The sequence below is a fragment of the Mytilus californianus genome, unplaced genomic scaffold, assembly GCF_021869535.1.
Source record: "Mytilus californianus isolate M0D057914Y unplaced genomic scaffold, xbMytCali1.0.p SCAF_1, whole genome shotgun sequence".
NCBI classification, from domain to species: domain Eukaryota; kingdom Metazoa; phylum Mollusca; class Bivalvia; order Mytilida; family Mytilidae; genus Mytilus; species Mytilus californianus.
The window spans coordinates 109,380,559-109,524,737 of NW_026262581.1; the positions used below are offsets into that span (position 1 = coordinate 109,380,559).

General features: G+C 32.0%; 2 protein-coding genes and 3 long non-coding RNA genes across 6 annotated transcripts; 4 read left to right on the forward strand and 1 right to left on the reverse strand.

Moving 5' to 3' along the window:
* The first annotated feature begins 19,207 nt into the window (after nt 1-19,207).
* On the forward strand, nt 19,208-22,121 carry LOC127730234 (uncharacterized). Of its 2 annotated transcripts, none has more exons than XR_007995003.1 (4): nt 19,208-19,418; nt 20,236-20,339; nt 21,027-21,229; nt 21,698-22,121. It is a non-coding gene; the product is annotated as an uncharacterized LOC127730234 (long non-coding RNA). The 2 variants fall into 2 exon arrangements; XR_007995002.1 differs by having other exon boundaries at nt 19,208-19,396.
* A 21,491-nt stretch (nt 22,122-43,612) lies between these two features.
* Nucleotides 43,613-55,773, forward strand: LOC127730242 (uncharacterized). The gene is made up of 7 exons (XR_007995005.1): nt 43,613-44,033; nt 45,382-45,483; nt 46,774-46,870; nt 48,775-48,809; nt 53,786-53,858; nt 54,383-54,500; nt 55,635-55,773. It is a non-coding gene; the product is annotated as an uncharacterized LOC127730242 (long non-coding RNA).
* Nucleotides 55,774-69,976: 14,203 nt separating this feature from the next.
* On the reverse strand, nt 69,977-73,760 carry LOC127730253 (uncharacterized). The gene is made up of 4 exons (XR_007995006.1): nt 73,571-73,760; nt 71,977-72,150; nt 70,480-70,548; nt 69,977-70,010 (listed from the first exon to the last, which is right to left on the reverse strand). It is a non-coding gene; the product is annotated as an uncharacterized LOC127730253 (long non-coding RNA).
* A 2,577-nt stretch (nt 73,761-76,337) lies between these two features.
* Nucleotides 76,338-78,073, forward strand: LOC127738657 (uncharacterized). The gene is made up of 2 exons (XM_052249985.1): nt 76,338-77,337; nt 77,537-78,073. The coding sequence occupies exons 1-2, from the start codon at nt 76,609-76,611 to the stop codon at nt 78,071-78,073; spliced, it is 1,266 nt and encodes a 421-aa protein (XP_052105945.1). The 5' UTR covers nt 76,338-76,608.
* On the forward strand, nt 78,015-81,027 carry LOC127730247 (uncharacterized). Its single transcript, XM_052238551.1, has 2 exons — nt 78,015-78,081; nt 79,779-81,027. The coding sequence occupies exon 2, from the start codon at nt 79,863-79,865 to the stop codon at nt 80,964-80,966; it is 1,104 nt and encodes a 367-aa protein (XP_052094511.1). The 5' UTR covers nt 78,015-78,081; nt 79,779-79,862; the 3' UTR covers nt 80,967-81,027.
* The last annotated feature ends 63,152 nt before the right edge of the window (nt 81,028-144,179 follow it).

The window sequence follows — 144,179 nt, forward strand, 5'->3', positions numbered from 1 at the left end:
ATGTCCCCTTGTAAAAACAACGTATTAAGTAGGCGTAACAAACAAACGGTTACCTGATCTGATCCAGTCAATTGGAGAATTGAGCGCGCCAACGAATGGTCTCGTCTACACTGTTATGAATTTTATTCTAAATACGAAGATGTGGTATGAGTGCCAATGAGACAACTCTCCATCCAAGTCACAACGCATAAAAAGTAAACAATTATAGGTCAAAGTACGGCCTTCAACACGTAGCCTTGGCTCACACCGAACAGCAAGCTATAAAGGGCCCCAAAATGACTAGTGTAAAACAATTCAAACAGGAAAACCAACGGTCTAATCTATATAAAAAAACGAGAAACGAGAAATATGAACCACACCAACAAACGACAACCACTGAACAACAGGCTCCTGACTTAGGATGGTGCATACAAATGCAGGTTTAAACGTTTTAACAGGCGCCAACCTTGTATGTTTTATCTTACAATAATATGGATACAAATAAAGCTTGTAATTGATTTTCCTTAGTTATTACCATTCAGTATTGCTTAAATTTGATGGAATCAAGTATAGTATTTATAATAAGCATTTGATTCCACATTGAATATGTGTCACGGAACACATACTGCATGAAACACGTCGTCTTTAAAATATCAGTTACATAAATGCTTCCAATCAAAAATACCAAAACACTCACTAAATTCTTTCGAAATTGCAAAATCGCTGCACTAATTTGAACCAAGCGTATGTCAAAGTGTTGCATGTATATATTTAAAATCTAACTCAAATTTTGACCTCATTTAGCTGTAACCTTTGCCAAAAATATATTTGACGACACCCGCTGAATTTCATTTGTTTTGTTTTATCTATATACATTGCAATCTGTTTACTGAACCATAGTATCAAATATAACAGCATTTAGAATTTAGAGTTTTTACCATGATACAGTTTTAATGTGATTTAGTAACTCTGATCTGGTTTGTATTGGTGATCAGAATTTTGTGATGGGTCACTTGTAGTTAATTTACATTTAACAGCGTTCATTAAAGATACTTTTATTTTAAAAACTATATATCCATGAAAATCTTAAAGTTCTTTTCAAATTATAATAGTTATAAATATAATATATATAAATAAAAAAAGGAGTTGTATTGAATCTAGCTATCTTATACCCAGATATAATGTTACTAGGCTTGAACATTTTGTAACTTGAATTGAAATATGCATGGCTATAGTATCCCTTTATCAAACCAAATTGTTGATCCAGGTTTAGAAATATGGTCATCTGTACTTTTCCATTTCGGTGTTAAGCTGGCTGCACTTTAGCTGTTCGGGATATCGGATGCATAAATACGTAGCAACATTACCTCAACTTTAAATTTGATGCCCCGTTTGCGGAGAGCGTTCATTTCGAAAATGCAAAATTACTGCACTAATTTAAACCAAGCATATGTCAAAGTGTTGCATGTATATATTTAAAATCTACAGCAGTTCCATACACAAACTTACAATCCCACTTTAACGTTTGAAGTCTAAATTCCCTGCCCTTCGTCCAGTTGTCGTATATTTTTGAAGACTATAAATAAATGAATAATTTGATTGCTACCTACTTGAGCATATATGAAATACTTGCCACTGGACATTAAGCCAAGCATAATCAATAAACCACATATCGTTACATGTATAAAGATCAATAAATGTTACGAAATTTCCGTCTGTCATATGTGCATTGTCCTTGACCTCATTTCATGGTTCAGCGCCTGTTTGAAAGATAATTACAGTTTTTTTGTTATGTAAAATACTCCTTTATTATTAGTAATATGATAACTACAGTTGGTATATGTGATCCTTGCATGGTCTACATGTCCGTCAGACAGGTTTCACCTGACCTCGACCTCATTTCATGGATCAATGATCAAGGTTAAGTTTTCATTGTCAATTCCGTATACTGTAAGCAATAGATGAACTATAGTTGATGTATGGAATATTTGTAAGGTTGGCAGGTTTCATCTGACCTTGACCTAATTTTCATGGTTAAGTTTTTGTGGTTTGGTCTCTTTCTCTTATACTATGAACAATAGGGCTATTATATTTGGTGTATGGAATTGGTCAATTTTAATTTTAATTTCATGGTTATGTCTGTTTCTCAGATACTATAAGCAATAGATTAACTATATTTGGTGTATGGAAAGATTGTATGGTACACTTGTTGTCTGGCATGGTTCATCTGACCTTGACCTCATTTACCTAGATCATTGATAATAATAAGTTTATGTGATACTTGTAATAAAACCTTCATATTACAGACTTTCAACATAAGTTCTACCATCATAAGTAAAACAGACAAGACATTTCAACTTGTGCACTCTAGTTATATATATATGAACCTAGAACTCCCTAACAAAGCCATTCCAAAAGACGTGCATCTTGTTAGATATCGCGTTGATATTTCATTACAAGTGAAGCTTGTACAAATTTTAACACATTCAGATTCAAGGCGCGCTAAACTTCCATGTAGTACAGTGGAGATCACTTCTAACCTCTCATCAAATCTGTCAGAATCTGTCAGGAGAACTGTTCTAGGACAGTATGTAGAACTGTCATCCTGACACCTTTTAGACAGTTCGAGATAGAACAGTTCTAACCTAGAACTGATTTGGTCAGTTCTACCTAGAACTGATTTAGACAGTTCTACCTAGAATTGATCCTGACAGTTCTACCCTAGAACAGTTTTAGACAGTTCTACCTAGAACTGACCAAATCTTTGGTCAGTTCTACGACTAGAACAGTTCTACGATTAGAACTGATTTTGTCAGTTCTATCCATAGAACAGTTTTAAGAACTCTTTGTCTTAAATATAAATAAGTCAAAAGAATATAATATATATTAAAAAATTGCAGTGACGTCATTTATAACTGTATAACTTATCTAGGTGTCTTATTCAGTAGAACAGGAAGTTTTTTAAGGCAAAAAAAGCACAAGCAAATAAAGCAATGTGTGCTATGTACGACGTTATCAAAAAAGGAAGATTGCACAATCTTTCTATTGAATGTCAAATTGAATTATTTGATAAGATTGTTAAACCTATTTTAATTTATGGGAGTGAAGTCTGGGGTTTTGGTAATAATTCGGTTATAGAAAGGGTTCATATGAAATTCTGCAAACTTTTGCTTAAGGTTAAAAATTCTACACCTAATTTTATGATATATGGAGAATTGGGCAGATATCCTTTGGAAATTGATATAAAACTCCGTATAATTAACTTCTGGACTAAATTATTGTCTGGAAAACAAGAAAAACTTCCTGCAATACTATACAAGTACTCATTTTATAAATATAAAAATGATACTACTTGGTTGAAACATGTTAAATCCATTCTTGATGAATCTGGTTTGTCATTTGTGTGGGATACCCAATATTTTGTAAGCGATACATGGCTATATAATATTGTTAAACAAAATCTTGTTGATCAATTTAAACAGAAATGGCACACTAACGTGCAAGAATCGCCAAAAGCTATAAACTATCGTATGTATAAAGAAAACTGTGAATTTGAATATTATTTAAAAAATTTAGATGATAGAAATATTATTACATTATGTAGATTGAGAACAGGAAATCATAGATTTCCTATTGAGACTGGTAGTTGGCAAAATGTTGCAAGAGAAAATAGAAAATGCTTACTTTGTAATTCTGGCGACATCGGAGATGAATTTCATTATATTTTTATGTGTTCTGTATTCAATGATGGTCGTAAACAGTTTTTGAGAAAAAGATATAGAAATCAACCAAATTCATTGAAATTTAATGAACTGATGAATAGTAAAAATCTTTCTGATCTTAACAACTTGTGCAAATTTATAAGACTGATAAATATGCATTTAGGCTCTCCTCGGTAATTCATGTACTTAATATCATTTAGTTTAATATGTATACCGTAATATATGATATGTGCCTCCCTCTTGCTTCCGTATAATTTTTGGTTTGTTGAGAAATAAAGATATATTAAAAGATTTTTACTAATTGTTTTACATATTTCAAAAATGTTAATCTTTGCTGAATATCAATCAATTTTGTTAATAGATTTCCCTGAACTTCTCTGGTCTAGCTGCATATGTGGCGTGGTCAATTACATCAAAGAGTTGATGGTCAATACATAATCAGTTTAATGATCTTTCATCTTGATTAATGTGACAGTTTATACGGTACATGAGTTGCACAGTAGAGTTGCAATAACATTTATAAGTTTATCAAAATACTCTAAGACCATAAAGCAATGTTAAGTCTAAATTAAGAACAGATGTTCATAGCACGATCTTGTGAGAAACTTTATATTGGTCAGTTGTATTATAGATGAGAATGAAGTAACATGTTGTTATAAAGAGTTGGTAACAAGTTGTATTGGAAATAATAATTGTGAACCTTTACATATATGATATATACATGTACTGTTATATGATTAAAAATGTGAACATTAAACTGACTTCGTTATATAGACAGTAGTGAGCTTACCGTGTGAAATATTGAAATAGCTGGTTCCCTTTGCTAACGGGCAACATGGATTACGACCCCGGATACGTAGATCCGAAATAATGACAATTCACACAATACAAAGAATAAAGCCCCATTACACATACATTAACGGATAATTGGCATGTCCCAAAGATATATACAGCCAGTATAAACTGAAGTCGGTGCTCTAGAAATTTATTCGCAAAGCAACATTTTAAACTAATTTTACACAAAGCTAATATAGTCAGCTTTACTCATCGTTTGCTATACTAGGGATGAAATGATAACATTATCTTTACATTTTTTCAATTGATTTTTATTGTTACTATTTACCAGAACGTTTTCATTTGAATACATAATTTATAGCGTCCTTGGTTAAACGGGACAAACATTTTTAAAAGTACAGCTCTTTATAAGAACCAGGCAGAGTGCCATATACATGTGATATATGAGGGTTTCAGATTTTATCTATAAATGGCCTAGTAGAAGCAGTAGCTGAATACTGCTCAAAAAATAAATTTGAGTGGGAAAATATGAGTGGTTGCCATAGTAACGGACACTCTATTTTTCGGTAGTTAAGCGTGGTAAAATCTTTCAAAAATCAGCTAAATCACTACAATTCAGAGCCTGATTATGAATAGAATCAAACTTTTTTCATAAATTTTCATATTTAACATTGATACAACTTGGTTTAAGCTTCATTTTAGTTAAGATTGCATGTCAACCAAATTTGTAAATTTTTTTAAAAAATTTACCAAAAGTTGCATATTTTCAACTTTTCTGAATTATAGATTTTTGTGAAATTATCAAATTTTCTCGTGTGTTTTCAGAAAAGTGCAAATGTGTCCAGCATAGTTAGCACTGTAGTTATTTAGTTTGAATACTACTTTAGCAAATTAAATAGAAAAATGCGTGGGACTCTCTTTAATTTTATCACCATAGCAACCGATTTTTTCCTTGGAAACGGAGTTATTATATGCAGAATATTGCAGTTTAAGAACTTTAATGTCCTTAATTGTTTCATAACCGATAAGAAAATACATAAAAGCAAACGCTGACTCTAAATTACCATCGTCAAGTGTTGCTGACTTCAATAGTTACCATGGAAACACATATAACGCATAGCAACATCCATTATGAAATGTATGAATGGAAATTTATGTAAAAAAATACATATATAGAGGGTGTTTATTTTCAAATTGGAATATGACTGCATGCTTTGCTTCACTCACAGTCTTGTCTGTTCTTTTCAGAAGGTTCAACAAATGTAATATATAATGTTACATTGGGGTTGGAAGTTTTTAGAAAAAAAATGGGGGGTTAGGTTTATTTTTTAAAAATTTTCATACATGTAGATCCTTGAAACGATAATTGCTGCAACGTATGGTTGGATTTTGTTCCGAGTTCATCATCCGATAATCAATTTATGAGTGGTTGCCATGGTAATGGGCACTCTATTTTTTGGTAGTTAAGCGTAGTAAAACCTTTGAAAAATCAGCTAAATCACTACCGTTCAGAGCCTGATTATGAATAGAATCAAACTTTTTTCATAAATTTTCATATATAACATTACTATAACTTGGTTTAAGCTTCACTTAAGTTAAGATTGCAGTTCAACCCAACTTTTAGATTTTTTGTTAGAATATACTAAAAAACACATATTTTCAATTTTTCTGAATCATGGAGTTTTGTGAAATTATCAAATTTTGTCGTGTTTTTTTTCCGAAAAGTGCAAATATGTAAAGCTTAGCTAGCATTGTAGTAACTAAGTTTTAATACTACTTGATCGAAATAAATAGAATATTGCGTGGGACCCTCTTGAATTTTATCACCGTGGCAACGTATTTTTCCCCTGGAAACGAGAGTTATTATTTGTTGAATTCTGCAGTATAGGGACTTCAATGTTCTCAATTGTTTCCAAACCTTTAAGAAAATACATAGAAGCATATATATACTTTTACTTTAAACTACAACCGTGAAGTAATGTTTACAACAGTTGCCATAGTAACAAATATCACCCATAACAACATCCAATCAAAAGATATATAATATAATTTTATGTAAAAATTACATATAATTATGTAAATAATGTCAAATTTTCTAATGGTAATATAACTGCATGCTATGCTTTGTTTCACTCACAGTCCTGTCTTCGCTCCTTGAGAAGGTTCAACAAATTGAATATATACCCTGTGGCATTTTGGGGGAGGGGGTGGAGGGTGGGTAGTTTTTGTTTGAATCTTTCATAGATCCTTATAAGGAAAATTGAGAGGTTTAGCTACCTATAAAACCAAGTTTAATCTACCATTTTCTACATAAGAAAATGCCAGTACCAAGTCAGAATTAATATATGACAGTTTTTATCCATTCGTTTGATGTGTTTGAGCTTTTGATTTTGCCATTTGCTTAGGAACTGATATTTTGTGTACAGTGTAAATCTTAAATAAGTGCTTCAAAGTCAAACCAGGTAATATTAACTATTTTAATCGGTATATATCATTTACTCTACACGGTCAGGATGACCCTGTAACCCGTACTCCTATAAAGATACAGAGTGATTGACAGAATGGGGCAGTAATTGACATGATAGGAGAAAAGGTGAAAAAATTTTCTTTTGCTGGGTTAGTTTACAAAATAATGTAGAATATAAAAAGTCGAACATATTATATGGTATGTATTAGAGTAAAAAAGGGGCTCCAGAAAGGTTCTATGATCACATGGTCACTTTTAGAAATTTCTTCAGTTAACCAGGCCATTTTAGGCAAACTTTACAGTTCTAAACTGATCTGGTTCTCGGTTTTAATCATTTTTAAAGTATCAAACAAAGCAAAGTAAAGCAAAACGGGCATAACTCGGGAACAGTTAAAGTGACACCACCAAAATTCAAAATTGGATCTCTGTTTTGTTGTAATAAGCATTGTGTATATGTTTCATAACATTTGGTTGAGGCAAACTAAAGTTAGAAAATGGAAACCAATTTTGGGACGGACTAATTTTACATGTTTACTATCTAAAAGGAGAGGAGGGGGATTTCAGAAGGATTAAATTTGTGCTTCAACTAAACCCCATCACCCCTGCAAAAAAGATCTAATGTTACCGGAATCATGAAATTATGAGATATATGTAGTACGGTGCATAGTAAGGAATGATTCATAATTAATACAATTATTTTGTACAATAATTTTGTTCTGATATAATTTTGCCGAAAATAGCATAATTATTTTACCGGGATTAGCACAATGCCAACTTAGCAGATGTACCTATTCGTCTATCTCGGAGATCCAGAATTTCAATTGCGGAAAAGTAGTACAACACAGGAGTTATTAATGATATGTTTATAGCTATATATTAAGAGGATTCCATTATATTGGACTTCTGACAGCAACGATCTCCAATTGACTATTCATTTGTTTAAGTCCCCACCGACTTAAAATGTGTTCAATTGGTCTGTCCGTCTATCCGTCCGTCCATCACACTTCAGTTTCAGTTTAGAAATGCTTTGACCAAATGATTCTATTTTTTGGTTTGTAAGCTTATTATTATGTTACAGGTCAAGTTTGTGATTTTTGCTGGTGGGATAACATCTCAGACTTGTGTGTGCCCTAAGAAATTAAGAATTTTCTTACAATCGGTAAGGGACAATATTTATCTTGCCTTACCATAAGTCAGGTTGGGCTATTGCAATCCCATGAAGTTCGTCATCTGTTAACTTTCATAAATTGATTATCAAATGATGAACTCTGAACAAAATCCGACCAAACGCAATTATCTTTTCAAGGATCTACATGTATGAAACATTTAAAAAATAAACCTACCCCCTCTTTTTTTCCCGACCCTCCAACCCCAATGTTACATCATATATTACATTTGTTGAACCTTCTGAAAATAAAACAAACAAGACTGTGAGTGAAGCAAAGCATGCAGTCATATTCCAATTCGAAAATAAACACCCTCTTTATATGTATTTTTTTTACATAATTTTCAATTTATACAGCTTTTGAATGGATGTTGCTATGGATAATATTTGTTTCCATGGTAACTATTGAAGTCGGCAACACTTGACGATGGTTATTTTAAGTAATGGTATGCTTTTATGTATTTTCTAAATCTCTTTTTCATAAGTATATAAGTTAGGAGGCCAATGAAATTTTGCACAGTTGTCACAAATGTTGTGCCTTTTATTTTGAACCATACATTAGGGCAAAAAACAAATTGTATCATTGTAGAGCAATTTATTATTATGGATGATCTTCTTTGCTTCTTATTAAAGAAAGTAACGCACAGTTATAAATGGTTAATGTATATATGTTACAACAATAAAATTTGACCATCATCCAGTTTGTTTGTCCATGACACTTTCTAAAAGTATGAATATAAAAATTCATTAAAGATGGCTTCTTATAACTTGAATAAGCAGAACTTTGTAAAAAAATGAATTATAAATTTTCTTTTAAGGTTAAGGTTAATTTGTATTTAGCCCATATTCATGGAAAATGATAGTATGAGGAGTGGGGCATCTGTGTGCTATGGACATATTTTCTTGCTGTATAAATAGTTACACCCTACCCCCAGCTGGGTCGATGGGCCTATCTGAATAATGATTTACAATTTAAAACACTTATTTAACACTTTCTGTGAAAAATTGTTTAATTTGAATAAACTTTTAAAGTACTTTTAAAAGTAGTAACTTTGGGATATAAGAATATTAAAAATTTACTTTTTTCTGAAAATGATGGAATTATTTTTGCATAACAACCCCCCCAAAAAAGGTTTTTGACACATAAACATTTGTATTTTGATATTTTTTTTTTGTTCCAATAATAAATACCAATTTCAAGTTAAGTCTATATAATAGGATATCTTGAGTTTCAACATACTGAAATTTTAAGTTTAGGTTTTTTTTTTTAAAAAGCCTAAAATGTAGTATTTTTGTTGCCATGGCAACCAAAAATGCTTATAGATCCCAAAAATTTGAATCATTTTTTTAAATTATTATGTTTTGATAAATAATGTACAGTACATGATTTGAAATATTAAACTTGGTAACTAAAGAAATTAAATCATTTATACATGGTAAACTTCACAATTTGTAAAAAGTAGAAATTTGAGGATTTTGTTCAAAGTTCAACCTAAATTTACTCGAAATGTACAACTGAGGTCACAATATTGTTTTTACAGTCTGATTGTATGTGTATCACATTGTCTTGAAAATGAATTGTTTTAATTTTGTTGGCAAAATACATGCCTGAAAAATAATGAATAAAGTTGGCTGATTTTTCTAAAAAACGCCTTGTTTTTTATGAAATTTTGCCTTGGCAGTTACCATGGCAGCCATTTATAATTTTGAAAAAAATGTAGAATTTTTTTTTTTTTTACATGTCTCCCACTTATGAGGAACATTTTCATGCATATTGAAAGGGGTCATAAATCACACTCTGCCTGGGTTTTACAAGGAGCTGTACTTAAAAGATAAAGTTTTCAGTGTTTGCAGGGGAGATTATTTTTTGACACTTAATTTCCCACTGTATAAATCTCAGATCCCTCTCCTGAATTTTTTCCATTTTATTTAAATTTGATTCGCTACAGTGGACAAAATTTAAAATTTGAAAGTATAAATGTGTTAAAATAGTTAATTTGTCTAGTATCGACAAATTACCATCAATTTTGTAATGCCTTTCTACAAAAAAAAAATAGGATATGAAAATAAAAATTTAAGTTAAAGTCAATTTTTTTTTAATTTTAGTTCATTTATATGTTTCAGAGTTTAGTGTGACGTCCAGTTTCACTGAACTAATACACATTTTTGTTTAGGGGCCAGCTGAAGCGGGATTTTCTCGCTGTGTCGAAGACCCATTGGTGGCCTTGGGCTGTTTTCTGCTCTTTGGTCGGGTTGTTGTCTCTTTGACACATTCTCCATTTCCATTCTCAATTTTATATTTATTTCCAGAAGTTTGACAACATCGTCACATGAGATTTTACAATCCTGGGTTTTGAAAAAAGGGATTTAAACTTTGTGTTATCTAACAAATAGCAATTGCCTGAAATTTATCAGGGTTTGCTTGCATTTTATTTATTTTAAATCAGTTTATGAGCTTACCACATTCCTGTTCAAGAGCTTAAGTTAGGTTATCATAATTTGAACATGAAAAGGAAAAGGTATTGTCATCGGCATCTGTAATACTAATGTGTTTGTGTGTCGCTTCTCCGTCAACTAGATCAAGTCAATCAATACGGCTATTTATCAAACTCGTTATTTATCTCCCAATGAGTATTCATGTTGTTGTAGTTTGTGTGAATAAATCGGAAAACGAAATGATTTCCGAATGTCCATTCTATCATTTCCATCGGTTTCAGATTTAATACCAACAAATTCCGCTTGACTCGCTGATGACTCAGTCCATAAGAATGTAGGACTATTACAAACTCGACCTATCACAGAATCTGCCTATAAAAAGTCCGAGTTATAAGACGAATTTAGATAATAATTATAACTATATTTTGTAGTTTATTTGAAGAGAATAAATGAAATTGAATCAATTTTTATAAAGTTTACAAAATTACATATGCAAAAATTCAAATTAAAAAAAAGATATTTTCAGGCATATATTGATATATATATATTGGTTTAAAAAAGTAGTTATACTTTGTGCGCTGATTAAGGGTGATTTGATATCTATTATCTATAATTCGTATAAAATGTCGGATGTTGGTTTACTTTTATTTCTATATATCTAGGTATACTTATTTGATATAAAAATAACAACTATGTGGTATAACAGCCAAGGAGTCAACTACCCACCAGAGACCAAATGTCAAAGAGGTAAGCAACTATAGGTCACCATACGGCCTTCAACAATAAGCAAAACCCATACGGCATAGCAAGCTATAAAAGGCCCCGTAATTACAAATGTTAAACAATTCAAACGATAGAAATAACGGCCTGATTTAAATACAAAACAAGAAACAAGAAACAAATATGATATATAGCGACAAACGACAACCACTGAATTATATGCTCCTGACTTGGGACAAGCACATATAGAATGTGGCGGGGTTAAACATATTTGCGGGCGTCCAACCCGATCTACGCCAGTTGAGATATTCAAAGCACATCTAAAACATGTGGTAAGATGGAAGAAATCTGTTTCAAATTTTTCGCCAAACCCAAAATTACATACATTCAGAAATGTATATGCTAGTAATATAATTTTGCTTCGACTAATGTCTATATAAACTCAGGCTAAATGGTTTGAAAGAAAGTTTGGTGTGAACATTGAAATATGATTACCTTTATCCTCACGAATTAATCCATTATTGGACGGACATATGTATTACTATATAACCCTGCTATTGCTGAAGGGGCAATACAATAAATAGGGAATTATCATTTATGGACAGACATACCCATTATAATATCTCCGCAATTTCTTTAGAAACTTAGGTGATAACACGTGGCAAAAATGAACCCCAATTAGGATAAGCAATTTCGATCTGCTCCACTCTGACACCCATTCAACTGCTCACGGTAAAAGTCCGATAGGAAGACATCAAGTGAGAAAACAAGGACAGTTTCAAACAGAAAGCTTTTGTAAGCAGAGAAAACTGTCAACATAATTAACTGCGCGACATTATCAGAGGAAAAGTTACGAAAAGTTACCCAAACAAAAAATAGTGAGGAACAAATCATGGTAACAAGTGATAACCAAATCATATGATTTCTTTATGATTTGAAAGTGATAAAATTTCACATGCAAATGAGCTAACAAATCACAAACAAATTGCTTCCAATTCATAAGCAAATCATAAACAAATTGTCAAGAAATTGTATTGAAATCATTAACAAATCAGAGGATATTGCTTTCCTACTTTAAGCAAATCACAAACACGAAATTATAAAGAAATTGTTAACAAATCTTTAACAAATCAGAATGAAATCATATTCCTACCTCAAGCAAATCGCACACTAATTGTTTTCAAATTATGAAGAAATTATAAACAAATCTTTATCAAATCTTTAACAAATCAGAAGTAAATCATATTCCTACCTCAAGCAAATCGCAAACAAATTGTTTTCAAATTATGAAGAAATTATAAACAAATCGTTATCAAATCTTCAACAAATCAGAAGTAAATCATATTCCTACATTAAGCAAATCACAAGCAAATCGTCAATTAATTGACAACATCATGCCTTTGGATTCACAGATTAAATCATTTACATCTGGATCAAAAATCTGTTCTGCCCCTGAGACCCCCAAACTTTGAAGTGCACTTGTCTTTATTTTACCTTAGCTACTCCTCTGATTGTTAAGGGATTTTTATTTCGGGTTGTCATGAGGGAGCAATTGTTCCCTCTGTGAAAAGTTTCTCTCACTTCTCCAGAATTTGAATCTAACGATATTTGACAACACGGGCAACCACGTTTACTAGAAGGATGTCGAATACTAGTAGGCGATGGGTCTTAGTCTGGGTCCAAATCTGCTACAGCTCTATACCTGACCAGTCAACATCATGAAAAATTTAAACATAAAACTTGCCAGTGCATATTGTCTGCTGACTCGGGAAGCTACTCTTTAATTGCTCGTCTCGTTCTGTTTACATGTCTTTTACACATTTTTTTTTTTAAAATTTATCCAGACAGTACACATAACGAGATATTGAAATGCACAGTTTCCGAATATAAAAGTTTAACACCTTTGACATGTTTGAATAGTTGACTTACAATTGAATTCCTGAAACAATAAGTTAATGACTAAGATACTTACCACTGTCATCATTGATAGTATATTTTACTCTTCATCTTGCAACCTTCTCTGTTTAGTTAATGTAGAACAGTATTTGAAATTTGAATTTGACCTCAATCGGAAGTCAGAGATAAAGACAAACCCAGAAAATCTGAATGCAATAACATTGTTTTCATTGTAGCAAATCATCAATGAATCACACCATGATAGCTAACAAAGTTAACAAATCATTTTCAAATCATTTCCTATGATATTCCAAGTAAACAAATCATAACGAAATCACACAATTTTAGCGAATAAAGTTAACAAATCTTTTTGAAATCATTTCATACGATATTCTAAGTAAACAAATCATAAAGAAATCACACAAAAACAGAAACAAATTGCTAACAAATCATACATTTGAAAGAAATCACAAAGAAATCAGTTTTGGGAATTTGGCGAATTCTGATTTGTTTATAATTTCTTTAATGAATCGCAAGCAAATGGTACTAACAAATTGCAGAATTACGATTTGAAAGACATTTGAATACGATTTGAAAGCAATTTGTTCATTTATTTTTCTGTTTGGGTATATACTCGACGCTGAGGTTTACATCTCTGAAATTACAATGCGGAATGTAGTACTTCCATAGCCATTCGCAGAGGAAAAATAAAAAAATAAAACATTTATGTTAAAAGAATAGCGCTATATGTTCATAACTTAAGAAAAACATTTTTATTTATGTATAACCACATATTAACCCTGCTTTCACTAAATAGACAGAAACAACCTGACATCCAAAATAATAGGGCCACCAGGAGCCTTACTTGTAAAAAATAAGTATCTTTGTATCTATAATATTAAATGCATTTGCGAATGTGCGAAGCGAGCAGGGATCTAATGGGAAATAATTTATTGCTTGCGCATTGATATACGTCATAGTACCTATATAGCTAGATGGTGAACATTTCAACGTATGTACCGGCTAGAGTGGTTGGATCGATTTCCTAGCATGATCTTTGATCAATTGAGTTCTATCCCGATTGTAAAAAGTCTGGATTCGCTTGTCTGGTAATACATGCATAACAGACGACGCTTATTTTGTGGACACATCCGATCTCGCTCAGTTTCGAGATAATAAGTTAACATAAATTTTTTTCTCATGGTATGTATCTTCAAAAAAATATTTTAATCCAAAGGGATAGTAAATTCATTTACGCCAAGCACTCGGCACTACTAATAACAGCTAAAACTGAACACTGTCCAACTCTTTTAACAGTCAAAATCATATGTCTGGGTGTAGAGATACCGCGAACGGCTAACATTTTTTTCAGCTCGAACGCCGATAATAATATTTAGTTGTTATGGAGTCTACATGTATCGTTATGTTTATTTTATGTTTATACATTGTAATAAGCACTAAGTCTTGATTACAATGTCCTTGGTTGTGTGAAAATCCTCAGGTTTTTAAAATCTGACTTTCATATAAAGTGACTTTGGATTTAGTATAATTTCACATTGGCCCTTGGCAGTTTATGTCCACTCTACACATACATGTATTTGTTCCTACAAAGAATAGAAAATCGTTCACCCGAAGCAATGGTCAATACTTTGGACATGTCATGTGGACACAGGTAATCGTACAGTTGAACGGCAAACGCCTGAATCTGACAGATAGAGGTCAATTTGTCGACAAAAAAAGTACCCGTATGTAAAATGTTTACGCCCACAAACAGCGCCACCTATAATTTTTTCTACGGCGTCTTTGAGAACGATGTTCCGTTCTGTAGTAAATTAAAACATTAAATTAACTAAAACATAGAAAAGTAAGTGTATAAAACTAATTAAAAGATATATTTGCACATGACTGGTTATGCATGATACGCTGGCAATGTGCGCAATGTCCTTTAATCCAAGATTCAAAATTAGTTTGTTTCCTATGTCAAAATGGCGGATTCCAATGTTTACATTTTTCCATCGATTTGAGAGCTGACACAAATTCGTATCCAATCATTAATTTGCATATTATGTACTGTGTAGGGTAGCTTATCCAATGGGATTTACTGTTATAAAGTGGCAATACGTTACCATCCATCGTTACAAAAGTGCCATGTGTTTTGTGTGTATAGCTCAGGAATGATGTGTATTCAATATTTACGGTAAATAATCAATGTTATGTTCATTATATTCCATGCATACACAAGTCATAACAGCAAATGCAATTTTTATAGAACCTATTAGGTAAACAGACATGTTTAACTGTCTGCTTTAGCAAAAATTCGTGTAAATAAACCCGATGGGTCGTTTTGAATATTCAAGCACAGCAGACAAACACGTGGTAGATTATTGATGTTTGTTTACCTAAATTGCACGCTGTTGTTACTTAATACTTAGAAATAACCACTATCGTGTTATTATTGTTTAACAGCAGATAAAATTAATTTTACAATTGCATTTAACTACTTTCAAGAGTTATATAATACACCTTGCCTAAGAAATAGGACTAGCTAGGTCCAGGGACCTCCTTTACTAGGTCCTTAAAAAAAGAGGCTGTAATAATGTACATGATGTAAATTACCATATTTACATTCCAGCATTTTTTTGCATTTGATATATTTCATGTACATGTACATGTATGTACATAGAGAACAATAGAGTAAATGAACATATATGGGTTAAATTCCCACCCTAGGTATAAATTTTAATACTCATTAGAGGTTGGAGCAAATAGGGCAGATTGCAATTGACCATAATGTAGTGTCTAAAAATGCTGATTGATGTGGCCAAGTCCTCAACATCCTTTTTTCTAAGTATACAGCAGCTCCTTTAAGGATTAGTAAGGGAACACTTTACATATAGTCCAGTGGCTAAGTCCTGTCTTTTTTGTCTCTATTATTTCCTTATTTATATTATTATATTTCTTATATTCTCTTGTACATGTAGTAAGCTAAAAAGCTATCATTACTCTTTTTCCTCATCTGCCTGATAACAATGAAATGTATTCATTGTTGATGTCTGTAAAGTGACTTATAATTTAACTGCTAACAGACATTTGGACTTTGGTGGATAGTTTCTATACTGTTATCTCATTGGCAATCATACCACATCTCTTTATTTTAGTACAGGTTAAGTATTTAAAGTAAGTGACTAACAAACATTAAATCATTTGAAAGAAAAATTCTGCAATGATTTCAGTTTACATATATCAACAATAAAATTTGGTTGTATAAATTGTGTCATTATGTTTATAATGACCACTGTAATTGTGAACTGCCATGACTGTCTTGTACAAAATATATTTGAATAAGTTCCCTAATGAATAGTATATAGATGTTTAAAAAAACAAATGTATGTACTAGTTCCAGATCTATCAATTCAAAAATAATTGATGTTTTTTTTAATTAATTGAATAATAACAACTTATTGCAATAATCATGATAATCATGATATTAAAATACAAACTAGCATTCTTATATGTGATACATATATAACTTAATGCAGCTTATTCTGAAATTGTAAGGTATGTCATAAAAAAGAGATTTTTTGTAAAAGTTACCAAAATTGTCTGTATTTCAACCACATTTAGGCCTAGGAACCTTAAATTTTTAAGTGTAGAGGTTGACAAGCTAAGTCATGACTGTAAATTCAGATATTATCATGAGGTTTTTATTAAAGTAAATAATGCAATTAAATTGATTATCTCAATAAAAAGAACTCTCATTCTGATTTGATACTATGAGATTTTTTCTGATATCAGAAAAATAAATATCTCATTGTTGTTTATTCTTCAAAAAATTTCTGAACATACTGTACATGTATTTAAGTCAGCTTTGTTTTTGTCTGAGACTACTATAACATGGGAAGTGACCAATCTCTATGTTAATTGTTATAGCAGTCTCAGGTTTTTGTTTTGTAGTTCAATTGACTATGCATTTTAGAGCAGTTAAATATGAATTTGGATTAAATTTGAAGTTGATTCAGTATATTTTATGACATAATAACACTCTTTTATTTAAACAAAGCATTTTCAGACTTTATTTACAGACCAGCTTAGCTAATCATTCATTATTCAATCAATAATTTAATTAAAGGACTCAACAGTTGTTTGTAGGACTTATGAATTCAAATATAAGGAAAAAAATCAAAACTTGAAGTAATACATGTAATAGGAATTATGAGAACTGCATGATATCAGATTGCAATACAGCTTTTTGTTCAGTTTTCTTTGTGTTGATTATAATGTTTTAAATCCCTTTCTGGCTTTTTGGATGTTCAGATTTTTTCTCTTGATTAAGAGCGAGCAACGGAACTTGTACATCTTATATAGTTTCTTATCTCTGGGGTGGATCAAGCCAATTTTCAAAGAGGAGGGGGGCATGTATTGTCTACATTTTCTTTTTTTCCATATTGTATTTTAATGTAATGCAAAGTTAAATTCTATTGTAACACAAGTTCTGCTGACAAATGGCTGATAAACCCCTCTTGTATGTAATTATTTGGCATGAAATGAAATATGTTTTTTCTGTATATGGAAATTAGGAATAATCCATCCTCTCTTTATAAAAGACCTGGATCTGCTTAAAAGTTCTTGCTTTTCTCAGAATTTTCCATTGTTACATCAGGAATAAAGGCTACCAATAATCATGCTTGACGATCATTGAGGTCACACATAAAGAACCCATCTCTTTGCAAATCATAGAAGAAAAACAAAGATACAATGTAGTTGGTAACATAAATGTATTTAAAAATATCAAGAGAAACATTCCCATACAGAATCTCTGTCAATAAGTTATTTTTCCACTCTTAACAGTGAAATCTTAAATATGTAAATTGATCGGCAAGCCTCGCATCTTGAAAAATAAAAAGTTTGTAGGAAAGAACTATTGTTTCACAATTGATGCTGTGTTAGAATTTATAATATCACTCTTTTTTCCCCATATGATCAGCATAAAAAGTGACAAGTTCTTCAGTCTAAATAACTTTGTTAAATCTCATTTCTGATGGAACATTTTCAGTGCACCAGATGAACAACTTTCTATGTTAGATACTTATTTAAATATAAAAATTCAAGTCTAATTTTAGAGTGAAATTTTAATATATTTAAACAAACTGTTCAAAACAACCAACATGTACAAACACTGAGTTTATTTTCATATCCTTTCTAAGAATATTGATACAAAGAAAGTAAAACAAAGACTTGTATCATTCCATCTACCAAAAGGGTGTTTGAGAATATACAAATAAGTCCAAGTTTCAGAGAAAAGTCAGTTATCTATAATTTTCTTCTTTGGAAGTTTTCAAAAACCTGTTTAAGGGTACTTGAAAAAATGCCATATTCAAACATTCCATGACTATTTTAATGTTATAAGAGTAGAGGAACATTAAATATTGAATGGTTATTCAAGAAAGTGTCGAAATATAACTACAATCATTAATTTTACTCGAATTTACTGTTGTGAACTTGCAGTTTCCTACGACGCGTGTACGGAGTTATCTCCCGTTGATCTCCGCTTCGCCACGAATAAGCTGACACAATTGCGTATCCGGGGAATTTATGATCTATAATGAATATATAAGATCCAGAAAATGGTTTTACTTCATATTTTATACCCCTCCATACGTTACCAAACCCATTTAAGAAATGATTTGGGATTTTCCGTAGACCTACGCAAATTTTCCAAAAAAAATTTCAACTTCCATCGTTGTTTTAGAATACTTTTATAACACCTTTCATAAATAAGTATACATAATAATGAAGCTTATTCACTCAAGATTTGGACCCTACAAGTTTTATTTATGTACGAGTTACAATTAGACGATACGAGGTAAAAAACCAAGAGGTGTACACGTTCACAAGAAAACGGTAAACTCTGACCTTTTATCACGTGACCAATGTCTTGAACTTAGACGCCATTAAATCGTTTGCCGTTCAACTGGTAAGGATCAACAATTAAGAATATACAAAATGCTAGTCTCGATTATCCAGACGCCCATATGCATATATGTAGAGTCTGGATCCAATCGGTTCGAATGATTGTGATGCGAAGGCGTGTCCAAATATGCAAACACGCGAGCTGGATTTTTTCGGAAACTTTCATGACTTGAGGTTCCCTTGCGGTAACACTAGACAAAAACAAACGGAGGAAGTAGAAAGCATCATGCCTGGTGCCGGTTGGAAGTAACATCAAGAGCTACAGACTGTTATATATATCTTATATCTATACAACACACACTCCGATTTCTGCACGGAAAATAACGTTATATGCGTTACTTGTGCACAAAGTTTTGCAACTAGCGGGGGGAGGGGGGGCTAGGATGAAATTGTTAAAAAAAGGCAGGACAGGAGTTATGACTGAGTAAAAAAATAGAAGGATGAGACAATTTGCAAAATAAGGCAGGATGACAAATTATTTATGTTAAAATAGTCAGAATACCATAAAAAAATCAGGACCTAATAGAGTGAAAATTAAAAAAGCAGGACAGAAATTACAACTAAAAACACATGCTGCAGGACAAACTGGTAGCTTCTATAACTCCAAAAAACACTATTATTATTTTTAAATGTATATATTAATATGATTATTATTATTATTACAGTTGCTTGAATTTTAGTGATAAAAATATGAAGAAAATTTTAAAAAATAGTGGTATAAATATTTTTTAAAAAATCATATTTTTATCACTAAAATTCAAGCAACTGTGTTATTATTTATGTACAAACATGTTTAAAATTATATAATTATGCATGTGTTAAATTTTTAAATCTAGGTCAATATACATGTATCTGAAGTAATGAGCATTTGTAAATATACTTTCAAATACTTCATTTATTAAAACTACCTTTAGAGAAATAAAAAAAACTGCATTATATAACTCAAGGACGTATATTGTTAGTTATACGTCCTTATATAACTCAAGTACATGCATTACTTTTTGTAGATATGTCTGTTTGTTGTTGACACTCCCTTTACTTTAAAGTTACAATTTTGTCATTTAAAGATTTAATATTTATTCCAGATCAATTTTGCACATCTTGAAGAGAAATTAAAACAAACAATGGAATGTAGCAAAGTGGACATTATACTTGATGAGTGCTGAATATGAAGATTTTTTGAACAGCGGTATAATTACTGCATGTTGCTTTTTTTTGATAAATTTAATGATATGGTGAATCTATACTTGATTAAATGACTTTGAAATAACCAATAGAATTTCAATAACAACATGTAGTTCATTTCATTTACATTTGATTTAATCATTTATAATCAAATGTAATGTAACCAAGCACAGAATTCTCGAAAAACTGGTGGTCCAAAGATTTGACCACCAAACTTTTTAAAGGACCGTCACAACTTTGGTTAATATTTTGCAACAGAAATTATAGTGAGGACCAGCAGGTTTTCTTGTAGGACCACAAGGGAAAAAAAGATTTCGAGAACTCTACAAGCATGCATTCCACAACTCACTGGTTAGTGATATTTTGGTATTCTAGATCATAGAGAGTTGCAAAATATTTATGATGAACTTATCGATTAAAGAAATATTACCGTAGTAATTATGTAATTTTTTTTTTTTTTTTTGTTCCAACCACAACCATGTTTGACAATGAGTGAATATAATTTCATTTGTTTATAATTACCATCAATATTATTGCTGTGGGCTATTATTCATTATTTTGCCACCATGCAAATTAGAACAGAGACCTTATTCATTGTATACTTATTAAAATTAACCATTTATAATGATAAATTGTGACTCAAAATTCTACATTTTATAACTTGATAATTCCATTACTTGTATTTTTCTAGCACTTCTTTTTAACATGATGGAGTTGCAAAAAGTTACCACAGTTCTATGGACATGATGGACAACTAAAGGAGAATAGTTTCATTTGTCAAAGGACAACTAAAGGAGAATAATTTCATTTGTCAAAGAACAACTGAAGGAGAATAATTTCATTTGTCAAAGGACAGGAGACTTTCCATGCCCTAAGATTTTAAAAGCTGAAATTGTAAGGCTTTAAGAAATTAATGTATATACATATGGTCCTGTCTTAAGTTTCCATAAAAACATTTAATATAATTTAAGTCTTTAACTTTTTTATTTAGACATATTTTATGAAGAATATAATGTTTTAACTTTGTTCAATGCATTTTGATACACCTCTCTTTAATTGGAAGAAGTAAAGCACTTAATTTATACACAATAACCTTTTTGATTTTAGCTTTCATATGAATCTTTTTGAAGATCATTAAATGGAGCTAACACTGTTTGAAGAGATGTGGGGTCCTATGAGACAGCAACTCAACTACAAAAATAACCAAAGGAACATATCAATATACAGTTTTAACAGTCTAAACCTAATGCTCCATATAGTCAAATTCCAAGCAATTAAAAGAGTAAAAGCATGCAGTAATTCTTCAAATACATAATGTGTGTCTCTAATTAATAAATCTGATCTTGTGTCATATCTTTTTAGGGAAAATAAGATGCAGAGAACCATTCATGAAGTATATATATGATACTGATATTTACAATTTTCTGCAGAGCTATAACTCCAGCCCTTTAGATTACATTACACTACTATTGCTTGCTAATTCTACCATCAATAGCAGGAGTAGAGAGGAGATTCAGCACTATGAATGATCTTTGCAATTTGCTGTGGATGATGACTAAATCAAATTTGGATGCATTGATGAAATTCATATAGCGATGACAGTTACTTCATTGAACAAGAAAAAGCTGTAAATATTTTCAATGGTGCAAAACAAACAAGTTATAATGAACTATAAAATGATTAAAACTGTGTTGAGTTTTCAATTTGTTTAAAAAGTGACAACATTTACCTAATGAAATATAATGAACACCAAAGATGCTATCATTTGGATTGATTGTAAAGTTTACATGTCTGACTGGCATGTTTTATCTGCCCTTGAACTCATGTTCATGGATGATAAGTCAGTGTAATGTTTCAAATGTTGGATCCTCTTCGAAGATACTATAAACAAAATGTCTATAAATGTCTATTTGGTTTATGGTATGATTGTAAGGTGTACTAGTCTGTCTAGCTTGGTTTATCTGACCTTGACCTCATTGTCATGGATCATTAGTAATATTTAACTTGTAATAAACTTTTATCTTTAAGGCTAATAATGTAAATCATTCAAGCAGGCAACACATTTCAGCTTGTTTTAGACATCAATAACTTGGTGAAACTTTCTTAATTTTTTTTTCAAATCTTTAACAGAATTTTTCTACAATCAAAAGAAAGTATTCAGTGCAAAATATTTTATTTAATGTTGCTGTATTTTTCTGATAGGGACTGATTTTTTTGCAATTTTTATATAAACATGATAAAGATTACATTCTTGGGTTTATGCATAAAAAAACAAGTCAAACAGTCCTAGAATGTAAAGAAACTTGGGCAGATTTGCTTAAAATTGATGTATGGAAGATATTGTTTGAAGCAAACTTTACATCTGCTTACCCTTCCGGAGCACTTGAGATCACCCCCAGTTTTTGGTGGGGTTCGTGTTGCTTAGTCTTTAGTTTTCTATGTTGTGTCATCTGTACTATTATTTGTCTGTTTGTCTTTTTATTTTTGGCCATGACGTTGTCAGTTTGTTTTCAATCTGAGTTTGACTGTCCCTCTGGTATCTTTTGTCCCTCTTTTACAAATATATCTTTCCATTGTTCAGTCTTTTCATTTTTGCAGTGAACATTTACATACAATACAGTCTGGACTTGCATTCTTTAAACATCAATAAGTTAGTAATATAAAGATAATAAGATGTGCTTATAATTGCCAATGAGACAACTTTCCACTAGAGAGCAAATGACATGGAAGTTAACAACTATATGTGACCATATGGCCTTTAACAATGAGCAAAACCTATATTGCATAATGAGTTATTAAAGGCCACAAAATGAGAAATGTAAAACAATTCCAGAGAGAAAACTAATAGCCTGATTTATGTAAAAAAAAACACAATTAACGAAATACAAATATGATATACAGCCACTGAATTACAGGCTCTTGACTTGGGACAGGCACATTCAGAATGTGGCGGGCTTAAACATGTTGGTCAGCGCCCAACCCTCCTTCTAACCTGAGACAGCGGTTTAACAGTACAATATATGAACAAACAATGAAAATCAGTTGATTAGGGCTGAACTCATATTGTATTTATACATCCCTACAACAAAAAAGAAACCAAGTACAGATATAATAGTACTGGCAGTTACTGACAGCTAGTTCAAAGCCAATAACAACTTGTAAAAAAATCTGTATCTAAGACGAGGATCAATAAGCACACATCCAACATCCAATGGATTAAGTGTAAAGACGTCATTAACAGTCTAATGTATGGCTGTGCAGCATCAAATAGAACAACCATCTATAGGTACACATTAGAGGGGCGGATCCAGCCATTTTAAATAGGTGGGTTCCATATGTACCCATTAAAATGCATTGATCGGTCCAAAAAAAGAGGTCTGGATCTGCAACTGTATTAAGAGTGTCACCATATACATATTAACATTCTGACCAGTCTCAGTGCCCCATACTTCCATTCATTGATCTTCATCTATAAAAATGGCTGATAAATGACACTGGTGTGGTTTTCTTAATTGTTACAGTAACAATTTTCACTAATTTAATCTTTAGACTTATCAATGATGATATGACTTGCAGAATTTTTATGTATCGTGTCGATCTTAACGAGTTCAGCAATTTCCAACTGATTTCTACATTTTATTCTTACTTTGTGATGCTTCAGCACTTTTAGATAAGCTCTTATATATGTGTGTCTTGCAATCCACAGCACGATTATGTACGCCACTAGCTAATGAAAGCTAGGAACATGTAATTCAGTAGTTGAAGGTTGCTGCCTGTAATTTTTTTCTCGTTTATTATTTTGTCATTCATTATGCCGTTGGGCTTTCCTTTTGAATTTCAAGTTATACATTTGGTTATGTCCGGCATGGTTTAGATGACTATACGGAAATGGTTTTGCTCCGATAGTTCATTGAGGCCGTATGGTGGACTACAATTGCTTTAACCCACGTCATTTCATAGGTAATTGGGGACAGGACAATTTTTTAGCCCCGCCCTTTTTCCAATACCCGTAAATTTTTTCCCTAAAAATATCAAAATTTTCCCGTTTTTCTGTGTCATGAATATACTACAAATAACTTGTATTTGCTATTTACTATCAATTTCAAGTTTACTATCCACAGCAGTCATACAGATTTATTTTGATAAAATTGAGAATAGAAATGGGGAATGTGTCAAAGAGACAACAACCCGACCAAAGAGCATAAAACAGCCAAAGACCACCAATGTGTCTTGTTTATGAATTCCCTACTCTGTCTCCGTGGTCATCATTGACAAATTTCAGTTACTTTTTCTCTATGTTTTTTTTTTTTTTTTTTGCAAAATAACTACACACATATAAAAACAAATGGACAGCGCTTTTTTCGTTTCAAAACCAGTGACACCGTCAACAAGAAGCAACAAAGGCATGTTTCTTGCGATGGGAAAGCCCCCTCGTTCTTTCCAAAGAAATAGACAGGGGTCTTTACCATCGCATGAAACTATTAGCCGTGTAAAACAGCGAGACAATCAGTTGAACGGCAAACGATTTAATGGCGTCTAAGTTCAAGACATTGGTCACGTGATAAAAGGTCAGAGTTTACCGTTTTCTTGTGAACGTGTACACCTCTTGGTTTTTTACCTCGTATCGTCTAATTGTAACTCGTACATAAATAAAACTTGTAGGGTCCAAATCTTGAGTGAATAAGCTTCATTATTATGTATACTTATTTATGAAAGGTGTTATAAAAGTATTCTAAAACAACGATGGAAGTTGAAATTTTTTTTTGGAAAATTTGCGTAGGTCTACGGAAAATCCCAAATCATTTCTTAAATGGGTTTGGTAACGTATGGAGGGGTATAAAATATGAAGTAAAACCATTTTCTGGATCTTATATATTCATTATAGATCATAAATTCCCCGGATACGCAATTGTGTCAGCTTATTCGTGGCGAAGCGGAGATCAACGGGAGATAACTCCGTACACGCGTCGTAGGAAACTGCAAGTTCACAACAGTAAATTCGAGTAAAATTAATGATTGTAGTTATATTTCGACACTTTCTTGAATAACCATTCAATATTTAATGTTCCTCTACTCTTATAACATTAAAATAGTCATGGAATGTTTGAATATGGCATTTTTTCAAGTACCCTTAAACAGGTTTTTGAAAACTTCCAAAGAAGAAAATTATAGATAACTGACTTTTCTCTGAAACTTGGACTTATTTGTATATTCTCAAACACCCTTTTGGTAGATGGAATGATACAAGTCTTTGTTTTACTTTCTTTGTATCAATATTCTTAGAAAGGATATGAAAATAAACTCAGTGTTTGTACATGTTGGTTGTTTTGAACAGTTTGTTTAAATATAGTAAAATTTCACTCTAAAATTAGACTTGAATTTTTATATTTAAATAAGTATCTAACATAGAAAGTTGTTCATCTGGTGCACTGAAAATGTTCCATCAGAAATGAGATTTAACAAAGTTATTTAGACTGAAGAACTTGTCACTTTTTATGCTGATCATATGGGGAAAAAAGAGTGATATTATAAATTCTAACACAGCATCAATTGTGAAACAATAGTTCTTTCCTACAAACTTTTTATTTTTCAAGATGCGAGGCTTGCCGATCAATTTACATATTTAAGATTTCACTGTTAAGAGTGGAAAAATAACTTATTGACAGAGATTCTGTATGGGAATGTTTCTCTTGATATTTTTAAATACATTTATGTTACCAACTACATTGTATCTTTGTTTTTCTTCTATGATTTGCAAAGAGATGGGTTCTTTATGTGTGACCTCAATGATCGTCAAGCATGATTATTGGTAGCCTTTATTCCTGATGTAACAATGGAAAATTCTGAGAAAAGCAAGAACTTTTAAGCAGATCCAGGTCTTTTATAAAGAGAGGATGGATTATTCCTAATTTCCATATACAGAAAAAACATATTTCATTTCATGCCAAATAATTACATACAAGAGGGGTTTATCAGCCATTTGTCAGCAGAACTTGTGTTACAATAGAATTTAACTTTGCATTACATTAAAATACAATATGGAAAAAAAGAAAATGTAGACAATACATGCCCCCCTCCTCTTTGAAAATTGGCTTGATCCACCCCAGAGATAAGAAACTATATAAGATGTACAAGTTCCGTTGCTCGCTCTTAATCAAGAGAAAAAATCTGAACATCCAAAAAGCCAGAAAGGGATTTAAAACATTATAATCAACACAAAGAAAACTGAACAAAAAGCTGTATTGCAATCTGATATCATGCAGTTCTCATAATTCCTATTACATGTATTACTTCAAGTTTTGATTTTTTTCCTTATATTTGAATTCATAAGTCCTACAAACAACTGTTGAGTCCTTTAATTAAATTATTGATTGAATAATGAATGATTAGCTAAGCTGGTCTGTAAATAAAGTCTGAAAATGCTTTGTTTAAATAAAAGAGTGTTATTATGTCATAAAATATACTGAATCAACTTCAAATTTAATCCAAATTCATATTTAACTGCTCTAAAATGCATAGTCAATTGAACTACAAAACAAAAACCTGAGACTGCTATAACAATTAACATAGAGATTGGTCACTTCCCATGTTATAGTAGTCTCAGACAAAAACAAAGCTGACTTAAATACATGTACAGTATGTTCAGAAATTTTTTGAAGAATAAACAACAATGAGATATTTATTTTTCTGATATCAGAAAAAATCTCATAGTATCAAATCAGAATGAGAGTTCTTTTTTTTGAGATAATCAATTTAATTGCATTATTTACTTTAATAAAAACCTCATGATAATATCTGAATTTACAGTCATGACTTAGCTTGTCAACCTCTACACTTAAAAATTTAAGGTTCCTAGGCCTAAATGTGGTTGAAATACAGACAATTTTGGTAACTTTTACAAAAAATCTCTTTTTTATGACATACCTTACAATTTCAGAATAAGCTGCATTAAGTTATATATGTATCACATATAAGAATGCTAGTTTGTATTTTAATATCATGATTATCATGATTATTGCAATAAGTTGTTATTATTCAATTAATTAAAAAAAACATCAATTATTTTTGAATTGATAGATCTGGAACTAGTACATACATTTGTTTTTTTAAACATCTATATACTATTCATTAGGGAACTTATTCAAATATATTTTGTACAAGACAGTCATGGCAGTTCACAATTACAGTGGTCATTATAAACATAATGACACAATTTATACAACCAAATTTTATTGTTGATATATGTAAACTGAAATCATTGCAGAATTTTTCTTTCAAATGATTTAATGTTTGTTAGTCACTTACTTTAAATACTTAACCTGTACTAAAATAAAGAGATGTGGTATGATTGCCAATGAGATAACAGTATAGAAACTATCCACCAAAGTCCAAATGTCTGTTAGCAGTTAAATTATAAGTCACTTTACAGACATCAACAATGAATACATTTCATTGTTATCAGGCAGATGAGGAAAAAGAGTAATGATAGCTTTTTAGCTTACTACATGTACAAGAGAATATAAGAAATATAATAATATAAATAAGGAAATAATAGAGACAAAAAAGACAGGACTTAGCCACTGGACTATATGTAAAGTGTTCCCTTACTAATCCTTAAAGGAGCTGCTGTATACTTAGAAAAAAGGATGTTGAGGACTTGGCCACATCAATCAGCATTTTTAGACACTACATTATGGTCAATTGCAATCTGCCCTATTTGCTCCAACCTCTAATGAGTATTAAAATTTATACCTAGGGTGGGAATTTAACCCATATATGTTCATTTACTCTATTGTTCTCTATGTACATACATGTACATGTACATGAAATATATCAAATGCAAAAAAATGCTGGAATGTAAATATGGTAATTTACATCATGTACATTATTACAGCCTCTTTTTTTAAGGACCTAGTAAAGGAGGTCCCTGGACCTAGCTAGTCCTATTTCTTAGGCAAGGTGTATTATATAACTCTTGAAAGTAGTTAAATGCAATTGTAAAATTAATTTTATCTGCTGTTAAACAATAATAACACGATAGTGGTTATTTCTAAGTATTAAGTAACAACAGCGTGCAATTTAGGTAAACAAACATCAATAATCTACCACGTGTTTGTCTGCTGTGCTTGAATATTCAAAACGACCCATCGGGTTTATTTACACGAATTTTTGCTAAAGCAGACAGTTAAACATGTCTGTTTACCTAATAGGTTCTATAAAAATTGCATTTGCTGTTATGACTTGTGTATGCATGGAATATAATGAACATAACATTGATTATTTACCGTAAATATTGAATACACATCATTCCTGAGCTATACACACAAAACACATGGCACTTTTGTAACGATGGATGGTAACGTATAGCCACTTTATAACAGTAAATCCCATTGGATAAGCTACCCTACACAGTACATAATATGAAAATTAATGATTGGATACGAATTTGTGTCAGCTCTCAAATCGATGGAAAAATGTAAACATTGGAATCCGCCATTTTGACATAGGAAACAAACTAATTTTGAATCTTGGATTTAAGGACATTGCGCACATTGCCAGCGTATCATGCATAACCAGTCATGTGCAAATATATCTTTTAATTAGTTTTATACACTTACTTTTCTATGTTTTAGTTAATTTAATGTTTTAATTTACTACAGAACGGAACATCGTTCTCAAAGACGCCGTAGAAAAAATTATAGGTGTCGCTGTTTGTGGGCGTAAACATTTTACATACGGGTACTTTTTTTGTCGACAAATTGACCTCTATCTGTCAGATTCAGGCGTTTGCCGTTCAACTGAATGTTAGTATTAAAGATTTACAATATTGAGGAGTTATATTAAATCTTTATAATATATATGTTAATGTGAAAAATATGCATTTTCAAATGCAACCCACCTCCCCGGTCGGATTATTTTCACTTGATTATATACAAAAAGCATCATGTTTAATTTGAGCAGTTATGTCCAATTTCTACCGTGTCAGGATAAGAGCAGAACTGAAAATTAAATAAAGGTATGATTAAATCTATGAGGTTTAACCAAGGATTTGTATAGTAACTTTACAAATCCTTGGTTCAGCGTTCAAATTATACAAATCTAGAAATTTGAAAGAAACAAAATAAATAAATCAAATGTAAAACATTTAATATATGTTTGATACCAATAGTGATCAATCTGTTAATATATATAGCTGCTTGGTATACAGCTTGCAGTCTTCTAGAATATGAATAAACTATTTTTCGAGCAACAAATCAATCAACTTCCCAAACTAAAAAAAAAGAAAAATAGAAAAGGGGGAAGTAAAAGCACTCAGTTCAGTTGTTGTCATGCTATTAAAACACAATATTCGCTATTGTATTGATCCTGATAAAAGATTCGTGTACCACCCCACCCCACGAAAACCCAATTTTGTTGATAAAATAAACAAAGCGTGTACGTAATTTTACATGAAGTGGCAATGGCGTATCTAGAAATTTTCACTGACTGCCTAAGAGGTGCCCGCTGCAGTCTGCTCTATCGATTCCCTAGTATAATCAGCCCATTTTTTCCCACAAAAAAAATCCGAGAGGGGTGTCAATAAGCTGAAATCAAAACTTGCTATTAATAAATAGTTCGATCATTCATCTTAATTTTTGATAAGGTGGAGAATGGATTCGAGATTTATAATGCTTTTTTTTTATACCAAAAAACAAAATATATTATTTTTTAACCAAGATTTATATAGAAATATTTTTTAAATCCTTGTTTAAGATTCTTTTATATCTAAAAACAGGAGTTTTACACATTCATTGAAAATATTTTGTTCATCTCCCTTTTAAAACAAATCAATACTAAATGCATCTAAATAAAAGATAAAACTCTCGTCTTTAAAATAAAACAGCACGATACATGTGCTCTTCGACCATGTTGTTGTTATTGAAGTATGGGAGGAGTTTATTATTCAACATGTAAATGCCATCCAATCGCGTATTAGGAAAAAAACCTACAGATCGTAGTCGAGGCTCATGAATATAACATATATCTCAACAATTGCTACCAGACGTTATTGTTCGCAGTAAGAACGATAACTCTGGTGCAACGAGACTAACAAAATGCCAAATTCGGGATGTTTGGTCATATTAACAGCGAAAATACACCAAGAAAGGTTTGTTGAATTAGTTTTTGCAATTATGGAATAGTATTTCGTTGTTTTGTCATCATGCAATAGAAGTTCCTTCATAATATAAGTTCCGAGTGGAAGAAATATTCTGTAATATTATTTTACTGGAACAAATATTGGCTCCATGGTTGCTTCAATACTTTAATATGGTACTGAATCAAGGGATATAGATATAGTGAAACCATTGAAACTTTTAAAAATAATTTTGTAAATAGTTACTAGGAATGGGTCATAAGACGAATAATCTCATAAAAAGAGGCGAATGTGGCAGACATGAACTTTATATATGTTAATAATGTGGGGGAACCTATTAAATATTGTATTTCGATGGTAGCAGACTACCGAAATTATGTTATTGTATTATGTTTAAAATGGATGAATATGGACGAATAAATTGGCGTACCAAAGTGCAAAGACTATTATTTTCGAATGGATTTGGTGTAGTATGTGAAATCAAGGTGTGGGAGATACAAAAGTGTTAATGATTTTATTTAAACTTGTAACTTACCAAACTTGGTGAGATTACCTTGGTAACAATGGAAGCCATAAAAGTCATATAAAACATAAAATTAATCCGTGATCTCGGATTCAGAAACCGAGATAACGGATTATTAATCCGAGATCACAGATTAATTTTATTATTTATGTTCCCTTTTATGGCTTCCGTAGGTATCTCATCAAATGTGCAATTGAAACAATATTTCTAATTAAATTGTAAAATATCTTGAATTCACCCAAATACTTTTAAAATTTATTGTTATTTTTATGGAAATATGCAATTTATGTATGCAACATTCATTCTGATGTATATCATGTTATTACAAAGTGAAGAATCAATATAGAAAACAAAAACACATACAAAAATGAATGTCTGGTTGTCATGTGGTGTCGCAATATGGAAGTCATTTACACCGAGAACGCGTAGGCACATTGAATAGAGGACACCGTTTACATAGTGTGAATAAGTCAACTTGGAAGATAATCGTCATATTACCTCATTAAGAAGATGTTATTCATTATGTCAATATTCTTTTGGAGAAAGATTAAAATAAGCAATGTTGCTTGTTTCTGGATCCCATTGTTTATACTGTATTATATTATATAGCATGATTTGACTTATCGAATAAAATATTGTTTAAACCAAGATCTAAATTGCCTTTAAACGGTGATTTTCACCTTTGTTGCACCTTTTTTTTTAGGTAACTATATTTGATAGAGATAATCTTTTGATAGTTAAAATGTTCAACAAAATACAATTAAGTAAGTCAACATGGACGAATGGTCAATTGACCCCTTATAGGAGTTATTACCCTTAAAGACTACAAATAACTATTTTTTGTGTTTATTGTGTGTGTAGAAACTATAATAGATAGAGTGAAATTGTAAAAAGCAAAATGAGTGTTTAGTTCAGAAAAATAAGATCTACAAATAAATCAACATAGCCGAAATTGTGTCAACTCACTCCTTTAAAGAGTAAATTTGCACCTCCATGACCATTTTTTACCCATTTAATTTTTTTTTTTTTGCAGAACCAAAGATGTATAGAGAGCAACACATATAGCAAAAACGTTCAGCAAAATAACATCTACAAGTAAGTCAACATGGAATAAAAAAAAAATCGTCAGTTAACCCGTGAGAGGATTTATTGCCTTAAAGTTTTTAACTAACTTTCATACATAGAGATAAACAGTAAAACAAAGCGAAAATGTTCAGCACCGTCAGATCTGCTGATTAGTAATCATTGTTAACTTAACCCTTATAAATGTAATTTTCCCTGAATGATGAATTTTATCAATTTTTTGCACTTTTGTAAAAACTTTTGGAGTTAAAATTTTAAATAGGAAAAGAGATAATCAAAATAAAATTTACAAGAAAGTCAACACGGCCAAATTGTCACACTTGTTATATGGTTTATTGCCATTAAATACAGAGGGTTTTTTTGTCTAAAAAAATTAATCGATAGGTATAAACTGTAAACAGTAAAATTGATCATCAATAAATACTTACAAATATGCCCCTAGATAAGATATAGACTACAAATAAGCAAGCATAACTGATGATTTTAAATAAGTAAAAAAATGTACAAATAACATATTTTATAAGGTGAGCGATCATCTTGTTTATGTTTGCTAATTAGGAATTTACTAGGGGCAGTTTTTTTCATTGTATGCTGAATTCATTCACGCTTATCTGGAATTGGGACTGTGATAAGTTTGATTTAGTCATGGTGTAAACATGTAAACAATTTAGAAATAGTATACATGTACTCACGCAATTGTATCATATATCTACATGAGTCAAAAGGCAGCATCTTTAGAGACTATTGATAGTGAAAAAAATCTATGGATCATAGATGATTACAGTTCTGAATAAAATACTAGTACTAATTTTATAAAAGAGATATTGAATAAAATAATTTAGTTATTTCTGTGCCGGACTGTTACAATCTCCCTCTGTCGTCTTTTGGTTTCCTATAGTTAACAAAATGATGAAAACACTTTAATTAAGACTAGAAGAGCCAAATAAATTATGAGTGACCCTCCAGCTATGTCACCCTTTATTACAAGGACACACGTAAAGATTCATCAAATCTCGATCTCGTAGTTTAATACTTTTAGTTGCACATAAAGTAAAAAAAAAAGAAAACAAACAATTTGATGCTTGCGTGGTTCAAAAAACATTTAATAAATGAAAAAAAAAAACCCTCTCAAATTTAAATGATCGCTCCCAAAACAATCCAAATATATGCCAATTTAACAATTTGTTTTTACCTTCTTGATAAAAAGTTCCTTTTCTATTGTTTAATTATACCCCGCTTCGGTATTACCCAGTCCGCCCTAACCGCCTCTGCGGTAGCGTTGAAGCGTGCTCGCATCGATTGGGGGAGGTCGTGTGTTATTTGCTGCTTCTCCGCAATTTTCGTCGCATTTTTTTAGGAAATCCGAATTACAGATTCCAGCTTAATTAAAGGTGATTATTCTATGATATAAGTAATTTTGATATTGAATTTTCGTCGACACTTTTTCGCGGAAGTAACTTGAAGATTGAAGATTTTATTTTACACTCTGACAGCATACACTGTAACAAGAGATATACACAACACACAAATATATATATCTTCAGTTCAAATCATTATCAATTGTAAAGAGCAACATGGGTTAAACGTTAATTAGACAGAAACTCAACATTAATTAAAAAAAGACAAATCTGTCGGTCATGATTGTAATAAGAAGCCTGGATCATATATAAAGATATATACAGTCGAACCTCGTGCTATTTCAGATACAAACGATAGCCCACCATAAAACAAGTTATAGTATGTTTAGACATTTAAGTAATAAAACTTAAAATGTTTTAATTTTATTTTTAAATAAAATATGGATTTTACAGGAGATACCTACAGACTGGAAACATTCTGTGGTCATCCCATATTTAAAACAAGGGAAAGATTCAAGTGATCTTTTGTCGTATAGGTATAGGCCTACAGCTTTAACATCCAATTTTAATAAAATTATGGAAAAGATGGTTTATAGCCGATTGAGTAGGTTCTTAGAAAAGAACAATATTTATATTCCAAACCAAAGTGGATTTCGAAAAAATAAAAATACATTACAACAATGTATTAGACTTGATAATGAAATACATAAAACTTTTGCTAAGAAGAATATTACTGTTGGTGTTTTTATAGATTTTCAGAAGGCTTTTGATATGCTATGGAAACACGGGCTACTAATTAAAAGAAAATGATTAATAATGGTATTAAAAGAAAGTTTATTAGCATATATTAATAACTATCCAACAGCAAGATCACTTCAAGTTAAGATAAATAATACTTTTTCAGAAACTCATTTTGTTGAAAATGGTACCCCTCAAGGGAGTTGTATTAGTCCCACTTTATTAAATACCATGGTTAATGATTTATCAACTTGTTTATGAATTTTCACAATTTGCAGATGACGGTGCTATATGGCAGTCCGGTTCATGTATTAAGTTTTTACAAAAAAGTTTTCAAAATTTTTGCATAACATATATGTCAATGTATGTACCGGCTCAATGAGATCTGCTTCTTTAAAAGCTCTACAAGTTGAAATGGGTGATCCACCATCTGAAATAAGAAGACAGAGTTTGATAGCTAAAGCTTTTCTAAATATAGCTAGTTTTGATAACTCGCATCCTGCTAAAGCTGCTGTAAACGATACTTTTATTTTTGATTATTAAAAAAAATGTTAAAAAAAAACAAACTTTTTCAATAACAGAGAGATTTCTACAGATTTAATTTATAGATATTCAGAATGTTCATGTCCTCCATGGCATGTCGAGAAATCATTAGTTAAAACACAACTTCAGGATAAAATAAGTATAAAGGATTTGCCATACTTGATTAAAAGTGAGGCTGATGTACTAATTAAAACAGAATATACAGAGCGTTTACAAATATTTACAGATGGTTCTAAAGACCTACAGGATAACACAAGCTGTGAATAAGTTGTTTCAGAATTAAAGATTAAAAAAGGTTTTAAATTACCAAATTATATTTCAATATTTATGTCAGAATTAATGGCAATTCATTTAAGTCTATTAAGGCTAGAAGGTTTCAGACATATCACAACGGTCATATTTGTAGATTCTTTTTTGGTTCTACAAGCCATCAGAATATCTGGTCATTTAATTGTGACCTCTCTTAAAAAAGTGGTCCAGACATTATATTTGAGTGGATACCGAGTCATGTCGGATTAATGGACAACGAAAGTGCAGATTTACAAGCTAATATGGCACTAAATTTTGATAACTGTTTAGATTGTACATGTATACCTCTATTTAAAGAGGATATTAAAACTGTCTGCAAAAATTTCTAAAAAAAATTCATGGCAAAAAGATTTAAAATCAACGATAAAGTTATTTTTTTCTGTTCCCAAATTATCAAGGGACAAAGAACGAATACTTTATAAACTGAGGACGGGATATATTGGACTTAATAGCCATCTTGATAAACTTTGAATACATATTTCTAATCTTTGCACAAACTGCAATCAGATTAAAGATGTATAACACTACATGTTAAAGCGGTGTAAATTGTTTAAATCAGAAAGGGAAATTCTTTTCGAAAAACTAATAAAACTAAACATTAACGATTTTACACTTAAAAATTTACTAAAAGGAAATAATTGTGTTCCAATTTTTGATTACATGCTAAGTACTAAGAGACTAACCTATGCCAAAAATACGTAACAATACTTTAAAATATTACCTGCTGCATTTACCACACAATTTCAAGCTTACTACGGCAAACCGCACCAGAACTTTCGCTTAAGATGTGGATGAAAATTCGCCACTTTACGTTACACAAACGCTATTAAATAAATTCAACGTACTTTAACCTCATGTTATCTTCAAATATTCCATTTCCCAAAGAATAAGCATTAAACTTTTACATACAAATATAGAATCAATTGTAATTCCACTTAGTTTTCGAATTAGTTGCTAAAACTATAGCGCTTCCTTTGCATATTCAATTATTAATTTATTCACAATAAGTCGTTCGCATTACATACAGACATGCAGATTAGCGGTGCCAACCAGTGGTCGCCCCGGACATGGTAGTCATGATATACAGGGTATGAAATCATGTCAAAGTTTAACCAGTTTGTCGTGTATGTAGCTTGTTAAACAGTGACGTCAGCGCAAAGTCACCCGATCCTGCAATATTAGCCACTATTAGTGGGAATCTATTAGTAAAATTAGTCTGCTAGCAACACTAACAACAGTATACTTTTATACTGTACAGTATAGATGTTACCTGCTGGTAGTTATAACAAAATATGTTCAATTCGGGGACATCAAAAATCATGACAAGTGTTGTTTTGATTCAAAGAAAATGGCGTGTAGAATGGCACCAACATGATTTTCAAAAGGAAAAATTTCCAAATCAGTCACACAATACACGAGAAGAGGTAAAAGAAGGGCTTTGCTGTCTGATCCTTTTCGTGTTAAAACTGATAAGCCGTGACTTAGAAATATCGTCACCACTCAGGTAGTAACGTCAACAAGTCGCAGACAGCATTGAAAGAAGAAACAAAACAGAAATATCCACATGACATTCAGATTGGTCATAGTAATCAGCTGGTATGATATTGAGGGTAATGAAATCATTTTTAGAAAATATTAAACGAGTCGACACAAGTTTTTCCGATGTACTCGGTTTTACCAGAGACGATATACACTCTGGTGGGTTACACTAAAGACCTGAAAGTGGACCTGAAAAGACCTGAATAGACCTGAAGATATACGACTCAAATTATTCAAATTGCAATAACTTCTTTATTTTTCAATGGAATTTCTTCAAGTTAGAATTTTATTAAATGTAAAGATCCACATTTCTTCAAAAATAAAATGTTTTAAATAAAAAACAAGTTTTTGATGCCAAAACATGGACCTGAACGGAGAAATGAAAAGACCTGAACGGACCTGAAAATCTATGGTCGGACTTATCCAAACTTCAATAACTTTTTAAATTTTCAATGGATTTCTTTCAACTTCAGATTTTGTGAAACGAAAAATTCAATATACTAATAATATTAAAAAAAAACATTTCCGTTCAGGTCTTTTCATTTCTCCGTTCAGGTCCATGTTTTGGCATCAAAAATTTGATTTTTATTTAAAACATTTTATTTTTGATGAAATGTGGATCTTTACGTTTCATAAAATTCTAACTTGAAGAAATTCTATTGAAAATAAAGAAGTTATTGCAATTTGAATAATTTGAGTCGTATATCCTCAGGTCTATTCAGGGCTTTTCAGGTCCTTCTTCTTCTTCTTCTGGTATACAGTTACAGCTTCATTTATATTGAAGATTACGAACTGTTGCATGCGCGGAGTATATGATTAAAATTATATAGAACAAAAATTTATCTTTAAATTTGTAGAATACTTGGTGATATTTACATGAAACAAAGATAACAAGTGATTAAAAATATGTACATTGGTATTTATAGAATTAATTTATGTTGTGGAGAACAGTTGGTGTCAACTGATCTCTATAGGTTTCAATTGTTTGACATGCTACTACAACTTGTGGTAACATGTTCCATTGGATGATTGTTTGCGGAAAAAATGACCATTTGTAACTGTCTTAAGAGGTGGATATTTGCCGAAATGTTTGGGTATGTAATTTTCTTGTTCTAGTATCTGATGGTATAAGGACTAGTGATGGAATTGCGATGAGTCCATGTATTACTTTATAGAACATGATTAGTCTGGTTTTGAGGCGACGCTCAGTTAGTGAGGGCCATTGTAGTTCGTTTAACATGGATGTAACACTACTGGTGTTGTGGTAGTTGTTACATACATAACGGGCCGCACGCCTCTGTACCATTTCTAGCTTATTTTTATATTCTGCTGTGTGCGGATCCCATAAACTACAGGCATAAACAAGTTTTGGTCTCACTATGGATTGTTATGCACGAGATTTGATATTGGTGTTTGATACTTTTAAGTTTCTCCTCAGAAAGCCAAGAGATTTATTTGCATTTGATATGATGTTGTCGTAGTGATTGTTCCATTTAAGTTAGACTGTAAGGTTACGCCGAGATATTTTGCTGATGTTACTGGTTCTAAAATATGGTTATGCAGAATGTAATCGTGTTTGAATGGTTTCTTTTTCTGTGTGATGGTTAAAATTGTGCATTTTCCTGGATGGAAGGCCATGAGCCAATCAGCCTCCCATTTAGCTGCTGCATTAAGATCTGTTTGTAGTTTTATGCAGTCTTGTTGACATGTAATTTCTCTGTATATAATGCTATCATCAGCGAAGAGTCGTAATTTGCTGTGTTCAAGATATTCTGGAAAATCATTAATGTAAATTAAAAAGAGTATAGGCCCAAGGACAGTTCCTTGGGGTACGCCTGATGTAACTGGTGCTGTATTTGATGTTATTCCATCTATAACCACTGTTTGTGTACGGTCTGATAAGAAAGCCTGAATCCATTTTAGAGTGTTATCTTGAATGCCATAGAATTTTAGTTTGTAGAGTAGACGTTTGTGGGGTACTTTATCGAAGGCTTTGGCAAAATCCATAATAATGAGGTCTGTTTGTATATTTTTGCTGTTGTTGTTATGAAGTTCTTGTATAAATTGAATGAGTTGTGATTCACATGATCTCGATTTTCGGAAACCATGTTGGAGATCGTAGAGTATGTTATTTGCCTCCAAATAGTTCATGATGTTACTTGTCACAATATGCTCCATCAATTTACAACAAATACAAGTGAGTGAAATTGGTCTATAGTTTTCAGCCTTGTATCGTTCGCCCTTTTTAAATGCTGGCGCAACAATTGCATGTTTCCAGTCTTTTGGTGTTTTTCCTGATTTCAGAGATTTGGTAAATATGGTGTTAAGGATAGGTGCAATTTGTACTTTTAGTTCTTTTAAAACCCGTCCACTGATATTATCTGGACCACTTGCTTTATGTGGATTTAGTTTATGTAACAATTTTTCGACACCTGGTGTTGTGATTTTTATTTCTGGCATTTTTGTGTATGGGCTTGGACCCTTATCAGGAATATTAGTTGGTGGTTCGTTAGTAAATACTGAAATTGTTGATTAAGAATGTCTGCTTTTTCAGTAGTGTCTGTTACAAGTATGCCTTCTTTTTTCAGAGGCGCAATTCCTGTATTATCATTTCTAGTGCTTTTGATGAACTGAAATAGCTTTTTTGGTTTTGTGTTTGTGGACTGATGTTGGTCCGGTTCATTGATTGGTAAATCACAAATAATTTGTTCTATGTAGTTCCAGTATGCCTTCCTTTGCTCTTTTTGGACTGTTTGTTTTAGTTTCTTGTATTTCGAAGGGTTTTCATTTCTGTTTTTATAACACTTATTTTTCTTGTTAATGAGTTTCCTTAGGTTGTTGTTTATCCAAGGTAGTCTATGCTTGTATGTGAGCATTTTGTGAGGTACATTTGACTCTATTGATTTGAGAAGATCGTTTTTGAAGGTGTTCCATAGTGTATCTGCATCACTCAAGTCATACAAGTTATTGATGGTGTTAAGTGTTGTAGTAAGGTCATTTTTAATGATGTTCCAGTTTGCCTCTTTGTATTTAAGTATTTTTCTTGGTGTTTCTCTTACTCTTTTAAGCCAGGTGTCCATTTCTACATAGACTATATCGTGATCTGCTGAGCCAATCGGTGGTAGTGTGTTAAGTTTATTGATGCTAGTTGGATTGTTTACTAGAATGAGATCTAATATTCTATCTTTACGTGTTGGCTTGTCTGTGGCTTGGTGCAAGTGGTGATTTGATATTATGTCTAGTAAAAGCTGATGTTGTTTAGCATCTGGTTTGCCTAAGATGAATGTTGGTATTGACCAGTCTATTTGTCCAAGATTAAAGTCCCCTCCTAACCATATATTTGTGGTTGTTGTATTATCTAGTCTATTCAAGGAGATGTTAAGTTGTTCCAAAGATGTACCTTTATCTGATGGGGGTCTATAGTAGCTACCAACACAGATCTTTTTTGTGCCAGAGATGTTTATTTCTGCCCATACTATCTCACAATCTGTTTTAAGTTCTACAATTTCAGAACTAATAAACTCTTTGGTGATAGCTATTAAAACACCACCATGGCTTTGGTTTTTGTTGTTTGTTGGTCTATCATTTCTGTATACATTGTACAGGTTGCTTGGAAAAAAGTCAGTTGATGGTATTGACTTGTCTAGCCATGTTTCTGTACCTATGATAATGTCTGGTTTACATGAATTGATTATTTCTAATAGATCAGGTTTTTTATTGCAAAGTGATTGGAAATTTATGTTGATTACTCTTATTGGTTTTCTTACTTTGGATTTTTGCTTTTTCTGTTGTGAACCCTTGTTGTTTTTATGTACCGGTAAATCTATAGGTGATGATGTTGCATTTGGTACACCTGGGCTGCTTAAGTCTGAACATTTACTGAGATCAGAATACTGATTTTCTGTATCGATTGAGTATGTGGAGTTAAATAATGATGTTGAAAAATTTGGCATACCACATTGTAAGCACTCCCACGAGATGTTGCTTGCATCCATAAATTTGTAAATATTTGAGTGTATACCTTGACAGTTAATATGGAACCAGGTATCACAGCTGTCGCAACATACCGCTTTATGTTTTCAGGTAACTGCTTTGTTACAAGTATCGCATGGCCATCTTGGCCCTGGGTTTGTTTCAGTATCGAAGGCATTTGCAAGTAGAATTATGAATAAATATTTATTTACTGGTCTGCATTTGTTTACTTTTAATTTCAGGCTCCCTAAGTTTGTTATTGAGCTGTGTGTTTTCTGATCATGTGTGTGTTCATGCTCCTCTTTTTCAAAGATGGTTTTGAAGTTTGCATGATGGCATATGAGCAATATTAAGGAGGTGATCAGTAAAATATGTTAAATTTTTAATATATACCTTTGTTCACTTTATCTTCGTCTCTTCGGCTACCAAAGAGCACAGGAAATTGAAATAAGTTTTATAACATTTGTTGGTAGAGACTAGAAAAGAAAGATTCACCAATTTTTGCGTTAATAAAGGAGCATAACTCACGAACGGTCAAAGTGAAGCCACTCAAATTCGAATAAATTGATCTGTGTTCTGTGAAAAAAATAATTGTGTGCAAATAAAGTAAGAAAATGGAAACCAATTTCTGTACAGACAGACATATGTATGGATGGACATCATGACAACAGTAAAAGTTAATGCCCCTTCGACTAGCAGTGGGGCATAACAAAAAAGTTATGATTATATTATTCATTCTGTCTTGGGATTCAGTAAATTTTCCAGATATTTTTTTTAACTTCAATCTACTTATATAGTTTGATTGGTGATTCATTCAGTGGTAAAATAATAAAAAAATCACACCAGATACATCATCTAATACAAGAATAGATTGTCACTAAATACTTGTGGCAAACTATTTTTTATTTAGACCAGATACATTATCCAATACGAAAATAGATTGTCACTAAATACTTAGCTCTGTAGAGAAGAGATATAACGTGACAGCAAGGTATTTGTCACTATACAAATCCTTGGTGACAGTACCCAAATTGCACATATCAACAAAAACAGCTTTGGAAAATTACAAGTTTTCTTTAAGAATAAACACTTAGTATTTTTATGATTTGACATTACACACGTCTTTTAACATAGCTGAATATACTTAAATATACACAAAACGTTCACAGTTAATATCAACAGATGAAGCTTTCACTGGAAAAAGTAAATCTACGGAATCGTCGTCATGCGATGTTCTCAATAAGTCATCATTTCTTATTAAATGAATAGCAAGCATGGACTAATGTCAAATTGTTCTAAATATTTGAAGAAATGGAACAAAACATCTAGCTGTTATTCAATTCTTAAGGATGTGAATTTAAGCATGGCCAGCTGGCCGATGCAATTTGGGTACTCCTCTTATAAATGGAATCCTGGATCGTTTGGAGGTCGGTTCATACTCATTTTTCTATGATTCAATATGGATTCAAAATTAAATTGGTGTAACTATAATAAACAAGTATACATCTACAAAATAAACACAGATTGGAAACTTTTGTCTGCATCGTAAAAAAACGTACGTGAAAATAAATGTCTTCTCTAATGAATAATACACTTTCAGGTCTTTAGTGTAACCCCACTCTGGTTTTACATACAGTGCTGTTTGCAACGCCGTATCCTTCAATTTCATTAAAAACATAAACTTGAACGGTGTATAAAATGCTTTCAAAAGTGAGAAAACAACATAAACGCAAACGCGTATAGAGATTTTATTTTAAAAACTGATTGATAAAAGTGTAAGCAAATTCAGTTCTAGAATTAACAAATAAAATTTGTTCGGTGTAGAAAAAAAACCTTTACCGGGATTGCGGCTTGCCAAACTGAAAACACCATCATACTGAAGTGCAGGTGTGCCTAGGCTATATTGGCAGAAAATATAAAGATACAGATACATGGACCTGCTAAGGCACAAATTCATTAGAGAAGACGTTTATTTTCACCTACGTTTTTTTACGATGCAGACAAAAGTTTCCAATCTGTGTTTATTTTGTAGATGTATACTTGTTTATTATAGTTACACCAATTTAATTTTGAATCCATATTGAATCATAGAAAAATGAGTATGAACCGACCTCCAAACGATCCAGGATTCCATTTATATGAGGAGTACCCAAATTGCATCGGCCAGCTGGCCATGCTTAAATTCACATCCTTAAGAATTGAATAACAGCTAGATGTTTTGTTCCATTTCTTCAAATATTTAGAACAATTTGACATTAGTCCATGCTTGCTATTCATTTAATAAGAAATGATGACTTTTTGAGAACATCGCATGACGACGATTCCGTAGATTTACCTTTTCCAGTGAAAGCTTCATCTGTTGATATTAACTGTGAACGTTTTGTGTATATTTAAGTATATTCAGCTATGTTAAAAGACGTGTGTAATGTCAAATCATAAAAATACTAAGTGTTTATTCTTAAAGAAAACTTGTAAGATTTCAACAGCTGTTTTTGTTGATATGTGCAATTTGGGTACTGTCACCAAGGATTTGTATAGTGACAAATACCTTGCTGTCACGTTATATCTCTTCTCTACAGAGCTAAGTATTTAGTGACAATCTATTTTCGTATTGGATAATGTATCTGGTCTAAATAAAAAATAGTTTGCCACAAGTATTTAGTGACAATCTATTCTTGTATTAGATGATGTATCTGGTGTGATTTTTTTATTATTTTACCACTGAATGAATCACCAATCAAACTATATAAGTAGATTGAAGTTAAAAAAAATATCTGGAAAATTTACTGAATCCCAAGACAGAATGAATAATATAATTATAACTTTTTTGTTATGCCCCACTGCTAGTCGAAGGGGCATTAACTTTTACTGTTGTCATGATGTCCATCCATACATATGTCTGTCTGTACAGAAATTGGTTTCCATTTTCTTACTTTATTTGCACACAATTATTTTTTTCACAGAACACAGATCAATTTATTCGAATTTGAGTGGCTTCACTTTGACCGTTCGTGAGTTATGCTCCTTTATTAACGCAAAGATTGGTGAATCTTTCTTTTCTAGTCTCTACCAACAAATGTTATAAAACTTATACACTACTTATTACCACAAAACACAGATCAAGTTTGAATTTTACTCCCGTCACTGTAACCGTTCTTGAGTTACATGTATTTATGCTCCTTTATTATAAAATGGAAAAAATTGCCAAATCTTTGGTGGATCCGACAAACTTTTGTATACAGATTTTATTTATTTAGATATGATTTACAAACTTCAGAAAAGGTTGAGAAGCATTTCAATTCTAGGGCATTCCAACCTGAAGCAAGTTGTACCAATGGAATTGATGGAAGCCCCCATTAGAACACTGTGCATAACTGTGGTTGCAACTTCACCATCTGATACAGCATCTAGTTCATCAAAGATGACCTAAGCTGAAGTGGTGAGACTTCCTCTGCATGCAACAGGTCATACCAAACTAAAACCACGTTTGATAATAAGGTATGAAAATAATGTCTAATATTGTAAGAATGAATGGAACATATGCCAGAGGAATGTCTGTCACTTTTTGTTTTTATACACCCTACAAACAAAGTTTTGGGAGATACATAAACAAAAATATTATGTTTCTCCTATTTCTTAAGAATTATATATATATAAACAGTCACATATATAAACGGTCGTGTCGTCTGATTTTTTAAACAGAATTTTCAGATTTACTTTACATTTAATAAACAAAGCATACATGTAGCTGTACCCGAACTTAGTTATACACTGCATGAGAAAGGGTCCCGGTATTTTGATCGCAGGATTTGAAAAAGTTATGCGATACTTATTTATAATAGTCTATATGTTGGAAAGTCGTGCACGCTTAAAATTCTTTCATGAGAGTGACACATTGTTCATTTTCTAAAATAAAACAGGATATACTGTAGATACAAGACAAAATGTATACTGTACTGAACAAATCAAGCGTAAGAAAATAAATCATGTAGACAAATGAAATATACTTGGAAATTGCCCTAACAAATATTGCCTCTACAGCTGCCCCAAAGAGCCCACTCTTAACGAAATTTGCAGAAAGGGTCTTTTACATATATATGTACTATAGTTTAGTTACTATCTCCCTTTACGTTTAATATGACGGTGCTGGCTATGAAATTTAATAATAATTAAACTACAAGCCATCCGCTGTACTGTGGATTCACTTATTTTCGTGGGTACCAATTTTCGTGGATTGCGGAAAACTTGCCTTTTCGTGGATATTTGATTTTGTGGTTTTGCAAAAGTCTTCATAAACCCTTATTGAAAATATGTAATTCGTTGAACATTGAATTTCGTGGTTTACATGTACCCACGAAATCCACGGAAATTGGTATCCAACGAATAATAATGAATCCACAGTATTTCAAAAGGCTATCTGTTTCTTCAGAAAATAACCATACTTTGTGTAGAGATAACATTTTTGTAACACGTGACTGAACAACATAAAGAATGAACAATACTGTTATACAATTCTATAAGGAATCATCATTCAAAAATGTTAAAGAGGTACACCAAAAAATTAAAAAAGTTCTCCCCGTTTTCAAGCAACTCGACTTTTAACTTAATTGCAATAAAGATTTATAATAAATATAAAAATAGTAGTGCTGGATGGGGGATTTCCTTGTGTGAGTTGACTCAAAGTGTTAGTTTATTCAGGTTACACACGTTTTATATTTGTAAATGCAGTTTTTATGTGAAGTGTACATATCACAAAAATAAAAGCTAATATTTTAAAAAATATCATATTTTTTGTTATCATGCTTATTGGTTAATAAAGTTATTTTTTTTTTAATTTTGATTACAGTGTATGGAAATGAAGAAATCAATTGGAGTCCCTACATTTAAAAGGAGGAGTGTGTCTTCAGTTGAGATTGGTAGAAAAAAAGAAAAAAACAGTTAGGACTCAGTTAGCATATTATTTTGAATAGTATGACTACAAATGGCCATTTATAATTTATATTATATATATATAGTCATTAATAATATTATACCATAAATGATGGCCCGGAGAACATAGCAAAACATCAGATAGTATTTTGTACATTTAATGTTTTTTTTTATTTGGCTGATAAATCCAACATTGACATGAATGAAATCAAAATTTTCTTTTCGTTTTATACCAGCTGCATGCATGATAAATGTTATATACATTTTCCAAAATAAAATGTTTATAAAATCTATGATGGAAAATAAATGCTGTATTTTTTATTCATAAATATCAAATGTTAAATAATTAATCCAAAAAAAATAAAACTTAAAATTCTTAATTCTTAATTTAGTCTCACAGATGAAGAAGATGCACTTATGAAACAGGGTTGGTCATTGTTGCATTACTCTTTATTTGTTTATCTTTTGTTTTGCTCCACTATGCATTATTTTATTTGTTAACAATTTTACAAATGGCCTCTCCAGAAAAAAATACAAAGCTGTTTGAGTTGGAACTACATATTTATTTTAAGATACCTACATAAGGATGATAATTATTTTGCCATTTAACCTTAAAATGTGTATTTCTGAACCCCTTTGTACTTTTTCCTGGTAAATCTCTTACAAGAATGCATGCTGTTATTGTTTTGAACGTCTAGAAATATGGCCCTATTACACATGATACATCTTCTTTCCAGAGGAATTAAATGATATTTAGATAAGATAGATATGCAAGTTACATGTAAAAAGTAAATTAACAAAAATACCGAACTCCGAGGAAAATTCAAAATGTAAAGTCCGTTATCAAATGGCAAAATCAAAAGCTCAAATACATGAAGCGAATCAGAAAACAACTGTTATATTCCTGACTTGGTACAGGCGTTTTTTATGAAGGAAATTTTTTAGTAAAACCGTATTTAAAGATTAATAAGATCGTTAGAAACAAGGCAATTGACCTAATCATCATGCACGAAAGTAACTGCATGGTATTATGCTTTGGTCACTATAATGCATGGAGAGATTATGAATTGTGTCTATTTGATACAGCACTGATACAAAAAAAAAACTAAAAAGAGTTAATGAATGGCCATTGATATAATTTTGAAGTGGACTAGCTCACTTTAATACACATGAGCTGAAAAAAATTAAAATCTACCAATAAAATTACTTAATGATTGTACAACTACTGAAATCCCTTTACTTTTAGTTTAAGACTGTTTAATTTTTTAGTTACTTTCATTTCATATTTAATATTGTGCATTTTTAATAGATACAGGGTAAAGACGAGTGATCTAGTGTTTGGGGTCACCGAGGATGTGGCTGTTGTCCTACCAAACAAAGCTTAACTGGAACATAGTTTTTATCAGGTATTGTTGTATATATGTAAGACTCCAGATCGATGCCCAGTCTCTAATCGACGTCCATTCCTCAAATCGACGTCCAAATCTGACGTCACAATAAAATAACATTCCAAATCGACGGCCAATTTTATGTCGCTCTTAAATCGACGTCTTTTTTGTTGTTCTCAAATCCACGTCCACGTTAAACGACGTCCGTTTTATTGACGTGTCGCAGTGAAATCTCATCCTTATCAAAGGTGGGATGAACCTATAACTCAAAAAAGTTGTTGAAAAATATAACCAAATTATAATACTTTTCAACAATTTGCCGTACGTTTTTATTCTTTCTATTGTTTGAGTCTGTATAGATGTACTGCCCTCTAGATGTCTTTTGATTATCTTTGTCTTTGGGTTGTTGTCTTATTGTTGTACAATGTATACCCACATTTATTTGTTTATATGAACAAGAAAAGAAAACGACAACGTACGTCGTTTTTGTGATTCATAACATCACATTGGACGTCAATTAGAGGGTTAAAATACTGGACACTGATTTTAGAACGTGACGTCAAATTTGGACGTCGATTTGAGGAACGGACGTCGATTAGAGACCGGACTTCAATCTGAGTCTTACATATATTTAATGACTTGTGCTATAGATATATATAAATATATATATTGAACTGCATAAATATCAGATATCTGCATTTCCATCCATTAATAGTGTTACTTCAAAACCAAAAGACAAAATCATATAAAGAATATATTTGGACTACATTACAATGTATCTTGAATGCATTTATTTAACTATGTAATATAAACTTCAAGTTTGATAATATTAAAATGTTCTTCAGCATCAATTATCATAGTTTGCTCATAAACTATTGTCTTAATGCTGAAAAATCTGATTTATAGTAATAGATTGTTTTAACTTAATATAGACTCACATAAAAAAGCAACTGCTTGAACCCATATCAATGCATCCTACGAAGAAAATGCCTATGGTGAAGAAAGAAGAAAATGTACACATTTTATTTATTTTAAACATTTCTGCCCAATTGATAATGCAAAGCATTACATATTAAAGTATGTTAATTTTTTAGTTCATTCTTTGTATATATTTCCACTTTCACTGAAGCCATCGTAGTAGGAAACTTTTTTGTGTTCAGAGATATGGGATATATGTAATAGTTGATCATTTAATTAAATTCATGGTGATTATTATTGCAAAGCACCTTTAATTGTCCTGTTTGTCCAGTGATGTGCTTAAAAGAAGACTTTTTGATAGATCATGTTATTTTGGCCATACTGAAAAAATAAAAAAAGGTTTGATTGATAATGTCATATATTACATGAAACTACTGCCTTCATTCAAACACTGGGCATCTTCCCAAAACAAAAATGAAAACATTTGATAGACTAGCGATTCAAAGAGCTCAAGGACTCAAGGACGTTGAACAGAAAAACAACTCATAACCAATAACTATCACGTAAGAAAATGCTTGTAAATATGTAAAAAGCGTGTATAAGCTTGTATTACACAATTGAATAGGTAACTATTGATACATGTACTTTTTATCATATAACCAATTGGAATGTTACACCATCATTTCCCAGTCAATCATATTCATGTAATTTTTTATTCACTCCTTGCAGTGTAATGCAAGAAATATCTCTTAATGTGAGAAATAGACAACATGCTATAAACATGAGAAAATAGATTTAATTTTCTAAGGCTTGACACATTTATAAAATAATCAACATAGAATGAAGAATGGAAACGGGTAATGTGTTAAAGAGACAACAACCCAACCAAAGAGTAGAAAACAGCCCAAGGCCACCAATGGGTCTTTAATTTGCACTATTATATGATTGTTATAAGCAAAATATAAATAAGAATTTATGTTCTTATGCCTTCATTTATTTTGTAGGCAGAATTCAGACAGACAGATATTCGTCATTTCAGGTTAGTTATATACATTCAGAATACATCACACCATTTGACAATATGGTAAATTACTTAAAGGATGTTTTCTACTCAGTTTCAAAATATCAAGCTTTTCCTAACACTGGTAAATATTGATAGGAGAGTAATAAACTCACTCACTCACTCGCTCACAACTAAAAGAGCTAAAATACTTAAAGGACTGTGTTTTTTGTGCTTGTTTTTGAGATATAAGCTATTGAAAATTTGGGGGGGGAAATTCTCTCTTGAATTTTGATATCTTTATAATTGACAAATCTTACTTCACAAACACTATTACAAAATGCTAGGATGCTAAAATTACAAGAATTTGATAAGATTTTTACAAATGGCTTCTCTCCGGCATAATAAAGATTTATGAAAAGAAAAATGAGTGTAAGTATCAAAAATAATTTTTGGTCTTCAAATGGACAGAACTAGAGGAATTCCAAAATCTGACAATAATTTAAAAACCTGACTAGCAAACATCTTTAATTAATATGGATTTAATTCTGCTGTATGGTATTATTTATATTTGAACTTATGGAAGATTTATATACACCAAAATACAGGTGTTCAAATTGGTGTTGGTCTGAGGTCCATGACCTTCCATTTACTGGTTTGGACCTTCCCACCGGTAGTTAGTTACACCCTATGTACTTTCATATATTTGCAGTTCAAATGAATTACAAAAACATATTGAGCAAAAATATGAAAATTTAGTATTAAAATGATCTTAATATATGCAACTATACTGAAAGGGAACTTATGTGGTTACTTACATTCTTTACCCTCGTGACGGGTCTTCGTACAAGATACCAGGAAACTGGAGAATATATTATTAGAACATAACTAGTAAACAGAATGAGTCTGTTTGGTTTTTTATGAATTGAATTATCAAAAAAAATTGGCTCTTCAAAAAATAATGGAGGACCTTTAAGTATCATTAGTCGAAGGTCAGGCTGGACCTTCCTTTGCCTAAAGTGAATTTGAACCCATGGATTAAAAGGACATACAGGTATCAACAAGCATTTGATTCTTTTTTTATGCCCGCCGTAGCAGAGGGGTCATTAAGTTTTACCCTTGTCCGTCGGTACGTCCCAAAGTTAATTGGCTTCTGTTCTCTAACTTTAGTTTGCCTCAACCAAATGGTTCACTTTTACCGTTCTTCAGTTATGTCCCTTTATAACTTTATATGATGTGCAAGCGGGGGCATCATCTGTGTCCCATGGACACATTCCCCATTTATTTTTAAATACATCATATATGTAGTGTGAGTGGTCAATTTCAATATAATTTACTTTTTTAATTGGATTTTCGAAGGAAATATCAGTTATTAAAATGGTGATGTATGGCGGGCGGCTGGGCGGATCTACGCACGGCTGCCAAACAGTGTCAGCACAATAACATGAAAACACTTTAACAAATTTTTTTCAAATTTAAATATGTTGTTTCCTGGGACTTAATGAAGGTCTAGTTCAATTTTCAAGATATTAGTTTATCTCCTTTGTGAGTTATCGCCATTTTTTAATATCCAAAAGTGGAATTTTTAAATATTTTACTCTTGTTATCTTTTTTATGACTAAGCATAATGTCTTATCTCACAATAAAAATTGGAGTGACAGATTTATTTGAAAATTATCTATTTCCTAAGTGGTAATGATTATAAGCTATATTATTAGACATTTTGAAGTTAATTACATTATTAATTATTAATTAGATCTGGGTTATATGATGATGAACTTATATCTTAGCATATAATATCATTGGAGTGACAGATTTATTTGAAAATTTTCTGTTTCCTGATAAGATCTGTAGGACTGTATATATAAAGTTTGAAATTTACTAGTTAAGGACAGTATAAATGAAATTTGAAATTTACTGTTCATTATTAGACATTTTGTAGATAATTAAGTCTCCCTAAACCATATATATTCTTACCCCCACCCCCTTTCAATTTGAGAATGTGCTTTTATTTTGTAAACGGTTGAGATCCCCACCCCTAAACCATATATATTCTTGTATGGGACAATAAAACAAATCAAATGAAATATTTAGAGAGTCCCTGGGTTCACCCCCACCCCCCTACTTTTTGAAAACTTGTAAACAGTCAAGATCCCAACCCTGAAACCATATATATTCTTGTATGTGACAACAAAACAAATCAAATAAAATAAAAGGTGAGTCCCCTGGGGTCACCCCCACCCCCTCCTGTTTGAGAACTTGTAATCGGTTGAGATCCTCACCCCTAAACCATATATATTCTTGTACGGGACAATAACACAAATCAAATGAAATATAGGGGAAGTCCATTGGGGTCACCCCCCACCCCTTCTTTTTGAAAACTTGTAAACAGTCAAAATCCCCACCCCTAAAACCATATATATTGTTGTATGGGACAATAAAACAAATCTAATGAAATAAAAGGCAAGTCCCCTGGGTCACCCCACCCCATCCTGTTTAAGAACTTGTAAATCGAAGAGATCCCCACCCCTAAACCATATATATTCTTGAATGGGACAATAAAACAAATCAAATGATATATAGGGGAAGTCCATGGGGGTCACCCCCATCCCCCTTCTTTTTGATAACTTGTAAACAGTCGAGATCCCCACCCCTTAACCATATATATTCTTGAATGGGACAATAAAACAAATCAAATGAAATTGAGGGGGAGTCCCCTGGGGTCACCCCCACCCCCCTTTTTTTGGAAAACTTGTAAATGGTCAAAATCTCCACCCCGAAACCATATATATTCTTGTATGGGAAATCAAACAAATCAAATAAAATACAAGGCGAGTCCCCTGGGGTCACCCCCACCCCCTCCTGTTTAAGAACTTGTAAACGGTCGAAATCCCCACCCCTAAACCATATATATTCTTGTATGGGACAATAACACAAATCAAATGAAATATAGGGGAAGTCCATGGGGGTCACCCCCACCCCCTTTCTTTTTGAAAACTTGTAAACGGTCAAGATCCACACCCTGAAACTATATATATTCTTGTATGGGACAATAAAACAAATCAAATAAAAAAGAAAAGGCGAGTCCCCTGGGGTCACCCCCACCCCCTCCTGTTTGAGAACTTGTAAACAGTCGAGATCCACACCCATAAACCATATATATTCTTGTATGCAATAAAACAAATCAAATGAAATATAGGGGAAGTCCATGGGGGTCACCCCCACCCCCCTTCTTTTTGATAACTTGTAAACGGTCTAGATCCCCACCCCTAAACCATATATATTCTTGAATGGGATAATAAAACAAATCAAATGAAATTGAGGGGGAGTCCCCTGGGGTCACCCCCACCCCCTTTTTTTTTTAAACTTGTAAATGGTCAAAATCTCCACCCCGAAACCATATATTCTTGTATGGGACAATCAAACAAATCAAATGAAATACAAGGCGAGTCCCCTGGGGTCACCCCCACTGCCTCCTGTTTAAGAACTTGTAAACAGTCAAGATTCCTACCCCTAAACCATATATATTCTTGTACAGGACAAAAAAAAATCATATGAAATAAAGGAAGAGTCCCCTTTTGAGAACTTGTAAACGGTCGAGATCTCCACCCCTAAACCATATAAATTCCTGTTCGTAATTTCAAGAAGATTTGAATGACATACAGGGTCAATCCATAGGAGTCACTAACGCATATCATAAACCAATTTGTACTGGACATTGCCCAATGTCAAGCGACAATGGGAATGACGAATTATTGGAGCTTTGTTTGGGAGATTTCGTAACAGCATTCTGTTACAATTATTTCTTGTTACTGATAAGTTTTATAGATTTTGAAATGACATTGTATTAATGATAAATAAAATTTTGGATTTTTTTCTTCTTTTCTTTGATAAATTGTTTGTAGAATTTTGTGGCAAGTTTGTTTGTTATTCTGTAAAAACTAATTTTCTGAATGCTATATGTATTTTTTTTTTTGATGAAGTAAACTCCTTTAAAAACTAAGCTTATATTGTCTATTAATAAACATATATTTAGATTTCTGATTTTGGGCCCAGTTTTCAAGTTGGTCCAAATTGAGGTCCAAAATTAAACTGTTTGATTTCAACATAAATTGAATATATATAGGGTTCTTTGAAATGCTTAATCTAAACCTGTATTTCTTTTCATTATTAATAAGATAATACCACATTGAGGTCCAAAGGGTCCTAAATTACACTTTTGATTAATTTCATCAAAAATTTAATTCTTTGGTTCTTTGATATGCTGATTCTAGCAATGTTTGAGTGTTAAATCATATCTAGTTTTAGAGAACTTAGTCATCACTGGTTGTTATTATTATATTGATTATAATTTGAAAAATTGCATCATATCTTATTTTAGAGAACTATTTATCCAGTTTGAGTTATTTCCCTTTGCACAGAAAATATTATGGATAAAATTAACCTGTGTTTCATTTCAACATAAATTAAATATATATAGGGTTCTTTCAAATGCTGAATCTAAACCTGTATTTAAATATTAGATTTTTGGGCCCAGTTTTCAAGTTGGTCCAAATCATGGTCCAAAATTAAACTTTGTTTTATTCAACAAAAAAATTATTTATGGGGTTCTTTGAAATGCTGAATCTAACCATGTATTGAGAGATTTTGGATTGTGGGCTCCTTTATCAAATTGGTCCACATTGAGATGCAAAGGTTCTTAAATTAAGCTTTGTCTGATTTCATCAAAAATTGAATTCTTGGGGTTCTTTGATATGCTGATTCTAATATGTACTTAGATTTTTGATATTGGACCATAATAGGTATTTAAATGTCCAATTTCAAGTATTTCAGTTCTTAACCACATTCATTTTGTGTCACAAACCTATGCTGTGTCAAATATTCAATCACAATCCAAATTCAGAGCTGTTTTAAGCTTAAATGTAGTGTCCATACTTGCTCAACTGTTTAGGGTTCAACCTCTGCAGGAAAATCCGGTTTGCTGTCACTCTGACAGCCTCTTGTCTTTTTATTAGATACCAAATAAAGAAAATGCTGTTGAGGAACAGGGGAGTTTCTGTGATTAGAATGATACACAAAGAGCATTTGGTAGTGTATAATAGATGATATTTTTTTTAATTGGATACAGTAAATAACAATATTTTTGTATACATTATTGTCACCATTTTCAATCTGACAACAGACTTGAATTTTAAATTAAGTTTAAAGAGGTATTACATGTATTTACATTTGCACAAAAAAATATGTTGATAGGTTTGATTTCTATCAAGAAAAATGCTATTTCTGCACATACTGCCTCTTTAAAAGTCTTACTTTTGAATAGAATTTATGTATAAATATATAAAAAAATCTTAAACATGGTGATTTGTGTTTGTAAAAAGTTCTTTTTATATTATATAAATTATTGCAGTTAATCATTCACTATTAATGTACTTTTAACATGTTTAAGCAATCTTTAGTTGTTGAAATTGTATTTTTTCAAGATTTTTACCGTTTTTCATTTTAATTTTATCAATCAAGTTAAAGAGTGTGTATATAATGCAACTGAAAACTCTTTATCTCTGTTCTGTATCTAATAATATAAATATATATCTATGTGTATATTGTTTCAGAGTGTGATGAAGTTGAGAGTAGTATTTTAACCAAAAGAACATCTGCCTTAACAACAGTGAAGGTTTTAGCGAGCAGGTGCTATTTGGTGATGTTGAAAGAAATCCAGGACCTACAATGGTATCAATCACCCCAAAAAAATGTTATGTTTGAGACTGAAATTTATTTAGGATGATTTGATCTGAAAAAAATACTTTTAATTTGAGACATATAAACTTAACTCATTCATGTCATTGGCACTCATACCACAACTTCTTATATCTATTAACAACTTCATTAAAACCCATTTAATAATTCAGGCGTATTGGATAATGTTTCAATTCATCTTTACCATAATTTTCATGGAAATTTTATGTTTTATTGACCAATGGAAAATCTGGTTAGTACTCTGGTGAAGTAAGGCAGACTGGACATGCTGCTACAAACAGTTTCCATGGGATTAATTTAACATTTGATCAATTCAGAAATGGAATAATTTAAAGACCTGAACAAAAAATCAACTTTTACTGTCTTCTAAAATTATTTTTTTTTAATTTTTTTTCCCCTTTAATTTCAAAATAAGAAGAGACCTTACTGGTACAGTTTTAATTTTCCAGATCCAAAATCAAAAAAATATAATGAAATAATTCTGATATAATTGTTACACTGTACTGTATGCTAAATCTATTGAAGATTATTGTTTAAAACCTCCTGCCATGATATAATCTTGTACTTTATCCATCTTATTATACATCCCACAAAGTTTTTGAGGTGAATAAATAATAGGAATCACCCTGTCTGTCTATCTGCCCATAAAAACAAAACAAATTGTCCTATCAAATCAATGTAATTATCTTGCTGCCCTTGATTTTAATAGTTTTTTTTTTTTTTTTTCTAAAAAATTTAAATACGCTTAATCACACTTAATTTTTGATAGTTTAATCTACCTTTCAAGCTAAAGATGTTCCAGTCGTATAATGAATTATACTTGGTAAAATATTTTTAAACCAAAAAAGGGTATTTTTTGTAACATGTCCAAACTGGAAGATCAGAAACAAGACACCATTCCAAATATATCATAGGAAAAGCCAGTCATCTTGTGGAAATGTGATGACTGAACGTGCGAGTGCTGAACAGCCAGTCAAGGTCGTTAAACACTTCCAGTAGAAATGTGATCAAAACAGTTCAAACTTTTTTTTTTCATTTAGAATGAATGTTTATTTCAATAATTGAACCAGATTTTGTGAATTTTACATGAAAGCGATTTTATTTTAGGTTTATCAAGACAAATCTTAGTGCTTGCCATACAAGTGTCAAAGAGTGAAGGGCAAGAACAATTTTAAAGAACAGAGAAGACTTGTTTTATTGCACTTAGTTTTGAGTTTTTGTTTTATATTTTACCACTATGATAGAGTATTATGTAACATTCAGGAAATGTATTGTTCTGATATATCTGTTTTATAATTTCTCCTTTTCATTTGTCCATTTATGGGACGTATTATGGTATATCGTTGACCGTCTGTCTGTCTGTCCGTCCGCCCGTCCATCGTCAACATGTCGGACATTAACTCTAAAACGCTTTAACCAATATGCATGAAACTTTAGTGAATTGTTTATATGTATTCACGTGAGCTCCCTTTCATTTTTTATAAATTTCAGATTTACCGTTTCCGAGTTTTGTGGGTTTTATTCATTAAAAAAGGAGGGATTTTCCAGTTTTTGGACAATAACTCAAAAACAATTTCACCAATTTGCAAGAAACTTTGGTGAATTGTTTGTTTCTATCGACATGAGCTCCCTTTTGATTTTTATAAATTTTAGACTAGATGTTTCCGATTTATGGGGTTTTACTCATTACAAAAAGGGGGATTTTCAAGTTGTCAGACAATAACTCAAAAATGCTTTCAGCATTTTTTATGAAACTTTGGTAAATTGTTTATATCTATTGTTGTAAGCTCCCTTTTGATTTTTATAAATTTTTAGATTTTACGTTTCCGAGTTATAAGATTTTATTCATAAAAAAGGGGTGATTTTCAAGTTTTTGGACAATATCCTTAAAGTGCTTAGGGCAGTTTTCATTAAACTATGATGACTGATTTATATCTATTAAGATAACCACCCTTTATTTTTTTTTATAAATTTCTGATATAACATTGATAAGTTATTGTTTGTTTATAGTCTGACAACAGATTTACTATTTAGTATTGTGCAACAGCACAGTGTATTGCACAACAGCAAGAAATCTTTAATTGAATATAAATTCAATTCATATAACCAATTTCAAGTTCTTTACTACAATGATTCAGAAACCTATAATATGTCAAATATTTAATTACAATCCAAATTCAGACCTGTATCAAGATTGAATATTGTGTCCATTTTTGCCCCAACTGTTCAGGGTTGGACCTCTGCAGGCGTATCCAGCTGTGCTCAGCGAAGCAGTTTATTAGATATGTTTTAGATGTTTTTTTATACCTTTTCCTACTTGAGTACCATTGACAACTATTTAAAGTTTTTAGTAAGGTTACTTTCTTCAATTTGTTTATTTCATAATATTAAGATGTCATTCTTGAATACCTTGTAGGTATAAACTGTGTTTTTTTCTTCTTGATATGTGTAGTATAAATCCCCCCCCCCTCAATTATGTTTAGTTTTGAAAAAAATATATATACCATAAGGACTGTCCACTATGGATGCCTCTCTAAATAAAGATAAGAGAATCTTGGCATACATTAAATACAAATTTCTAAAAAAAAAAAATTATGAAGACTCCATACAAAAAAACTTTTGAAAGTGTCACACCAGTGATTCTTTTTGTATAATTCAGGTTAGTTCTAAATCTCATTTTTCATTGGGGATTTTCTTCATTGCATAGAGGATGCATTTATCATCTAGTTTAATATACCTCACAATGTGATTTTTAAATGTTGTAAATACAGAAAAACATACATAATGATTATGATATGCTAATACTTCATTATTGCAAATAATTTTACTTTAGATTATGATGAATATTTAAACTGGAATTAACTATTCACATGTTATGCTCATTGATTGTTGACATTATGTGTTGAAAGAAGTCAAAGGACTAAGAGTTACAAGACTGAAAGTCAAAAAGTCACAATTTATTAATTTACAATTATTTAAATGTATAAGATAAATTGCTTGTGCATTATTAATTTTTGAAAATGGTAAATTTGTTAATAATTTGTTTGGTCTATAAATTATAATAGATTAAAATGTCAATTGAATTAGTCTGCCTATTAAAAAAAAAATCACTCAAAACCACATAGTGACCTCTTGTTCTATATTTTTAGCTCACCTGGCCCAAAGGGCCAAGTGAGCTTTTCTCATCACTTGTCGTCCGTCGTCCGTTAACTTTTACAAAAATCTTCTCCTCTGAAACTACAGGGCCAATGTTAACCAAACTTGGCCACAATCATCATTGGGGTATCTAGTTTAAAAATTGTGTCCGACGACCCGGCCGGCCAACCAAGATGGCTGCCATGGCTAAAAATAGAACATAGGGGTAAAATGTAGATTTTGGCTTATATCTCTGAAACAAAAGCATTTAGAGCAAATCTGACATGGGTAAAAATGTTCATAAGGTCAAGATCTATCTGCCCTGAAATTTTCAGACAAATCAGACAACCCGTTGTTGGGTTGCTGCCCCTGAGTTGGTAATTTTAAGAAAATTTTGCAGTTTTTGGTGATTATCTTCAATATTATTATAGATATAGAGATAAACTGTAAACAGCAATAATGGTCAGCAAAGTAAGATCTACAAATAAGTTAAAATGACCAAAATTGTCAATTGACCCGTTAAGGAGTTATTGCCCTTTATAGTCAATTTTTTACGATTTTCGTAAATTTTTGTAATCTTTTACAAAAATCTTCTCCTCTGAAACTACTGGGCCAAATAGAATCAAACTTAGCCACAATCATCATTAGGGTATTCAGTTTAAAAAATGTGTCCGATGACCCTGACTGCCAACAAAGATGGCCGACATGGCAAAAATGGAACAAATGGGGTAAAATGCAAGTTTTGTCTATTATTCTGATAACCGTTATAAAAAGAGGAAATCTGAAGAGGGTAAAATTGTTCAGAATGTTGAGCTCTACCAATTATCCATATACGTCAAAACTGTAAGACAATTTCCTGTAGGAGTTATTGCCCTTAAATGACAAATTTTACCACTTTTTTTCGATTTTTGTCTATTATCATATCTTGAAAACTATAAAAGATAGAGAGAAACTGTAAATTGCAAAAATGATCAGAAGGACAAGTTCTTCAAATAAGTCTTATGGTTGAAATCATCAGTTGACTCCTTATTAGAGTTATTTCCCTTTGATGCCTTTTTTGCGTTTTTGTCTTATATCTTAAAACTTATAATAGATAGAAAGAAACTTAAATATACAAAAATGATCAGCAAGACAAAATCTACAATTAAGACAAATGGCAGAAATTGTCCAACGACTCCTTATTGGAGTTATTGCCCTTTAATTATGATTTTTATCATTTTTTTTGGCGTTTTTCCTTGTATGATATTAATTATAATAGATAGATAGAAACTTAAATAATCAAAAATGATAAGCAAGACGAGACCTACTAACAAGTCAAATTTTGCTGATATAATAAGTAGACTGTTACTCTTTATAGGAGTTTTTTTACCCTCTTTTGTGTTTAGAGCAAAAGCTAAATAAGATCATGAAGATAGAGAGAAACTAAACAGACTTCAATGATCAGCAATATAAGATACAAAAAAAACCAGAGATTTTTGTCATTAATTCTATTCTCGTCTACAATGTTGGAGAGTGTCCCCTGTTGAATATGCATATAGACCAAGGTGAGCGACACAGGCTCTTGAGAGCCTCTAGTTTAATTGGTTACTTTTTTGTCTATTTTGTTTTATACCATAATATTATGCATGATAAATATAAATTGTGCTTTATGCATGTCACTAATGTATAGATAATTTTCTTTAAATGTTGTGTAAACTTTATTTAGGTATTTATGGTAATGTATTTATTTACCTATATACAAATTTAGAAAAATTAAAAGTTTTATAATAAAGAACAAAACTAATTAAAACATTTTTTGATTGATTTTTTATCCAATATGTATATTAAAAGGAAAGCTGTTCCAATAATAGATATGGCATTTAAATATAACTTGCATCATATAGAAAATAAAACAGCAAAAGATAGAAAACAAGAGAGAAAATTGCTTCAACAGGGTTGTACTGTCATATTCAAAGTCACATTGCCTGTTTACAGAAGGAATGCAATATAAAGCCTGCATTGGACTTAGTATTGTAGCTAAGCATGTGTGAAATTATTTTTTATTAAATGATGACTGCTATTTTAACTAAGTAAAACTAGATCAGGATACAATCTGTGTGAATTATGTGGGTTTCTTAGAAAGGGTCTGCATGTATGCATGTATGTATTGTCTGTGATTCAGTATGTTATGTCTAGTTCCAAGATCTAGTCTGAATGTATTTTTCCAATATTCAAACATGCAGCATGTATGCTGTTTCTATGGTTTTTATATACAGTCTATGCAATATGTAATGGTTTTAAATGATGATACATGACTTTATCATGTTACAGGATCATTTTTCTGAAAACACCTTTCATTTCAGTTTTTGTCTATATAAAGCTTTATATTTCAAAAGTTAGAAGGCCTAGATACTGCAGATACCATATGTTACGAAATTTCCCTCTGTCAAATGTCCTCAGCTTCATTTTCATGGTTCAGCATCTGCTTAAAGAAAAACAATGTTTGTCATGTGAATTTCTTACATCTATGAGCAATAGGATAACTATATTTGGTATATGGGTTCCTTGCAATGTCTACATTTCAGTCAGACAGGATTCTTCTGACCTTGACCTCATTTTATGTTAAAGTTATGTGATTAGATCCATTTCTAAAATACTGGAAGCATTAGGTCAATTATAGGTTGTGTATGTAATGATTGTAAGGGGTACATGTCAGTCCGGCAGGTTTCATCTGACCTTGATCTTATTTTCATGATTCACTGGTCAGTGTTAAGTTTTTTGTGTTTTGGTCTTTTTTTCAAGTACTACATAAGCAATAGATCAACTATATTTGGTATATGGAATTATTGTAAGGTGTGCATGTGTGTCTGACAGGATTTATCTGAAATGTGAATTGTCTGTGATACTTGTAGTGAAACCTTAATCTATAAGACTCATAAAATCAATGGTCAGTAAAGCAGGTGAGACATTTCAGTGTGTGCACTCTTGTGTGTTTTTAGAAGTCAAATATGATGTTTTGCCTTTGAAATGTACTTTTACTGTACCTGTACAAGCAGAAAAACAAAGGCATTAGTCTAATTTAGTTAAATACAGATTATGAAAGATATAAGGCAAATGTACATGAAACAACCAGTAAAATATAGATAATGAAAGATATAAGGCATGTACACGAGACAATGAGTTATAAAATGTAGATGATAGAATATGTAAGGCAAATTGAAATAATTTACCCACAGCAAACCTTGGTATGCATTGTCTGATGTTCTTATATACATTCTGTAAGTATTGTCTGTGGTTCCTAAATACAGTCTGTAAGTAGTGTCTGTGGTACTTAGATACAGTCTGAAAGTATTGTCTGTGGTACTTAGATACAGTCTGAAAGAATTGTCTGTGGTTCCTAGATTCAGTCTGTAAGTATTGTCTGTGGTTCTTAGATAAAGTCAGTAAGTATTTTCTGTGGTTCCTAGATAAAGTCTGTAAGTATTGTCTGTGGTTTTAAGATACAGTCTGTTAGTATTGTCTGTGATACTTAGATACAGTCTGTAAGTATTGACTGAGGTTCTTGCATACAGTCGGTCATTATTGTCTGTGGTTCTTAGATACAGTCTGTAAGTATTGTCTGTGGTTCTTAGATACAGTCTGTAAGTATTATCTGTGGTTCTTAGATACAACCAGTAAGTATTGTCTGTGATTCCTAGATACAGTCTGTTTTTATTGTCTGTGGTTCTTAAAAAAAGTCTGTTAGTATTGTCTGAGGTACTTAGATACAGTCTGTAAGTATTGTCTTTGGTTCTTACATACAGTCTGTCGGTATTGTCTGTGGTTCTAAGATACAGTCTGTAAGTATTGTGTGTGGTTCTAAGATACAGTCTGTTAGTATTGTCTGTGGTACTTAGATACAGTCTGTAAGTATTGTCTGTGGTTCTTAGATACAGTCTGTAAGTATTGTGTGTGGTTCTAAGATACAGTCTGTTAGTATTGTCTGTGGTACTTTGATACAGTCTGTAAGTATTGTCTGTGGTTCTAAGATACAGTCTGTAAGTATTGTCTGTGGTTCTTACGTACAGTCTGTAAGTATTGTCAGTGGTTCTTAGATACAGTCTCATACAATATATATTACCAAAACAGGCGGACAAATATTTGAAACATGGTGATACGGATGCAGTGCTAACACATATAAAGGTATACAGGCGGACAATTGAGTGGCTGCACAGCGGTTGTACTTATTTAATGGCTACAACATTACCAAGCTGTAGACCAAATACAAAAGGATTTCGTCTCGTTGAAGCCGAGAAAAAAAACTCTGTCCAGTCAATTGGACAGACGGCTGAGTCCTGTGGTTATATGACCAACCTATTGTATTCACATTATTAATTTGTTCCCGTTCTGAGCATGAATGAAATAATTGCCAATGGACGTAAATTTAATAGTTTGTTGGACAGACGGAGTCTAGCGGTTACATTACATAACTATTGTGTTGATATGATCTCGTCCTGAACATGAATGATATATTTGTCGCTGGACGTAAAAAAACATCAATCAATCAATCTAGCGGTTACTTGACCGATGGCAACAATCTTAAAATTTTAAAAACTTTAACCACAGAGTGAATGTAACGTTTCCTGGCAGAAAAACTAAGTCCATTTATAAGTACAATACGGAAAAACAGGATTTTTTTTTTTAAATTTACTTCTGGATACTATCTTATGATCATAAACAAGCTTCTGTCCAAGTTTGGTAGAAATCTAGCCTGGATAGTTTAAGAAAGTTATTAAAATTTCAAAAACTTTAACCACAGAGTGAATATTTGTGGACGCCGCCGACGGAATGTAGGATCGCTATGTCTTGCTTTTTCGACAAAAGTCGAAGGCTCGACAAAAATGTGGTACAGTTCATGTAGCTGTCAGATTGACTTGTACACCTTACAATCATTCGATACACCAAAATATAGTGTTTCATCACAGGGGAGACAAAATAAAACAAATGCATTCAATCAGAACTATACAAGAAATATCAAATAAATATCTTCAAGCCTGATGAAAAAGTGTGGAAAACTGTTAACTTGATCTGATAGTCAGACAAACGGCGTGCAAACCTATAGTTCCCTTTGACTTCGTCAGTATCTTAGGTACTAATAACTTGCATATAATACTTGGTTCAAACTAGTAATAATGTTTTTTGGCACAAACTTTATTTCATACAATGTCATTTCAGTCAACATGAGTCACAAATATTACAATTTATAAATCAACTAGTTAATGTTCTTATTGCATCTATGCTAATAAGCAATGAAAGTTTGTGAGGGCTATTCCATTAAAATGTATGTGGGTTTTTGTTAAAACAATATTTTTTGCATAATTTGGCAAAATTTATGACTATTCTAAAAAAATTAACAGATTTGCCACCATAATTTGCTGAAATATTCATATATATCTATATATTTCAATTTAGACTTGTATATATATATATATATACAAAAAAAAGTTTCTTTTCAAGCGGTGTACAGAATTATATATTAAAAATTAAATACACAAAAAGAGTTTTAAAAGCAGCATTGTCTAGCGCTTTCATCCATCTTGGGACTTTTCAAGACTATGAACGTCGTTATGAACGTCGTTATGGGGAACACATTAGTATTATGACGTAATGTCATTGTTCATAACACATAAGTAGTATGACGCAACGTTATTGTTCATTTAACTACTAAGCATTAAGCATGGCGTCAAACACTTTTATGAATTTTCTTTCTAGTTCTTTACGGTATTCTTCTGTTGGTTCCGTACATTTGAAGAACGGGAAAAATTTGAATTTTCCTCCCGCACAAATGTCTAAATGTTCGCTCAACGGAATTTGTCTGTACTCGGGTTGCCGTATTTGCTGTTTATGGATCCTGACCCGTTCACACACACTATTTCCTGTTTGACCTATGTAGTTTTCTTTACAGTTGACACATGTTATACAATAGAGTAATTTTCTGATTTGCAAGTCATATTTGCGTTTACTGTAAATTTCTTACCGTTTTTGAAATATTTCGTACTGCCGATCTATATATATATATATATATAGTGTTCTTTACTTTTTATTAGGCCTATATTATTTATCAATTTTTGCTGATGTCCTAATACAAGTTAATAAATTTTTCTTAATACATCTATATATAAGTTTTTGGTAAAATCCAGTTATAAGAAGACATTTCTAAACTAGAGGCTCTAAAGAGCCTGTGTCGCTCACCTTGGTTTATGTGCATATTAAACAAAGGACACAGATGGATTCATGACAAAATTGTGTTTTGGTGATAGTGATGTGTTTGTAGATCTTGCTCCTTACTATTATCTCTATCTATAATGAACTTGGCCCGGTAGTTACAGTGGAAAATATTTTGTAAAAATTTACAAAAATTTACAAAATTTATGAAAATTGTAAAACATTGACTATAAAGGGCAATAACTCCTTAAGGGGTCAATTGACAATTTTGGTCATTTGACTTATTTGTAGATCTAACTTGGCTGTACATTATTGCTGTTTACAGTTTATCTCTATCTATAATAATATTCAAGATAATAACCAAAAGCTGCAAAATTTCCTTAAAATTACCAATTCAGGGGCAGCAACCCAACAACGGGTTGTCCGATTCATCTGAAAATTTCAGGGCAGATAGATCTTGACCTGATAAACAATTTTACTATATCAGATTTGCTCTAAATGCTTTGGTTTCAGAGATATGAGCCAAAAACTGCATTTTACCCTATGTACTATTTCTTAGCCATGTCGGCCATCTTGGTTCACGGGCGGGGTCATCGGACACATTTTTTAAACTAGATACCCTAATGATGATTGTGGACAAGTTTGGTTAAATTTGTCTTAGTAGTTTTAGAGAAGATTTTTGTAAAAGATTACAAAAATTTACGAAAAATGGTTAAAAATTGACTATAAAGGGCAATAACTCCTTAAGGAGTCAACTGACCATTTTGGTCAAGTTGACTTATTTGTAGATCTTACTTTGCTGAACATTATTGCTGTTACAGTTTATCTCTATCTATAATAATATTCAAGATAATAACCGAAAACGGCAAAATTTCCTTAAAATTACCAATTTAGGGGCAGCAACCCAACAACGGGTTGTCCGATTCATCTGAAAATTTCAGGGCAGATAGATCTTGACCTGATAAACAATTTTACTATGTCAGATTTGCTCTAAATGCTTTGGTTTCAGAGATATAAGCCAAAATCTACATTTTACCCCTATGTTCTATTTTTAGCCATGGCGGCCATCTTGGTTGGTTGTCCGGGTCACCGGACACATTTTTTAAACTAGATACCCCAATGATGATTGTGGCCAAGTTTGGTCAAATTTGGCCTAGTAGGTTCAGAGAAGATTTTTGTAAAAGTTAACGACGACGGACGCCAAGTGATGAGAAAAGCTCACTTGGCCCTTTGGGCCAGGTGAGCTAAAAATTATGATGCACAACAACTGTGGATAATAATAATAATAACCAAAATAAAAAATTATGTAGAGCATAAATTGACAACAACTCTGAAATATTTATGCTAATTTGCACTCAATACTGTTCATGAATCCATGATATGCTGGACACACTAATATGATGACCTAGCAATATGTTGACCACATTAAAATAATGAATGCAAAAAATTTACCACAGAATCAATACTAACATTACCTCAATTTGTGATGGAGTATGCACTGTAGGTGCCTTATTTTGAATTTGAAATTTTCGTGAAATGTATTTCAGACAAAAATAAATAGATTATCATAAATGGCAAAACATTTTGAATCCCACAGAATAAAAACAATTGATTTATTTTTAAAATTAGAAAATTGGTAAAAAAATCATCTAATGTGAATAGATATTTGTAATTAAAGTTTCCTCTAATGAACAAATTTTACCAGGTATATTTGTTTATATGGCAAAGATAACAATGATACCATTAGGCCAACTAAAATTAAATAGTAGATTTTCATCCAGATTTTTGAAAAAAATGGGGCGGGTGGACGGATTTTATTTTTTTTATTTTTAATTCCTCCTAAACCATTTTGAGACGTGTTGTTCATTTACACAATGTACAAGGGTAATAATAAGCTTATATCATGTTTATATAAGGAATTCTACATTTTATTTAAAATTCTTAAATCAATATTTCCGATTGGCAACCATTGTTCTACATGTAATTGCCGCTTTAGAAACCGATTGTCAGTAAATATCAAAAACGTGGAAAAATGTTCTCTTTTAGATTACATAGATCATTTTTTGCTTTCTAAGTTATGATTTATAGTGCCCATAAAATGAAGCATATGCATTGGTATGCAACACAAATATTATGAGTACAGAGTGAAATGAAAACTCAAACTGTGTTGAAAATTCTAGGGTTCATGCTTTTAAGATTCTTATGCAAGGTGCAAATATAATTACAATGTAAACCATGAACTGAACCAAAAAGAAAAAGTTGTTTTATAACTCTATTGAAGGGCTGAAACAACAGTCTTGGAGGTAAATCTAAGCCATGGCAGCTATAATACATTTTGTACGTTGGCCGACTCTTTGTACTCAATATACGGTCATAAATCGGACGGTTCGTGCTTCTGTTAATTTCTTTATTCCAGTCATGATTTTGTATCAATGTGTTCCATTATTTTTGCGCTTTGGATATCATTCAGTCTAAATTTCATTACACAATGTCATTGTATAAATAAAATAATTCACGGTTTTATATTCACTGAAATTTGTGACATACCGCGATTACGGTTCTTGGACATCGCCAATTACTCGTAACCCGAATAATTTATGTCCTTCTAGTAATCAATCTATATTCTCAAAAGATAATATTGTCATCATTGAGCAGAAGAATATGTCGACTTATATTACTCGAAGAAATACGAAAACCGAAATTTGAAAATGGAAAGTTTAAATGAAACGAAATTATCGGCGGTTACCGGTAACAGAAATGAACAAAATCCGGAAATCGTATATTTTTAAAAATTAAAAAAATCGGGGCGGGACGATTTCAGAGGGTCGGGCGGGATGAAAATCTATCAATTAATTTCAATTGGCCTTATTTGACTGCCAAAATTTGGTGGTCATATACAAAAGAAATATTAAAAGCATTTCAAATTTGAAATTCTTGTATCTGTATCTTTCCTCTATCAATTTTCTTCCAAAAATGACCTGAAAATAAAATCATTGTTTCATGGCTATTAATTATAATACTTTTAATAAATGAAATGCAAAACCACCTGTTAGTGCTAAAATTGAATTTTTCAATTTGAATTATCAACCTACTTAAATAAAGATTTTTTTCACATCTCCCCTCTGATTATAGAATCCATCTGCAAGAGATAGTTTAATTTGCAAAAACTAATCTATGAAGAGTATAAAAATAACGTTAGCTACAGATAGTAAAATGTATTTTGTTTCGATAATGAAAAATTTGATGTCATATCCAGAATGAGCAGGTAGGCATTTCAATGTGTTGTTTATCATTAACATCTACATCATTAGGTCTCTGGTGGAGAGTTGTCGCATTGGCAAACTTAATACCACATCTGATAACTAGCTGGGTTGGAGTAATATAGATAATTTATCACAGGTTTTTTTTGTGTTTATCAACTTGAAAAAGATAAAATTTGAAATCTACTTTTTTTATTCTAAAACATATAAGGGCTGTTCCAGAAAATACTATGTCCCCCGAAAAAACATATAAGGGCTGTTCCAGAAAATATTATGTCCCCCCACGGAAGGTTTTTTTTTAAACTTTTATGTGGGTGGTTGTATTTGAAATATTCAAATACCAAAATGCAAAGGAAGTGTTGTTCTAATTTATTTTTATTTCTGTGGGTGGTGGTGGTAAAAAAAAAATGCTGTCCGTGTTGTAATATGAAAAAAATAATTTGTTTTATTTTGTGAAAAAAAAATATAGTCTAACGTAAGAAAAGTTTCTCTTACAAGGGATAACAGATATGATATGCAATGCAACTAAAACACACTAGACCACAAGATATATTTACTTTGTTTGATATTTATAAAATTCATGATTTCCCTATCCCTATGAAATCAACAAAGAAACTAATAAAATGCTTCGCTTAATGCAGCCTGATACGACTGCAGAGGTAGAACCCTGAACAGTTGGGGCAAATTTGGACACAATATTCAAGCTTGATACTGTCTGAATTTGGATTCTGATCAAATTTTTTACATAATATAGGTTTCTGACACGAAACAAATGTTGTCAAAGATCTTAAAAATCAATTGCGCAATACTGCGCATTTAAAGATTTCTTCTTAAAAGTTTTACAAAAAATTTGAAATTAAAAAAAGTTTGAAAAAAAATATGAACCCCTTATAAAATTGGAAAAAAAATCATCCCAAATTTTTTGAAACCCCCCCTCCCCCCCTGGTGCAATTACCCCTAAACTCAAACCCAGCCTTCCCTTTGTAGAATGGAACCATGTAGGCAACTTTTAGAGAGATCCATATACTTAAACACAAATTATTGTCTGGAAACTAGAAAAAAAACCTTGTTTTTGGCCCCTTTTTTGCTCCTGAGTCCTGCATGTTTGGGGCAATTAATTACCCCCAAACTCAATCACAGCCTTCCCTTTGTTATATGGAACCTTGTGGTACAATGTCAGAGAAATCCATATGTAAGCCAAAAAATTGTCCCATGAAATTGTGTCTTCTTGAACTATATTTTACAGTTCATCTGTGAAATTTCGTTCACGGGACAGAATATCACATTTGTAAACTATAAAATAGTGTCTCCCTTAGTGAAAAATTGTCCCTAGTACTTGGACATAATTTCATAGATGTTTTATAAAAATATGTCACATGGGACAATTTTTCATAGTGTAGCTGTTTTTTTCTGTCCCTAAAGATTAGGGACATAATTTAGCAATCATTGAAATGTTTTAATCAATTAGTTAAATCATAATTGAAATTTAAATCAAGACAACACAGATGTGAACAAATATGGAAAGTGGTGAATATAAACAGCTATATGACTTTTTGTTTGGTGGTCAATACCCTCCAGAGTTTAATAATAATGAAAGAAGATCATTTAGAAGGAAGGCCAAGCCAAAGCAATTTGAAATTAAAAACAATGAAATGTTTTATATACATGCCTCCAAGACCCAAACGTATGCGCAAGAAGAAACGACAATCGAGTATTTATGAATATTATTCATGATATTATTGATCTTGTTAAATACTGTATATTTAAAAACAAATGTCGATTTAGTCTTATTATTTATTGTAAATTAAATTGTTTGGTATTAGACAAGACTTTTATGCAATTTGGACATGATTTCACTATGAAAAAATATCCAACAAAGGTTAAAATAGAATATCTTTTCAAGGGACACTTTTACACAGAAGTGGACAATATTTTATAATAAAATTCTGTCCTGGACAAAATTTCACAGGTCATATCCGTGAAATTTTGTCCATGGGACATAATTTCATGGGGGATACTATTTAATCCTACACATACACTTACACACAAGTTATTGTCCAGAAACTAAAAAAATGCTTGTTTTTGGCCCCTAAATCCTAAACTGTTGGTACCATTACCCCAAAAATCCCATTCTTCCTTTTGTGGTATTGAACCTTCTTGTAAAATTTCATAGAGATCAATTGACTTTAACTAAATTTATTGTCCAGAAACCAAATGTGTCATCGGACAACGATGACAACGACAGCATCATAGCATTATACGAACCCAAAAATTTTTTTGCAGTCATATAAAAAAACATGAGGTTGTCAGGTGTAGGGCCTGTCTCGCATATTTTAGTGATGCACATAAACAAATACTTAATTCTGTCCCAAACAAAAGAGAAACATTTAATACAGTTTCAGGTTTCATAAATTTTGACACCAGAAACTAGACCATTTTTGATATTTAAGTGCTCACAAGTTAAACCAAGTTAAATTATGTCTACATCTATACAATTGTCATATGTGGAGCAGGATCTGCCTACCCTTCCAGATCATCTGAGAACACTCCCAGTTTTTGGTGGGGTCCGTGTTGCTCAGTCTTTTTAATGTTATATGTTTTGTGCACTATTGGTTGTCTGTTGGTCTTTTGAATGTTCATTTGGTATCGTTCTCTTATTATAGCTTTTGATATATTAAGGAAAAAATGCAATATAAAGAGAAAAATAAAAAGAAATAATTGTGGATTTCTTGAATTAAATAAGTCAGTTTCCTGATAAATGGAAAACTCTATGCAAGAACTCAATAGAAGGTAAGCCAAAGGAGAGATTTTTTGTTACACATTGTTAATATTCCTTGGTTCAGTGCTCACAAGTTAAACCAAATTAAAATCTGTATGTGCTTGTCCAAAATCTGGAACCAGGAGCCTGAAATTCAGTGGTAAGTTTCCATATTAATTGTTTTTCATTTTATTTTGTCATAAATCTGGTCGTAATTCTTTTTAATTTGTCATGTTCAGATCTTTAATACTCATTGTGGAAGGCATTATATATTGTCCCTTATATCCACATCATTTGTGGATAGCTGTCATATTGGTAATCATACCACATCTCCATCTTTTTACATTCAACACTCACTTAATTAAGTTAAAACAACATTTGTAACTAAGGAAAGAGAAAATTAAGATATAAATAAACAGAATAAACTTGGGTAATTTACAAATCTATTATTTTCCTTTGTAATACTGTAAAACATCATATATAATATCATCTTATTCACCGACATCAACAATGTCAATATCAAGTGGAAATGAAGTATTAATGCTTGACATTTACTGAAGCAATCCTCTTTACCACAGGAATTTTATACAATGCTGGTAATGTAAATTATACTGACCATTTGTTTTCAATTTCCAGTATCAGAAGAACTTCCAGTAGGTTTTTCAATGACCCAGCAAGGATTCACCTGAAAGAAGTAGACATTTTTTAATATAATTTTGACAGATTGGGGAAAAAGCATGTTCCACAGTATAACTGTGAATAATGACAATCTATTCCTGGCATATCAATACAAATAATGACCTTCTACAGTTCACATTTAAAAAAAAATAACTGGTATGCATAGGACGTTACATTTAAATGAATATTTTTTGTGATGTTTATTTTTTAATTTATAATTGTGAAAATTGTGATGGGTATATATAGGTTGAGCATAAAATATTGACAAGTTATTTTAATCACAGCTTTTTTATATACGGTCTGTCCATCAAGCCATAACATAAAATGGGAAATCATAGTTACATTCTTCAATGAGATGCAGGTCAAAACAAATTGTGTTTCAGAGAGAGGATATATCAAGTTGTCCAGAAAAACAGAATATAGTTTGATCAATATGGTAATTGGCATTTGTAGCATATTAGGTTTTGATTGCAGCGCCAGATCATTGGTACTATTTAAAATCTTATAACTACTACTAGGTTGATATATCTGTAAGTGAAATGCAAGTATCACAAGCCACTAGTTGCCAGTACTAAGCTTAAGGGCACGCTAAAACGGTTATTGATTGATTGATTTTTTTATCTAATAAAACTTTAAAATCATTTAAATTAATGAATACATGTACATGTTTTAACTCTTTAAGTATACTAAATACCAATCAATATTTACCCTTAATTTAAACTTTTGTGAAATATATAGAATATATATCTACAAAGCAAAATGTAAATTAGTTTGAGATAACTATGTATTCACTATTTCTGGTAACACTATCAAACTTTCAAGCAACATTTAGATATAGTCGCTGTCCCCATCAACAGATCAACCTAGCTAGCAGCAGACTAATTCTCGAATACAACACGTTTACACAGAGAAATTAACAGAAATCGATTTTACTTATTTCTACATCAGCCATATTGGGATAGTGGTAACTGCAGTTACCATGATCAGTTTAACACCAGTGATCTTTCTTTTTTTTTTCAATCAAAATCAGCAGCTATTATCATTGAAATATTCTGCAGTTACAATTATCTTTCAAGTGATTTGTCCACAAGTTGCCATTATCTTTTTATTTAAGTTACGATTATCTTCCTAAAATATTTGATGGATATTATTTCGGTAACGAGGCCATACATGATATTTATAACACACATACACAACAAAACAGTACAGATCAACCTGGCGGCTGAGTAGTTCTTGAAAACAACACATTTAAACGGAAAATTAGCAGAAATCGATTTTACTTATTTCTACCTCCGCCATATTGGGATCATGGTAACTGCAGAAATATAAAGTTCATCATTAGTAAGATGAAATCATCTCTTTAGTCTTTAAAGTTTTCTTTACCGACCCTCATTGTCTATTTCTAGATATCAGTTAATATATGAGGCAGATTTACCTGTATCTGTTGTATCCTTTATTTCAAGTTCAATGGGATACATGCGTTCAACAAAGTCACCATACTTTGAATTATTCAATAAAAGGAAATCATCTTTATAGCAAGTTAAGGAGATCGATCGAATGCAATCTTCTTTTCAATTCCTCCTTAGAAGCTCCTGTACATACATGAAGTCTGCCTCAAAAGAAAAAAAGAACAAATATGAGTACAAATGTATATGTTGATCATATGTTAAATTGTTTTCCTAGCCAAGAAATTTAGAAACGATCCAGGTAAACTTATAGATCCTTTAAATAAACTTATTCGAAAAGGTTACCAAAGTCAACAATGTAATTAGATCTTTGAATATTGCTTTTATTGGTATTAATATTGATTATGCTATCAGTAAATTAAAATCAAACCAAATATCATAGTTATATACATTATGCACATTCATGGGTCTACAATCTGTCAATACCTGTATCTTGGCATTGCACAAGGTCATGTTTTTCTCGGACTGTTTATGATGCCTTTTCACTAAATCCATTGGATGTTGCATGTGTATTAATTGATAATTTAATTAGTCTTAGATGCATGATTTTTTTTATTAGTTCTTATTGGCTTTGAACTACATGAACTAGCTGTCAGTAACTGCGAGTACTCTCAGATCTATACTTAGTGTATGTTAAGTCAGGATCCTGTTATTGACAGTGGTTAATAAATTGTCACTTGTTGCTGTGTAACATACAGTGTTCTCCTTTTTTCACTAAGGTAAGGTGGGTGTTTTAAAAAAACCACTTGCAACCGGGTGTTGTTTTTTTTTTAAAACATTTCCAACCAGGTTTTTTTACTGTTGGTGGGGGTCATAAAAAGAAGGATTAGTATTGTATTCATATTTAATTTGACGATCGGCCATTATTGTCTATGAAAACAAATCAGCGAGGCGCGATTAGTATTTAAATTTTTACGGTGCTGAACTGAAAAAAAATCCAGAATTTGAAAAAAAAGCCGACCACCTCCTAAAATGGAAAGGTGGTCGGCACAAAACTCTGACATATTTGTTTTTCGTTCATTAATTACTTTAGGCCGTTAGTTTTCTAGTTGTTGTTCTTAGGATGTACAAGTACTCATCCATGTCCAATTTGTGTTTTCGTTACATGTATTAATTTCTATTCGTATATCCATGAGATGAGTTAAGCCTTTTTCAACTGATTTTTATAGTTTGTTGTTATGATGTACTGTTACACCACTGTTCCTGGTTAGGGGAAGGGTTGGCGTCTTCAAACTAGTTTAACCCTGCACATTTGTATGTGCCTGTCCCATGTCAGGAACGTGGAATTCAGTAGTTGTTGTTTGTTGCTGAGTAATACATATTATTTTTTACATAAATTAGGCCATTAGTTTTCTCGTTTGAATTGTTTTACATTTTTTATTTTGGGGCTTTTTATAGGTGACTATGTCATGTATGTGGTGTTGGTTTTGCTCTTTGTTGAAGGGGTATGCTGACCTATAGTTGTGAATTTCTGTGTCATTTGAAGACCGACAATATTTTCTTTAAAGATTTGCTTATCTTTATTTCAAATTATTTGAATAATTTCTGTGCAATGTGGTTTACCCTAAAAACATCTTCTCATATGTGAACTGTTGGTGTCCAATTGTTATTCTTTGTCATATTGTCTGGGAATTGGTCATACCGTATCACTGCTGGATGGGATGGTATCTTGCTCTTTACTTCATCAAAAACTTTAAGGGCATCTGTACCTGAAAATAAGGATTTATTCATGTATGTGAATAATTAGCTAACTTAGAATAGTTTAGAGGGATTTTTTCCCCACAAAAAAAATGACATCATTACAATATTATCTTTGAAAAAAGCAATACTACTGGAATTTATTCAAGAACTAATTATATGAAACATTTATTGACATTCAATTGGCTCCATCTTATGGAGTAACGTTTATACATATCTGAACTTGTTCGATTCGCTCGTGTATGTATTCACAACATATTTGATTTTAATGGCAGAAATCTCTGTATTACTGAAAATTATTACATCAAAGTTTTTGATATCACAAACTAGTCAAAACATTTACAAAATATTATAATCGGTACAAGGACATCATTCATACATGTAAATAAAGATCAACATGTAGACATCTTATACGTTCAGGTATTTCACTTTGATGTGCAATTAAATTTCACATCAAATATTTTATGGTAATATTCTATACAAAGCACAACAATATGTTAGCACAACAATATGTTGTCAGTCACCTCAGTAAACCTCATGCAGTTTATAAAAGTTTAATCTGACTTATTAAGAAGAGATATATAGTAACGATACTGTTTTTGGGTAATTAAAGATGGCATATTTTGGAATTAATATTGATTCATTCATACGTAGGGTCGTTAAATCAGATGTAAACACATTTATTCTAAAACTAATTATTGGCAAGATACAGGATTTTCTCGCTGCATTGAAGACCCATTGGTGGCCTTCGGCTGTTGTCTGCTCTTTGGTCGGGTTGTTGTCTCTTTGACATATTCCCCATTTTCATTCTCAATTTTATGTTCTTCTCATATATTTAACGATGGTATGATACTACACCCTAAACAGGAGGGATTGTGCTTGATTTTCATATGATGATTGAAGACATAATCTGTCAATCAGTTTAGTTCAAGTCTCACTCACTGGAACTGGCAAAAAATTGTCAGTAATTGATAGTAGAACTTTGTAAATTTATGTTTCTTCATTGACAATGTACCTATTCTGACATGTGACTAGGACTTGTGCGTAGTGCTGTGTGTTTGTTTATTCTACATTGGCTAGAGATGAAGACCTATTTGTAGCCTTTGGATTATTTCTGCTCTTTGGTGGGGTTTTTGTCTCTTTGACACATTCCCTATTTCAATTCTCAAATGATTCTCAATTTTAGAATGTGTGTTCTTTTGAATTTAAATTTAATGTATGCTGCAAAAGAGGGACGAAAGATAACAGAGGGACAGTCAAACTCATAGATCGAAAACAAACTGACAACGCCATGGCCAAAAATAAAAAGACAAACAGACAAATAATAGTGCAGATGACACAACATAGAAAACTTAAGACTAAGCAACACGAACTCCACCAAAAACTGGGGGTGATCTCAGGTGCTCCGAAAGGGTAAGCAGATCCTGCTCCACATGTGGCACTCGTCGTGTTGCTTATGTTATTACAAATCCGGTAAATAGTCTAATTCGGTAAGTCACATTCGTGAAAAGGGAAGGGTATTGTTGTTACGACATAAGGAATATGCAACTGAGTCTCCAATAAGAGTAGTATAAATTTTCAATGTTCATTAGAAAGCCAGAAAAAGTTAATACAACTAAAGTACAAAATCAGGTGATGTTGAATACGCTAAAATAAAAGTTTAACATATTCAATAACTGCTAATATCTGTATCTTGGTTGCTGTACGTTTCAAGTTTTCTTTCCTTGTTGAGAATTGCCAAAAACTGCAGTCTATGCACTGAGCTTCAACAAAGAAAATATAAACAAACCATTAGCAATCAATCTTTTCACACAATATGTAATTATTATATTACCTATACTATTATTATTATATGGCAACTTTTTGAATTTTTTCCCCATATTTTCAAATTGTATTTATAACCACACACAAAACACTCAAGCAACACACAAAAAAACCAAGGGGCGGTTAAAAGTAAAACCTACAGTTGTAACAGTGGTTTGATTCCGCCAGTGTACTTTATCTGTAGGATGAAAATCCCTAGTGTTTATTATCCAGCAACAAAAATTCACTAGGGTTTTTTATCCGGGTCAGTGTAAAATATCCACCACTCTTGATAAGATTCTATAGAGAGTTTTTTGAAGGGGAAGTGTATAAAAAATGGGGCTTGGTATTTTTGGGGGGTATTTGAATTAACTATTTAACTTGCATAGCTGATTTATGTAAAAAATGGACAAAGTGAACTTAAGTGTTTTTCATCCATTGAATGTTCACATAAATGTTTTGAACTAAGAATGATTACACTAGTGATTTTGAACCAGGAATTATTTATTTATACACTAGTGATTTTGTACCTGGAATGAAACTGGGAGTTATTACACTAGTACATTGTCTTTAAGATTCATATACAGTGATGAACTATTTTAGCACTCACTTTGAACACATGATATATGTAACACGTACAATATAATGATTTATTTACAAATTAAATTTTGATAATTTTTCTAATGAAAACCATCAATTAAATCATTTATATATATGCTTATAAGTTGTCACTAATTGTATTATTCATATATACTGGATTGCCAAAGATTTTCTGTGCATTTGCGTTTTGGTAGACTTCGATATAAAATCATATTTTATTAAACTGGTGATATAGACGATTTCCCATGAGAGGACAGCCAGGTGGCGCTGTCCAAGGTCATTACAGTCACGTTGTTGTCCGAGGTCGTACGTGCATTTTAATGAGCTTGATAAGTTTTTCGACATTTTTATCTGTTGTATTATTTTGTTGAATTTTTTGTATTTTCTCTTTATTGATTAACTTTTTTGATTGATGGATATTCCGTAATTTTTGTGTGATGGCTTAAAAATCGTGTGGATTTATTGGATTAACACTGCTATTGACCAAAGTGGTCAACAAAATGGCGGAAAATAATATTGATCAATCGACGTCCGAAAGGAACAATTTTGCCGAAATGGTGAAACGTCGTACAAAAGAAATTTATAAAATTAAATCAGGAAAGGTTTCAGAAACGATGGGAAACCACGATACTGATATTAACACTAGAAGTGTAATGAATAGAAGTTCAGATGCAATGCGCACGTCCGCGGGAAGTGGTATACTGCGCATGTCCGGGAACCCGGAAAGTGAAAGTGAAACTAACGGGACTGAAAATAATAACAGTCCAACAATAAAAGACATGATGGACAAGTTTTCTAGCATGGAAAAATCTCAAACAGAGATTATGGCTAATTTAGCCGTGAACATTCTGCAATTGCAAGACAAAGTCAGTGGCAAAGAGTTGAATAAAGCAAAAACTCATCCACAAAAAGAGTCCGATAGGACAGTAACTGTCAGTGCTAGTGACATTCCTGAATTATCAGACATATCAGATGACGATATGGAGTCTGAGGAGGAACAAGATGACCAAGATTTTGGTTGTTCTTTAGACCAAATGCTAGATGAGGTAGACGAAGACTTCTTTCTAGAGTTAGAGAAAGAATATGAAGAGGACAAAAAGTTTGGTCCTGAGATTGACAGTGCTATGGCAAAACTTGCTGAAACAGCTATTGAGAAACCGTTAAAAGACGAGGAGTATCAAAAGTTAACAGACAAATATTTGGTGCCATTAAATTGTAAAAAGATAAAGGTATATTTTAAAATTATATATTATATTGCTGTAGATATAAGTATAAGTTAAGATCAAGCAAAATATAGCAAAAAAGTATATCTATATATGGAACGATAATGGTTTTGAGACTGAAGTTCGTTTTTAATCAACGGTAATATTAATTCTATTATCATGATTAAATGGTCAAGCATTTATGAATGCTCAATTGATTTTTTAGGTACCTCTGGTAAACAGAGAATTATGGAAGGTGTTAAAAACCAAGCGAGAAGGAGATGTGGCGATGCAAACGGTGACTCAGACATGTAGTTCAGCATTAGTCATGGTACTCAAGGCTTTGAACATTATTAAGACCAAAGGGGACATGAGTGAAACGAAACCCATATTCAAAGATTTGTTTAAAGTTCTAACTCATGGGATTTGTACGGCAAACAGGAAAAGAAAGCAGATGATAAGGCCTATAGTCCCAGGGAAATACAGGAAATTGTGTGAAGTAGACACACCTGTTACAGAATTTTTATTCGGTGACAACCTGGATGAAAAAGTAGACAAACTGGACAAAGATGACAAAAGGTCAGACAAGTTATCTATGGAATCAGGAGGTGTTTTTTTAGGAAAAAGAAAGCACAATTGGTCAATGGACAGTCATTGGGGTCCGGCAAAAGACAAAAACTGGCCAATAGACAAATTTTGGCCAAAGGACAAATTCTGGGCAAAAAACAAAAAGAAACTAAAGAAACCAAAGACAATGCATTAAATGCATCTGTAAGTACTTGTATGTTCAAGTTATACAATACTCCAGATAATTTTATTGGAGGACAGATTTCAGTATTTATTCACAACTCGGATTTACTAACTTTGGATAAATGGATAAGAAATGTTTTAACTGGTTATACTATTGAATTAGACAATATACCATTCCAAATAACTATTCCTAAAACAATTGAATTTAATGAACACGAAAGTAATTTAATTCAGAAAGAAATTGAAAAGTTTTTAAGGAAAGAAATTATTGAAAAAAGTGTCAAATACATGTAATGATACTCATGGATATTATTCTAACATTTTCATTAGACCAAAAAAGGACGGTAGTGTTAGAGTAATTTTAAATCTCAAATCATTCAATGATAATGTTGTCAAAAAACATTTCAAAATTGAAACTTTGCACACTGCTATTAACAACATTAAACTAAACCAATATATGGCTTCAGTTGACTTGAAAGATGCGTATTATAGTGTGCCGATACAAGAAAGTGATAACAAATATTTAAGATTTAGATGGAAAAATGATCACTACCAATTCAAAGTACTTCCACAAGGGTTATCGAGCAGCCCAAGGGTTTTTACCAAATTGTTAAAACCTGTTTATAGAAAATTACGTGAAATGGGACACGTCAATGTGCCTTATATTGATGACAGTTTGTTATTGGGTGATACATATCATGAGTGTTTGAAAAATATTGAAGATACTGTTACTTTACAAGATGGATTAGGATTCACAATTCATCCTGAAAAATCAGTATTTTTACCTACTCAAGAAATTGTTTTTCTGGGGTTCATTATAAACACATTAAATATGACTTTACAGTTAACTTCTGAAAGGAAAAAGAGTTTAATAGAACAATGTAAACTGCTTCTCTATCAAAAGAAAGTAACAATCAGAGATTTAGCACGAGTAATAGGAAAAATGGTAGCTAGTGAACCAGGAGTGAAATATGCTCCTTTGTATTTCAAGGATTTAGAACATTTTAAAGATAAGTCCTTGAAAGGTAATCAAGGCAATTTTGATGCGATTATTGAGTTGGATATTAGAAGTAAGGAATTACTTCATTGGTGGATTGATAATATTATGTTCAGCTACAAGTCAATGACTATTTCACAACCTTCAGTTATTTTTTATAGTGATGCTAGTAAGACTGGATGGGGTGGTTTTAATAAAACCTACCAATTGACTAATAATGGGTTTTGGACTGATGATGAAATATTGGAACATATCAATTTTTTAGAATTGAAAGCAGCTTTATTAACATTGCAATCATTAAGACATATGTTTCATGATACACATATACGTTTGTATGTTGATAACACAGTGGCAGTATCTTATATACACAATTTTGGGGGACGTATACCTTCTTTACATAAACTTACTAAAGAGATTTGGCACTGGTGCGTTGATAGGAATATTTGGCTAAGCGTTGCACATATTCCAGGGAAAGACAATGTAACAGCTGACAAATTGTCTAGAAAACTTAATGAGGATATGGAATGGATGTTAAAACCAGAGGTTTTTGAGATAGTTGAACAAGTGTTTGGCAAAATAACAGTTGACTTGTTTGCATCTGGCATTAATAAACAAAAACAACGGTATGTGTCTTTTTGCCAGATTTAAATGCAATGGCTATTGATGCTTTTACTTTTTCATGGACGAGTTCTGATGTTTTTTATATTTTTCCTCCTTTCAGTCTTCTGGGAAAAGTGCTGCAAAAGTTAATTACAGACAAAGTCAACAAAGCATTGATTGTAGCACCAATTTGGACAACTCAAGTATGGTTTCCAATTCTTCTACAACAGACTTGTCAACAACCATACTTACTACCACAAAAAAGTTTAGTACTTCCAGGAAATCTACAAAAACTACATCCAGTGAAAAATCTTCAACTTGGGATTTTTTGTGTGTCAGGGAACATCTCAAAAGTAAAGGAGTTTCAAGCAATGTTGCCGACATCATTCTACAATCATGGAGATTTAGTACATCACAACAATATAAATCATATCTCAAGAAATGGAAATTATTTTCAAGTGAAAGGGAAATCAATTTGTTTGATCCCCCTACCGAAGTATTACTTGAGTTCTTAAATTCCTTATTTGAACACAATGTAGGTTACAGTGGTATAAACACTGCTAAATCAGCTATTTCAACATTGTGTAGTTTAGTTAGTGATAGAAATATTGGTAAAGAAACTTTAGTTAAAAGGTTTATGAAAGGTGTTTTCACTAAAAAACCTAGTTTACCAAAATATAGTAAAATTTGGGATGTTAACAAAGTATTAACATATTTTGATAAAATACCGGACAATGAACAGTTGTCTTTATTAGAGTTATCACAAAAACTAGCTATGTTGTTTATGTTATTGAGTGGACAAAGATGTCAAACTGTATATAAATTAGAATTAGATAATGTTCAAATTGAAGGAAACACAATGGTTGCTTATGTTAGTGAATTGTTAAAACAAACTAAACCTGGAGTACATATGAAACCTTTAGTATTTGATAGATATATTATCAATGAAAAATTGTGTATTTTGAGAACTTATGAGGTGTATGTAAGAAAAACAGAAACTCTTCGGAACAAAGAACAAAAAGTGTTTATTTCTACTGTTAAACCTTACAAACCTGTCACCAAAAGTACTATTGCTAGATGGGTAAAAATTATAATGAAAAGTTCTGGAATAAACATTGAATGTTTTGGTCCACATAGCTGTCGTTCAGCATCAACCTTAGCTGCATTAGGTCAAGGACTTAAATTAGACACTATTATGAAAAGTGCAGGGTGGAAATCAGCAAAAACTTTTCAAAATTTTTATAATAAAACAATTATTACTGACAATGAAAGTAATTTAGCTCAAAAGATTTTACCATCAAGTAGCTAAATGTAAAATGTTTTGTTTTTATGATATATGTTATGATCATGATGATGGACATTAATGTACAAATGTATATATGTTATTAAAAGATACAATTACTTGAAATATTTGGTAATAACATGGTCTAAAGAAGGTTTTTCAACAATTCAACGTGGATTGATGATCTAGTTGTGCTCTAAAATCTCATGGGAAATCATCTATATCACCAGTTTAATAAAATGTTTCAATTAATCGAAACATTTGAAGATTAATTATAATTTTATTAAACTGGTGATATAGATTTCACATGCCCACCACTTGGGAATTTCTTGTGAAATTGTACCCACCCTAAAATACAACTAGATCCTCAAGCTCTGAAGTATGACCTTGGACAGCGCCACCTGGCTGTCCTCTCATGTGAAATCTATATCACCAGTTTAATAAAATTATAATTAATCTTCAAATGTTTCGATTAATTGAAACATCTTCAATGTCAATATCTATTTACTATGAAACTGGTTCCTTGAAAACTACCCAAGTCAAACTGAACTGCTATCATTAGCAGTTTATTAGCTGTTATTTGCCAGTTCTTCATATTTTTAGCAGTCTTTCAGCTGTTCATAGCATTCCATCTACTAGCAGTTTGAGAAACTGCCTTATTTCACCATTTCTTAGCATTCCTCTTAGCATTCATCTTAGCAGTCTGGATGTACCTTCTAAACTGTTGTCAATTTGTCAATTGGACAACAGTTATGACAGCAGTTCAATAGCAGTTTGATAGCAGTTTTGGTTTTAATCTTTGTTATAAAAATGCTTGGATCTGGCTGTGTTTTCAGCTTGATAGTAAACATTTATTTGAAGGTTATTTGATCATTTTCAAATGTGCATTTTGGCTCCAAGCTGTGTGTAAATACTTGCTAGTGAAAAACTGTATTTTTGTCAATTATGAAGTTTAATTTGGGCTAAATGGAATAATTTCTCACACCTGCAGTACAGTAAGTTGAAGTTACTGATTATGCATGTGTATTTTCTAACATAACTTTGTAGGGAAAAACAGAAATAATACGGAAAGCCCCAAAAAAGGGGGGATAGTTGTTTATTCAAATAGAATATCTGATGATGATAGGATTGTAATAAAATACTAGCATATACTAACAGTGCAAGATATTATTTGAAAATAAAAATATGAATATTTTAATATAATTTTGTAAAAAAAACAAAAATAAATCAAAGAGTTGAAAAAGGGGGAGGGAATATTAGGGAAACCTAGGTCACATATAGCTGATTGTTTAATATTGACCAAACAATCCATTTAATTAAATTAATATATGTTACTTAAATTTTTTTCAGAAAGTGGAAACATAATATATTACATGTATTAAGAATTATTTTGTTTAATTCCAAAAGAGAAAGAGGAGATAACTGTTTTCTTTTGGTCCACACAAAATATATATAGTAGAAGAGAAATTAGTAGTACATTTGGTAATTAAATAATAATAAAAATAAAATAACTTTTAATCTGAAAATCACTTAGTCAAGGTATTAAATAGTCTCTTAAGTAACCACTCCTATTGAATAAGTTGCTTTTTATAAGCACTGATATTTAAAGTGCATTATAATTCTTAACTGTTCCTATTATTCTGCCACTGACATAATTAATAAGGGGTATAAGGCCAGGTACAGTACTCACAAAGCATGTTTACACCCCTTAACAAGTCTGTTATTGGATTAAAATAGAGTCATTTGATTGCAGTTACTGCCCAAATCACAAATATAAGTTGGTGCAACTTTTTGAAATTTCCAGAAGACTTGCAGTAAAATATTAGAATTTTATTTTTGCAATCATATCTTGTACACTGTATATTCATGTGTACCTTTGTATTCCAACTTTTGACAGATCTGATAGCATTCCATAGCAGTTATTAGCAGTTTAGAAAGCCATATTAGGATGTACAACTTAGCAGTTGCTATGAATATTCATTATTGATAGCTGTTATTATAGCAGTTCTCATGAATATTCAGAGAAGATAGCAGTTTTTGAGTATCTCATTTAAATTTTTCGTCAAAAATAACTGCTAAATAACTGTGAAGGCTAAATAAACTGCTAAGAAACTGCTATAGAATGCTATTGGAATACCTATATGCAAATTAACTATTGCCTTGAATTTGGCAACTGTGAATGCTAATGAACTGCTAAAGAACAGCTGTCGAGTAAGAACTGTGAATGCTAATAAACTGCTAAAGAACTGCTGTCTACTTTGACTTGGGTATTCTAATTTCTTAACCTATTAATTTATGTAAACAATAAACTGGTCTAATATAAACATAAGAGTGCACATGCTGAAATGTCTCGCCTTCTTTACTAATCATTGATATTACAGTCTTCACGATAAACTTTAGTTCTGCAGGCCCAGAGCTTAATTTTTGGAAAATTTTAGTTAGATTCTGTTGGCCTGTAGGGATGCTTTTTACAGGCCCAAAAGGGATTTTACAAGCCTGGGCTGCTGGGCCTGTGGTTCAGCGGGAAGACTGATATTATGTTGATAGTCCTAAATATAAAGCTTTAATTTACTACAACTGTCACATAAACTTAACATGATCCAAGAAAATGAGGTCATTGTCATATAAACCAAACAAGAAATACATGTACACCTTACAATCATCATAATCATTCAATACACAAAATATAGCTGACCTAGCTATTGCTTATAGTTTCTAAGAAAGACTTAACCAAGAAAACTAAACACTGACCAATGAACCATGAAAATGAGGTCAAGGTAAGATGAACCATGCCAGGCAGACATGTACAGCTTACAATTCTTCAATACAACAAATATACTTGACCTATTGCTTATGGTTTAAGATAAACTGTTATCACAGAGATATGTCTCGCTTTTTGGTTATTTCGATAATGCAAATGTTGAAATTAAAATAGCAACACTTTTACATGTAAGTTTTGCAAATATTCAAAGTCAATGAATCATGACTGAAGGTTACATGGCCAATGCTAATACAACTGCATACCAAATACTATTGACTTATCATAAGTAGTTCCCTTTAAACAAACCTAAACACAAACTAATACATGTAAACTAAGCAAATTTTCAAATTCAATAAACCATAACTGAGGGGGCAGGGTCAAATAATCTCCATTGTAATCAGATGTACCAATGTTAATACAACTGCATACCAAATATCATTGACCTACCACTAGTGGTTCCCCATAAACCGACCTAATCACAAACTAATACATGAAAACTAAGCAAAAGTTTCAAAGTCAATAGACCATGACTGAGGGGGCGGGACCAAATTATCTCCATGGAAATGAGATATGCCAATGCTTATACAACTGCATACCAATTATCATTAACTCACCACTCGTGGTTCTCCATTAACTGACATAATCACAAACTAATACATGAAAACTAAGCAAAAATTTCAAAGTCAATAGACCATAACTGAGGGCGCGGGGCCAAATAATCTCCATGGTAATGAGTGGTGCCAATAATAATACAACTGCATACCAAATATCTTTAACTTACCACTAGTGGTTCACCATAAACTAGATCTAATCACAAACTTATACATTGTTGACGCCGCAGACGCCGGAAACAGCATACCTATGTCTCGCTTTTTGACTCCGTCAAGCAAGACAAAAAACAGACCAAAACACAAAAACTTAACACTGAGCAATGAACCGTGAAAATGAGGTCAAGGTCAAATAAAACCTACAAGACTGACATGTACAATTACATCATAAAATATTTCCATACACCAATTTGAAATATAGTAGACCTATAGTATTTCATACAGTATAAGAGAAATAGACCAAAACACAAAATCTTAACTATAACCACTGAACTATGAAAATGAGGTCATGGTCAGATGACACCTACCAGTTGGACATGTACACCTTACAGTCCTTCCATACACTGAATATACTAGACCGATTGCTAATAGTATCTGAGATATGGACTTGACCACCAAAACTTAACCTTGTTCACTGATCCATGAAATGAGGTTGAGGTAAAGTGAAAACTGTCTGACGGGCATAAGGACCTTGCAAGCTACCCACATACCTTACCATATATAGTTATCCTATTACTCATATAAATGAGAGAGAAATTAATTAACATTACAAAAAATCTTAACTTTTTTTTCAAGTAGTCACTGAACAATGAAAATGAGGTCAAGGACAATGGACATGTGACAGACAGAAACTTCGTAACATGAGGCATCTTTATACAAAGTATAAAGCATCCAGGTCTTCCACCTTCTAAAATATAAAGCTTTTCAGAAGTAAGCTAACACCGCCGCTGCCGGATCACTATCCCTATGTCGAGCTTTCTGTGACAAAAGAGGGACGAAAGATACATGTACCAGAGGGACAGTCAAACTCATAGATCGAAAACAAACTGACAACGCCATGGCCAAAAATAAAAAGACAAACAGACAAATAATAGTACAGATGACACAACATAGAAAACCAAAGACTAAGCAACACGAACCCCACCAAAAACTGGGGGTGATCTCAGGTGCTCCGGAAGGGTAAGCAGATCCTGCTCATAGTCGCAGGCTCAACAAAAACAATGATATCAAGATAAACGCTTTCACGCTATTTACATCCAATATTCTCTAGTGAAAAACAGTCACCCGGAACAAAAACAGGGTGGAATGAAATTACGCTTACACAGCTAGGGTAAGTGATGTTGATATTGCCGGTATGTCATTAGGTCTCACCTTGTTGATACTTAAACATGTGCTTGTGGATTACTCATTTAGCTAAGTTGGTAGAGCAGAGACATTCTGTACAAAGGGTCACAGGTTAAAATTCCGATTGGTACAGTAATTTATTTTGGAAAGCAAATAATGATCTCTGGGTTATGTGTAAACGTATTTTGGTATTTAGCTGAATTTTGTCTCCTTAAGCCTGAGATCAAATCGGCACTTGGTCAAATTGGCACCCCATGTAGTCATTTCGCCACCCATGTTCAATATTTTCAGTATTTGAAGCAAATAGATTAAAATAAACAAGGGGTTGTCTACAAATATTGACTTATTTTCATTTTTGGGGGGTTTCTGTGTATGTATTTTTTCCATTCAGTCAACTTGATGTGTATTCACGGTATTAAATATTTTTATGCATATTTTAACCAAAGGAGAATTTTCCATTATTGGAAAACTATATCCATTTGTTTGTTTAATGGTGTTTAAACTTTCCTGAAAAAACCCACCTTACCTGATTGTTACTTTACATTCAAGGTTGATTAGTGATAGTAATGAAAGGGACTCATAATTTCCCCTTTTCCTGCTTCTAATTTTCTCATGATCAAACATCAACAGCTTGTGTAATGGCTTCATGTTTTTTACTAAGTTTTTAAAGTAAAAAAACATCAATAACAACCTGTTTAGATTTAAAACAACAAACATGTTAATTATGTAATAATTACTGTAATTGATAAAAGTTATTAATATCAATTGAAAAGATAACTAATCAAAACGTCAGTCACAGATTGTTGAGAAAACTTATAATATGTATTCTAACTGCTTGGTGAATTTTAACTATACATGCTATATGGTGATGTAATGAGTAATATGAATTAAAAAGATAAAGCCAAACCCCAACAATAATTTAAAGATAGAAAGATCATTTATACCAAGGATTTGTATAGAAATCCTTGTTTATACATTTTTACTAAATTTTAGAATTATTTATCTGTTTATATTGTATCGAATAATGAAATATTATTGGATTTGACTAGATGCCGATTTAACCAGGTGCCGATTTGACTTTTTCTATGGGTGCCGATTTGAATTGTACCCCCCCCCCCCCCCCCCCCCCCCCTCGGATATTTATCATTCTGTTACGAGGGAAAAGATAGTAATTTCACACGATGCAGGATACGCTCACGATTTTTAAGAGTGTTTGAAAAGTTAGGTCGTTTTAACATGAAGCAGTAATGCTAAACCATGTCAATATCGACCCCTGTTATGTGCTTGTCTATATATTTTTACCGATACATGCTTTCATGGCAAATAAATCATAGAATACTTACCTTTGATCGCTTCAAAATTCCAAAAATGGCGGCTGGAAACTTACACAAAACACGTGACTCGTGACGTACGTTGTAGATCTGGGTGCATACCAAAACGTAGCACCGAGGTTTAGCCTAGATTCCAATACAAATAATTTAGAATATTAAAAAATAAATCGAGTGATAAACGGGGCGATAAATAGGTTAAAACATTTATAAATCCTGGTTTATATTGGATGTATATTTGTAACTGCTTTTTCAATAAAATGCGTCTTAATTCATGTAAACGAAAAAATATATCTTAAAAAATATCAGTACACTGCGAAGATCTGCGAAATTGTCTTATAACATATTCTTTATTCAAGAGCGCTCAAAATAGTAAACAATATCATGGCACATGAAAATATTCTCAAAAATAATATATATGGATTATGCACATGCAATGTACAGATTATTGTCAATACTTGTTATGAAAAGTATGCTTCGGATTATGTCGATTTATTTTAATAAATTTCGTATCCAATCCATCATGCAGCTGTTATGTTTTTAAGTCATATATGCTTATTTTGATACATTTTGAATCATGCTGGAGTGAGAACTGAGGTATCTAACTGATCCGTCATAGCAACTATTTTCCAATAAAACCTAATTGAAAGATGAAGAAAAAAATGAATATAGTTTCATCATGTTCATTTTTCAGTCTGATGTTTATTGGTCAAAGAGCTATTGCCTAGCTTCAGGTGGAGGTATATATCTAAAGCCAACAAACATAAAGCCGATTTTACAAAATAGATAAACTTTTTGTGATTCTAAGCAAAATCAGTCTTTTCAGAATAGCAATAAAATTGAGAATGGAAATGGGGAATGTGTCAAAGAGACAACAACCCGACCATAGAACAGACAACAGCAGAAGGTCACCAACAGGTCTTCAATGCAGCGAGAAATTCCCGCACCCGGAGGCGTCCTTCAGCTGGCCCCTAAACAAATATATATACTAGTTCAGTGATAATGAACGACATACTAAACTCCAAATTGTACACAAGAAACTAAAATTAAAAATAATACAAGACTAACAAAGGCTAGAGGCTCCTGACTTGGGACAGGCGCAAAAATGCGGCGGGGTTAAACATGTTTATGAGATTTCAACCCTCCCCCTATACCTCTAGCCAATGAAGAAAAGTAAACGCATAACAATACGCACATTAAAATTCAGTTCAAGAGAAGTCCGAGTCTGATGTCAGAAGATGTAACCAAAGAAAATAAACAAAATGACAATAATACATAAATAACAACAGACTACTAGCAGTTAACTGACATGCCAGCTCCAGACTTCAATTAAACTGATTGAAAGATTATGTCTTCATCATATGAATATCAGGCACAATCCTTCCCGTTAGGGGTTTAGTATCATACCATCATAACATATATGAGAAGAACATAACCCGTGTAATGCCAACAACTGGTTTTTAAATAAATGTGTTTAGTTCCGATGCAAAGACCCTATAAGTGAATCAATATTAACGCCAAAATATGCAATCTTTAATGACCTGACAACAGTATCGTAACTATATCCCTTCTTAATAAGTCTATTTAAAGGTTTTGTTAGCTTCAGAGGTGAATACTGACATTTTTGTGCTTTATAAAGAATATCCATAAAAAATTGGATGTGAAATACCTGAACGTATAAGAAGTCTGCATGATGAGCTATATTTACGAATGATGTCCTTATACCGATGATAAAATTTAGTAAATGTTTTGACTAGTTTGTGATATCGAAAACCCTGGTGTAATAATTTTTCAGTAATACATAAATTTCTCTCGTTAAAATCTAAAACATTGTTACATACACGAGCGAATCGAACAAGTTGAGATATATAAACACCGTAAGATGGTGACAAGGGAACGTCACCATCTAAAAATGGATAATTAACGATAGGAAATGAAAAATTATCTCTTTTATCATATATTTTAGTATTAAGCTTTCCGTTAATGATATAGATATCAAGATCGAGGAAAGGGCAGTGGTCATTGTTAGTATTAGCTTTATTTAAAGTAAGTTCAACAGGATAAATGTCTTTAGTATACATACTGAAGTCGTCATTATTGAGAGCCAAAATATCATCCAAATATCTAAAAGTATTATTGAATTTGTGTATCAGATGTTGTTTCGATGGGTCTTTGCTGATTTTTGTCATAAATTGTAACTCATAGCAATACAAAAAAAGGTCCGCAATAAGTGGTGCACAGTTAGTCCCCATTGGAATTCCGATAACCTGACGATATACGGAATCTCCAAAGCGAACAAAAATGTTATCTAGTAAAAATTCAAGGGCATATATAGTATCAAAGCATGTCCAATTGACATAGTTCTTTTGTTTATTGCTACTAAAAAATGACCTAAAAGAGTTTGAACATATATATTCACATTCTGACTTTTTAAATGCCCATTTAATTAGGTGTGTGAATTTTTTCTTAATGAGAATGTGAGGCAACGTGGTATATAGGGTAGAAAAATCAAAACTTTGAACAGATTCAAAATCACCAATATATGCATGCAATTTATCAAGTACTTCCAACGAGTTCTTGACACTCCAAAAGTAATTAATTCCACTATTTTCGAAGGCCTTATTTGAACATTTTACTATTAGGTTTTTGATTGTACCAAGTGTACTGGTAAGAAGAATAGACAATTTAGTAGTGGAACAATGGCTTGAAGACGAAATGAATCTATATTTGTAAGGTGTTTTGTGTAGCTTCGGAAGCCAATACAAAGTTGGGACTTTCATTGTATTTGGTTCTGCTTGTAAAGCGGTAGCTAAAAGTTTATGTTTGTTACAGATGTCGTTTTCTGAAAATGGAGTCAGTTGGAATGTTGGTGAATTGGTGATTTCTTTTTTCAGAACCTCAATGTAAAATTTACGTCAAACAATAATAATATTATTAGCAGCTTTATCGGCCGGGACAAAAACAAATTCCTTGGCTAGTTCTTTTAGTTTATGTTTGATACGAGAAATAGGTTTATTGTGGTTATTGTTAAGAGTAAAATGTTCTTTAAAATGTTGAATACGTATATCAACTATGTTCATTACTGAATTAAAAAAAGAGTCCAAAGATTTTTTGTCAGCTTTTTCCCGTTTTATCCATTTCAAACAGTAAGTATGGAGTGAGTCGTGGATGATATTACGACACTCATTCCAATTAATAATTGACGAGGGACGATATTTAGGTCCTTTACTAAGGAATGATTTTAACTCTCGGTCTTGAACGATGTTAAGATCTCCTGTTATAACATGGGAATTGGGTCCATAAATGTATTCGGAATTACTGCAATTACATGAAGTAGGTGTATTTTCACTGATATTAACATCTTTACACAATTGGCTATAATTAAACACAAATTTCCGGGTAGATTTCTTGTAAATATAACAAATAAGAGGGAGCTCAGTATTATCAAAATATCCCGGAATTTGTTCTTTAACAGAATGGTCGTTAAAAAAACCGGCAATATTTACAAAATCAAAACCTTTATTGACATACTTTATTTTAATAAACTGTTTTTTTTGATCTTCAGGGCGATCAATTTTGGGAAACAGTTTAGAATAATAATATGCCATTATACTTTGAACGATTTCATACTTAGGACTGCTATATGAAATTGTGTTGCAATCGTCTAAAATTTTATTTAACTTATTAACGGGTAATGAACAGAGCTTTGTTAACAGATAATGTCTGCCGTTGTTTTTTGAAATAGAAATTAGTTCCGAAATATTGGAATGATTGGTCCGAAATTTTCTTTGGTTGCGATTTTTTCTACGACCATGAGAACGGTTTTTACGAACAGTTTTAGAAACTATATCCAAAATGTTAACAGAATCGGTTCTTGATATATTACCAATTCCCATGATATTATCATTAAGACCGAGAGGGTAGACTGTCTGTAATTTTTTAATCCAATTTAATTCAATTTTTCCGTGATCGTACAAACTTTGAATGAGATTCACCAGGCTGCTTATTTACTACTTCTAAAGGTTGAACTGCTAAATATTTAATAGGATGATTGTGCTTCTTAAGGTGTTGATAAATGATACTTTTGAATTTATTGGGTCTTTTAAAACGATACAGATGTTCTTGAGTGCGTTTAGATAAATATCGTCCAGTTTCACCTACGTACTGAATACCGCATCCCGGTTTGTTTCATGTGAGTAAATAAATAATACTGTTTGTTTTTCAAGTTATATCAGTTTCAAAATTTAAAGAAAATGTGCGACCATTAAACGTGGACCTTACCGTATTGTTGGTGGAAAGACGGGGACATGTAAGTCATTTTTTGGCATGACACTTATCGATAGAAGGGTAACCACGGTTTTTATTGTTAAAAATGTTAGCGATGGTAGTATTTTTAGATAAGCGATTTTGAAGATTGAGACGTGTAGATACCCTTAGAACGAGTTTAGTATTTAATATTTTTCCATTTCTAAGCTTCATATTTGTTTTTTGTTTGTGAATTATATTAGAAAGGAGCAAAGACTGGCGTCCAGAATATGAACCAGCATACAATGAATTAAATTATGTAAAAATGATAAATCTGTTCGGCTAAAGATGTCAAACGCTATCCGTATTAATTACCCGAAAAAGATAGGGTATATCAGGGTAGCGACTGACGTCTGACTAAATAGCAGAATGGGGCTGAATATTGAAATACTACTTTTTGATTAATATTCCTAAAGTAATGAACTAGAGAAGTTCTCGCTCGGACACACACTCCATAATCTAGTATATTATAAGAGCATTCGTTCAAAAAAAGAAAAGAAAAGGACTATTTAGAGTATTGTTTTAACTATAAAAACTGTCGCTTATAACGACTAATATCGTAATACTCCATAATTACAATTTGTGTTGTTTCAAAAACCTTCATAAGCAGTCGCTTACCGCAGAAGTTGTTCCCGGCGTTGATCCGGGTAATATAACAAGTACGTTGTTAACCTTATTAGTGGTAACACTGAAACTGTAATACTACGTCATAATATCCCGGAAAAGATCCGTGTTTGTACTGAGTTATATGTATATATTGTACGTTGTTAGTTCTACAACTTCTAACATTTGTACTGTGCAGTATAAAAGTATACTGTTATTAGTACTACTAGCGGACTAATTTTACTAATAGATTTCCACTATTACTGGCTAACATTGCAGGATCGGGTCCTGCAATATTAGCCACTATTAGTGGGAATCTATTAGTAAAATTAGTCTGCTAGCAACACTAACAACAGTATACTTTTATACTGTACAGTATAGATGTTACCTGCTGGTAGTTATAACAAAATATGTTCAATTCGGGGACATCAAAAATCATGACAAGGGTTGTTTTGATTCAAAGAAAATGGCGTGTAGAATGGCACCAACATGATTTTCAAAAGGAAAAATTTCCAAATCAGTCACACAATACACGAGAAGAGGTAAAAGAAGGGCTTTGCTGTCTGATCCTTTTTGTGTTAAAACTGATAAGCCGTGACTTAGAAATATCGTCACCACTCAGGTAGTAACGTCAACAAGTCGGGCACAGACAGCATTGAAAGAAGAAACAAAACAGAAATATCCACATGACATTCAGATTGGTCATAGTAATCAGCTGGTATGATATTGAGGGTAATGAAATCATTTTTAGAAAATATTAAACGAGTCGACACAAGTTTTTCCGATCTACTCGGTTTTACCAGAGACGATATACACTCTGGTGGGTTACACTAAAGACCTGAAAGTGGACCTGAAAAGACCTGAAGAGACCTGAAGATATACGACTCATTTTATTCAAATTGCGATAATTTCTTTATTTTTCAATAGAATTTCTTCAAGTTAGAATCTTCAGGTCTATTCAGGGCTTTTCAGGTCCACTTTCAGGTCTTTAGTGAAACCCCACTCTGGTTTTACATACAGTGCTGTTTGCAACGCCGTATCCTTCAATTTCATTAAAAACATAAACTTGAACGGTGTATAAAATGCTTGCAAAAGTGAGAAAACAACATAAACGCAACCAAGGATTTGTATAGAAATCCTTGTTTATACATTTTTACTAAATTTAAGAATTATTTATCTGTTTATATTTTATCAAATAATGAAAAGTTTTCTATGTTGTGTCATCTACACTATTATTTGTCTGTTTGTCTTTTTATTTTTGGCCATGGCGTTGTCAGTTTGTTTTCGCAAGTACATCGATTGTACTGAATGGACAAGGAGGTACAATTCAAACTGGAATCCTTGTAAATTAATTTAGAACTAGGATGTCCCGTATGTTATAATATCAATAAGTTTATTTATTTATTAATTTATATTTATTTATTTATTTATTTATTTATATTTATTTATTTATTTATTAATTTATATTTATTTATTTATTCATACAATTTGGTATTTTGGGGGGTATATCATGAAACAATTTTTGCATTTCGGGAGTTAGACAGGGGCATGTTTTCCGCCTGACTGATCACCAGTCAGAGAACATGTCATGTTTGGGTCCAGGTTGCAATTAACCTACACTATCATGGTTTGTATTATCCGTGGGATAGTGCGTATACACGGTTCCCACGGGACCACTGGCTGGGGCAACTGATCAAACTTATGTTACACTCATATTTAAAAAATTCAATAGCTGCATCTGATAATAAAAAAAATAGGAAAATATAGGGCGCAATTTCCAACTGGAAAGCCGCCGTCTAAAACATCACAGATCCAAACCGAGAATAAATTTACTGAAATTCATTTGATTACAATAATTAAAAGGATTAAGACAAATATGACAAATTTACAATAATTGAATGTAAAGCAGACGACCCTCATCAGTGATATTTTGGGACTTGTTTTTTTCCGCGAGTGATTCCATAATCTATAATGACTGACCTTTGTAAATACTTGTGTATTAATTCAATTTGTGAATGTTTTGTATTTGTATTTGTATGTTTAATTATTATGATGGACCCGCAAATTTGGAACTAGAATACACAATCATAAATTGTCAAAATATCTAGTTTACACAAATCTCATACCATATTTCATGCATTCAAAATTAATAACGACACACTCGACCTCGATTTTCCCGTTGAGGGAAGAACAAAAATTTGCTAACGCAAACTTACAGATCTAACATTGTTGGGGCAAATTTGAGACGAATTATATATATATCATGGTGTTAGCCCTGTATACCCACGTGTTATCCGATGGAGAATGTCTGTCACATGTTTAGACGTGTATATATATATTGTTAAAATATACTTTTTCACTTTTTTGGTCTTTTGGAAAATGTTGTATGTGCTGTATTTAGACCCCTCTAACAAGAAATATTTTTTGCATGCACACGTATACAAATTGCGGTTTTTATCCAACGCCTCTGATTGCGTTGGATAAAAACCGCAATTTTTATACGTGTGCATGCAAAACAAATTTCTTGTTAGAGGGGTCTAAATACAGCACAAACAACATTTTCCAATAGACCAAAAAAGTGAAAAAGTATATTTTAACAAAACGCATTTGACTAACAGGTCGAACAACAAATGTTCTTAAACCCTGTAGACTGCCATTGGCGATTGCCAAATAAACGGATCACGATGTAATAAATGGATCTTAATATAAATTTAATACTAAACAGAAAACAATATATATATTAAGCTCTTAATTGTTCATAATTTTTAACGTCACATTTCAGCTGAAATAACTGAAAATTGACTGCCAAGTACGTAATTACACAAAATAGACAATTTAACTAGACAATTAAAAGACTGACAATCCAACACGTATCATTGACAGGAATAATGGCTTGTTGTGGCAGAAATAGACATGTAATATGCAGGGTTAAATCAACTTTGGAGCTTCCTTGTTAGCGTGTGTAACTATCAATTTCACAAACAAATGGCTATTTTCAAAAATTGTTGATTGATTAAAGTCCTATCCAATGTGGATAGAAATGATCTTTATGATTAAGTATCCGTTCAAATCGTGAACCTTTTTTGGCAGCATCCTTTAAATACACCACGTCTCCGTTAGTTAAGTATCCAATCCACCAGCCAAATGTTCCTATTGTCATTAGTGTATGATCGCAAGCAACTACAGTTGCCATATCCAATTCTCTTTTCCCTAAAGACAAATATGCAATCGGTACATGTGAAGGCATGTTATCTTTAGACCATTTCATATCATCTGATATCACAATAAATAAAACAAATTTATATTTTGTAAAGTAGTAATTAACTGACCGGTTTAAATATTCTGGTGTTGCTATATTGAAACCGTCGTGGTTACCGACTTTATCACCTCTCCTTATATGAACGCCGACCAAAGTAATATTTTGACGAGATTTTATTTTTTTTTTCTGTAATATTTTGTTAATTTCCTGTTCTGCAGCGTCTTTTATATGCTTTCGAAAGGTCAATTGTTTTCGAAGTTGTTTGTCATATTTATAGAAATATTTCCATGATTGGAGTCCATATCCCAATTGAATGTTACTTGATGGACTGAATTCCAAGAGTGTGCTATCGTATGTTGGGGATGCTTTATCTAACACTTTGGGTAATCCTTTACAGAATTGGCTTGTATTTGTGAATGTCACATTTATTTCGAATACTTGTCTAATCTGGGCATTTGAAGGAATAAGGATATCCATGTCTTTAGACATTGCAGCAGCGAAAGCTGTAGAAAACTGAAATAACCTATTTCCTAGTCCGCCTTGTAAAATTGGACAGATTGACCCTTTCTTTGTCACAATATGTTTGTATGATTTGATTGTAACTATTGTATCTCTGTCTGACGGTACAGCTATAATTGTTTTTGTCGACTTTAAAACGAGTTGTCCGAATAATAAATAAACCATAAGTCCTATAATCGTGCCTGAAATAGAAATACTGATAATTAAAGAAAAGCATATTTTCACATCTGGTCCGATAATTCAAAGATTTGACCTGATGGAATTTTTATCCCATCATTGGGACTTTTATTAGTTTTAACAAATGATACATTACACAATATTTAAATTGGTAATAGTGTTTGTTAGGGCATTCCTTGGACTTGACAGCGATAGTAAAACGCCATAAAAAGATAAGCGTTAAACCCTATAGAGACAGAGAAACAAAAGTCTGTAAAAATTAAAGAATTTAAAATATCTTTCATTTCGTACGTTATGATATCAACAACAAAAAAATTATGTTAACGTTATATTAATATCAACTATGCAAATGTTATAATATAATTTAATTTTGGATATAACACGTCTTCTGATTGGCTGTTAATTTTTGGCCATCATCTCATAGACATAATTTTGTCATGTGACCGTGACGTCATCAACATTTTTTTCATGATTTACTCCTTAAAAAAGGAATTTAGAATTAAATTATAAGGAATGACTATAATATTTTTTACTTCCCATTCGAAATAACCTCAAAAATGTGGTGAACACTTTAAGATAATTGCTACGCAGATTATTCAGTGTGCACCTCATTTTTTATGTTATTTTTTCATAGACAGAAAAAATATTACAGTCATTCCTTAAATCAACAACACAAATGTTTACATTATAATAAAATATTAACTATACAAATGTTTACGTTACAATAATATAAACTACACAGATGTTTACGCTAATTATCGTTGTTTTGCAGATCATACTAGTTTTTTTTTAAATTGATTGTTAAATACAAATTATAACTTTCTCAATAGCCTTACTTTTTTTTTTTTTTTTTTTTAATTTATGAGCTCCGTGTATACTTGATCCGTTTAATTGACACCATATCGATATACAAGGTGTGATGTTATTGAATATTTTATCAAGCCAAATAAAAGTCGATAAATATATATTTTTATATGATACTGAATATTATTAAATCCATTGCGTCATATCATTACTAAAAAGGATTTCTTAAGACTAAAATCTATTTGGTTACAGCAGATTTATCAATAGCAAAGAAAATGGAAACGGGTAATGGGTCAAATAGACAACAATCTGCACAAAGATAAAAAATAGCCTAATGCCACCAATGGGTCTTCAACGCAGCGAGAAAATCCCTCACCAAGAGACGGGGTTCAGCTAGCCCCTAAACAGTAATGTATATTAGTTCCGCGAAATGGAAGCCTAACTAAACTCCGAAACATACAAATGAACCAAAATTTAAAGAACAACACACAAGCCAACAAAGGCTAGAGGTTCCTGAATTAGGACAGGCGCAAAAATCCAGCGGGGCTAAACATGTATTGTGAGATTTTAACCCTCCCCTATACTTCTAGCCAATGTGGAACAAACAAACACAACGCAATACGCACAGTAAAACTCAATTTAAAAGAAGTCCGAATCCGATGTTCGAATAGGTAGCAGAAGAAACTAAGCGAAATGACAATGATCAACATAGATTAACAAAGGACTACTAGCAGTTATACATGCCAGCTTCATTAAACTGATCGAAAGATTATGTCTTCATCATATGAAAATCAACCACAATCCCTCCCGTTAGGGGTTTAGTATCATGCCATCATATATTATACGAGAAGAGTATAATCCGTATCATGCCAACAACTGGTTTTAGAATAAATGTGTTTATTATAAACTTAGTAGTTAATAGTTAAATTGTATGTGTAATACAATTGATGACAATCGTGCTGTATCAGCTATCAGTGATGATATCGATATCAGTCACGGTTGCAAAGGAATTTATCAAACCCCTTATCTGGATGACGTCACATAATCGATATCAGTCACGGTTACAAAAGCATTATCAAACCCCTAAGAGTGAATCAATATTAATTCCAAAAAATGCCATCTTTAGTGATTTGACAACAGTATCATAACTAATCCCTTGTGCATAAGTCTGTTTGAAGGTTTGGTTAGCTTTTGAGTTGAATGACGACATTTTTGTGCTTTGTATAAAATGTTACCATTACAGATGGAATATGAAATACCTGAACGTATGTCATACACTTATCCATTTATCTTTATCCCATTACCCTTAAACAGAAAAGAAAACATTTCTATATATTTTTCAACATGGCAAAATGTGTTAAAGTATGTCTTTTGATAGGATTTATAGTAAAGTAATGAATATTTTTGGATATGTAGTATTACAATAGTTGGAGGAAAATACACAAATATTGAAGTTATCCTTATTTGTAAAGGGAGAATTCTTTAAAAATTTGTATTTAATGGAAAGGGAGACAAATGCAACGTATTACTCTAAACGGAAACGTATTTACTCTTATCTAGAAAATACGAGAATTTACTATCTATAAGGAGTATACTTATAATAGAATATGCCACTGGACGTTAAGCAACCAACAATCAATCAATTTATTATAGAATAAAACTGCATATTTCAACACAAAGATGTACATCAAGATTGAAATAACTTTATGATTAATATATTTAGACAAATGAAATCCAAATGTAATCTTATTTCCTTCAACAAGTCGTACACTTTTTCGAAAACTATAATAGATAGGTCGACACTGTAAAATGATAAGCAATGCAAGATATATTTTTGACAGGTGAGCTATTCAGGCTCTTATGAGCGACTTGTACATTTTTGGTAGCTTGCAAATTTAGTTTGAAAAAAAAAAAAACTCTTATCCGAAAAATACAGGAAATATTTTTTCTCGGAAATACATGACAGACTATATAGCTGCTTCTGAATATAGTCAAATATTCTACTGTATGTCAATACTTTTATCACAGACCTAAGAGTGAGTACTCATTCGACGGGATTTCGACCAACAGCTGCTTTTGCAAAATTACAAAAGAAATGCTATTCCTCCGCCCCCGTCAAACCCTCGGCCACCAAGAAACGGCTCAGTATATAGAGATAGACTAAAACTTGTTAACACTTTGTTAGATTACAGCTTCATCTGACAAATTTAGTCTGCAATAAAAAAAAATTATCTTTTTATTTTCAGTAGATACTACTCAAAAATAATTTTACATTTTGAACGGACAGTCATGTGGACATGATGATTCTTTTTTACCTCAAAACTTTGTTTACAAACACAAATAAATTACGAAACACTCAACAGATATAATGATAAGACTATGCGCTGTACTTATTTAGATTATACCTTCATCTGAATTGATCTGGCTTTAAAACAGCAATTTTACTTTTAATGTCAATAATTGTATCCCGGCAATATTTAATAAAGTATGTTGCAGTGAAAGGAGGTGTAGTTGCGATTCTTTCGTTAGTGTCTCCTTTCTTTTCAAAAAGAAACATTGTTTCTTGTAATCTGGGGAAACTGCTAACATCACATATTTACAAATATTTATATAGACATAAAATAATGACACTTTGGACTGGCAGTGTTGTGGACAGGATAGTTCATATATAACCCAAGACTTGTTTGCAAGACATGTAAAATTACGCCTCACTTAGCTACAAGAAAACATTAAGACCCTATTGTTATTTTTTCAGAATATACTTTTTTGTCTCGCCTTGACGGAGTCAAAAAGCGAGACATAGGTATGCTGTTTCCGGCGTCGGCGACGGCGACGGCGACGGCGACGGCGTCAACAATGTATTAGTTTGTGATTTGGTCTAGTTCATGGTGAACCACTAGTGTTAGGTCAATGATATTTGGTATGCAGTTGAATTAGCATTGAAACATCTCATTACCATGGAGATTATTTGGCCTTGCCCCCTCAGTCAAGGTCTATTGACTTTGAAACTTTTCATAGATTACATGTATTAGTTTGTGATTAGGTCAATTTATGGGGAACCACTAGTGGTAGGTCAATGATATTTGGTATGCAGTTGTATAAGCATTAGCATATCTCATTTCCATGGAGATTATTTGGATCCGCCTCCTTAGTCATGGTCTATAGACTTTGAAAATTTTGCTAAGTTAACATGTATTAGTTTGTGATTAGGTCAGTTCAAGGGGAACCATTAGTGTTATGGCAATGTTAATTGGTGTTCAGTTGTATAAGCACTAGCACATCTCATTTCCATGGAGAATATTTGGCCCCGCTCCCTCAGTCATGGTCTATTGACTTTGAAACTTTTACTTAGTTTACATGTATTAGTTTGTGTTTAGATCAGTTTAAGATGAACTGCTAATGTTAAGTCAATGATATTTGGTATGCAAATTTATTGGCATTTGCAAGTATCGTTTCCATGGAGATTATATAGCCACACCCCTGATCATGGTTCATTGACTTTGAAACTTTTACATAGTTTACAAGCTAATGTTTGTGTTTAGGTTTGTTTAAAGGGAACGACTTATAATAAGTCAATTGTATTTGGTATGCAGTTGTATTAGCATTGCCACATGTCATTCCATGGAGATTGTTTAGCCATGTACCTTCAGTCATGGTTCATCGACTTTGAATATTTGCATAACTTAAATGTTAAAGTATTGCTATTTTAATTTCAACATTTGCATTATCAAAATTACAAAAAGGCGAGACATATCTCTGTGATAACAGTTTATTTGGGGCCCTTTATAGCTTGCTGTTCGGTGAGAGTCAATGCTACGTGTTGAAGGCCGTACCTTGACCTATAGTGGTTTACTTTTATAAATTGTAACTTGGATGGAGAGTTGTCTCATTGGCACTCATACCACATCTTCCTATATCTACTTGAGTTGAATTAGTCTACAAAATTTAGCCTGCAGTTTAACTTTTTATGTCGTTACTCTTATCCCGGAAATATTGCATAAAGAAAAAATATGTGTTGCAGGCAAAGGGGTAGTAGCTGCGATGCTGTCAGTTGTCCCTTTTCTGTCCACATATGACACAATATTGATTCTTATATTCTGTGCAACTGCTCATATCATATTTTTTTAATACTTTAACGTTCTAAACGGACAGTCGTGTGAACCGTTTGATTCCTAAATACCCTCAAATTCGTTTGCAAGGCGTATAGAAATACGACACAATACACAGAAATAACGATAAAACATTGCAATATTTTTGGATAATACTTTCATTCGAATAAGTCTGAAAAATGTTTCCTTCTACTTAACCTTAGATGTCATTACCCTTATCCCGGAAATATGTTATGACGGGAAAGTATTTGTTGATGGAAAGGGGTAAGTAGTTGCGATGCTTTCAGACATCTCCTTTTTTTCCAAAGTGACACAATACAAAATTCTTATATTCTGTGCAAACTGCTCACATCATACCTTTCAAAATACTTTAACGTTATAAAAGGAAACACGAGCTGACAGAATGATTGGTATATACCCCAAACTTTGTAAGACGTATTACAATACGACACAGTAAATAGATAATAAGTTATCTGCTCTTTGGTCGGGTTGTTGTCTCTTTGACATATTCCCCATTTTCATTCTCAATTTTAATAAAGATTACACAATGTGATACCTTTTTTATTAGAATATAACTTTATCTAAATTGATCTGAAAATTAAGCAGACAATTTATCTGTTTACGTCGGTACTCTTATCCCGAAAACATGATATAAAGGGAAAACATATGTTTTGCAGAGAAAATTGATATTAGCTGCGATCCATTCGGTCGTCTCCCATTTTGTTCTAAAATGAAACAGTGTTACTCATATTCTGAGGAAACTATTCCTTTCTGAGATTACTATTAGCACTTGTATTATAGAATTCCCAGTTCCTATATTCCCCCAAACTGTGTTTGCAAAACGAATAAAATACAACACAATAAGCAGAAATAACGATTAAACAATGTTATACTTATCTAGAGTTTACCATTATGAAGCCTACAATTGTACTTTATATGTCGGTACTCTTATCCCGGAAAGTAGCTGTAATGTTTTCAGTTATCTCCCATTTCTTTCCAAAATGACACAATATTGTTTTTTATATTCTGTGAAAAACTGCTCAAATCATACCTTTTTAAATACTGTATAATACATAGTTAGAAAAAGGTTCAATTCCGTTTAATCATATGATTCGTGCCGTTAATTGAATAAATATAGAATGAAACGGGGAATGTGTCAAATAGACAACAACCCGACAAAAAACAGAAAACAGCCCAAGGCCATCATACAATATAATATAAACACGCTTAGATGCATGAAGTGATAGAAATTTTTGAAAATAATACTCAAAAGAAATCGTCAATACCGGAAGCCCATTTAGGACCTATACAAACTTATTTGAATCCAAGATCACGAGTTTAAAAGTTTCATTATCAACGATCAAATTCGTGAATTTGAAGACTTACAGTTATCACATTTTTTCGGATTAAATACATGATAACTAATTCTAAAATTTGTCAAACTGATTTCTCGTGATAAAGAATCTGTAATAATGAATTTAATCAGTAATCACGAATTACAAAACAATTAAAAACTAATTCTGCAGATTTGTTATCACGAATTTAATCCGTGTTAAAGCATCATAATTCGTGATAAAGGACTATACAATTTTGATAAGGATTGTGAACCATGATTACGATTTTTATATTTTGGGATGTCCTAAATGGGCTTCCGTAGTTTAAAGACTAAGTCGTTCTTTCAGTAATTATAGGATTGTTTATACGAATGTTAAGTAGCAAACAGTCAAACCCCTTTACGTGGATGCGCCCATGTTTTCTATGCTAGTTATAGATAAACCCGTCTATACATTTTTCTGTAAGTAATCGGTTCGATTCCGGTTTACCGGTACATAATTGTAATAATTTACCATACATATACAGATTAGCGCCGTCAAGTTTTAGATGACCCGTACATGTACGTCTGTCTTTCCATATATCCTTTTTATCGGGAACATGAATATATCCAATGTAAAGTGGAACAATAGGAGGTTAAAAGTAACTTTTAAAGTAAGCAAACGTTCTACTATGATAAAGTGTACCAATAATTTAGCAATTTACAATATGAACATACAAATCATTCATATGCAAATTTTTGCTAATGTTGCATCACTCGCCATAACGTTTAGATTTAAAACAGCAATATAACACTCATCCGTAGTAAATTTATGTCTCCAATTTATATATTCAATATCCTTTCTATTTCATCATTAAAAACCAGTCAACTTTGGGATATATATTGAGTTAAAAAAGTTTAACAACAACTATTCTTAATATCATATTTAAAAATTGTTTATTTTTCTAAACATAACAATCGACAAATAATAGTAACAAAGAAAAAATAATCAAAGATGCGATTCTTAATCAACAAAATGTTTTTTTTTTTAATTAAAAATTTATTTCCTCATATTTGTGATTTTTTTTTCAAAGTTTTTTAATAAGATATATGTTGCTAAAATGTTTTTACTCGGTATATCATGATAGTGAAAATGTATATATCTATACTATTTATTGACATTTTTGCTTTAAAAAATCGTGGAAAATGAGTCGTTGAATTGTATAGAAAAACTTCTACAGATAAATTAGCATTATTAAGTACATTTTCAGAATTCGAATACGGCCTGTCCAATAACATTTTAAGATGATCGTGTAAGTAAAAGGATAAGATTTATATCGTATATGAACTTGACACCTGTTAGAACTTTTCGGAAAGCAAAGGGTATGCAATTTACATCAGATGATAACCTATATGTATGAAACGCGATGCTAAATTACAAGGTCGTTAATAGCTCTTCCTTCACTTTCATTTGTTTAAATGCTAATTAGCAATGACTGAAGGGAAAAAAGTAGTATTAAATTTTCCCGGCTTTAGGTTGGCCTTTTGTGTACCCAAGGCAGGTGAAGGAAGTCAACTTAGGAGCGCTGTGATTGGATGTAAGGGTACAATATATTTTTTTATTTATCTATGAATAACTGCAGTGTGTATATTTACAATATAAATTTTGAAACCCATTGAATATTTTCTTGAGAATAATTCGAAAAGACTTCCAAAATTTCATAAATTTGATGTAAAATGACGGTGGGCATGGATAACATAAACAAGCTCCGTTGGAAGATGGTCATGATACTATTTGACTTCAATTTCTAAAACAGAATAATAAAGTACTAATACCACACATAACTGTTTTTTCCAGGTTTTTATTATAAAAAATGGTAAATTTAGAAAATGTTAGTATTGTCGCCTATGGCAGAATAAATACTACCGTTTTCCCTGAATGGTAACAGATTTATGTGGTTTAGTTGCACATGCGGATTATTTCGATAGATAAAAACAAAAGACGGGTTCTAAGAGCGTGGTTAAAAAAATACTTGAAAAGTTTCAGTTTCTGCTGTATCAGTAATATTTTAATTTGGTTTATGATATTGTTAGTGTAGTTGTACAGTATTTGAAACTTTTGTTATCCATTTAAGATTTAAAATTACAGGTTATAAATAAAAATTTTATTTTATCGAGTTAAACGTATTATAGGAACTCCTGTGTTAGATTTGTTAATCTATTCTTCTTTTTTTCAGATTATAAATGTATGTACAACATATTCTCTTATCCACAAGTGAAGTCTAGTGTCAATTCCTTATTTCTTTTAATTTAATCGCCATATATTTTGAACAATATACAATAAAGTATTTATTTACAAAATCTTCAATGTCCCCCCCCCCCCCCCCCCCCCCCCCAATTCAAATTGAAAACGGAATTCGGAAAATTGCGTGAATGTGAGCTGATTCCTATTTTAAGTTTTTCTCATGGGTAACAGATACACGGGAGACATTATTTCAAATCTCGACAGCTACTATTCTTATTTCAGTATTAATTGAATGAAAAGATAACTAAAGTTTAAGAAATACATAAACAATGACAACTGATTAACTTACGATCGCAAATAAAAGAACTGCTTGTTAATACTTAAAATTGAGAATGGAAATGGGGAATGTGTCAAAGAGACAACAACCCGACCAAAGAGCAGAAAACAGCCCAAGGCCACCAATGGATCTTCAACACAGCGAGAAAATCCTGCGCCTGGAGGCGGGCTTCAGCTGGCCCCTAAACAAAATGTGTACTAGTTCAGTGAAAATGGACGTCACACTAAACTCCGAAACATATAAATGAACTAAAAATTTAAAAAAACATACAAGACTAACAAAGACCAGAAGCTCCTGACTTGGGACAGGCGCAAAAGTGCGGCTGGGTTAAACATGTTTTTTTGAGATCTCAACCCTCCCCCTATACCTCTGGCCAATGTAGAATAAACAAACACACAGCAATACGCACAGTAAAACTCAGTTTAAAAGAAGTCCGATGTCAGAATAGGTAACAGAAAAAACTAAGCAAAATGACAATGATACATAAATTAACAAAGGACTACAAGCAGTTACTGACATGCCAGCTCCAGACCTCAATTAAACTGATTGAAAGATTATGTCTTCATCATATGAAAATCAAGCACAATCCCTCCGGTTAGGGGTTTAGTATCATACCATCATAAAATATATGAGAAGAACATAACCCATATCATGCCAACATCTGGTTTTAGAATAAATGTGTTTATTTCCGATGCAAAGACCCTATGAGTGAATCAATATTAATTCCAAAATATGCCATCTTTAATGACCTGACAACAGTATCGTAACTATATCCCTTCTGAATAAGTCTGCTTAAAGGTTTGGTTAGCTTTTGAGGTGAATGACGACATTTTTGTGCTTTGTATAGAATATTACCACAAAAGATTGGATGTGAAATACCTGAACGTATAAGATGTCTGCATGTTGATTTATATTTACGAATGATGTTCTTGTACCGATGATAAAATTTAGTAAATGTTTTGACTAGTTTGTGATATCGAAAACCCTGGTGTAATAATTTTTCAGTAATACAGAGATTTCTTTCGTTAAAATCAAATACGTTGTTACATACACGAGCGAATCAAACAAGTTGAGATATATAAACACCATAAGATGGTGACAAGGGAACGTCACCTTCTAAAAATGGATAATTAACAATAGGAAATGAAAAATCATCTCTTTTATCGTAAATTTTGGTATTAAGCTTCCCGTTAAAGATATAGAAATCAAGATCCAGGAAAGGGCAGTGTTCATTGTTAGTATTAGCTTTATTTAAAGTCAGTTCAGCAGGATAAATCTCTTAAGTGTACATACTGAAGTTGCCATTATTGAGAGCCAATATATCATCCAAATATCTAAAAGTGTTATTAAATTTTTGTATCAGATGTTTTTTTTTTTTTGTTTTTTTTTAACATAATTAAATATTTATTTCAAATATTGGCTTGTTACAATATCCTTCAGGAGTCCAAGCTCCTCCTGATGTTCCCTGTTACAATCCACTAATCACTCAGGGTAGTGATTAGTTGTAAAATACATATTACATTTGTACATCAAATATATATTAAATAATATCACTTAATATGACTATTCATATATTTTCTAATAGTTGCTAAAATATTACTTTTAATTTTCAAACATACTCTTCTATTGAACTCATTGAGAAAAATTAAGAAAACATTGACATGTTTTGTCTTTTGATCAGATATGTAATAGGCTTTGTAAATTGAAAAGCCAACAATCGTTAAAAAATAGTTAAAGTCAAAATATTCTTCGTCAAAAGTTTTATATCCAAATACCAAGTGTCTTAGTTTTATCTTAAAAGTTATTTTACTGTTCTTGGTCATTTTTTTGGTCCGATAGCTGGTTCAAATTTTTTATTTATCAGAGACTTATATAAAAGTTTATTTGTTAGTGATTCTAATTTTATAGGTAAACCTTCCAATATAAATTGGTTTCTTTTTATATTAACAATACTTTTTACAGAATTTTCCGATTTTAAAATTGCTGCCCAGTCTTTTGGTATTGATTTCTTTACTAAATTAATTTCAGCTATCCAGTTTGATTTATTTTTTAGTTTATTTAAAATTATGTCTTGAGAAATACAGCCTTTTTCATCTATGATATCATTTACATAAATAAGATCGCTTTTAATCCAATTTTTTAAAAATATAGCTTTATTTTCAAATTTAATAAATTTATTGTTCCATAATATTTGTTTTCTTATATCTGTAAAAGTTTCTGGTTTTTTTGTTAGACCTCCACCAGTTAATTTCCAACATTTAATGATATCTTTATAAAAATCTGGGATGTGTTCAATGCTTTCGTCTGGCTTATCCCCACTGTTTGTTTGAAACACTAACCAGTTTGACCCAAAATTATAAAAATAGTGCTGAGGTATAATTTTCCAACCTCCTTCACAATCATTTACTAGTCTTTTTACCCACATAGCTTTTAAAGCAGTGAAATAACTCCTTATATCTATCATATCCAATCCCCCCTTTTTATAGGGACCAATAATTGAATTTCTTTTTACTTTATCTGGTTTATTATCCCATTATCCCAAACAAATTTAAAACAACTGTTTTCTATTTCTTTTAAATATTTCTCTGGAACTATGCAGGCAGATCCCACAAAAGTAAAAATGGGCACAATTAGTGTTTTGATAATCAAAATTTTTCCAAAAATAGTAAGATTTCTTTTTTGCCAAGCACAAAATAATTTATTCATCTTTTCAATTTTATTTTCCCAATTTAGTTTTTCACATTCCTCTCTACAATGCCCAAAGTATATACCAAGAGTTTTAACTGGTCCATTGCTCCAGTTGATTCCCTCAATTTTGTCTTTACATGATTTAAGCTTTCCGACCCATAACCCCTCTGTTTTATTTCTGTTTAATTTCAATCCTGAATAAGAACCAAAAATTTCAATTTCGTTCATAGCAACTTGAACATCATATTTAGAACAACAAAATAAAGTAGTATCATCTGCTAGTTGCGAAATTTTTATACTATGATTTTTGCAATCTAATTTGATTCTGATACCTTTAAAATCAGTATTGCTTCTTAATCTTGAAGCCATAATTTCCACAGATAAAACAAATAATAACGCAGATAAAGGACATCCTTGGCGTATACCCCTGGTGTTTTTATAGACATCAGATATCCAACCATTATTAATAACACATGTTTGAATATCGCTATATAAAGTCTTAACCCATCTGATAAAAGATTCATTAAATCCAAAATGTTTTAAAACTGAAAACATAAAATTCCATTCTAGAGAGTCAAACGCTTTAGAAAAATCAACAAAGACTATAGCCCCCTCAATTTTGTATAAATCAGTGAAATCAATAATATCTTGTATCTGTCGAAGATTAAAACCAATAAATCTATTCTTTACATATCCAGTCTGGTCTTCTTTAATAATTTTTGGTAAGATTTTTTTCAATCGTTGTGCTAGAGTGTATGATAGAAGTTTCATGTCAATATTTAAAAGAGAAATAGGACGGTAATTATTTAGTGACAATGGATCACCTTTTTTAAATAATAGCGTTAATACACTTGTACGCTGTGAGTATGTAAGTGTTTGATCTTTATATCCAATATTAAGAATGTTTACTACTATGAACTTTAATTTATCCCAAAATTTTCTATAAAATTCAACTGTTAAACCGTCTAATCCAGGGGATTTATTAAGTTTCATTTTATAAATAGCATCTGAGCATTCTTCTACTGTAATATCCCCATCGCAGAGTGATTTATCATTTTTATCCATTTCTTTCTCGAGTTTTGTCTCAAATATATATTTCTCGCTTGATGTTTTATCAGGGCTTTGCGTCGAGAATAACTTTTTATAGTATTCTTTAATACTACATAGTATATCACTTTGATCCGTTAAAATCTCATTATTTTCCCCTTTTAATTTATTGATCGACTTTTTTACCTGTCTCTGTTTTTCTAAACCTAAAAAGTACGAGTTATTTTTTTCCCCAAATTCAAACCATTTCTCTCGTGATCTTATTTGAGCCCCTTATCAGATGTTGTTTCGATGGGTCTATGCTGATTTTAGTCATAAATTGTAACTCATAACAATATAGAAACAGGTCCGCAATAAGTGGTGCACAGTTAGTCCCCATTGGAATTCCGATAACTTGACGATATACGGAATCTCCATAGTGAACAAAAATGTTTTTTAGTTAAAATTCAAGTGCAGTTATCGTATCAAAGCAGGTCCAATTGACATAGTTCTTTTGTTTGTTGTTACTAAAAAATGACATTGAAGAGTTTGAACATATATATTCGCATTCTGACTTTTTTAAATGCCCATTTAAATAGATGTGTGATTTTTTTCTTAATGAGATTATAAGGCAAAGTGGTATATAAGGTAGAAAAATCAAAACTTTGAACAGCTTCGAAATCATCAATATAAGCATGCAATTTATCAAGTACTTCCAACGAATTTTTGTCACTCCAAAAGTATTAATTCCACTATTTTCAAAGGCCTTATTGATATATTTACTTCATAAAATTGAAGTTTCCTGGATAAGAGTATTTCGTAAGAGTTATTATCGGCATAAAGGTTATTCCCGGAAAATGGTGCAATTGTACCGCTGATGAAATTTATACCGTATTATGATATACGAAAAGTAGTGTTTGATAAGATATAATGTTATAGTGTGGTATAGAGAATAGAGAAATCATTACTGTCAACGAAGGATTAAAGACTGACACTCAAAGGAATGTAGCGGATCCAAGACTTTCAATATTAGTTTAAACTCACGAAAAAAGTTTATTGATGCCGTTATCCTAACTAGTTTTGTCAAAATAACAAAAAAACATTTGTGTTCTATCTTTGAAATATTTACTATTTAAAAATAAGGAGATGTGGTATGATTGCCAATGAGACAACTATCCACCAAAGTTGTTTTAATCGTAAATTGTGTTTTGTCATTGGAAATATTGTAAGCGAATTTCATAATTTGATTTTTGGAGTCTTTAAAATTAATTTTCATCTACTTGTAATAATGTTCTAAAACAAATTTGGGTTTAGTAAAACTGTTTGTATAGTTTTACACTAGTCATTTTTTGGGGCCCTTTATAGCTTGCTGTTCGGTGTGAGCCAAGGCTCCGTGTTGAAGGCCGTACTTTGACCTATAATGGTTTACTTTTACAAATTGTGACTTGGATGAAGAGTTGTCGGCACTCATACTACATCTTCTTATATCTATATATGTTGTTTTCACTTTTTTATTGAGGGTAGTGCAAATTATAGCCTCTAAGGAAAACATGTCTTATATAAAATATGTGTAGTGTCCTTATATCAACAAACCGAATGTTCATAATAAATTAAGCAGAAACATATTTGCAAGTCATTGAGCATCCAAGATGAAGGTATCTCAATTTAGAGCTTCCTCTATGGACGCAATAAGCATACACATTCACGAAGGTTGTTCTAAAGGAAGCCTTGTCAATAAAGAAAATTGATTAAGACATATTTCAATCAATTTATTTGTTTAAAATAGGTGCATATTCCTAATCAACATACAATGCTAGATATTCGAAAGCAAACAAAACCAATTGACAGAAATAATCGATTCCTTTCATTTATATATGGTCATGAATTTTAGATGCTGCCTGTTACATGTGTAGGTTGATGATTAATCCATGAGTTTTTTCATTTACCTTAATAATGTTAAGTTATTAAACAAACTGTATAGTTTTCTTGTGACATTGACCGTTACTTTTTTGTGACAATGTCGTAACAAATTTGCTACCGAGAGCTGTCTTTGGTTTTTTTTTTTCATTTTCCAGTGGATTTTTTTCTTCTTTTTGATCAGTTTATATGATACTTCGTCATGTATCCATGTACCAGTGTATATTTTGTGAATTTCATTAAGCCTTAAATCTTATCTTACATTTTCCTAAATTCTTCAATATCTCCGTAAATGAATTTGTCTGAAATATAGAAGCAATATAGAAATAATATGTATAACTAAAAAGTAGTTTTATAATATGGTTCAACAGGTATATTTTCCCCTTTACACCTAAAACTATACTAAAATTTACGACAAAAGAGATGACTTTTCATTCCCTATTGTTAATTTTCCTTTTTTTAGACGGCGATGTTCCTTTGGCTCCATCATACGGTGTTTATATATCCCAACTCGTTCGTTATGCCCGTGTGTGTAGTGATGTAATAGATTTTAACGAACGTAATCAATGCATCACTGGTAAATTATTAAGTCAGGGATTTCGTTACCATAAATTACGTAAAACTTTTACTAAATTCTTTCATAGATACAAAGATTTGATTAGTAAATTTGGCTGTACCTGTAGAAATCTGATTAAAAACGGTATTTCACATCCTAAATTTTACGGTAATATTGTACTTAAAGCGCGGAAATCACTATGTGATCCGTGTAAACTCATCGAACCTTTAAACAAACTTATTAGTAAAGGTTATCTTACCAATGTTGTAATTAGATCTTTGAATATAGTTTACATTGGCACTAATATCGATTTTGTCGACCGCAAATTAAAACATAACTAAATTTGTATTCTTTTCAAACGGGATGTATAAAGACACACCCACGTTCATTTTGATCTATAAAGAGGTTAATTCCTAACTATCCTACTGCCTGTCGATACATTTATTTTTGGCATTGCACAAGTCATGTCTTCTTTGACTGTCCATGACGTTACAATACTAAATCCCTGGGATGTGTTTTAGTTGATTTTAGTCTCTGATGCATGATTTTTTATTATTAATTGTTTTTGGCTTTTAACTAGCTGTCAGTAACTGCAAGTACTCTCAGATCGTACTTTCTTGTTTATTTGACCTGTTGATACTAATTGTAATGCTTTTTTTGTTATTTAAAATTATTCAGGGTTATATCTGGTCTATATACCAACCAGCTTTGATAAGTGTTTGGTATTACTATAAATTTTCACTTCTTCGTACTATGAACATCAAAATTATTTATTTTGTAAAAATATTTCCTTTTTCCATTTGAACTGTACACGTATACCTAACAACAAATTTATTTTCATTTACCTGTGTTTAAAGTAATTGCAAATGGCTGATATTTTTGTTCAAGCATATTGTTTTTCTTAAATTGTTTAACATTTCACAGCGGTATAACATGTTACTTTAATTATTCTTTCCTTAGTTTATTTATTTTTTATTTACATTGTATCATAGATCAAATTTATTTGTTCAGTGTATGTTCACTGTTGTTAATATGTCTTTTGATTGAGTTAAGCCATTTCAATTGATATTTTATGGTGTGTCTTTCTATGTTGTGATATTACACTATTGTTTCAGAAAAGGGTGAAGGTTTGGCACCATTAAAACGTTTAAACCCGCTGCAATTGTTTGCACCTGTCCTTAGTCAGGAATCTGATGTTCAGTAGTTGTCCTTCGTTGATGTGGTTCATAAGTGTTTCTCGTTTCTCGTTTTTTATATAGATTAGACCGTTGGTTTTCCCATTTGAATGGTTTTACACTAGTAATTTTTGGGGCCCTTTATAGCTTGCTGTTCGGTGTGAGCCAATGCTCCGTGTTGAAGACCGTACTTTGACCTATAATGGTTTACTTTTATAAATTTTGACTTGGATGGAGAGTTGTCTCATTGGCACTCATACCACATCTTCTTATATCTATTTACGAAAATAAAGTTTGGGGTTCTGAGAAATCGAATTATTTTTAAAATCTCAATCTGCATTTAAGAGAAGAAAAGGTTATGCACATATTTTATACACATAACTATTTGGTGGGTTAGTTAGATTCCCACTAGATAAACACATTACAAAGCAAAACTTGTTTACATTTGGAATACCTATCTACGATTTTTTCATGTTTCTGTATAACTTGTACCGAGAAATTAACACAGAAATTACGTGAATTTCTTACTGTAATGATATGTTTGATGATTCAAGGTCTAGTTATATGTAAGGAATACCCAAGCATATTTAAAAACATGAGTTCCTTTAACAAAAAACTAATTAAAAATAAAGCATATTACAAAAACTAATTCATCCAAACTGATTCATGGTATCGTTCCGACAAATGTATATCACATAGTTTCCTATTCCAAAAATTAGAACTTGCAGAATTTATAGCTTCAGGAAACAATTTTAGAAATTTTGAAATAAATCAATTTTTAACTATATATAAAAACGTGATTTTTTTTTATGCTGAAAAATATAAAGCATCCCTTGGCCAAAAACGATAATTTAATAAAAAAAAAAAAAACCAACAAGACCATTACCGTGATTGGATCTGCTGCATCGCTGCATGTAATTGATTGAGGTAACATGCACACTGAGGCAAAACTAATCATTTGTTTTTACGAATGTTCTACCCATGGTTTTTCGAACGGACGGAGTCGAGCAGTTAAAAATACATTGTAGTATACCAATGTTTGAAGAGAAAAATGCCCCCTAAAAAACAACTTCCAAAATACAAAAACAAAAAATAACAACGATTTACAGGTATATTTGGTGGGACAATAATATTGAAAAATAATCTTAGTTTCATATCCCTTTATCTAATTGTTCCAGCTAAGGAGCAAACAAAATCGTTTCATTTGTGATCATGCATCTATGGCATGAAGTTCCCCAAACAGTCACAGGTTTACAATCAATTGATGAAAAACCAACTAACCGTCCTTAAATTTTGCATGATATGTTCCAGAACAGCACAACATGTAGTCCAAATAAATTGTTTTCCATCTTTTAATTAAAATATTTCGGTTTAGACTTGATAGCTTACTAGGCGTGATATAAGGATATGTTCTTTGATATAATTTTATTGAATAAAAAAGAATTTTCGCATTTATTAATATTTTATCAAGTCAATTAAAAATCAATATAAATATATATATGATACTGAAGAATACTAAAAGTGATATCAAAGTGAGAACAAAAAAATTTTTACGTGGTAAATTCCCGTTTGTCTGGACGAATCGACATAAACAGCAAAGCTTTATTGTTGTCTTTAAAACAAAACAAAGCAAATTAAGAAACCATTACTTGAATTACAATGTTTCGAGAAAAGGGGTGTTCACGATACCTGAGATCTATTACTGGATATATTACCTGGGTTTTGTGAACTTTTCGAATCTTTCAAATTGAGACAATAGATAGGTAACATTAAATAAACTGTTGAAACAGAGATATGTCTCGGCTTTTTGTAATTTTGATAGTATAATGCAAATATTGAATCCAAATGGCAATATTTAAAACATGTAAACTATGCAAAACATTCAAAGTTAATGAACCATGACTTAAGGTGTAGAACCAAATAACCTCCATGGAAATTAAAAATTCAAATGCTTATAAAACTGAATACAAAATACCACTGACTTATCGAAAGTGGTTACCTAAACACTAATCTAAACACAAACTTTAACTCGTTAACAATAAAAAAAATCAAAGTCAATGAACTCTGATAGGGGGTGGGACCAAATAATCTCCATGGATAAAGAAGACTTGCAAATGCTAATACTATCATTGACTTAACATGGTTCTTCTTAAACTGATCTAATCACAAACTTTACATGTTAACTATGCAAAACATTCAAGGTCAATTGATCATGACTGAGGGGGCGGAGCCAAATAATATCCATGGAAATGATATGTGACAATTCTTTTGCATCTGCATACCAAATATCATTGACCTACCACAAGTGGTTTCCCTTAAACTGACCTAATCACAAACTAATACATGTTAAGTAAGCAAAAGTTTCAAAGTCAATAGACCATGACCGAGGGGGCAGTGCCAAATTATCTCCTTGGAAATGAGATGTGCCAATGCTAATACAACTGCATACCAAATATCACTGACCTACCAATAGTGGTCATATTTGTTGTTCGTAAATTATTTTGTTATAAATTAGGCCGTTAATTTTCTCATTTGAATTGTTTCATATTTTTCATGTCAGGGCCTTTTATAGGCGACTATACGGTATGGGTTTTTCTCATTGTTGAAGGCCGTACGGTTACCTATAATTGCTTACATCCACTTCATTTGAAATTTGGTGGATAGTTGTCTCATTGGCAAGTATACCATATCTCCTTATTTTTATATTTACAAAATGTTTGCTTTGGATACTGTCTTTTTATGAGAAAAAAGCTTCTGTCCGAGTTTAATAAAATTCCATGATGGTTTGACAAAGTTATTGACGACTTGAAAAAACTTTAATCGCAAACTGAACCTTAATGTTGACGACGCAGATTACGCCAGAATGTAGGATCGCATATATATCTCTCTTACGCAACATTACGTCGCAGGCTAGACAAAACTAACATGATATTGCCCATTTATTTCGTTTTAATTTTTTTTTCTTTTGTTTTTTTCTTCTGTATAAGTTAATTGCGTACCTTCGTGAAGATGTAATTTGAACTAAGGAGAGGGGAGTCCAATTTTACCGGTTATCTTGTAATATCTAATTCAATTATTAGTGCATACTTGTGTTTAGGTCATCTTGGAATGTAAAATAGCAGAAAAAAATCGGTCTAGATTTTTAATGAAATCTGCAAATTTTGAGAGAAGAATGTAATTTATTTGTAAAACATTTCATCTTAATGTAGAAAATATTGTGTTTTATCTTATTTTCACCATTGTTATTACAACAATAGAATATATTTTGTATATATGATTTATTTTTTTTAACTTTGCCATATACGGGGAGATAACTCAGAGAAAGTAACTTTTACCTTATGAAGGTAAATCAAGAAAAGCGCTTTGGACGCATAAAATTTAGAAAGTGTTACTTTAATTTTTTTTATAAAGGAATGACTAGTGAATTTACCTATTTTTGTTTTGTAGCAAGAACAATTAGTCCCTTGACCCCATATTGTTCTCTTTATATTTTCTGAAAGCACATTATTCGAGCTATCTTCTCATATCTAATCTTAAAATTGTATTTTATATCACATAAAATTGGGTTTTCAATGTACAGTCTATACAAAATCTGACAATTTTGCACAACCTGTAGTTTAAAAATTTCATGAACCTCATAATAGCAGAAAAATACATGAACCTCATAATCTGACAAAAATGCATAGGCAAAAATACATGAACCTCATAATTAGAAATAAAAACATAAACCTCATTATAAGGTACTAATACATGAACTAAAAATAAGACAACTGTACATAAACATCATTATATAATTGGGATGCGTTACAGTGGCGGATCCAGAGGGGGGCGTAGAGGGCGTACGCCCCCCCCCCCCCCTTTGCTTGAACTTTTTTTTTTGTAAAATGATGAATCAGACTAGACTTCGTGAACTTTGCCATTTCCCGGTCGTGTATTTAATTTTTATGCGACAATTCTTTACTTATAAAGATATTTTTCGCTCGTATTTACTGTAATATATTATTGATTATGTCAGTCATAAGTTTCGCTACGGTGGAGTTGATCTGTACTTTTGAAACGTCACTCAGTCATTTTGAAATTCAAATAACAGTAACACATTGCTTAGGCGGAGGATGACAAGCATGACGCCTTCAAAGCGACAAAGGATTGAGCAAGAACGTATTGACTTCTATTTCATATTTCCACTCAACAGAAAGTAATACTCTATTACACTCTCATGAAAAAAAAAGTTGGCAGTCTGAGATATTTTAGAGAAAAAATTCTTACCCTGATTTTTGCCTTTAACAAAAATTCTTTTTTTTTTGGAGGGGGGGGGGGGGGAGGTTTGCATGTAAATCCCATATTTGACCGGAATGTCTGTTTCGCCGAACTGATATACTGAATACTTTTTTCAAGGCCCAACTGCAACCTGCCTGCTGGGTGTGACCTTTATGTCTCCATTTGTCGACCGTCATTCACAACTTCGTTGTCATTTGATTTTCAGACTCATTCGTAGCCGTTGGTTGATTTGGAACCCCTCACTTCCCTTGTTGAGTGAAACATTTCAACCAAACATTTGGATAAAAATTGCTTGTTTGTCTTTGTTCGTGTCGGTCGTATTATAAACTTCATTGAATAGCCGTATATCATGTTTACAACAAGTAATCTGTGATGTTATGCTAACTAACCATACAACAAACGAGAATTTTCCATGTCCATTTTTTACTGACAAATCTCACATCAAATATATTAGTACATAGCTTTAGATCCATTCAATCATTTTATAATAGACAACTAATGGGGAGAATGCGGCATCAAAAATGTTCAACCCAAGCTTACCGGCACTTTAACTATAAAATATACATACCCCACGTTAGGAACCGTCACTAAAAATGTGCATTTTACACTTATTTTATGTTTTGTAGCCAAAAAAAAGGTCCAAAAAATTTTCGCCTCGATCCGCTCGGCAAATATTACATTCTACGCCCCCCCTTTCCAAAATCCTGGATCCGCCCCTGCGTTAACTATTTCATTCAAACGATCAATGCATCACATGAAATAACTTGATCTTTCAAAACTAACACCAGTTCGTCATAACTTAAAATATCTATTGTAAACATTATCAATAATACAAAAATTTACAGTTTAAGTTTCAATTTGGACTATTATTATGTATAATATGTTAGTGTAATAGTCCACGGTTTCAACGACTTAAAACTTTCAAATATGTATAATTATTTTTGATACAGATTACCGTCAAACTTGAATAAAATGGAAAAACCCATATGTGTTATTTATACCCAATAAAACATGTGTATTATTTATGCCAAATAAAACCATATATGTTATTTATACCAAATAAAACCTGTGTGTTATTTATACCAAATAAAACCATGTGTGTAATTTACACCAAATAAAACCTGTGTGTTATGTATACCAAATAAAACCATATGTGTTATTTATACCAAGTAAAACGTGTGTTTTTTTATACCGAATAAAACATGTGTGTTATTTATACCAAATAAAACCATATGTGTCATTTATACCAAATAAAACATGTGTGTTATTTATACCAAATAAAACATGGGTGTTATTTATACTACCAAATAAAACATAGGTGTTATTTATACAAAAGAAAACATGGGTTTTATTTATACCAAATAAATAAGTAACCTACCCTTTCTGTCGTTACTCCTTTCATTGCTGTATTATAAGTGTATATCCGATTCGCTGTTTTTCTTGTTTATACATACATACATGAATTTGTTCCTAAAAATAATGGAAAATAGTTCATCCGTAGAAATAGTCATTACTCTTTATTCATTGGCAACAAACCCGGCGCGGGACGTTTGCGCTTATTGATAGGACATTTGAGCTTTTTTAATGGAGATTTGCGCTTTTTTAAAAAGGACATTTCAGCTTTTTCTACAGAACATTTGCGTTTTTTTTTTTACAGGACATTTGATCTTTATAAACTTAAAATTTCAGTTATCATGGTTAAAAGTAACATTTTGTGTAGAATATTCTTATTTATTAATCCTAAAGATTACCTGTGTCCACATGACATGTCCAAGGGTGGTTTGTTGAAAGGTTTGTTGAGATAGCGTAACATCCGTATTTTCTAGTTTTTACTTGCATCGCCAACGGCGAAAGCAGTATTGCTTTCATTAACTTCATTTGAACTTTGGTGGATAGTTGTCTCATCAATCATACCTCCTTATTTTTATACTAGTAACCGCTCGACTCCGTCCGTCCGTCATTCCGTCCGTCCTTCCAAAAGACATTGGGTCTAAAACATAACGTAGAACTAAATGACTCTTATAAAATCACACAACAAACTTGACTACATTTCTATAGAAGCCTAAACACGATAGCTTCTTGCAAAACAAAAAAACAAAAAAACAAAAAAACAAAAAAACAACAATACAAAAACAACTATTTTGTGGTAAAAATAGAGGCGAAAGATACCAAAACGGACATCCAAACTCATAAGTCGAAAATAAACTTACAATGCTATGGCAAAAAAAAAGGAAAAATGACCAAAAGACAAAGAACAGCATACAAAACACAACATAGAAAACTAAAGACTGAGCAACACGAAACCCACAAAAAACCGAGCTTGATATGTTATCAACATAACAATAAACAGTTCTTTGACTAAAGTAAAACATAAGTATAAATGCATAATTAATATAAATTACTTACTATATAGCTCCTAATATTCTCTGGCTTTAAAATATTTGAATAAAATTAGAAGACGTCATAAACAAAAGGTATTCTAGGTGTGTCACACTATTTTTGCGCTCTTGTTTACTCTACGTCACGCATGAATAATTATATTCTTTACGTTTATTTTATTTTATATAAAAGTTGGAAGAAAATTGTAATTAAAAATGTTGATGCTTATAGTGTCTAAGATTTAGCAATAAATACATTACCGGTGGAGTAACTTTCATGTTCGCCTTTATGCAGGACCAGAGACACTGTCTCAACAGTTTACACAAAAATATTACTTTTAGTATTTTTACATAATTAAGAACATCCGTTTCAATTTACATTTGCCACATCGTTTGTTTAAGTAATTTGTTCTTGTTTCGTCCATTTATTTAAAGACAACAATAGTTTACCGATGTTCAAATCTCATCAATCCTTAGAGAAGATACAAATCAAGGTTAAAAAAAAACCGGATAGAATCGTATAAACTCCAAAGGCAGTGAGACCGGGTGCGTCGACAAGGTAAGCGTCTCAAGCTTTGCATGCACCAATCGCCATGAGAACCCAAATTCAGTCAAAATGTCACAATCGGGTTAGCACTCATTCGTAAATCTTTTTATCGGACGATTTTTTCTGGTATTAAATATATTAGGCCGCAAAACATATCGCAAGTGAGTGGAGACACAGATACAGCTTATCGGTCAACAAATTTGTGAAAGTGACCGTAAAACTTATGGTGTGTCAATTTCTGTAGTATTTTCCCATAACTCTTTTGGTCCAGTTTTGGTTTAAGGAGCACACCACTGAATAAAACATAAAGAGCGTATCATATTGTAATAAAGTACTCATGATATACAACAATTGCGTTATTTGTTTTGAAATTTTGCGCTGTTTATTTATGGATTACCAAATATATTTTTTCTTCTTCTGGTAACTGATTAAATATTATATTGCGATGAAAGTCATTGCCTTTTAAAAATTGAACTTTATCAACAAAATGCATTCATAGATATAGCCTTTTATGACATTTTTTCAATATTCAATCACATATAAATACTTTAGCAAAGACATACGTTTTCCGTCTTAAAATGTTTTTAATAATCCTTATATAACTTTGCAAGATATGCGACTTGTATTTGAAAAGCAGAGATATATAGTATGAGAACGAATGTTTAATATTTTTTATTTTTTAATAAGTTGGTTTCTAGACACACATGATATTAATATAATATTTTGTAGTTTCTGAATAATGACGATGATAATGGATGGCTGTTTAGCGTTGAATTGTAAATTAAGGCGAAATGAATATGAATAAGAACAATGCTTTATACTACACCAACACATTTTTTTGTGCCGTTCTAGGTAATAGTCCTCAGAAAAGCATGTCACCCTATCAAGACACATTACTCCAACTCCGAACCATGCTTAGCGAAGAAACAGCAAATTTTTTTCAACGTCATTGATTGGACCCAGCCGGACCTCCTGCACACGACGCGAGCGCGCTACTATAAGACCACCGAGACGGTATGCAGTTTCTGATAGTTTACAGGAACTTTGCACGAAGAAAGTTAATATGCATGAAATTAGTTCCTGTTGGTCTGAATCACGCTTGTTTGTATGCTGAATTGTTTGCGGAAGGCCTACAACGTGTATTCACCAAGCTTGGGGGAATTGTTTGAGGCATATCTATAGCGTTTGTGCAGCAAGCATGCAGTAAACATCGGTTCTATTTTAAATTTCTGTTTTGCTCTTCTGCAAGCTTGTTGCAACTACACAATAAATATTTGCTGCAAGTATTTCAGGAGAGATATTTTTTTCATTAAAGACTATATAAGTTTGGTAACATTTGTGTTTTTGTGTTTTTACCTTTTACCCTTGACACTTACTCTATCTATATTCATATTTTTTAATGTATGCATATTTTTTGGGGTGCTAAATTATGTATCTTTTAGAGGTATATTGATGCTTTAAAAGACTTCTGCGTTGTATTGCAACCAGTGGTAACATTGACACTGTCGTGAAAATGTTATCAATAGATCAGATATTTTGGTTCTGAATCAACAAGAAGTCTAAAAGAGGAGCGAAAGATACCAAAGGGACATTCAAACTCATAAGTCGAAAAATAAACTGACAAAGCCATGGCTGAAAAGAAAAAGACAGACAAACAATAGTACACAAAACACAACATAGAAAAACTAAAGACTGAGCAACACGAACCCCATCAAAAAACTGGGGGTGATCTCAGGTGCTAAGGAAAGGTAAGCAGATCCTGCTCCACATGTGGCACCCGTCGTGTTGCTCATGTTAGTACAAACCCGGTAATAAGTCTAATTCGGTAGGTCACATTCGGGAAAAGGGGACGGGATTGTATTTACGACATTATGAACATATTCGCTATCATCTGTGAAACGGGTATTCCATAACGGTCAACCAACTCGTGATGGCGTCCGTAAAATTTACGAAGGGATGATTTCAACTTCACCACTTGGAACTCCTGGTTTAATAGCTTCCTTGTGAGCAGCAACCCTCTATCAAGGAAATCATGATAGGAAATATAAGCCCTGGAGTATCGTATCAACTGGGTGATTTATACTCCGTATGCAGGCGCTGCTGGAATGTTGCTACATAAAAATGGAAAGTTCACAATTGGGAAGCTGAAATCATCTCTTTTGCCATAAAGAGTCGACAACGATAATGTTATTGGAAGTCAACTTATTCACCTTCAAAAACAGACGATAGATAGTTCATGTCATATTCCTTTTCATACCTTTTATTCCTACAGTATCAATGAGACCAAATGACGTAGAAGTTAGCAACGCAACTAGAGGCTCTGCCTTGGTGTTTTCAGTCTATTTTCGAATTGAATGTACATATGTGTATAACAATAATATTTAGTTGGGTTTTGATTAATTGATAACAAAATCAATTATTATACCGATAAAGACAATATTCAAAGATATAATTACAGTGTTGAATTAGTAACCTTTAGAATAAATTTATTTAAAGGATCGATAAGTTTACCCGGATCGTATCTAAATTTACAGGATCGGTAAACAACATCAACGTAAAAATTAGGATGTGCTTTCCCGTTTGTAATTACTTTTCTACAGATACAGCCAATTTTTTCATACATCATTGCAGGACTGCTTAACAGTTTAATTTCGTTGAATTCTGCAGAATGCTTCTATGTATAATGTGTACTTTTATATATTTGAATTTTGCTAGGTTTCATCAACATGATCAACATGAATTAAATACAAGAAGGAGGCCGCAACATAAGCTTTTTACACAATTTTTATATTTCATGTGTCATGTGTCGTCAAAATAGATGTTGGCACATTTTATTTTAATTATTTCAATGATAAAAGTCTTTGTTTGGTTTTCACATGAATTGTACTTTAACACGTTTTATGATCATCTTCACAAATGAGGATGAGTTTGATAAAGAAGGTACTACTGATAATTTGCACAGTAAATGTTATATCCAATTTGGGGTATTATATAATTTGGGAGATTGGTCCTAACCTGTACAACTTAAAATAGCCTATAAAAAATGAAAATTTTATATTTCATGATAACTTAGAAACTGATTGATCAATGAAATTTGGAAGTGAGGTCAATGTCATGTCATCCAATCAGACATTTTTTGTGTACATATACTATATGGAAGTTTAGCGCGCCTTGAATCTGAATGTGTTGAAACTTATACGAGCTATACTTTAAATGAATCATTTAAGCGATATCTAGCAAGATGCACGTCTTTTTGGAATGGCTTTATTAGGGAGTTCTAGGTTGATATATATAACAAGAGTGCACACGTTGAAATGTCTTGTCTGCTTTACCTATGATGGTAGAACTTGAAAGTTTGTAATATAAAGGTTTTAATCCAAGTATCACATAAACTAAACATTATCAATGATCCAGGTAAATGTGGTCAATGTCAGATGAACCCTACCAGACAACATGTGCATCATACAATCTTCCCATACACCAAATAAAGTTAACCTATTGCATATAGTATCTTAGAAACAGACATAACAATGAAAAATTAAAATTGACTAATCAACCATGAAAATGAAACCTGCCAAGCAGACATGTGCACCTTATAGTTATTCAATATACAAAATACAGTGGCCCTATTGTTCATAGTATCAGAGAAATAAACCATGAAAATGAGGTCAAGGTCAGACGAAACCTGCCAACCTCTTGCTTCCAGTATCTGAGATACGGAATTGACCACGAAACATTTGATCATTGATCCATGGAATGAGGTCGAGGTCAGGTGAATCCTGTCTCACGGACATGTAGACAATGCAAGGATCACATATACCAAATAAAGTTATCATACTACTCATAATAAGGGAGTACTTTACATGACAGAAAACTATAAAAAAAAACACCATGAAATGAGGTCAAGGACAATGCACATATGAGAGACTTCGTAACATAAGGCATCTGCATACAAGGTATAAGGCATCCAGGTCTATCTTTTGAAATATATAGCTTTATGTAAATAGTTTACTCCGTTGCTACCGCCGCCGGATAGTTATCCGTATGTCCCGGATTCTGCGACTTTCGTCGCGTACACGGACCTCTCAAAACATATATAATTGCGTTATCATTATTGTTATAACACACATTCACATCAAAACGCCAGTGTTCTGTCAAAAGGCAAATGCAGTTGGAATATATTAATGTTTTTTATTGCTGCAATTTAGTCTTTACTTTTTCCCTGTTATTCTGTTTTTGTCCTTCCGATCTGCAAATGATTGAATATATAAAGTCACGTGATAGCCTCGCAATAGAGGGACCGTATCAAAGACATAGATAACTACGTGCATATAAATGATATATAATAAATACTTTTATTTTGTGAACACATGAACCCGTTGATGTCCTTTCCCCAAATACTGTTGATTCCAATTTGTTGTCAGGTATGGATATCTTTTTCTACCGTAACACCTGTGTGCATTGAATGTAATGTAATCGTTATTTATGTCATAAAGAACACCAAGTACCAGGGATCCATTTGTTTTTGTTACACACCAAGCCCTAGCTACTACTATTAAATCGCCCCATGGATTTAAAGCATCCCCATACCTTCCTAATCCAGAATGCTCTATAGAACTAAACGATACAACTGCGTCAAATAATCCTAATGTATTATCTAAAAATTGTCGTCTATATTCAGAGGGGACCATCGTTGTAATCTGCTCATGTTGAGATTTGATCCTTCCATATTCAAGTGTAACAATACTTTTTGCCCCTATCTCAATCAAGCATGCTTCAACCCAAGGTTTTTCAGATCCGATGACTAGGACACGCCCTCCTTTCACTCCTGGTGCATGTTGTAGACCGTCCCTTAGTGCGTTTGTTTCAGGTATTCCGTAAGTACCAAACAGTTTTCCTTTTTTTGCTAGCGCTACATACTCCTCGAGTAAAGATTTTGTCCAAATGGGTGTCCTTGCAGTACTACCAAGGTATTGTTGGTTAAAATAAGCCGTGTGTACTTTCATTTTTCCATTCATGGTATAATCATTCAATAAAATCGAAGGTATTTTTCTTGGAGCATGTGCAAGTCCATGAGATGAATCAACATATTCGTTTTTAAATAAAGCTTCACAATTTATAGTTGCTGTAATTTTATCAAAAAAAATTCCTGGAGTTCCTTTACGTGTTGTATCACATAATTCGCCACATACTAGTCTTGTCTTTTTTATTTCATCTAAATATGTTGAAAAATATGAGTTTTGTTTGCTAGTCATTTGCTCTGTATGAATAGGAATAGGATCTATAATTTCTCCGCTAGATCTTACTCTGGTGTAAAGCAGTATGATGAATAAAGAAATGAAAATAATAATTAAAACGAATTTCGAATACTGGATCAAATTTCCCATTTTCCTAGTGTCAGAAGAAACTGTAAAAAATGTATCCTGCAAAAAAGAATTATACAAGTATAAATTGTTAATCAATATCATCTTGTTACCCTTATCACATTACTTTATTTTATACAATATATTATTATGTATAATTGATGCTCCTGTAGCGCAGTTACATGTACTTTATACAGTTCACAATAACCTTCTTAAAAAATCTGTTTAATCCTTATAATGGTAGATAGTTGTCTCATTGGCAATCAAGCCACATCTCCTTATTCTAGTTTCATCAGAAGGAATTGGCAAATATGGCCGTGTTTACACCACAGAGATTACTCTGAGGACAGCCAAACCTGTTCAACTGACGAAGTTTAAAGGCATGGCAGGAACTAGATAAAAGAATGCATTTCATAGTAAAAAAAAATATAATTTTTTGGGGATTTTAAGGTTACTTTTTTTTCCGTTCCCTCAGAAGGTGCCAATAAACTAAGTTAGAAAAATTATTTGAGATGTCCCTCTATGTAATAATATTAGTGAGTTGTTTTGATTGACAACAATAGTTCGTGAAAACTATAAATGAGTGAACCGTTTCAAATGAAATTACGGTGTTTTTTTTTATTTTTGCACCGGACATTTGAGCTTTTTTTAATGGAGATTTGCGCTTTTTTAAAAAGGACATTTGAGCTTTTTCTACAGAACATTTGCGCGTTTTTTACAGGACAGTTGATCTTTATAAACTTAAACTTTCAGTTATCATTGTTAAAAGTAACATTCTGTGTAGAATATTCTAAATTATTAATCCTAAAGATTACCTGTGTCCACATTACATGCCCAAGGGTGGTTTGTTGAAAGTGAGATAGTGTAACGTCCTTTTTCTAGTTTTTACTTGTATCGCCAACGGCGAAAGCAGAAATTGCTTACATCAACTTCATTTGAACTTTGGTGGATAGTTGTCTCATCAATCATACCTCCTTGTTTTTGTCTCGCCTGCGACGAAAGTCGCAGAAAGTGAAACATAGGTATTACTATCCGGCGGCGGCGGCGGCGGCGGCGGCGGCGACGGCGGCGTAAACTATTTGTATAAAGCTTTATATTTCAGAAGGTAGAAGACCTGGATGCTTCATACTTTGTATGCAGATACCTTATGTTACGAACTTTCCGTCTGTCATATGTCCAATGTCCTTGACCTTATTTTCATGGTTCAGCGACTGCTTGAAAAAAAAGTTTAGTTTTTTTGTTATGTAAATTTCTCACTTATTATGAGTAATAGGATAACTATATTTGGTATATGGGTTCCTTGCAACGTCTACATGTCCATCAGACAGGGTTCACCTGACCTCAGCCTCATTTCATGGATCAGTGATCAAGGTTAAAGTTACGTGATTAGGTCCGTTTCTCAGATACTACAAGCAGTAGGTCAGCTATATGTGGTGTATGGAATGATTATAAGGGATACATGTCAGTCTGGCAGGTTTCATCTGACCTTGACCTCATTTTCACGGTTCATTGGTCAATGTTACGTTTTTGTGTTTTGGTCTGTTTTTTTAATACTATAAGCCATTGGTCAACTATATTTGGTGTATGGAATGATTGTAAGGTGTACATGTCTGACTGGCAGGTGTCATTTGTCCTTGACCTCATTTTCATGGTTCATTGGTCAATGTTAAGGTTTTGTGTTTTGGTCTGTTTTTCTAATACTATAAGCAATAGGTCAACTATATTTGGTGTATGGAATGATTGTAAGGTGTACATGTCTGTCTGGCAGGTGTCATTTGTCCTTGACCTCATTTTCATGGTTCATTGGTCAATGTTAAGTTGCTCTTGTTTGGTCCTCTTCTCAGATACTATAAGTTATAGGTCAACTATATGTGGTGTATGGAATGATTGTAAGGTGTGCACGTCTGTCTGACAGGTTTCATCTGACCTTGAGCTTATTTTCATGGTTCATTGGTCAATGTTAAGTTTCTGTTGTTTGGTCTTCTCAGATGCTATAAGTAATAGGTCAACTATATTTGGTGTATGGAATGATCGTAAGGTTCACATTTCCAACTGGCAGATAAGTGATAAGTTCATAAAATTTTCTGTATGGAATGAATGTTATGTGTATATGTCTGTCTGACAGGTGTCATCTTACCTTGACCTCATTTTATGGTTCATTGGTCAAAGTTCAGTTTCCTCAATGAGGTTTGTTTCTAAGATACTTTAGGCAATATATGTTAAATAAATTTGGTGTATGGAATGATTGTACGGCCTACATGTTTGTCTGATAGGGTTTATCTCACATTGACTTCATGTTCATTCATCATTAAAATGTAAATTTAATGTAAAGCTTATATAAACTTATTTTTTTTACTTTCAACATAAATTCAATTACGAACACTAAAACAGGCGAGACATTTCAGTGTGTCCACTCTTGTTATACTAGTTACCGCTCGACTCCGTCCGTCCTTCCAAAAGACATTGGGTCTAAAACATAACGTAGAACTAAATGATTCTTATAAATTCACACAGCAAACTTGACTATATTTCTATAGAAGCCTAAACACGAGAGCTTCTTAAAAATCAAAAAACAAAAAAATACAAAAACAACTATTTGGTGGTAAAAAAAAAGAGGCGAAAAATACCAAAATGGACATTCTAACTCATAAGTCGAAAATAAACGTTCAACGCTATGGCAAACAAAAAAGGAACAATGACCAAAAGACAAACGACAGCATACAACACACAACATAGAAAACTAAAGACTGAGCAACACGAAACAAACAAAAGCCCGGGGTTGGTATGTTACCAACATAACAATAAACAATTCTTTGACTAAAGTTAAACATAAGTATAAATGCATTAATATAGATTACTTACTATATAGCTCCTAATATTCTCTGGCTTTCAAATATTTGAATAAAATTCGAACACGTCATCAACAAAAGGTATTCTAGATGTGTCACACTATTTTTGCGCCTCTGTTTACTCTACGTCACGCATGAATAATTATATTTTTATGTAATAGTAAAAGTTCAATGATTAGTTAATATTGTTATTAAAAGAACTCCGAACAAAAAGGGATGTTCAGATCCCCGAGCCCGAAGGGCGAGGGGATTTGAACAGCCCTTTTTGTGAGGAGGTCTTTTAATGTCAATATTAACTTAATCATTGAACTTTTACTGACTTACAAACCGTCAAAAACATAAGAAAAGTACACAAAAAGCACTAGCAGAAACCTAATTCCCCTGAATTGGACGAGTCTAAAGATGTTCAACTTATTTGATAGTTAAACAGTACTCAGACTGATATGTACAATTAACAGTTACCAAATTGCAATGGAAACGGACCGATTAAATGGCAGTGCATCATCTAATTATTTATTTATTATAAATTTGTTAGCATTAAAATAACACCAAATGATAGTTTTACAAACTTAGGGGGTAAATTCATATTTTTGTATCCAACTTTTCGAAATAACGATTTCTTATTTAATAAATGAGGCAATCAAAACCCTATACAGACCTCATTTATAACTGACCAATGAATATTCTGCACAACAACGTCGTCTTGTTATATATATTTGATGTTTTTAATCTGTCAGTAATCATGAAATAGATTCGTAAAGACCAAATCTTAGAAAACAGTAAGTAAGTTCATCCGACAATTAACTTTTTAAACTGCTTGTTTCAGAACTTCTAATCGAACAGACCTAGATGTATAAGGCCCTTCACAATATTCATCCGGTAAATGTTCATTTTGTTTTTGATTCTGTAATTTTCCAACACTACGTTACATGCGAATGCAAAATAATTAGTGTTGTCTGTTCAGTCCAATTAATTAATAGATCTTGCTTTTTTTGTTTTTGTTTTTTTTTAAATAAAAACTATGCATGCAAACTTCAATGAATAAAATCGTATTAAAAAAACCTAATTGTAACATATATAGCATCAACTAGGTTTCACTGGTCAGATCAAAACGTGTTGAGTTGAGATATTTTCGTAAGTTCAATGTATCATATGAAAACAAACTCTTTTATTCTAGTCGTTCTTTATTCCCTTTTCTTGTCTAAATGAAGCAAAAACACATGGAAAAACTTTAACCTTTCTTAGTTTTATCCTTGCCTGACAAAAAAATCATATGTTATAAATCGTATTAAAACATAAGATAAGAAGTATAGTAAAAAAGTATTTAAAACTTTTTATAAGCAGTCAGTAATGTAATAAATTGAAGAAGAAAAAAAAAACCAAAAAAAACCATAGAAATTTAAATTTAAATGGAAATTGTACATTATAGCATTTTACAAGATCTTGTCTTTGTGTGCTAAGTACATGGAACAATTTATGAAGTTGATTGATTTTTGTTTGCTTTACGTCAAGTGGCAAATATTTCATGCATGCTCATCACTATAACAAATAGATTTAAATACAATGGGTAGGTCGTGCAATAGGAGTTCAACAGTGAGGTTGGACGTGAAACTTTAAAATGCCACTGGAAAATGAGGGTATATTGAATAAGGACAAAAATTTAGACTTGCAACAGCTGGCCACATTCGGACCACTCAAATAATTGGTGCAAGAGTTTTTAATTTGCCGAGAGCGTTGATCCATGAAATCTTCTCTGAAGTCGATCATCGATGTTTACCTGTAGTTTGAAATATCATTTCACGCATCCAATTTAGGCTAGATACTTAAAGCTCGCTTTAGGAACTGTGAGAATTCTGTGAAACTGTTTTGTTTATTGTACTTGATTGTTTTTGGGTATGATATTCTGTACTACTGCTCTTCTGGTTGGTCTCGTGTGAGGGTGTTCGCCTCGAAAGCGGGAGGTCGTTTGTTCGAATCCCGACCGGACTAAACAAAGACGTTAAAATTGGTATTTGCTATTTCAACTCTAAACACCTGGCATCATAGAGTAAGAGCACAGACTGGTCGGCTCAGAGTCGGAAATGTGTCCTGGTCGGGTGACTTTTCTTACTGAGACTAATATCTTGTAAAGTTACACGTTAAAAAAACGACTCAGCGTGTCGGTCTAGTAAAAAGCGGGGTTAATACTCATACCATATTTACATGTTATCGTCCTGAATATTCATTTTATTTGCCGCTGGTCGTCATCCATTATCATCATTAATTTACCGTTATATTATACAGTAAAGTGTTTTTCTTCTACTGGTTTATAGTACAACTTCTTAAATTTTCACCGATCAAAATTAAAATTAGGCAGGTGAAATTTTCAACCAAACACTTCTTGTGATTGTTGGGATACATTTGACGGTAAATAATATTAAATCAAATGTGTCTTTTGGGATATATAATATTTGACGGTAAATATTATTGAATTAACTCCGTATAACTATTATTTAGTCATGGGGCAGTTCTGAGCTTTATATTCTGTATACGCATCTTTCTATAAAAACTGAATGTTGAATCTTAATGTTTTGATTTGTCTGTGTCTTTGGGTTGCTGTCGCTTTAATGTATACCTTGGTATGCTTTTATTCAAAACAAAATGATTCACTTTTGTATAGAGATATTGACATGTCTGGACCTCTGACGTCCCACAGTATACCCTTGCCTTGGTGCGTTCGTTTGGTTTATCGGATATATAAATGCGCAGCTTTGTCTGATCGAAATAGGAATGTATTTCCGATCACTGGTGTAGTGGGATTTTCACGCTATCTATACGTTAAAAACATTAGAGGGAAATACCATCTACGCAAGAGTTGAATGATTGAAATGTGTAAACTACAAGAAAGATCGGCTAAATCTTTTCAAATAAGTCGCATGGCTGATTTTAACACATTTTTTGTCACTTTTGCCAGGACAATTTAAGATGAAAAAAATTAACAAAACCGATTAGTAAGACAATATCTAAAAAAAATATAAATGGATCGCTCAAAATAAGTTGAATCCTTATATAAATTAATGTCAACATTTTGTTTATCCATTTTTGCTTTTATGTCAACTATTATACCAGTCTGAGATATAAATAAACTTTAAACAGCAAATGTTGTCACCTAGACGAGACAGTCGTCATTGTACGCTTCAATATAAGAGTTATTGCCACTCAATGAAGATTGTTTTTCTGTTCTAATCCCCTCTCCTATTAGTTTTGCTTGAAAGGATACAATGTAATCCCTGATGTGTACTACGACAACGTTTTTTAATGTTAAAAACAAAGATTAAATGCAAAGAGAAAAATGATGGAATAAATGCTAAGATTTACGCTTAAAATGCAAATGTAAATAAAATTGAAATATATAAAATTAGGAAAACTGTTAGAGTCAATTATTAACTTAAGACAAATGATTATACATCACTAAATGAAGCTGATAAATTTATTGCTCCATTAATGTCCAGTGGCAAATTTGTCATGCATATTCACGACGAGTGGATCATCCTGAAGCAAATGATAAACATTTTAGAGTGGCACTTTTTACAATAAGGCAGAGCGTTCGATTGAGGTAAAACGTATGCCATAAAAGAATACAGTTGAACCATGGTCGAAGTCGTAAGCTCTTAGCCCCCCCCCCCCCCCCCCCCTTCCCTTTTTCTTCCACGGTAGAATTACGGCCACTTTAAGTAAATGAGATATATGAACCTTTTTTTGTAAATAAATTCCTATTGCAGCCAACATCTCCCGGGCCGAGACAGGTTAGTATTTCCACTAAAATACCGTTTGATTATTGACCGGAGATATTAAAGCAACCAAAAGCACGTTGAATAAAAAAAATTCTAAAATTGTAAATTATGGTATTTTGCTGGGTGTTTTCCCGATCCTATTTCGGACCCCCTGATTTTAAGAGGGCGTATCTAATTAGTCATGCCCGATTAACTTTTAGTAAATTGAACCTCAACTTAAAGACCTACACCGGGTAAATAAGTTCGAGGGACAATAAGTAGACAATAGAAATCCTTTGTGAAATGAGATCGTCCCAGGTCTCTTAGATAATTATTTTGCGTTGAATAACAATGAAAAATGCACGAGCAGGTTTGTAATTATCGTTTATTTTGTTTTATATAAAATTTGGAAGAAAATTGTTGATGCTTAAAATGTCTAAGATTTAGCAATAAATACATAACCGGTGGAGTAACTTTCATGTACGCCTTTATGCAGGACCGGAGACACTGTCTCAACAGTTTACACAAAAATGTTCCTTTTGGTAGTTTTACATAATAAAGCCGTTTCAATTTACATTTGCCACATCGTTTGGTTAAGTAATTTGTTCTTGTTTCGTCCATTTATTTAAAGCAACAATAGTTTACCGATGTTCAAATCTCATCAATCCTTAGAGAAGATACAAATCAAGGTTAACAAAAAACCGGATAGAATCGTATAAACTCCAAAGGCAGCGAGACCGGGTGCGTCGACAAGATAAGCGTCTCAAGCTATGCATGCATCAATCGTCATGATAATCCAAATTCAGTCAAAATGTCTCAATCGTGTTAGCACACATTCGTAAATCTTCTTATCGGACGATTTTTTCTGGTATTAAATATATTAGGCCGCGGAAACATATCGCAAGAGATACAGCTTATCGGTCAACAAATTTGTGAAAGTGACCGCAAAACTTATGGTGTGTCAATTGCAGTCGTACTTTCCCATAATTCTTTTGGTCCAGTTTTGGTGTAAGGAGCACACCACTGAATAAAAAATAAAGAGCGTATCATATTGTAATAAAGTACTCATGATACACAATTGCGTTATTTGGTTTGAAATTTTGCGCTGCTTATTTATGGATTACCAAATATATTTTTTTTTCTTCTGGTTAAAACGATGAAATAATTTTTAGATCTGTAGACCCCTGAAAATATTGTTTGACACCCTCACAAATGTCTGAGTGAAGGTTTGATAAAACAAACTGACATCAAATACTGGTTGAAAATACTCTTAGACTTTCGGTTTTTGTAACTGATTAAATAGTATGTTGCGATGAAAATCATTGCCTTTTAAAAATTGAACTTTATCAATAAAATGCATTCATAGATATAGCCTTTTATGATATTTTTATCAATATTCAATCACATATAAATACTTCAGCAAAGACATACATTTTTCGTCTTAAAATGTTTTTAATAATCCTTATATAAATTTGCAAGAGATATGCGACTTGTATTTGAAAAGCTGTACGTATGAGAACGAATGTTTAATATTTTTTGTTTTTTAATAAGTTGGTTTCTAGACACACATGATATTAATATAACTTCCACTTCATTTGAACTTTGGTGGATAGTTGTCGCATTGGCAATCATTATACCTCATCTCCTTATTTATATATATACACATAAATAGATAAACGATAGATATTTATACAGTAATTATAATACAATTATGAAAAGCATTACATTTACGACAACATGAGCTAAAACTCAATTAACAATCACGTGATTCTCGTGGCACTTTCGTTTGTATCAGGCGGATACCCAGTTGAAATTAAACAAAAGAAATGGAACTCTTTATTAGAGAAGGTAAAACACGCCAAATTGAATTGTTTACATCTATGGGCTTTAAAAAATTAATGAAGGTGCATAATTTAGGATTTTATGCATCTTATATACGTGTTTTTACTTAAATTATAGTATGGAGCTTCGAGATATTTGTAAACTTTTAAATTATAGACACATGTTCATAAAACAGTCGATTGTGGTAGGTGCAAATACATGTGGGTCTTTTTTGTGCATAAGCATAAATTCCGCCTAAAAAAAATCCGCAGAAAGATAAAAGATTGATCTTTTTAAAGCATTAATTTGCATCTCTGCCACCGGCGACAGTTTTTTGGGGGGAAATCCTAAAAATGAGCAATAATTTCATCGAAAAGAGAAAGTGGAGTACACCTTTTTATGTTCGGGCGTGTTTCAGTTGACTATTATGTCTTGAAAACGTATAAAGCAAAAATATTTGATACATCATCTCGCTTCAGATTCTATTATTTTTATATATTTAGGCTACAGTTTGATTTAATAACATTGAAATTTCACAGTACTAAAAAGTGAAATATATGGGTCAAGTGAAATACCTTTTTAATGAATCATAACAACTGAGTAGGTGTGTTCGAATAACAAATTTTTACTAAAAGTACTTGACGACAGACTTTACAAGTGGATCTTAAAAATGCATAACTTCAAAAAAAAATCTAGGGTTATTAGTCTTCAACCTCTGAAATTTTTTAGACTGCCCTTCCACGAAACATTTAATAAGTATTTTTATATGTTTTTGAACTTTCGAAAATCCCCCCTGACAACCGATCAGACAATAGTTTTAAGTTGACTAAATGCAGAAAAGTACATTAAATGATGCTCAATAGCTAGTAGATACATTTGTCTTTTACAATACAACTGGCATATAAGGATCGTAATGGTGTTATGTGCATACATTTATCGGTTTTCAAGAGCTAAATTAGCAGCGCGTGCCACCGTCATCCCTACAATGGTTAAAATTAGCTATTGTAATGGGGAGATAATTTTGACAAAGTAGAATCCTGACAGTATACAATACAGTCGGTTTAAAGTTTATCTATTATGCTTATATGACAATTGATACGGTGCTTTTTGTCCGACATTTGCTTTTCGTCCGGCGTTGCTTTTTGTCCGATAATTTTGCTTTTTGTCCGACACTTCTGCTTTTATCCGTTGCTTTCGGTCCGTTTTGCTTTTTGTCCGATAATTTTGCTTTTCGTCCGACACTTTTGCTTTTTGTCCGTTGTTTCGGTCCGTTTTGCTTTTTTTTCCGATGATTTTGCTTTATGTCCGATTTAAAAATGTGTATATGTCATATAGTGATAGAACCATCGACCTTCTGCAGCAAAACTGCCAACCTTAGTAAATTAGAATTACAGCCGAGCATATCGGCATGAACTAACTACCTCAGTATTGGATCTCTAGTGATTAATATAGGTGAACTACTTCGATCACTCGGCAACCCAGGCCCAAAAGTTTTAAACAAAATTTGTAAAGCTTAACACCAATGTTCCAGGTAAGGGGGGAGGGTTTGGTGCCAGAAAACATGTTTAACCCCGACACATAATATATATGCCTGTCCAAAGTTGGGATCCTGCAATTCAATAGTTGTCGTTTTTCTGTTTATCAAATTCGTTTTGAATTGTTTTACACTTGTAATTTATGGCCTTTTATAGGTTGCTTTGCGATGTGGGCGTTTGTTCCGTGTTTAAGGCCGTACAACAATCTAGCCATAGTTGCTTACGTCAACGCCGTATACCTTACAATCATTTCACATAATGTACTTGGTTTACTATGAGATTTCTAAAAAAACAAACTCGTGAAAAATATGCATGGACCAATGAAACATGAAAATGAGGTCAAGGTTAGATGAACTCCGTTCAATATTCGAGTAGAAAGTTGAAACCTACCGGTCGGACATGTACATCCTACAATCAGCCTTTACACGAACGAAACCACGAAAATGAAATCAAGGACAATTGAAAATGATGTAATTCAAACATAGGGCATTAGTATACAAAATTTGAATCATTCAGATCGTCTTCGCTTATGATTTGAAAATAAACTGTTGACATATAAAATTCAGAAACAGACAATCTGATGGACAGCAACATTGTTTATTAATTCAGTTGCTGGACCATGATCAAGTGGACAAGGCCTGAAAATGGTAGACAAACTGAGATGTACAGACAGTAATGTAACTTTATAGAAAATATCCTTGTCTATTGTAAGTAGTTCCTATCAATATAACTTAAGCAGAAAACTTAATATTGAAAATTGCTAATTTATTCAGTCACCGGACCATGACCTAGGGGACAGGGCCTCAAAATAGTCGTCAAACTGATATGTACTGCGAGTAATGCAACTTTATACAAAATATCCTTGATCTATCACAAGTCGTTCTTATCAAACTGACTTAAGCAGAAAACTTCACATTGAAAATTGCTAATTAATTCAAAGTCACCGAACCATGACCAAGGGGATAGGGCCTCAATATAGTCGTCAAACTGATATGTAATGATAGTAATGATGTCGTTGTCGCCGGAAAAGCAACCCCTATGTCTACCTTTCCGCAACATATTTGCATCCCTATGTTTCGCATTCTGTGGCTTTCTTCTCAGAAACTTCTTTAAAACTTAAAGATAGAGGAATTGCAATGCTCATAATAACGATCGTCTAAATATTTCTAATGAATTATTTTTAACCCAAGCGTACGGTTAATTAAAGCATGCTTGGCTTTACCAGCGGTAAATTCAGAACATATTGATCAGACTAGTATAAAACACAGATACTCCATGTACCACTCATTTATAGAAAGAGATAAGGTCTGTATTTAATTTCAAAGATGTCATGGAGTTTCGAAGTTCAAATGGAACCTACAAAAAATATGCACATTTCAAAATGGACATACAGCAGAATCATCGGACAAACAGCAAATCGGACAAAAAAACAACGAACAAAAAGCAAAACGGAATTAAAGCAAAGGACAAAAAGCAAAACGGACCGAAAGCAAAGGACAAAAAGCAAAAAAGTTTGACGAAAAGATAAATTATCGGACAAAAAGCAAAACGGACCGAAAGCAACGGACAAAAAGCAAAAGTGTTTGATGAAAAGATAAATTATCTGACAAAAAGCAAAACGGACCGAAAGCAACGGACAAAAAGCAAAAGTGTCGGACAAAAAGCAAAATTTTAGGACAAAAAGCAAATCCCGGACAGAAGCACCGTATCAGATAATAAAGATATTATTATTTGGATTTAACACAATGTCATGAATTTGTGAGTATTTACATAGGATGTTAATCAATGGATAATTAAAATACTTGATTATGTTTTTGATTTATCTGCGAATATTACGATATAACTTTACATTGCAATTTGACAACATTATCAGATTTGGGTTTCTGGGTTGTATGGTCTGTCGTTTGACTGTTATGGTTGGACTTAACCAACAGCACACCTTACGGACTTAGGGGGATGAGTAAGGGCCTGAAAACAGTTATAACAAACACAGTGATATAGGTTTTAGAACTTGTATCTTCAAAAGCGCATGAGAAAGTTAATATAATTAATAACAATATAATAGTTTATAATGCAAATAATAGTAACATATAATTCATATGATTTTACAATATAATTGATCAATTAATATCTTTGGTATACAAACTTTACGTTAATGCATGAGCATATGCATTTTAACTGACGAACACGGATGCTTATAATATTTCTTATAAATAAAAGCTTATTTAGCATTCAAATATGTGGGCAAGATGCGGACTTAATCTTAAATGTATGAGCATAAAGCAAGACCTAATATTTGAACCTATAGGAGCATAAAACATGTGCTGAACAGCATAAAGTATTGAATGCATAATATCTTAACAATGGACATGAATAAACATGTTGAATTCTTTTATCTTTCGACTTATAATCATGGTAGAGCATATATTGCGCTAGTAAAAACTTAAACTATATAAAAACCTATTAACCCAAAAATAATCAATTCCGACGATGAGCATTGGTTGAGAAATATTCGAAATCGAGACAAACTTAGCATTACGAAAATAATCGTGAATATTCAAATAATATAAATATTAAACAATATAATATGAAATGGGGAAACTAGCTTTGTAAAATATATATGCTTGCTTTGTATCAAAAATTCATGACTCGTAATAATATAGGGCTAAACAACAAGAATAGTTTACGATAAATAATTTCTTATTAAATTAGCCTAACATGTGGAAATTACGCATAAAGCGTTTATTAAAATAATTGACATCTTACCCTTGCAAAACTGACCTTAAGTCTTATTAAGTATAAACAAGCGATAAGTTAAAATTTTCATTTCCAACATGCGAGCGTAAAACTAAATTCTATAATGCGTTTAAAAATACCCTTGAGTACAGAAAGTTTGTGAAGAATAAACCAACCTTTTTTTGAACATATATACATCTATTTACACTGATCGAGAAACAACAATTTGATCTTAACTTCTTTACTTGCAGAACTCATAGATATTTAACTTCAACTTTACTAAATGAAATGGAAACGAAACTTTACGCAGTTTCATGATTCAATTGAATAAAATAATGAAAGAAACATATTAACTTTGAATAAATAAAATACTTGACTCACCTGAAAACAGTTATAACAAACACAGTGATATAGGTTTTAGAACTTGTATCTTCAAAAGCGCATGAGAAAGTGCCACTTTTGAGACCGAAATTCACTTGTTCGATTTTGCGTTACTGTTTCAGGTTCGACCAATCAGATTCGTTAAACACCCGAGCCACTTAGTTACCCTGATAATTTGGGGTAAAAAGGGGCGTGGAAAGGTCTTTGCTGGACAGAACAAAGAACCCTAATTGACCAGGTTACCTAGACATATGTTGTTTACACAACAACTTGTTTGTGTTTAAAGGACAATAGACTTAGTAAAAAGACATGTCTAATTGTGTCCACTTAGCTTGTCGCTAAACATCTTAAATTGATAAAAATAATGCCTAACAAAGAGAAAATCTGAAGTGACAAATGCCAAAGTAAATATCTGTCAAATTTGAACTTTTTATCTTAAATATATCGAGAATATAAAAATGATTTCCTTCAACAATAATGAACGAATATAAAACAAAAATACTTTTAATCAATACTGCAGTTTCGAAATGGACTTTAAATAAATAAAATATCTTAAACTTATTACTTTTTGCTGAAAACTAAATTTTCACAAAAATATAAAATTAGGTCTAAAATGACTCTATGTCAACATTCTGATCATCTTGATTTCTGATGTTTTTGTATAATAATAACCTGGAATATATTGTTTGTGCAGATCCATGATTTGTGGATATGTACAAGTAAACATTTAATGATATTCATAACCGATGGTATTACTACATGAATGCCATATTCTATTTTGTTTAGGGATCTTTGCCCATCTTCCTGTCTCTACGGGAAATTTTAAATTTGAACATATCAGTTTACACATATAAATTCTATCGGATACAGCTAATCTTAGTAGATACGGTTCAAGCTTGAATTATTGTTTAAAAGTCTCCCCTAGATGAACTACTTATTTGTGAAAACCAGTTTTGAATAAATTGATCAGTCAAATTCTGTTTTAGAATAGACTTGAGAACAATTTTATCCATATGCATTTGATCATTCCATATACAACTAAGTCAAGTTTCATTATGAATAGATTTAACAAAAGCAATCCATTTTAAGTGTCCTTGATTACTCTCATGAAGTTTAAACATAAGTCTATACAAAATACTAGATTTTTTGTTACTACTGGAAAAAAGGTTGTTCCAAAATAAAGCCATTCTCAATTTAATGACAACTTCCATCAGAGAACGTCCCAGTTATCCATATATCATATAGCTTGGATTTTTGTTTCTTAAATTGAGAATTTTCTTACAAAATTGCAAGTGTATTTTTTCTATACCCTGTATATTTTCAAACCCCCATACTTCACTTGAGTAGACAAGAATTGGAGAAATAAGTGAATCAAACAATTTTAATTGCAAATCTAATGGAATTGACAGATTTCTTGTTTCCTGCCTGATCCAATAACTTCTTTTTTGTAGTACAAAAGTTGTCTAGATCTTATATAGGGGCATTTTTGTAAATATTTATTGATGATGATTTTTACTGTTTACAGTTTATACCTATCTATTATTTTTTTAGACAAAAGAACTCTTTATTTAATGGCATTAAACCCTATATACAAGTGTGTCAATTTTGCCATGTTGACTTTCTTGTAAATCTTATTTTGCTTATCTCTTTTCCTATTTAAAGTTTTAACTCCAATAGTTTTTTTTACAAAAATGCAATTTGAAATGGATAAAAATCATCATTCAGGGGCAATTACATATATAAGGGTTATTTTGCTGAACGTTTTTGCTATATGTCTTGCTATATATCTTTGTTTCTGCAAAAAAAAAAATTAAATTGGTGAAAAATGATCATGCAGAGGCAACTACTCTTCAAAGGAGTCAGTTGACAATTTCTGCCATGTTGACTTATTTGTAGATCTTATTGTGATTAAGATCTTTGCCTTTTTACAATTTCTCTCTATCTATAATGGTTTCTGCAAAACATGATAAAATGGATGAAAAACATCTTTCAAAAACATTAACTCCTATAAGCGGACAGTTTTTACAATTTCGGACAAGTTAGCTTATTTGTTGATCTTATTTTGCTAAACTTAACACTAATTTTGCATTTTACAATTTCACTCAATCTATAATAGTTTCTACACACAAAAACGCAAAAAAAAAATTAGTGAATTTAGTCTTGAAAGGGCAAAAACTCCTATAAGGGGTCAATTGACTATTCGTCCATGTTCACTTACTTAATTGTAGATCATATTTTGTTGAACATTTTTACTTTCAAAAGATTCTATCAACTATAGTTTCCAAAAAAAAGTGCAACAAGGGTGAAAATCACCATTTAAAGGCAATAACATCTTAGAGAGGTAATATGACTATTTCTTCCAAGTTGACTTATTCACACTATGTAAACGGTGTCCTCTATTCAATGTGCCTACGCGTTCTCGGTGTACAGTGACTTCCATTTTGCAACACCACATGACAACGGGACATTCATTTTTGTATGTGTTTTTTTTTTTCTATATTGATTCTTCACTTTTTAATAACATGATATACAACAAAATAAATTTTCCATACATTAATTGCATATTTGCATAAAAATAACAATAAAGTTTAAAAGTACTTTGGTGTACTGTCTGAACATCTGACCGCGTTTCAAGATATTTTACAATTTAGTTAGAAAATATTGTTACAAATGCACATTTGATGAGTTACTTACGGAAGCCATAAAGGGACACACAAAAAATAAAATTAATCCGTGATCTCGGATTAATAATCCGTTATCTCTGTTTCTCAATCCGATATTATGGATTAATTTTATGTTTTACGTGTCCCTTATGACTTCCGTAGTTACCAAAGTAATCTCACCAAGTTTGCTAAGTTACAAGTTTAAATAAAATCATTAACACTTTTGTATCTCCCACACGTTGATTTCACATACTTCACTAAATCCATTCGAAAATAATAGTCTTTGCACTTTGGTACGCGGCCAATTTATTCGTCCATATGCATCCATTTTAAACATCATACAATAACATAATTTCGGTAGTCTGCTACATTTGTACCATCAAGGTTTTGTAAAAGAAGAACAATATTTAATAGGTTCACGCACATAATTAACATAAAGTTCATGTCTTCCACACTCGCCTCTTGTTATGAGATTATTCGTCGCATGACCCTTCCAAGTATTTAGTTACATAATTTATTTTGAAAAGATTCAATGGTTTCACTTTATCTGTACCCCATAGTCCAGTATCATATTAAATTATTGACGCAACCATATTTGTTCCAGTAAAATAATATTACAGAATATCTCTTCCACTCGGAACTTATATTATGAAGGAACTTCTATTTCATGACAAAACAACGAAATACTATTCCATAATTGCAAAAACTAATTCAACAAAGCCTTTTTGGTGTATTTTCTCTGTTAATATGACCAAACATTCTCCAACCCGGGAAAACACTGACGGTTTATTTATAGTGTCCACCCGCAATAACGTGTTTGACATTTTGTATATTCTTATTTATTAATCCTAAAGATTACCTGTGTCCACATGACATGTCCAAGGGTGGTTTGTTGCCAAGTATATGTAAGAGAATGATAAGTAATAGTTATCCAATAAGGACGCGGTGTGTCAGTGTAAGATCACCCCGATGGCCGGAGGCCAGAGGGTGATCTTACACTGACACACCAAGTCCGAATGGGATAACTATTTTAAATCCCACCTATTCTAGATTAGATAAAAACCCATTTACGCTTCATAAAATCTCGTTTAGAACGCCACACAATCATTATAATATACTTTATATATTACTATATAGTATATACCCTTTATGAGCTCCGAACACAATGTTTAAATATGTTAAATTAACAGACAGTTTGTATCCAGTCGTCCTGGTGTAGGGGTATGACTCGTGGGTCTATATGCTAAAGGTCTTGAGTTCGATTCCCAGCATAGATACTGGATTTTTTTCTACACAAATTTTGATAGTAAGTCTTTTCCGTATAAATATTTCTAAGTTTTATTGTGGATTTGACATTCCCGCCAAAATGTTACAGAACAAAGGAAAGCATGCAGAACAAAAAAAACTCAAGCTAGGGTGATCTGGCAGGGTTGATCCGGCTCAGATCACCCCTGGTAGAACAAAGGAGCTCGGATGTAATCCCTTTTCCTCATGATTAAGTACGAGCGCGAGCGAGTACTTATCATGAAGTAAGGGATTAGCATTCTCTTACAAACTAAGAACATTGTAAAGTTATCAAGGCTCAAATGATCTCTTGATTGGTTGTATTCAAGAATTGGTTTCATTGTCAGTGCAATGTTTATAATTGATGCATGACTTCCTTTTTCGGCATTTCATTTATGGATTAGTTTTAGTGACTTTCTTATAATTTTGGAAATTTAAAAAAAAATGCGTTTTAGACATTGGGTGACACAACAGTACAATGGAATGGTAGGAATAATGTTTGTATATGTTTCCTGATTGTGAGTAAGAATGTTAATCATGTAATATCTTAGTGAGAAATTATCTTTTTTTTTATTTACAGTTTAAATCAATAAATACATTTGAGTAACAACTAAATTTTATTTCACAGACAGTATTTTGGTCCGGCTCTTTACATCAAATACTACTTCATTATGTCAGGGAAATGTTCAAATAAAATGCCTTTAAAAGTTTTAAAAAATATATTCAAAACTTAAATTCCTGGGTTTTTTTTATGTTATCGGAATATTGGAAATAATTATTCTTCCCAACCGCTGATCCAGTAATCAGAGTTTTGGAAAGCTTAAGATTTAGGTTATATTTGATTTTAAAACTTTTTTCTTTTTTTTTTGCATTGCTTCAACGATTTGATATTGTTTAATTTGTTAGTAATTTGAAGTTATCTATATTTTCATAATTTAACATTAACGGTACCAGTTGTACTGAACCAGTAAACTTCAACTTATTTTGATTTTTTGTTTGTTGCACATTTAAACTTTTTAGTCAGTTTCAATCACTGTGTGATAAATCATTCCAATCTGATAAATGTGCTTCGGGGCAGTTGTAAATCATTTATAAAAACTCAATAATAGGATAATCCCTTACTAAGAATATGATTTACATGCATTCTTCACAATTGAAAAACACCAAATCCTACAATTTCACTGATCGAGAGCGCTTTGCTTTATTCTAATAAATAAAGAGTAAAATGACCATTTCTACGGATGAACAATTTTCTATTCCTTGTAGGAACAAATACATGTATGTATGTATAAACAATAAAAGGCGAAATGAATATACACTTACAATACAGTGATGAAAAGAGTAACGACAGAAAGGGTAAGTTACTTATTTATTTGGTATGTATAACACCCATGTTTTATTTTGTAGTATAAATAACATTCATGTTTTATTTGGTATAAATAACACACATGTTTTATTTGGTATATAAAATAACACCCATGTTTATTTGGTTTAAATAACACAAGGTTTTATTCGTATAAATAACACACAAGTTTTTATTTGGTATAAATAACACCCAGGTTTTATTTGGTATGAATAACACACAGGTTTTATTTGGTATGAATAACACACAGGTTTTATTTTGTATAAATAACACCCAGGTTTTATTTTGTATAAAATAACACATTTGTTTTTTTTCCCCATTTCATTCAAGTTTGATGGTAATCTGCATCAAAAATAATTATATAGATATAGGAAGATGTGGTATGAGTGCCAATGAGACAACTCTCCATCCAAGTTACAAATTATAAAAGTAAACCATTATAGGTCAATGTACGGCCTTCAACACGGAGCATTGGCTCACACCGAACAGCAAGCTATAAAGGGCCCAAAAAAATTACCAGTGTAAAACCATTCAAACGGAAAAACCAACGGTCTAATCTATATAAAAACGAGAAACGAGAAACACGTATGAACTACATAAACAGATGACAACTACTGTAATCAGATTCCTGACTTAGGACAGGTGCAAACATTTGCAGCGAGATTAAACTTTTTAATGGTACCAAACCTTCTCCCTTTTCTGAAACAATAGTATAACATCACAACATAGAAAAACACACTATAAAATATCAATTGGAAGGCTTAACTCAATCAAAAAACGTAAATTAACACATAATGAACGAATAAATTTGACCTGTGACACCTGAATGCAAATACACAGTTAATAAAAAAATACAAGGGATAAATAATAAAGTCAAAAATAAATAAACAGGTTTAAACAAAGTTAAAGTATGATATCACTGTGAAATTTCAAACAATTTATAGAAAATCATCACTTTTGAAGAAACCTGCGTCATATTATACACAGGTAAATGAAAATAATTTTGTTGTTTAGTATACTTCTTCTTCTGTGTTTATAAATTTTCCGTTTTATTCGGTATGAATAACACACAGGTTTTATTTGGTATGAATAACACACAGGTTTTATTTTGTATAAATAACACAGGTTTTATTTTGTATAAATAACACATATCTTTTTTTTTCCCATTTCATTCAAGTTTGATGGTAATCTGCATCAAAAATAATTATACATATTTG

What these genes read in the sequence shown, in the direction of transcription:
- LOC127738657 (XM_052249985.1), top strand. Translation starts at nt 76,609, where the DNA reads ATGGCGGAAAATAATATTGATCAATCGACGTCCGAAAGGAACAATTTT. An exon ending in TAAATTGTAAAAAGATAAAG is followed by an intron (nt 77,338 to 77,536) that starts GTATATTTTAAA and finishes TTGATTTTTTAG; the next exon opens with GTACCTCTGGTAAACAGAGA.
- LOC127730247 (XM_052238551.1), top strand. Translation starts at nt 79,863, where the DNA reads ATGGTTTCCAATTCTTCTACAACAGACTTGTCAACAACCATACTTACT.